Source organism: Salvia miltiorrhiza, chromosome 3, assembly GCF_028751815.1.
Source record: "Salvia miltiorrhiza cultivar Shanhuang (shh) chromosome 3, IMPLAD_Smil_shh, whole genome shotgun sequence".
Classification (NCBI taxonomy): domain Eukaryota; kingdom Viridiplantae; phylum Streptophyta; class Magnoliopsida; order Lamiales; family Lamiaceae; genus Salvia; species Salvia miltiorrhiza.
Genome location: NC_080389.1, coordinates 58247044 through 58388800, shown reverse-complemented (window position 1 = coordinate 58388800; position 141757 = coordinate 58247044). Strand labels below are relative to the sequence as shown.

General features: G+C 36.1%; 18 protein-coding genes and 2 pseudogenes across 22 annotated transcripts in view; 11 read left to right on the top strand and 9 right to left on the bottom strand.

Moving 5' to 3' along the window:
* LOC131014788 (pullulanase 1, chloroplastic) overlaps positions 1–8228 on the top strand; it is a 9741-nt gene extending 1513 nt beyond the window's left edge. For 2 of the 4 annotated variants that reach the window (XM_057942875.1, XM_057942877.1), the window contains 24 exons: positions 1–72; positions 429–565; positions 677–876; positions 956–1105; positions 1603–1663; positions 1952–2072; positions 2911–3001; positions 3124–3217; positions 3314–3409; positions 3712–3852; positions 4000–4050; positions 4483–4553; positions 4687–4779; positions 5163–5253; positions 5407–5478; positions 5768–5824; positions 6122–6190; positions 6347–6403; positions 6486–6560; positions 6738–6826; positions 7004–7081; positions 7216–7354; positions 7485–7594; positions 7678–8205. The exon at positions 1–72 is cut by the window's left edge and continues 37 nt beyond it. In XM_057942875.1, the coding sequence (XP_057798858.1) occupies positions 1–72; positions 429–565; positions 677–876; positions 956–1105; positions 1603–1663; positions 1952–2072; positions 2911–3001; positions 3124–3217; positions 3314–3409; positions 3712–3852; positions 4000–4050; positions 4483–4553; positions 4687–4779; positions 5163–5253; positions 5407–5478; positions 5768–5824; positions 6122–6190; positions 6347–6403; positions 6486–6560; positions 6738–6826; positions 7004–7081; positions 7216–7354; positions 7485–7594; positions 7678–8083 (2621 nt within the window). In that variant the 3' untranslated portion in view covers positions 8084–8205. Of the gene's footprint in view, positions 73–428; positions 566–676; positions 877–955; positions 1106–1602; positions 1664–1951; positions 2073–2910; positions 3002–3123; positions 3218–3313; positions 3410–3711; positions 3853–3999; positions 4051–4482; positions 4554–4686; positions 4780–5162; positions 5254–5406; positions 5479–5767; positions 5825–6121; positions 6191–6346; positions 6404–6485; positions 6561–6737; positions 6827–7003; positions 7082–7215; positions 7355–7484; positions 7595–7677 lie in introns of all 4 variants that reach the window. The other 2 variants (XR_009098319.1, XM_057942876.1) reach the window with 2 other exon arrangements.
* Positions 8229–10036: 1808 nt separating this feature from the next.
* LOC131014787 (zinc finger protein ZAT5-like) lies at positions 10037–10890 on the top strand. Its single transcript, XM_057942874.1, has one exon. The coding sequence runs from the start codon at positions 10145–10147 to the stop codon at positions 10862–10864; it is 720 nt and encodes a 239-aa protein (XP_057798857.1). The 5' UTR covers positions 10037–10144; the 3' UTR covers positions 10865–10890.
* Positions 10891–14315: 3425 nt separating this feature from the next.
* LOC131019066 (monocopper oxidase-like protein SKU5) lies at positions 14316–17174 on the bottom strand. The gene is made up of 6 exons (XM_057947746.1): positions 17157–17174; positions 16950–17073; positions 16503–16866; positions 16043–16414; positions 15710–15966; positions 14316–14570 (listed from the first exon to the last, which is right to left on the bottom strand). The coding sequence occupies exons 1-6, from the start codon at positions 17172–17174 to the stop codon at positions 14506–14508; spliced, it is 1200 nt and encodes a 399-aa protein (XP_057803729.1). The 3' UTR covers positions 14316–14505.
* Positions 17175–17211: 37 nt separating this feature from the next.
* Positions 17212–21693, top strand: LOC131014786 (pullulanase 1, chloroplastic-like). Its single transcript, XM_057942873.1, has 16 exons — positions 17212–17348; positions 17496–17546; positions 17976–18046; positions 18180–18272; positions 18656–18746; positions 18900–18971; positions 19261–19317; positions 19615–19683; positions 19840–19896; positions 19979–20053; positions 20231–20319; positions 20497–20574; positions 20705–20843; positions 20974–21083; positions 21167–21266; positions 21350–21693. The coding sequence occupies exons 1-16, from the start codon at positions 17295–17297 to the stop codon at positions 21458–21460; spliced, it is 1317 nt and encodes a 438-aa protein (XP_057798856.1). The 5' UTR covers positions 17212–17294; the 3' UTR covers positions 21461–21693.
* Positions 21694–22506: 813 nt separating this feature from the next.
* Positions 22507–23685, top strand: LOC131014785 (zinc finger protein ZAT5-like). Its single transcript, XM_057942872.1, has one exon. The coding sequence runs from the start codon at positions 22707–22709 to the stop codon at positions 23424–23426; it is 720 nt and encodes a 239-aa protein (XP_057798855.1). The 5' UTR covers positions 22507–22706; the 3' UTR covers positions 23427–23685.
* Positions 23686–26688: 3003 nt separating this feature from the next.
* Positions 26689–33027, bottom strand: LOC131014783 (monocopper oxidase-like protein SKU5; annotated as a pseudogene).
* Positions 33028–36498: 3471 nt separating this feature from the next.
* LOC131019065 (expansin-B4-like) lies at positions 36499–37479 on the bottom strand. Its single transcript, XM_057947745.1, has 4 exons — positions 37392–37479; positions 37183–37295; positions 36907–37097; positions 36499–36820 (listed from the first exon to the last, which is right to left on the bottom strand). Exons 1-4 carry the CDS (start codon positions 37477–37479, stop codon positions 36499–36501), a joined length of 714 nt encoding a protein of 237 aa, XP_057803728.1.
* Positions 37480–38650: 1171 nt separating this feature from the next.
* LOC131019064 (expansin-B1-like) lies at positions 38651–41001 on the bottom strand. The gene is made up of 3 exons (XM_057947744.1): positions 40958–41001; positions 40401–40695; positions 38651–38845 (listed from the first exon to the last, which is right to left on the bottom strand). The coding sequence occupies exons 1-3, from the start codon at positions 40999–41001 to the stop codon at positions 38651–38653; spliced, it is 534 nt and encodes a 177-aa protein (XP_057803727.1).
* Positions 41002–54775: 13774 nt separating this feature from the next.
* LOC131014782 (NAC domain containing protein 52-like) lies at positions 54776–58106 on the top strand. The gene is made up of 4 exons (XM_057942871.1): positions 54776–55551; positions 56238–56515; positions 56614–56799; positions 57405–58106. The coding sequence occupies exons 1-4, from the start codon at positions 55353–55355 to the stop codon at positions 57900–57902; spliced, it is 1161 nt and encodes a 386-aa protein (XP_057798854.1). The 5' UTR covers positions 54776–55352; the 3' UTR covers positions 57903–58106.
* A 6162-nt stretch (positions 58107–64268) lies between these two features.
* Positions 64269–68475, top strand: LOC131014780 (NAC domain-containing protein 78-like). The gene is made up of 6 exons (XM_057942868.1): positions 64269–64640; positions 65217–65494; positions 65752–65940; positions 66764–67279; positions 67356–67473; positions 67608–68475. The coding sequence occupies exons 1-6, from the start codon at positions 64463–64465 to the stop codon at positions 68015–68017; spliced, it is 1689 nt and encodes a 562-aa protein (XP_057798851.1). The 5' UTR covers positions 64269–64462; the 3' UTR covers positions 68018–68475.
* Positions 68476–69326: 851 nt separating this feature from the next.
* On the bottom strand, positions 69327–75613 carry LOC131014781 (protein BTR1-like). Of its 2 annotated transcripts, none has more exons than XM_057942869.1 (8): positions 75337–75613; positions 74148–74386; positions 73956–74062; positions 72326–72519; positions 70753–70829; positions 70131–70232; positions 70001–70062; positions 69327–69922 (listed from the first exon to the last, which is right to left on the bottom strand). In XM_057942869.1, exons 1-8 carry the CDS (start codon positions 75428–75430, stop codon positions 69835–69837), a joined length of 963 nt encoding a protein of 320 aa, XP_057798852.1. In that variant the 5' UTR covers positions 75431–75613; the 3' UTR covers positions 69327–69834. The 2 variants fall into 2 exon arrangements, with proteins under 2 accessions (XP_057798852.1, XP_057798853.1); XM_057942870.1 differs by having other exon boundaries at positions 70131–70226; positions 75337–75609.
* A 3687-nt stretch (positions 75614–79300) lies between these two features.
* Positions 79301–80067, top strand: LOC131014779 (histone H2B.3-like). The gene has a single exon (XM_057942867.1). It carries the CDS (start codon positions 79500–79502, stop codon positions 79926–79928), a length of 429 nt encoding a protein of 142 aa, XP_057798850.1. The 5' UTR covers positions 79301–79499; the 3' UTR covers positions 79929–80067.
* A 1957-nt stretch (positions 80068–82024) lies between these two features.
* On the top strand, positions 82025–82726 carry LOC131019062 (uncharacterized protein At2g29880-like). The gene is made up of 2 exons (XM_057947743.1): positions 82025–82372; positions 82457–82726. The coding sequence occupies exons 1-2, from the start codon at positions 82025–82027 to the stop codon at positions 82724–82726; spliced, it is 618 nt and encodes a 205-aa protein (XP_057803726.1).
* Positions 82727–93217: 10491 nt separating this feature from the next.
* On the bottom strand, positions 93218–93957 carry LOC131014778 (histone H2B-like). Its single transcript, XM_057942866.1, has one exon. The coding sequence runs from the start codon at positions 93796–93798 to the stop codon at positions 93355–93357; it is 444 nt and encodes a 147-aa protein (XP_057798849.1). The 5' UTR covers positions 93799–93957; the 3' UTR covers positions 93218–93354.
* Positions 93958–98385: 4428 nt separating this feature from the next.
* On the top strand, positions 98386–103120 carry LOC131014777 (uncharacterized; annotated as a pseudogene).
* LOC131019061 (E3 ubiquitin-protein ligase WAV3-like) lies at positions 102585–105602 on the top strand. Its single transcript, XM_057947742.1, has 5 exons — positions 102585–102663; positions 102762–102852; positions 103150–103240; positions 103581–103652; positions 103767–105602. Exons 1-5 carry the CDS (start codon positions 102585–102587, stop codon positions 105600–105602), a joined length of 2169 nt encoding a protein of 722 aa, XP_057803725.1.
* Positions 105603–126763: 21161 nt separating this feature from the next.
* LOC131014776 (uncharacterized) lies at positions 126764–130309 on the bottom strand. Its single transcript, XM_057942864.1, is given in 6 exon segments — positions 126764–127095; positions 127180–127304; positions 127480–128223; positions 128225–128501; positions 129167–129336; positions 130160–130309. Coding segments are annotated over 5 exon segments (1389 nt in total). The 5' UTR covers positions 129301–129336; positions 130160–130309; the 3' UTR covers positions 126764–126986.
* Positions 130310–131250: 941 nt separating this feature from the next.
* LOC131014775 (uncharacterized) lies at positions 131251–132231 on the top strand. The gene is given in 3 exon segments (XM_057942863.1): positions 131251–131526; positions 131629–131834; positions 131836–132231. Coding segments are annotated over 3 exon segments (699 nt in total). The 5' UTR covers positions 131251–131354; the 3' UTR covers positions 132157–132231.
* A 54-nt stretch (positions 132232–132285) lies between these two features.
* Positions 132286–135977, bottom strand: LOC131014773 (phosphoglucan phosphatase DSP4, amyloplastic). Its single transcript, XM_057942862.1, has 14 exons — positions 135767–135977; positions 135556–135625; positions 135398–135448; positions 135131–135224; positions 134866–134942; positions 134704–134780; positions 134483–134563; positions 134233–134365; positions 133827–133886; positions 133538–133594; positions 133189–133284; positions 132943–133002; positions 132746–132853; positions 132286–132565 (listed from the first exon to the last, which is right to left on the bottom strand). The coding sequence occupies exons 1-14, from the start codon at positions 135790–135792 to the stop codon at positions 132434–132436; spliced, it is 1122 nt and encodes a 373-aa protein (XP_057798845.1). The 5' UTR covers positions 135793–135977; the 3' UTR covers positions 132286–132433.
* Positions 135978–137114: 1137 nt separating this feature from the next.
* On the bottom strand, positions 137115–140755 carry LOC131014772 (SEC12-like protein 1). The gene is made up of 10 exons (XM_057942861.1): positions 140414–140755; positions 140116–140213; positions 139627–139759; positions 139436–139527; positions 138758–138857; positions 138606–138678; positions 138397–138517; positions 137851–137970; positions 137547–137617; positions 137115–137449 (listed from the first exon to the last, which is right to left on the bottom strand). Exons 1-10 carry the CDS (start codon positions 140726–140728, stop codon positions 137253–137255), a joined length of 1320 nt encoding a protein of 439 aa, XP_057798844.1. The 5' UTR covers positions 140729–140755; the 3' UTR covers positions 137115–137252.
* Positions 140756–141757: the final 1002 nt, after the last annotated feature.

Below are 141757 nucleotides of genomic sequence, written 5' to 3'. Positions count from 1 at the left end.
CATTCCAAGTTCCTCCAGGTCTCGATGTCCACAGTTTACTGAAATACCAATTGGCTGTTGCTGCATTAAGCTGTAAGTGAAATATTTCAGTGCCCCATTTAATCATCTCATGGAGGGACTTGTTGGTGGTTCCCCACAGAACAGTACATCTGGAATTAGGAAGCAATTTTGAGGATGTAATCCTATATTTTAAAATCATAATTTTATTCCAATCAGATTGCTTAGTTGATCAAAAGATTGTTTGTTATGTAACATCCTCTGTACTTTTCTCAGCTTTTCAATCTTGTCAAGGACTTGCCGATCGCTCAATAGATTTTGCAACTTGGATTATGAAAATGCAACTTAAAGCACACTAGCTGATTTCAGTATCTTTCTTTCATGAATTGAGAAGATTTCAAGACATGCCTGATTCACTACTTTATATGCAGCTGGTGAAGAATGCACTTGTATCACCGGTCTGCAGTTACCAGGTATCCTAGATGAACTATTCTCTTATGATGGTCCTCTTGGTGCAACCTTTTCATCTGAATCTATTTCTCTGCATCTCTGGGCACCCACTGCACAGGTAAATGGAATGTTATTCCTAGTATTCGTTATCTTTTCTCAGCTCCAATACTCACTATGGATCATTCATATTATCACTTGAGTTTTTTTTCTTCTTTTGTGATATAAAAAGAAAGTGAGTGTGCTTATTTATGGAGAACCTGAAGGTGGGGATCCTCTAGAAGTTGTCCAGCTTGAGGAATCAAATGGTGTTTGGAGTGCTGAAGGTCCATTAACTTGGGAGGGCTGTTACTATGTCTATGAAGTCTATGTCTACCATCCTAGCACCTTGCAAATTGCAAAATGTATAGCAAACGATCCATATGCAAGAGGGTATGCTGATTATATATCCATAAATGGTTAGAATGGCGAGACTTTAGGTTTCACATGGCCGTATCTTTTGTAACTGTAGACTGTCAGCTGATGGAAGGCGAACCCTGTTTGTCAATGTTACTTCTGAGGCTCTGAAACCTGAATCGTGGGATCGTTTGGTAGATGAAAAACCAGATCTTCTTTCATTTTCCGATATCAGTATCTACGAGTTGCATGTAAGAGACTTCAGGTAAATCATGAAACAAGCTTGTCTTATTCAAGTCGTTGTTGAAGGATATATGGTCATACAATTTTAAAGCCTGAAAGGATTTTATTATTCATTTTTGAAGATTTATTGGTAATAATAAGAAATATGAGTCAACTAAGTTGATTACTGTTAAAACCACATTGCATGTCTCACATCGCCTTGTGATGATCTTGTCTCCAATATACTATAAGTTTGGAGTACCCTATGGGCTTGTTAAAGCCACCTTGCCTGTCTCACATCGACTTGGTAATAATCATGTCTCCAATACATAGGTTTGGAGTACCCTCTCCCCTTATAAGGCCTTTTAAGGGGACGATGGTCCCAATTCTAGTAATTACCAGTTAACCTTTTTGCCCTTTCTTTTATTTAGCAATGATTCTTTTTTGCTATTACTTTGAGCAAGTTGTATATCAAAAGCAACATAGACACTGACTTGTTAATGTGCGCTACTGGCGTCTTCTGTGAACTTTTTATTGCAGTGCCAGTGATGATACTGTTCCCTCTGAGTGTCGTGGTGGCTACCTCGCCTTTACTTGCCCTGTAATCTTCGTAACCATTTTCTTGTGCTTGACTAATCTCTTCCATCAGCATCTTCTTCTTCTTTTTTCTTTTCTCTTTATTAATTATTAATCAAGGGCTTAAATCTCAATGCAATTGGTCAGTCTCATTGCAGTTAGTTCATATTTTAAGACTATACTTTACCAAAGGAAAGCTAAAGAGAAAAAAATCACGATGCTAACCAATGCAGAATGATAAAATATTTGAAGTACTTATGGCTGAATGTGACTTATGATATCCTATTTCATTAGAGTTTGTTATTGCTTGAAGGATTCAGCTGGAATGCTTCATCTTAAAAAGTTATCAAATGCTGGTATCACACATGTTCATCTGCTTCCTACCTACCACTTTGCTGGAGTTGATGACGATAAGACAAAATGGCAGATTGTAGGTACAGATTATTATTCATGCTGCTTTGTTCCATCTCGATAGTTTTTCTCTCAATTCGATTGTAAGTAATCATTTCCTTCCTTCCATCATTTGTTACTGCGCATATGGGCATCAATTGAAGGATATTAAAATCCGGACACAAAAATCTAAGGTCCTAACATGTGTAGTTTCATCTTTCATAGTATCTGGCTTATACTTGCAGTTCTGTACAACATCTTAGAAATTACTGTGTCCCTGACTCCGTGCCCCTTCCGTATAAGCATGATACACAAACCAGTATAATCACTCGCTTTATTACTGGGGGCTTTAAATAATCCTATAAAGACTGTCAAGGAGTATATGGACACAAAAAAAAAAGGATGAATGTATCTTAAACCAAGTTTACTCTATAACAATTAGTTTAAAGAGACCAAAATGTAAAGAATTGTGGGACTCTGCAGAGCTAGTGGGGGACATTGTTTAGTAGACAGTCTCTATATGGCGACGGCCACTTGATCTGGTTGTGATGCCTTTACAAAACCTACTTCTGATGAAGAGAAGAAAAGATTCAAGTAACACCATAAATTTCACAGCGTGGTTTTGTTTAACATCCTATTTTGGAGTTATTTGTTCAATCTTTCCATTTCTTTTCTTTATCTAAATACCAGTTTTATATGTTGATAAATTGTGCTGAATGTCATATATCTAGGATTCGAACTTAAATAACTTGTTGGCTTTTGCTTGACTATTTTTGTGATTTTATTTCACCTTATCTTCCATAACACCCTCCCTTCTGCTGTATGAGCATATTTCCTTTATGTTATTTGGTTTTGCGGTGAATGACACAAGGCCATACACAGATTCTCAGATTCTTGAATCATTTCCACCTGACTCGGATAAACAACAGGCTTGCATCACAGCTATCCAGGATGCAGATGGGTATAATTGGGGGTAAGATTTTGTCTCCTAAAGATAACCTAAAAGTAATTTTATGTGTTCCTTATATGTTTCAAGACTGATTTAATTTGCTAAATGTCTTTATCTGGGCGCCCTTCCAAATTGTGCCTGAAAAGCTATAATCCTGTTGTCTGGGGTGTCCCCAAAGGAAGCTATGCTAGTAATCCTAATGGGTCCTTCCGCATATTCGAGTTCCGCAAGATGGTGCAGGTACGTGTTTGCTTGACTAGTGGACTCAGCATACCCTCATTCAACTGGGACTGGTGTTTCTTGGAGGTATATTAAAGATGATGTATTTTATTGCAGGCTCTAAACCTCATTGGTGTTCGTGTCGTACTCGATGTTGTTTACAACCATTTGCATGCAAATGGTCCCTATGACGAGAACTCTGTCTTAGACAAGGTCGTGTTTTATGAATTATGAATATTTTTGTTTGACAGATAATAGTTTTGGTATCATTGTGAAGGATGAGTTAACTGGACATTCTAATGTTGCTGACCTTCGTGATGTAATAATTATTTTATCATATGTACTGAAATGTTGGTTCCTGATTTTCTTGCCTCATATGTCTTGACTAGTTATGATGTTTCATTGTACCAAAGTCCTGCTCTCTCTATTCAATTGATGGCCATGCAAAGTTTTGCCAAATTCCACCATCACATGATAGGTGCTCATCTATATGCGTAACACGAAGTTAATTGCAGATTGTTCCAGGTTACTACATCCGAAGGAATCTTGATGGCTTCATCGAGCATAGTACATGTGCAAACAATACAGCTAGTGAACATTACATGGTTGAACGGTTGATTATCGATGATCTGTTGCACTGGGCTACAAATTACAAGGTGCTATTTCAATTGACTCTCTCATACTGCAAGAATCATTCATTAATTTAAGGATCTTATTATGGACTCATAGACATGGTTAGTTGTGCCTATTAAAATTTATTTTGATATGGCCCATATGAATATCTCTGATTATCTGTATTGCAGGTTGATGGATTTCGTTTTGACCTCATGGGTCATATAATGAAGCGTACAATGGTATGGGCTGCATTCACGAAATGTTTTCTCTTGTGAAACTTTGCTTTAACATTCATTCCAGGCCACAATTTTTCACAAGATATCAAGGATTTCTAACTATTCCATGATAAACAAACTCAGAAACACATGTTTGCTAGCTGTGCACTGTTTATGCATTCAAAATCTTGTGAGATATTTATACTGCTAAAATATTTGCTAGTATTTCAATATGGTGATTGATTTTCATGTGAAAAAATAGAAAAGTAAAGTAGCGGCTGTCAATAGGCTATTTATCTGGATTTCTATAGTGTAGTGGAATTCATTTATTTTTATTGAGATATGTGCTAGTTGTTGATTTAATCTGAAGGAAGTTAATAATAATGAAAGATGTTGTCTTCTTCCTCCTCCTCTTCTTCTTCTTTTTAAAGTTTTGAACCTGCTTATTGCCTGCAGGTAAAGGCTAGAAGTATGCTTCAAAATTTAACGAAAGAAAATGATGGAGTAGAAGGCTCTAGCATCTACATGTATGATGGACTGAATTGTTTTTTATTCTTTTTTTCTTTCGTACTTCCTTCATCATTGTGCTCTAATGTAGTATTCTATGATTTGTAAGTTTATAATAGTATAACTAATCGCAGTAGCCTGTTTCATGATTAGATATGGTGAAGGATGGAACTTTGGGGAGGTGGCTGAAAATGGGCGTGGCGTAAATGCATCCCAATTCAACATTTGTGGAACTGGAATTGGAAGGTACAATTTCTTACTTGCCATGTAGAGTTACGGATGTTAACATCAATTTCTTAAACTAAAAATTCCCTAACAAGAAGATCGTGAATCATATGTGAATTATTACTTCCTATATCACTCTTTTACGTCATAAATGGAGCACATAAAATGGTCTCCAAGAGATTTTTCCGGTCAATGGTACTCTTGGAACCTTATTTGTTCAACTGATGCTACCTTAACCAGATATGCTGATTCCTGATATAATCCTCTATTAAGAGAAGGATCATAGCTATACAGAACTTATGCTGATGTTTTCAACAATAAAAGAGGCAGATACAATAATATATACCTGAGTTGGAATTTGAATTGTGTCTAGACAAACAAATAACTGTGAAACATGACTTCAGCTTCAATGACCGGATTCGGGATGCAGTGCTTGGTGGATCTCCTTTTGGACCTCTACTTCAACAAGGTTTTGCAACAGGTTTGTCGGTTGAGGTAATCCCATTTTGGAGTCCATTGACCTCCAATTATCTAGCAGTTATCTTTCTCAATTCAATAATAATTTTACTCACTCCTCATTCTTCTCATCAAAAGTTGCCAACAAACCTTTTCTTAAGTATCTTCTGTACTAATCTTCTACTTCTTCAGCCCAACGATCATGACCATGGAAGCAAATCTACAGTGAAACATATGCTTGCTGTATCTAAGGATCACATTCAGGTACTTTGAACATTATATACTACTATAAGATTTTCAGGAATTATTACGTAACAAATTAATTCATTAACAAACTGTGGTCTAGATTCCTAGTTGAAATCGATTATGATTGGAAAAATGGCAACCTTTTGGTATTCAATTTTTTTAGGACTGTGACAGTAGCTTGCACTTTCTTAGCTTAGTCATATTCCTCGTGTCAGATGGGCTTCAAGGGAATGATAATGTTAGTACTCATATTCTTCTGCTAAAAATTATTTTGTAACTCATCCAGCATCATCTTTCTGCAAGGTAGGTTGGGATGGCTGCTAACCTGAAGGATTATGTTCTTACCAACCATGAGGAACAGGAGGTAAACACATTCTCATAAACTATCGCTCCGTCAATTTTTATTTATATATAAGCCAGATACAATCCCAATATTTCCAGTAATTTCGAAGCTTTATTATAAGAATATTAACAAAATTGCCTCTTAAGAAGTATGGCAGGAACACCTTCTCTTACATAAACTATGAACTTCACGAAAATCACACAGAAAATTTATTGCTAAAATCAGTGGTGCTTTATTATCAAGAATATGTCAGATCTGCCAACATGTTGCCATAATCTATATAAGATCATGGTTTCTTTATCTCTTCCCTCCAAGCAGGTTAAAGGATGTGAAGTTTCAATGCATGATGGTGTACCTGTTGCATATGCTTCATCCCCCATAGAAACAGTAAGGGCTGCCATTCTACAGAAAATCTATTTATAAAGGGCAGTTGCTCAATATGCAAGCTTTCTGTCAGTCTTTAAAAGTCTTATGTATGCCAGTGCCCTTATTGGATACTAAGCAGCTCATATCTTTGACTATTGTTAAATCTTATGGAATTAGGTTAATTATGTCTCTGCTCATGATAATGAGACGTTGTTCGACATTGTCAGTTTGAAGGTAACCCTCTCTCTTTCACTGTTTGCACCGTAAATCCTGCTGATGCATAGTATTTAATTAATGCTATTCTTATTATGTATAGACTCCCGTAAACATCTCTTTGGATGCAAGATGTAGGATGAACCATTTGGCAACCAGCATCGTAGCACTTTCCCAGGTTTTGACTTTGAGTTACTATATTAACAGTGCCTTAATATTTCACGTTGGATCGAGAATTTTGTTTACCTCCATTGTCATAACTGAAAATGGTATAGTTAAAAACTTGATTTTTCTCAGTAAGTTATGGAATTTCCTCTAAACATGTATTTAAGTGTACTTATTTCATTATTTGTAGGGAATACCTTTCTTTCATGCTGGCGATGAAATTCTGCGTTCAAAATCATTAGATCGTGACTCATATAATTCAGGCGATTGGTTCAACAGGTAAGTTGGAGGTACTTAATTACATACAAATCGTAGCGCTACTGTTAGATTCAGCAAAAGCATCGAATAATTGATGGAACTATAGCTTACTAGAGTTGCCGATAAGGCGCAATAAGTTGACTTCTTTCAAGTTGTAAATTCTTGGAAACCCTACAACTCTCCAAATTCTTCATTCAGGTTAGATTTCAGCTACAACTCTAATAACTGGGGTGTTGGCCTTCCTCCAAAAGAAAAGAACGAGCGAAATTGGCCACTGTAAGCATAATTTCTCTTAATCCTGTATTGGTAACTATTAGCATTGGATCAATTAATTTTTAGTATTGAAGTTCTATATCACTATGCGATATATTTCTCTTCTCCGATTTGACATATTTTCCTGTCTTCCACAGAATGAAAATCAGACTGGCAGATCCAGCATTCAAGCCTCAAAGAAATCACATCATTGCAGCGCTTGACAACTTTTGTAGCCTTATTAAAATCAGATACTCTTCCCCACTTTTCCGTCTGCATACAGCAAATTCAATCCAGGTTATTAGAAAGTTAACTTTTTGTGCATTTCTTTCTTTGAAATTAGAAGATAGATTCCTCATTTCTTATCATCAAGATTCTAGAACTAAGACTCCGGTCAGTGCACTCATTTAAGTTTGACTTCATTCAGAAAAGAGTACGATTTCATAACACGGGTTCATCATCAGTCCCCGGTGTGATTGTCATGAGCCTCGAGGATGGCCACGCGGGAGTTCCTGGACTTTCTCAATTAGATCCCATGTTAGTAAAGCCAAAAGTTTTGTAAACAAAATATTTAAACTTATGCCAACTGTATGAAACATATGTATGAACTATGCTTGCAGCTACTCATACATCGTTGTTCTAATCAACGCGTGCCCTACGGATGTCACGTTTACCAGCCCATCTCTAAGGGGAAAAGCTCTACAACTACACCCAATACAGGTTCCTATCTGCCCTCTTCTTTCACCACTTTTCACACACATGTACAGTCATCTGCGCTTGTGTAATGCTGTGATCTTGTCCAGGTGGATTCAAGTGATCATGTTGTCAATGAGTCGACATATGACTCGCCCTCCGGATCTTTCAGAATACCCCTTCGGACGACTGCCGTTTTCGTTGAACATCGAGCGACCTGAGAGACCAGACACTACATGTCAAGAGGCTCACAGTGTTATCAAATCCAATGCTTGGTTTTGTATGTACCTCAAAGATGCCTCTAAATTTGCATTGATGATTCATGTGTTGTAGACATTTCTAACTTTTCTTTTTTCATCTGTATGTGAAATAGGAGATATTTTGGAACATGGATTCGACCTCATCAATATTGGATCAAACTGGTTCAGTCAATATTTTAATAATAATTACCAAAACCCGAGTACGGGTGAAATAAAAATGAACATTTTTTATGGTTGTTTAGAAATGTATGGCTTCTATGGTACAACAATATTAATAAATTGAATATCGGGAGAAACATAGAAAGTGGTGTTACAAGAAATGGTAGTCTAAATCCTTCATTCTATTTGTACTCAATTTCAACTCTATCATACATATGGAGTCATTTTCTTGTTGTATATTGAATCTAATTTTAGATATTATATGCTCTGAATTTTAACATAGCGATCTATTATGTATAGTACATTCGAAAATGTTGAAGTAATCACCATTAATAATAACATAATTATGTAAAAGATGCATCATTGTATATATAATACATATATAGGGTGCGGTTATAGTGAGAACCACACTTATCGTGAGAACATAAGAACCATTAAAATCAATGTATCTACTATATAAATTAATGCATTCGCTATTAAATTTAATGCATCCGAAAATAATAAATTTTTTGCTCCCTTCAGGATTCGAACCCATGATCTGCATTCATCCACCAAGATGATGCATCCACCGTAGATCTTGATGATCGAATGGTTTAAAATGGTTCTCTGTTCTAATTTTATTTAGTGGTTCTTATTTGAACCTCTCCCTATATATATATATATATATATATATATATATATATATATATAGGGAGAGGTTCAGGAAAGAACCATAAATAAAAAAAGAACGGAGAACCATTTTTAGCCATTCGATCATCAAGATCTACGGTGGATGTATCATCTTGTTGGATGAATGCAGATCCTGGGTTCGAATCCTGAAGAGAGCAATTTTTTTTATTTTTTTGAGTACATTAATTTTAACAGCGAATGCATTAATTTTTACAGTGAATGCATTAGATTTGATGGTTCTCCCGTTCTCACAAATAATGTAGTTCTCTCTAGAACCACCACCCTATATATATATATATATATATAGGGTTCGGTTATAATGAGAACCACAATATCGTGAGAACATAAGAACCAATTAAAATTACTGCATCTGCTATACAAATTAATGCATCCGCTATTCAAATTTAATGCATCCGAAAAAAATAATTTTTTTGCTCCCCTTCAGGAGTCGAACCAGCACCTGCATCCATCCCACAAGATGATGCATTCCACACCTGTCGATCTTGATGATCGCGATGGCTTAAATGGTTCTCCGTTCTTATTTATTAGTGGTTCTTATTTGCAACCTCTCCCTATATAATATATATATATATATAATATCTATATATATATCTATATATAAGGGTGGTGTATATTCCTTCAAAATATTAATAGAAATTAAATTGGTAGTATACTACCACCGAATATTTCGTCTGACATTTGCAAATTCAAGGGCCATTCTGCACATGATTGAATGGAAATAAAAAGTTAATTAAGATATAGTATGGAATATTAATGTCACTATGAAATGAAAGACGTTCAAATAAATTCCCTCAGTGGAAAGAATGGACTTCACAAATTAACAACCAACTGTCGGAAATATATAGATGTCGTTGAAAAATGATTTTCTACGCTAACAGCAAATATATAGTGGGATTTATATCACTCACACATTTAACTGAAAATTATATCTGATGGTTTTTGTTGACTTATAGTTTTTGTTTGTGCAATTTCGGTTGACTCAGCTTATTACTCGAATATAGTCAGTCCCAATATCTATCTCAATTTCTATATTTAGTGCAAGAATTACTGATATAAATATAAAAGGCAATTGAGTTTGAAGACCTCTCACATTCACTAATTACGTTATAGTGTAAACTTCCTCCAACCTCCACTCCCCACCTCCCTCCTACTTTCTTTCTCCTCCGCTTCGTCACCCTCTCTCTCTCCCCCCCTAGAATGTGAGAGAAAAGAAATCAACAAACGCGAAAACAGCATCCAACATACATAGTCTCTACACGGCGGTGGTGGGCCGGGATATATATATATGGAGACCGCGACGGAAGAGGCGGCGGCGACGCCGTGTTTGAATACGGACCTCATTACGAAAGGCAAACGAACCAAGAGAGAAAGACCTAATTCCCCGGTTTCCTTCACCATCACACCACCCCCACGCGCCACCGCCTCATCGGAGGAGAGCACCACGACCGAGGAAGCCGACACCGCCAGGTGCCTCATCCTCCTCTCCCGGGGCCACTTCACCAACAACCGCCGCAGCGACGCCGCGACCACCTCCTACGGCGGCGGCGCCGCGTGCATGTACACATGCAAGACGTGCAACAGGTCCTTCTCATCCTTTCAGGCCCTGGGCGGCCACCGCGCCAGCCACAAGAAGCCTAGAAACGAGAAGCGGTACGCCATATTCTCCGACGACGAGGATTTGACGTCGCCGTCGTCGTCGTCGAGGAACAAATTCTCTCCGACCTCTCTCTCCCTTCAGTTGAGCAGCGTGTCGACCACCACCACCACCGCGGTGAAGTCGCCGAGGGTCCACGAGTGCTCCTATTGCGGGGCCGAGTTCGCTTCCGGCCAGGCCCTCGGCGGCCACATGAGGAAGCACCGCGGCGCCGCCGCCCCATCGCCTCGAGGCGTTGATGAGGTGGAGGCCGGAAAGTGGCTGTCGTTGGATCTCAATCTTCCGGTGCCGGAAGATGAGAGAGAAAGAAGCCCTAACCGGATTCCTCCACCATTACTACTCCACCCTTGATTTATTTTCACATTATACTTTTGGAAGGTTTTTTTACACTTTTATTCCATCTCATAATTATAATATATGAGGATTAAGTTGGAGAGTATTTGAATTCTACATATCTTCTTTAATTTCGTTTTAGGGGGAAGTGCACATGTAGAATATGTGGTCGATCGACTCTCCATGTAAACTAATTAACTATGGTATATAAAATACAGTATTGATATTCAATCCTCTTCTGTAAATTTTCTTTTCTGGTATTCAATGTTCTGCAGCTGTAAAATATCATCGTTATCTTTTTTAAATGATATATTGCTTTAAATTATGTAACAATTTGGTGTGTCTTCCTTGACATACGCAGGTCACATGAAAAAAAATACAAAATTCTAGCTTGATACATAAAATATTGTAGTACGTTTTTGTTCAAGGTTGGTAGAGCTAACTAATTTTGTACTTTTATATTCTTTTCTTAATGTCCAAACAGGAGTTTGCTTCACTGAATCGGAGTATAAATCTTTGCCTTTAATTTAGGACATATATACATATATGTTTTATTTCATTTTGTTTGTAGTTCCCCCAGTTAACTTTTAGAAGCTGGAATTCTTTCACTCCCTGGTTAATTAGTGGTTAATTAGGATCATTTAAGAATTAAGATGATATAATTGTTTTGCCTCTCTATATATGTGGAAATTGGAATATTAATGTGGTCAATGTTTCCATCTTTCTATTTTTTCTACCACCAAATATTACACACCTGAATTAAAATACAGCTCCCCCGGCCCATTATGAAGATGAATAACAAGAGTGTCTATATGAATCTCATTTCCCCCGTTACATAACTCAGAAAGATAAATAAATAAAATCAAAATTCACACAAAACCATATATAAATTTTGTTGCATAACTCTAGTGCCTACGAATCTCAATTCTCCCGATCACCTAACTCAGAAAGACAAATAAATAAATAAATAAAACCAAAATTGATAAAATTATTGTATTTTAATTCCAACAAACTGTAAATTTTGGTGGTAGAAAATTTTGTTTGATGTAAGGATCTAATTTGAAACACCATGGTTTGCTCATGCAATATAACACAAAATAAAGCTTAAAACCAGCAATTTGTGAGTATGGACCAGCCTGGCCAATTTAGTTTGAGGCCATGGTTTGGAGCTTTATTTACACAATTATATATAGGGTAATTCTATTTGTTAATGGCTTAGAAATGGCAATTTTTTATATATGTTTTATGTTGATTTATATGTTGGTGTGCTTTGCCTCCCCTAAACCCTTAATTAATCTTGCAATTTTTTGTTTCTCCATGTGTTATAAGAAACGTGTTGTTTATTTTGAATCTGCGTGCATTTTTCTTTTATGTGGATTTATTTATTTATTATTTCACGTGTATTGACAATATGACTGATCACCAAAACACGTCAATTTAATTTCAGTCACAAAATTTATTTTGCTTGCCACAAAAAAAAAGTGAAACGATGTATATTGTTTTATAATTAACTTTAAAGTAAGATATTTTTGAAAAAAAACGCTGATATGCCAAAAAAAAATAATATTTACCCTAATACTCATTAGATGCAAGATGACAATATCACACATTATAAATTGTCATGTGTGTTGACTTTTTTGTACGTGTGTTAATGATACGGTGGTTAATATCCGAGTCTAAAAAATTCATATTTAAATCTACTGTTATTTAATTTTTAAATTATTTATTTATCCAATAAAAGAAATAAGTTTTGTCACTCAAATAAAATTAATCAATTCTATATTTCGAGTTCATCGACAACGGCTAGCTGCTAGTTAATACTCCTAGTTTAAATAGTAATAGTAATCAATGCTTCAAGAAAATAGTAGTATCAAACATAAAAATAGACTCATCATTTCGGTCACAAAAATCACAATCAAACTGAATCATATTTTATTCACAGCAAAACGCAATTATCTACATCTCTTAATTAATTTTTCCAATCAACTCTCCTCTGATTTCCGACATTATCTCTGAGATAAATAGCATCGGACCTCGCTGACCAGAAGGATTCCGAAATGTGAGTTTTAGAAACCTTAAACGCATCAAAAAGCGCAGCCTTTGATCCCCATTGAAGAAGGCAGAACAATATCTTACCGTCGGAATCATCGCAGAAATTCCAATGAAAATCTTGATCGTGATAAAGTGTGCCATCTACGAGATCCCGACCGTCGAATTTACAATGCACCTTTAACGGTGGGGATTTGTCGCCCACGGGGAGCGTGTTGATTATATAAACTGTTTGTTGTTCTGTGGTAGAACATCCACTCACAACTTCTTCGGGAGAGAGGAGTTGTAGAGAGACAAAGAGAATAAGAATTTTAATTATGCTCATGCTGTCTCTCATTTTAACTTTACATATTTTTTTATGATTGCAGAGTCGCTTAATTTATAGGCATATGAATGACAAAACACAATCAGATTACAGAACAATTTGAAATATATTGAGATTTTTAGAATTTTGAGTGATTAATTAATTGGTAATTGCCAAAATATAGCCATAAAATACTCTCCTTTCAACATTCATTGCATCACCTTTCAGAAGATATATAAATATATATAACGGGTTAGGTTATATTGAGAAGCTCAAATGTGTTGAGAAGTTGAGAAGCAATCTAATAGATGAACATGCCAATTAGTTTTTATGAACACGAGTTTGATCTGGGGTTCGATCCTTGTCGGTGACGTATTTTTTAACAAATTAAATAGATTTGTATGTTCGTCAGTTATATTTGGTATGTTCAAAGAATTTATTAATCTAGGGTCTAATTACCATGTTCATCAAAATGTATTAACATGTTCATCTATTACATTGCTTCTCAACTTCTCAACACATTTGAGCTTCTCAATTGAACCACTCCCTATATATAACATTGTTAAAAGATATTTGTAGTCAATACTATAATATAGGAAATGTTTTTTTTTTTTTAATATATAGCTAAAGAATGAACAAATATTGATCAAGTTTACAGTTTTAATCAAAATGTCCACACTAGCACTTCTAAATTTTTGGACTACTGTTCTCAAAAAAAAAAATTTGGACTACTTTTTTAAGTCATACTACTAATGAACAAATAGATTTTTAAGTCATACTACTTTTTTGTTGATTTATTCGTTATTGTTATCTTTAGTATCTTTAGTGAGAAATGAAAATTACAAATAAATCAATGTAATACACAAATAGTCTTATTCAATTAATATTATGAAATTTTTGATCTTTCTAAAATTCAAACACAAGTGAAAATGACTATTTATGTATTATATTAACTTATTAATAAATTTTATTAATTTATTCATTATTCTTATTTCTCGTAGTTGAATTCCCTCTCTCTTATATATATATTCGATATGGCCTACGGGATTCTCGGCAATGCTTAGTCATTGTGGTTCTTAATTAGAAGCAATAAGATATGTGTAAATACATGTGAAATAGAAAAGAAAAGACACTTGTCTTCATTATTGATGTAAATTCGAGGCTAACTTTCAATTTTACATTTTACACGTCGTAATAAAGAATCACTGATTTCATTGTCACAATATAGATAGATGAGTCTAAAACAAGAAAATAAAAAAGGGGGAAAAAATCGAATAAAAGAAAAATAAATAGGTAGGGATCTCCCTCACCACCCTTCCTGTGGAGCCGGTGCAGGTGCAGGTGTAAAAGCAACATCATCATCCACCACTCCTGTAACAATCCAACCAAAGCTCGCTTCATACAAGCAACAATTAAGGCAAACTGCCGGGCCGGGCCAACTCAACCCGAGCCCATCAGGCCCAATGGAGATTCAAACAATACTGGGCTTAATTGTATCACGACATGCGTAGGCCCAATGTTACTGCAAGCTATTTTGGGCCGGCCATGGCCTATGCAGACCAAACCCGAGGGCCGAAGAAAGAATTTGGGCAGGTAAAGGATCAAATTGCGAGGGTGGTGTTTGGCTAAGCTTATTTCAAAGAGTTTATAATCTCTAAGAGCATCCGCATTGGGGGTTCCTTGATAGCCTACTTGATAGCCTATTTGATAGTGGTTGTGTTATTGAGTAGGTAGTGCTGCATTGGGGTTCCTTGATAGCCTACTTGATTTTTTTAGTTTTTAAAGAGGAGAGAGAAATTTTTAAAGAGAAGAAGAAAATTAAAAAAAAAGAAAAAAAAAAAAAGAAAATCACTCGAGAATACCCGATAACTCGGGTACTCCTCGAGGACCTCCCCCCCGCATTGCACTCCTCGAAGCCACTCCTCTCCTCGAGTGAGTTCGAGTACTCACTCGAGCACCCGCGATGCGGGTGCTCTAATAGCTTATAAGATGTTGAGCCTATATAGTTTATCAAGAGTTTATGAGAGGTGAAAATGTTTGTATAATTAAATTTATAAGCTAGAGTGAATTTTGTAAAGAAACAAAAGTTTTGCTAGAAAAATAACAATAGAGAGAGATGAACTTGGAAAGATATATGATGGAAATAACAAATTATGATTGAATAATATTTGCAAAATGATTAGTGTATAAGATTTTAAAATAATAAATTGGAGCAAATTAACTTATTTTTTAGGGAGCTTATAAGTTGTTTGTTTAATAGCTTATTTTGTCAAATATTGAAGGAACTTATAAATTATTTTAAAGAGATTCTAAGCTAGCCAAACACCCTCTATATCATGCCTTAAAAAACATGTCTATTTTGACACCTCTAATTAATAGTCAAGGGTAGAGCACTCGCCAACAACGAAGTGCAGCTCCTCTCCAACCAATAAGTTGAGGGCTCGAATCACCAGAAAAGAAATGCAAAATTATTATTGATCCTCTTTTAAAAAAAAGGCTAGAGCGCTCACCGCATACGAGAAGGTTCTGAGGGGGCGGGCGCTCCTTGGCGGGGTTGGGGTCGTCGTTGTGAACCCTAATATAGATCTCCTGCCCCATGTACCAATGCACCAAGTTCTGGGATCTCAAGTTCCACATCCCAGGGTTGTCAAGAAACACATACACAGCACTCCATCCGCCTGGATACACTTGCACAGTCGAACGAACAACCGGATCGTATAAATTATACGTGGCGCGGGAATCTACTGTCCACTCCCCCCCACCAAATCTACAATCATAGTTTCAACAAATCCCATCAAAACATTTAACTAGTATAACAACCATAAAAAAAAGACCTCACTCACCCCACAACAAAAAATCCAAAGCCATCTAAATGCCAAGAATCAATCTCATCTTCAAGCTCATTCTTGAACACAATCTCCAGCCACCCCTTATGCACCCCCGTCACCACCGAAACTCCGTAGACCGCCGCACCACTGATCGACTGGGTAGGGAATTTGTCGAGCTGGTACACACCGGAGCCATTTCTGAAGTAATCAGCAAGCTTGAGGGGAGTGTTGGGAGTGAGATAAGACACATTGTTCACAACATAGCTCCGGACGTCATTGATCAAAGCTCTCGATCCATGGAGGACGAATGTCTGAGACAGCGTTACATTCGACACGTTGAACGTGCCTTGTGGATTAGGCCTCGCAGCACCAGCTGTCAGATTCCATCTTCACTTGCAAAAATACAATCATAAGTCGAAAGCAACATACTAGGATACAATGTAGCAACATACTAGGATACAATGTGATTGCTTACCTTATGGATTTAGCTTGATTGATCGAAAAATCCAAATCGAAGGGATCGGGGCCATCTGGGATGGGGCCTTGGACAGCTGAAGCAGAGTTCATGTAATGAAGTATCCCTTTGGCAACAAGCGAGCTATTGGATGCATCAAACTTGTAAAATTTTGGGGTGGCCACGACATAGTAGTCGGCCTCATCTTGATCCGCAGTGACAAGAACTGAGTACGACTGGCCAACGTGCACATCCAGAGAATCCAACGCGATCTGGTCCGTATAGGAGCCTTCTGTCTCCACAAGAACCATCTGATGCTTCTGAAACCTCAAGTTGAAGCTAAACTGAGTCCCGACGTTTGAGATCCTAAACCGGTAGGTCTTCCCTGCATATAACAACCACCACGAATACGATTCAAGATCAAGAACTCCAGAGAAAAAAGCTTGAAGAATGGGACAACTCATTCACCTTTTGTGACATTGAAAGACTCATACAATGTGGAACCAAGACTGCCATAAGGCCCCTTCCCATTCATCAAAATGACACTAGGGAACATTTGATTTGTGTTTTCTTGTATCATTATCCGAGCATTCTGCCATCAAAATGCATAAAATCAAACACAAGGTCAAGAAAATTAAGGACAGTCGACAAGAACAGATGTCTGCAGAGTGTTACCTTGTAGTATTCCTCCATCCATCTATATGCGTAACACGAAGTTAATTGCAGATTGTTCCAGGTTACTACATCCGAAGGAATCTTGATGGCTTCATCGAGCATAGTACATGTGCAAACAATACAGCTAGTGAACATTACATGGTTGAACGGTTGATTATCGATGATCTGTTGCACTGGGCTACAAATTACAAGGTGCTATTTCAATTGACTCTCTCATACTGCAAGAATCATTCATTAATTTAAGGATCTAATTATGGACTCATAGACATGGTTAGGTGTGCCTATTAAAATTTATTTTGATATGGCCCAAATGAATTTCTCTGATTATCTGTATTGCAGGTTGATGGATTTCGTTTTGACCTCATGGGTCATATAATGAAGCGTACAATGGTATGGGCTGCATTCACGAAATATTTTCTCTTGTGAAACTTTGCTTTAACATTCATTCCAGGCCACAATTTTTCACAAGATATCAAGGATTTCAAACTATTCCATGATAAACAAACTCAGAAACACATGTTTGCTAGCTGTGCACTGTTTATGCATTCAAAATCTTGTGAGATATTTATACTGCTAAAATATTTGCTAGTATTTCAATATGGTGATTGATTTTCATGTGAAAAAATAGAAAAGTAAAGTAGCGGCTGTCAATAGGCTTTTTATCTGGATTTCTATAGTGTAGTGGAATTCATTTATTTTTATTGAGATATGTGCTAGTTGATTTAATCTGAAGGAAGTTAATAATAATGAAAGATGTTGTCTTCTTCCTCCTCCTCCTCTTCTTCTTTTTAAAGTTTTGAACCTGCTTATTGCCTGCAGGTAAAGGCTAGAAGTATGCTTCAAAATTTAACGAAAGAAAATGATGGAGTAGAAGGCTCTAGCATCTACATGTATGATGGACTGAATTGTTTTTTATTCTTTTTTTCTTTCGTACTTCCTTCATCATTGTGCTCTAATGTAGTATTCTATGATTTGTAAGTTTATAATAGTATAACTAATCGCAGTAGCCTGTTTCATTATTAGATATGGTGAAGGATGGAACTTTGGGGAAGTGGCTGAAAATGGGCGTGGCGTAAATGCATCCCAATTCAACATTTGTGGAACTGGAATTGGAAGGTACAATTTCTTACTTGCCATGTAGAGTTACGGATGTTAACATCAATTTCTTAAACTAAAAATTCCCTAACAAGAAGATCGTGAATCATATGTGAATTATTACTTCCTATATCACTCTTTTACGTCATAAATGGAGCACATAAAATGGTCTCCAAGAGATTTTTCCGGTCAATGGTACTCTTGGAACCTTATTTGTTCAACTGATGCTACCTTAACCAGATATGCTGATTCCTGATATAATCCTCTATTAAGAGAAGGATCATAGCTATACAGAACTTATGCTGATGTTTTCAACAATAAAAGAGGCAGATACAATAATATATACCTGAGTTGGAATTTGAATTGTGTCTAGACAAACAAATAACTGTAAAACATGACTTCAGCTTCAATGACCGGATTCGGGATGCAGTGCTTGGTGGATCTCCTTTTGGACCTCTACTTCAACAAGGTTTTGCAACAGGTTTGTCGGTTGAGGTAATCCCATTTTGGAGTCCATTGACCTCCAATTATCTAGCAGTTATCTTTCTCAATTCAATAATAATTTTACTCACTCCTCATTCTTCTCATCAAAAGTTGCCAACACACCTTTTCTTAAGTATCTTCTGTACTAATCTTCTACTTCTTCAGCCCAACGATCATGACCATGGAAGCAAATCTACAGTGAAACATATGCTTGCTGTATCTAAGGATCACATTCAGGTACTTTGAACATTATATACTACTATAAGATTTTCAGGAATTATTACGTAACAAATTAATTCATTAACAAACTGTGGTCTAGATTCCTAGTTGAAATCGATTATGATTGGAAAAATGGCAACCTTTTGGTATTCAATTTTTTTAGGACTGTGACAGTAACTTGCACTTTCTTAGCTTAGTCATATTCCTCGTGTCAGATGGGCTTCAAGGGAATGATAATGTTAGTACTCATATTCTTCTGCTAAAAATTATTTTGTAACTCATCCAGCATCATCTTTCTGCAAGGTAGGTTGGGATGGCTGCTAACCTGAAGGATTATGTTCTTACCAACCATGAGGGACAGGAGGTAAACACATTCTCATAAACTATCGCTCCGTCAATTTTTATTTATATATAAGCCAGATACAATCCCAATATTTCCAGTAATTTCGAAGCTTTATTATAAGAATATTAACAAAATTGCCTCTTAAGAAGTATGGCAGGAACACCTTCTCTTACATAAACTATGTACTTCACGAAAATCACACAGAAAATTTATTGCTAAAATCAGTGGTGCTTTATTATCAAGAATATGTCAGATCTGCCAACATGTTGCCATAATCTATATAAGATCATGGTTTCTTTATCTCTTCCCTCCAAGCAGGTTAAAGGATGTGAAGTTTCAATGCATGATGGTGTACCTGTTGCATATGCTTCATCCCCCATAGAAACAGTAAGGGCTGCCATTCTACAGAAAATCTATTTATAAAGGGCAGTTGCTCAATATGCAAGCTTTCTGTCAGTCTTTAAAAGTCTTATGTATGCCAGTGCCCTTATTGGATACTAAGCAGCTCATATCTTTGACTATTGTTAAATCTTATGGAATTAGGTTAATTATGTCTCTGCTCATGATAATGAGACGTTGTTCGACATTGTCAGTTTGAAGGTAACCCTCTCTCTTTCACTGTTTGCACCGTAAATCCTGCTGATGCATAGTATTTAATTAATGCTATTCTTATTATGTATAGACTCCCGTAAACATCTCTTTGGATGCAAGATGTAGGATGAACCATTTGGCAACCAGCATCGTAGCACTTTCCCAGGTTTTGACTTTGAGTTACTATATTAACAGTGCCTTAATATTTCACGTTGGATCGAGAATTTTGTTTACCTCCATTGTCATAACTGAAAATGGTATAGTTAAAAACTTGATTTTTCTCAGTAAGTTATGGAATTTCCGCTAAACATGTATTTAAGTGTACTTATTTCATTATTTGTAGGGAATACCTTTCTTTCATGCTGGCGATGAAATTCTGCGTTCAAAATCATTAGATCGTGACTCATATAATTCAGGCGATTGGTTCAACAGGTAAGTTGGAGGTACTTAATTACATACAAATCGTAGCGCTACTGTTAGATTCAGCAAAAGCATCGAATAATTGATGGAACTATAGCTTACTAGAGTTGCCGATAAGGCGCAATAAGTTGACTTCTTTCAAGTTGTAAATTCTTGAAAACCCTACAACTCTCCAAATTCTTCATTCAGGTTAGATTTCAGCTACAACTCTAATAACTGGGGTGTTGGCCTTCCTCCAAAAGAAAAGAACGAGCGAAATTGGCCACTGTAAGCATAATTTCTCTTAATCCTGTATTGGTAACTATTAGCATTGGATCAATTTTTAGTATTGAAGTTCTATATCACTATGCGATATATTTCTCTTCTCCGATTTGACATATTTTCCTGTCTTCCACAGAATGAAAATCAGACTGGCAGATCCAGCATTCAAGCCTCAAAGAAATCACATCATTGCAGCGCTTGACAACTTTTGTAGCCTTATTAAAATCAGATACTCTTCCCCACTTTTCCGTCTGCACACAGCAAATGCAATCCAGGTTATTAGAAAGTTAACTTTTTGTGCATTTCTTTCTTTGAAATTAGAAGATAGATTCCTCATTTCTTATCATCAAGATTCTAGAACTAAGACTCCGGTCAGTGCACTCATTTAAGTTTGACTTCATTCAGAAAAGAGTACGATTTCATAACACGGGTTCATCATCAATCCCCGGTGTGATTGTCATGAGCCTCGAGGATGGCCACGCGGGAGTTCCTGGACTTTCTCAATTAGATCCCATGTTAGTAAAGCCAAAAGTTTTGTAAACAAAATATTTAAACTTATGCCAACTGTATGAAACATATGTATGAACTATGGTTGCAGCTACTCATACATCGTTGTTCTAATCAACGCGTGCCCTACGGATGTCACGTTTACCAGCCCATCTCTAAGGGGAAAAGCTCTACAACTACACCCAGTACAGGTTCCTATCTGCCCTCTTCTTTCACCACTTTTCACACACATGTACAGTCATCTGCGCTTGTGTAATGCTGTGATCTTGTCCAGGTGGATTCAAGTGATCATGTTGTCAATGAGTCGACATATGACTCGCCCTCCGGATCTTTCAGAATACCCCTTCGGACGACTGCCGTTTTCGTCGAACGTCGAGCGACCTGAGAGACCAGACACTACATGTCAAGAGGCTCACAGTGTTATCAAATCCAATGCTTGGTTTTGTATGTACCTCAAAGATGCCTCTAAATTTGCATTGATGATTCATGTGTTGTAGACATTTCTAACTTTCTTTTTTCATCTGTATGTGAAATAGGAGGTTTTTTGGAACATGGATTCGACCTCATCAATATTGGATCAAACTGGTTCAGTCAATATTTTAATAATAATTACCAAAACCCGAGTACGGGTGAAATAAAAATGAACATTTTTTATGGTTGTTTAGAAATGTATGGCTTCTATGGTACAACAATATTAATAAATTGAATATCGGGAGAAACATAGAAAGTGGTGTTACAAGAAATGGTAGTCTAAATCCTTCATTCTATTTGTACTCAATTTCAACTCTATCATACATATGGAGTCATTTTCTTGTTGTATATTGAATCTAATTTTAGATATTATATGCTGATCTGAATTTTAACATAGCGATCTATTATGTATAGTACATTCGAAAATGCTGAAGTAATCACCATTAATAATAACATAATTATGTAAAAGATGCATCATTGTATATATAATACATATAAAAATTAAAGAAATTAAATGGTTAGTATACTACCACCGATTATTCGTCTGACATTGCAATACAAGGCCATTCTGCACATGATGAATTGAAATAAAAAGTTAATTAAGATATAGTATGGAATATTAATGTCACTATGAAATGAAAGACGTTCAAATAAATTCCCTCAGTGGAAAGAATGGACTTCACAAATTAACAACCAACTGTCGGAAATATATATATATGTCGTTGAAAAATGATTTTCTACGCTAACAGCAAATATATAGTGGGATTTATATCACTCACACATTTAACTGAAAATTATATCTGATGGTTTTTGTTGACTTATAGTTTTTGTTTGTGCAATTTCGGTTGACTCAGCTTATTACTCGAATATAGTCAGTCCCAATATCTATCTCAATTTCTATATTTAGTGCAAGAATTACTGATATAAATATAAAAGGCAATTGAGTTTGAAGACCTCTCACATTCACTAATTACGTTATAGTGTAAACTTCCTCCAACCTCCACTCCCCACCTCCCTCCTACTTTCTTTCTCCTCCGCTTCGTCACCCTCTCTCTCTCCACCCCTAGAATGTGAGAGAAAAGAAATCAACAAACGCCAAACCAGCATCCAACATACATAGTCTCTACACGGCGGTGGTGGGCCGGGTTATATATATATATATGGAGACCGCGACGGAAGAGGCAGCGGCGACGCCGTGTTTGAATACGGACCTCATTACGAAAGGCAAACGAACCAAGAGAGAAAGACCTAATTCCCCGGTTTCCTTCACCATCACACCACCCCCACGCGCCGCCGCCTCATCGGAGGAGAGTACCACGACGGAGGAAGCCGACACCGCCAGGTGCCTCATCCTCCTCTCCCGGGGCCACTTCAACAACAACCGCCGCAGCGACGCCGCGACCACCTCCTACGGCGGCGGCGGAGCGTGCATATACACATGCAAGACGTGCAACAGGTCCTTCTCATCCTTTCAGGCCCTGGGCGGCCACCGCGCCAGCCACAAGAAGCCTAGAAACGAGAAGCGGTACGCCATATTCTCCGACGAGGAGGATTTGACGTCGCCGTCGTCGTCGTCGAGGAACAAATTCTCTCCGACCTCTCTCTCCCTTCAGCTGAGCAGCGTGTCGACCACCACCACCACCGCAGTGAAGTCGCCGAGGGTCCACGAGTGCTCCTATTGCGGGGCCGAGTTCGCTTCCGGCCAGGCCCTCGGCGGCCACATGAGGAAGCACCGCGGCGGCGCCGCCCCATCGCCTCGAGGCGTTGATGAGGTGGAGGCCGGAAAGTGGCTGTCGTTGGATCTCAATCTTCCGGCGCCGGAAGATGAGAGAGAAAGAAGCCCTAACCGGATTCCTCCACCATTACTACTCCACCCTTGATTTATTTTCACATTATACTTTTGGAAGGTTTTAAAGTATTGACCACCTTCCACAATTGTGCATTTTGACTCACCACTGTATATAACAATTTTTGTAAGGAAAATATTTCCTGCAATTCTTTTTTTTTTTTTTTTGTAAACTAGTAGCTCATGACATTCTTTGAATTCTGTAAATAGTTTCATTTTACTTTGTTTTACACTTTTATTCCATCTCATAATTATAATATATGAGGATTAAGTTGGAGAGTATTTGAATTCTACATATCTTCTTTAATTTCGTTTTAGGGGGAAATGCACATGTAGAATATGGTATATAAAATACAGTATTGATATTCAATCCTCTTCTGTAAATTTTCTTTTCTGGTATTCAATGTTCTGCAGCTGTAAAATATCATCGTTATCTTTTTTAAATGATATATTGCTTTAAATTATGTAACAATTTGGTGTGTCTTCCTTGACATGTTCCCAACTACGCAGGTCAGATGAAAAAAAGTACAAATTCTAGCTTGATCTGCTTGTACATAAAATGTAGTATAAGTTTTTGTTCAAGGTTGGTAGAGCTAACTAATTTTGTACTTTTATATTCTTTTCTTAATGTCCAAACAGGAGTTTGCTTCACTGGATCGGAGTATAAATCTTTGCCTTTAATTTAGGACATATATACATAAATGTTTTATTTCATTTTGTTTGTAGTTCCCCCAGTTGACTTTTAATTAGAAGCTGGAATTCTTTCACGCCCTGGTTAATTAGTGGTTAATTAGGATCATTTAAGAATATTAATGTGGTCAATGTTTCCATCTTTCAACTATTTTTTCTACCACCAAATATTACACACCTGAATTAAAATACAGCTCCCCCGGCCCATTATGAAGATGAATAACAAGAGTGTCTATGAATCTCATTTCCCCCGTTACCAAACTCAAAAAGATAAATAAATAAAATCAAAATTCACACAAAACTATATATAAATTTTGTTGCATAACTCTAGTGCCTACGAATCTCAATTCTCCCGATCACCTAACTCAGAAAGACAAATAATTAAATAAATAAATAAAACCAAAATTGATAAAATTATTGTATTTTAATTCCAACAAACTGTAAATTTTGGTGGTAGAAAATTTTGTTTGATGTAAGGATCTAATTTGAAACACCATGGTTTGCTCATGCAATATAACACAAAATAAAGCTTAAAACCAGCAATTTGTGAGTATCCAGCCTGGGCAATTTAGTTTGAGGCCATGGTTTGGAGTTTTATTTACACAATTATATATCTATTTGTTAATGGCTTAGAAACGGCAATTTTTTATGTTTTATGTTGATTTATGTTGGTCTTCTTTGCCCCCCCCCCCCCCCCCCCCCCCCCCGCCCCCTAAACCCTTAATTAATCTTGCAATTTTTTGTTTCTCCATGTGTTATAAGAAACGTGTTGTTTATTTTGAATCTGCGTGCATTTTTCTTTTATGTGGATTTATTTATTTATTATTTCACGTGTATTGACAATATGACTGATCACCAAAACACGTCAATTATCAGTCACAAAATTATTTTTGCATGTCAGAAAAAAAAATGAAACGATGTATATTATTTTATAATTAACTTCAAAGTGAGATATTTTCATAAAAAACCGCTCGATCGATATGCCAAAAAATAATATTTACCCTAATAGTCATTAGATGCAAGATGACAATGGCAATATCACACATTATAAATTGTCATGTGTGCTGACTTTTTTGTATGTGTGTTAGCATGTAATAATGATACGGTGGTTAATATCTGAGCCTAAAAAAACTCATATTTAAATCTACTGTTATTTAATTTTTAAATTATTTATTTATCCAATAAAAAAAATAAGTTTTGTCACTCAAATAAAATTAAAATCAAGTCTATATTTCGAGTTCATCGACAACGGCTAGCTGCTAGTTAATACTCCTAGTTTAAATAGTAATAGTAATCAATGCTTCAAGAAAATAGTAGTATCAAACATAAAAATAGACTCATCATTTCGGTCACAAAAATCACAATCAAACTGAATTCATATTTGATTCACAGCAAAACGCAATTATCCACATCTCTTAATTAATTTTTCCAATCAACTCTCCTCTGATTTCCGACATTATCTCTGAGATAAATAGCATCGGACCTCGCTGACCAGAAGGATTCCGAAATGTGAGTTTTAGAAACCTTAAACGCATCAAAAAGCGCAGCCTTCGATCCCCATTGAAGAAGGCAGAACAATATCTTAGCGTCGGAATCATCGCAGAAATTCCAATGAAAATCTTGATCGTGATAAAGTGTGCCATCTACGAGATCCCGACCGTCGAATTTACAATGCACCTTTAACGGTGGGGATTTGTCGCCCACGGGGAGCGTGTTGATTATATAAACTGTTTAATTTGTTGTTCTGTGGTAGAACATCCACTCACAACTTCTTCGGGAGAGAGGAGTTGTAGAGAGACAAAGAGAATAAGAATTTTAATTATGCTCATGCTGTCTCTCATTTTAACTTTACATATATTTTTTTTTTATGATTGCAGAGTCGCTTAATTTATAGGCATATAAATGACAAAACACAATCAGATTACAGAAAAAAATGAAATATATTGAGATTTTTAGAATTTTGAGTGATTAATTAATTGGTAATTGCCAAAATATAGCCATAAAATACTCTCCTTTCAACATTCATTGCATCACCTTTCAGAAGATCTATAAATATATACTAACATTGTTAAAAGATATTTGTAGTCAATACTATAATATAGGAAATGTTTTTTTTTAATATATAGCTAAAGAATGAACAAATATTGATCAAATTTACTAGTTTTAATCAAAATGTCCACTACTAGCACTTCTAAGTTTTTGGACTACTTAATGAAAATAATTTTTAAGTCATACTACTAATGAACAAATAGGTTTTTAAGTCATACTACTTTTTTTGTTGATTTATTCATTATTGTTATCTTTATTGAGAAATGAAAATTACAAATAAATCAATGTAATACACAAAATAGTCCTATTCAGTTAATATTATGAAATTTTTGTTCTTTCTAAATTCAAACACAAGTGAAAATGGACTATTTATGTATTATATTAACTTATTAATAAATTTTATTAATTTATTCATTATTCTTATTTGTCGTTGCTGAATTCCCTCTCTCTTATATGTATATTCGGCTATTCGCTAGGGCCTACGGCATTCTCGGCAATGCTTAGTCATTGTGGTTCTTAATTAGAAGCAATAAGATAATGTGTAAATACATGTGAAATAGAAAAGAGAAGACACTTGTCTTCATTATTGATGTAAATTCGAGGCTAACTTTCAATTTTACACGTCGTAATAAAGAATCACTGATTTCATTGTCACAATATAGATAGATGAGTCTAAAACAAGAAAATAAAAAAGGGGGAAAAAAATCGAATAGAAGAAAAATAAATCGGTAGGGATCTCCCTCACCACCCTTCCTGCGGAGCCGGTGCAGGTGCAGGTGTAAAAGCAACATCATCATCCACCACTCCTGTAACAACAATCCAACCAAAGCTCACTTCATATAAGCAACAATTAAGGCAAACTGTCGGGCCGGGCCAACTCAACCCGAGCCCATCAGGCCCAATGGAGATTCAAACAATACTGGGCTTAATTGTATCACGACATGCGTAGGCCCAATGTTACTGCAAGCTATTTTGGGCCGGCCATGGCCTATGCAGACCAAACCCGAGGGCCGAAGAAAGAATTTGGGCAGGTAAAGGATCAAATTGCGAGGGTGTTTGGCTAAGCTTATTTCAAAGAGTTTATAATCTCTAATAGCTTATAAGATGTCGAGCCTATATAGTTTATCAAGAGTTTATGAGAGGTGAAAATGTTTGTATAATTAAATTTATAAGCTAGAGAGTGAATTTTGTAAAGAAACAAAAGTTTTGCTAGAAAAATAACAATAGAGAGAGATGAACTTGGAAAGATATATGATGAAAATAACAAATTATGATTGAATAATATTTGCAAAATGATTAGTGTATAAGATTTTAAAATAATAAATTGGAGCAGATTAACTTATTTTTTAGGGAGCTTATAAGTTGTTTGTTTAATAGCTTATTTTGTCAAATATTGAAGGAACTTATAAATTATTTTAAAGAGATTCTAAGCTAGCCAAACACCCTCTATATCATGCCTTAAAAAACATGTCTATTTTGACACCTCTAAGTAATAGTCAAGGGTAGAGCACTCGCCAACAACGAAGTGCAGCTCCTCTCCAACCATTAAGTTGAGGGTTCGAATCACCAGAAAAGAAATGCAAAATTATTATTGATCCTCTTTAAAAAAAAATGCTAGAGCGCTCACCGCATACGAGAAGGTTCTGAGGGGGCGGGCGCTCCTTGGCGGGGTTGGGGTCGTCGTTGTGAACCCTAATGTAGATCTCCTGCCCCATGTACCAATGCACCAAGTTCTGGGATCTCAAGTTCCACATCCCAGGGTTGTCAAGAAACACATACACAGCACTCCATCCGCCTGGATACACTTGCACAGTCGAACGAACAACCGGATCGTATAAATTATACGTGGCGCGGGAATCTACTGTCCACTCCCCCTCACCAAATCTACAATCATAGTTTCAACAAATCCCATCAAGACATTTAACTAGTATAACAACCATAAAAAAAGACCTCACTCACCCCACAACAAAAAATCCAAAGCCATCTAAATGCCAAGAATCAATCTCATCTTCAAGCTCATTCTTGAACACAATCTCCAGCCACCCCTTGTGCACCCCCGTCACCACCGAAACTCCGTAGACCGCCGCACCACTGATCGACTGGGTAGGGAATTTGTCGAGCTGGTACACACCGGAGCCATTTCTGAAGTAATCAGCAAGCTTGAGGGGAGTGTTGGGAGTGAGATAAGACACATTGTTCACAACATAGCTCCGGACGTCATTGATCAAAGCTCTCGATCCGTGGAGGACGAATGTCTGAGACAGCGTTACATTCGACACGTTGAACGTGCCTTGTGGATTAGGCCTCGCAGCACCAGCATGTCAGATTCCATCTTCACTTGCAAAAATACCATCATAAGTTGAAAGCAACATACTAGGATACAATGTGATTGCTTACCTTATGGATTTAGCTTGATTGATCGAAAAATCCAAATCGAAGGGATCGGGGCCATCTGGGATGGGGCCTTGGACAGCTGAAGCAGAGTTCATGTAATGAAGTATCCCTTTGGCAACAAGCGAGCTATTGGATGCATCAAACTTGTAAAATTTTGGGGTGGCCACGACATAGTAGTCGGCCTCATCTTGATCCGCAGTGACAAGAACTGAGTACGACTGGCCAACGTGCACATCCAGAGAATCCAACGCGATCTGGTCCGTATAGGAGCCTTCTGTCTCCACAAGAACCATCTGATGCTTCTGAAACCTCAAGTTGAAGCTAAACTGAGTCCCGACGTTTGAGATCCTAAACCGGTAGGTCTTCCCTGCATATAACAACCACCACGAATACGATTCAAGATCAAGAACTCCAGAGAAAAAAGCTTGAAGAATGGGACAACTCATTCACCTTTTGTGACATTGAAAGACTCATACAATGTGGAACCAAGACTGCCATAAGGCCCCTTCCCATTCATCAAAATGACACTAGGGAACATTTGATTTGTGTTTTCTTGTATCATTATCCGAGCATTCTGCCATCAAAATGCATAAAATCAAACACAAGGTCAAGAAAATTAAGGACAGTCGACAAGAACAGATGTCTGCAGAGTGTTACCTTGTAGTATTCCTCCATCCAGTCACCAACGAGGAGATCAAACTCGGCTTCCGGTTTAGGGAAAGGCACTAGGATGACATTGCGATTGTTGACACGAATCGGGCCGTATCCTCCACCAGACTTCTGGAAGTTTATAGAAGGGAAGTAAGTGTAGGAGCCAATTTGATCCTTCGCCTGAAAAACATAAGTCCAGTTTGTCCCAGGCTCGATCGGGCAGTTCGTGCCCTGACACCCCATCTTGCCACGAGTTCAGCCTCTGCTGTATTCCATTCCTTCAAAACACCAGAAAACAGAATCAGTAAACCACCCAAATAAAAAAATTAAAAAAGTAGCAGTTCTCGAAAAGATTGATCATAACCATGTAAAGAGCAAGTGTTCATCCAAATTGTTGAACACATTGACATGAACAATATCGTTAGTCGTTCGCGTTTATGAGCGGGCCGGGGAACATTCCATTGATCTTGATAACCTGCAAAAGTTGCATACATTAGTAAAAGTAGAGTGAGAGAGATGAGATAGGAGTGCATATACTTACACTAGTATGATTGTTGGTCATGGAATAGATAGGTGTGATCTCAGCTGCGACAATCCATTCATAGTAGATGTCTAAGCAGTTCATACTAGAGAGAAGAGAGAGAAGAAGCAAGAGAGAGACAAGTGCCTGCTTAAGGGGGGCATAAGAAGCCATTGAAGCAGCTCTAGAGAAGTGAACAGAAAGTCGAGTCGAGATGCTACGATGGAACCATCTTATATACTGGTACAAGAGAAGCAGGCCTTGTTTGAAGACAAATATCAAATCATACAGTAAAAGACTTTGTTTGTATAAGCATTAAGATCACATTGTGCCGGCACCTAGACACATCATTTTCTGATTAACAAGGTTGTTTCGAACAAGCCTAGGCTGTCTTTCTGTCATGTTTTGAAGACTGATTCAGCAGAGAGAGAGAGAGAGAGAGACTGATTCAGCAGCAACCAGCCAAGAAAACTAGACAAATAAAGGGATAACAAAAGGTCGAAAATTAGGACAAAAGCAACAAACTACCCTTCAAACTGTTATAACACATCTATATGCATCAAGAAACGCGCTGCTGGCATTCATATATTGGCACTCAGTTTCGTGCAACGAGGAGAAATCCACATTCGCTATGAGCACAAATGAAAATCAACAACACCCAAAATATGAAAAGAGAAACACAAGTGATAAATTACTGGAATAAGTACACATACATATCATTATGCATTATATACATATACAAATATGATTCGTTCATGGAATTTTGGGGCGTGCAAAACTGCCAGTGTGTAAAAGATTAAAAGAATGCAGTGAAACAAACTAACTTAAATTTACATATGATAACTAGGAAATCGGATTCATATTCGATTCAAGTCGAAGGGGACCTGCAAAAACGCTGAATTTGAACTAGGAACAGCAATTGCCATTGTGGCCAACTTGTTTTTGCTTTAAAATCTGGTTCTTTACCGGCGTAGATCCTTTCTCTAGCAGGCTCGGTACCTCCAATATCTGTACAAAAACTAAATGTGCTAGAAGTTTGAGCTTAAAATTGTTTCGAATCTAAAACTTAGGGCAATGAGATGATGAATGTTTTCTGTTATATTTTTCAATTTGATAAACTTTGTCCAATTAAATTGGGATATATGGAACCAACCTTTAGAGTAAGCTCTTTGAAACATTGCTTCACATTTGCTTGAGTCTTGGCGCTGCACTCAAGAAACAAACACTTGTGCTCTTGTGCGAGAGCCATCCCCTCCTCCGTCGTAACAGCCCTCTCGTTTTCCTGAAAACAGGGTATCCATCAGCAAGATGGGTCGTGTGGTTGTCTAGAAAGACACGATACACAGCAACACGCATATATGTCACTTACCCTATCAACTTTGTTGCCAACTAGAATCTTGATACAATCGGGATCCGTGCAGCAACGCTCTAATTCCTTAACCCAGGTCTTCGATAGACTTGTAAAGGTCTCTCGTCTTGTAACATCATAGACTGCAAAGAGTTCATATAGAATGATGCAGAGATTATTCGAAATTCTTCATCATCATAAGAGAAAAAAAGGCATCCACGACCAAACTAGAATGTCGTACCAAGGATGATACCGTGTGCTCCTCTGTAGTAGGAACTTATTAATGATCCGAACCTTTCCTGCCCAGCTGAATCGCAATATACACTTATGCATGAGTTCTTAACATAGAACGAGTAAATAAAAGCCAAAGTAAAAACGATTTGAATACACGGTTGGCATTGAATCAATGGCACAAGATTAATCTAATTTCATGTCCTGTTTTTTGGTGTACATAACAAAGGCATTTCGCACTCTGGCTTCTCAATGACAAGTTCTTTCGACTGACACAACAATTTCTACAAGTTCTTCATAGAATTGAAGCACATGAACAAACCATTTGCTACAAAGTTTGGCATTCGATCCCATTAACAAAAGAGTTTTAATTGTCATAACTAACCATTCTGAATACCTGACCAAATTCAGTGTCGCATTATATGAAGTTAAATTCATAAATAATGAACAAACCTATCAACTAAATTGCTGGACCCTATTGAAAAGACACTTCAACCACAAAGCCAAATACTCACCAACATAAACCTATTGAATCCCAATTTCTCATTCGTCCTTATTATTTTGAGCAAAGAGAATCATAATGCCGAAAGTGACAGCATTTACTTGAAAAGTTCTACTTAATCATCTCCGTGTGGTTGCACTGACTTCAAATCAAAATCTAGCAAAAAACAGTCCAAAATATGAACATTTCCCGTAACAAGGAGGTTCTTATAATTCACAGTTGTAACCAAGTTCCCATCAGCAAATAGGTTGGACTAATTAGAGGATTAGGACAGAAAGTTATACCTGTATCCCAAATCGTAAGTTTGAGTCTTTTTCCAGCAGTGGTTAGCAGCTTTATCTTGAAATCCACTCCTGAAAAATCAAGCACAACCGATCAAACATAAACCTAAACTAAATCAAATCCAATCAAGGAAGCCAAAACACACTTACAAAAACACAAAAGCAAAAACAAATAAAAAAATAAAAAATCAAAGAAGCCTGAAACAAAGTTTTCAATCTCCCAAAACCAAATTTAAGGCCATAAAACCATACAAAAGCTAAGGCATCGAACTTCATGAACCTTCAAAACATTGCTGGAAACTTCAAAAAAAATCTGCCAGTAAATGATCAAATTTTAAGACCATAAAAACCACACAAAAAAGTTGAAAATGCACAAATTCTGACAAATTTCTCACAGGAAACTTCAAGGATAAAACACAAAAAATTCAAAACTGGCTAAACCTCACCCCTAACACTATCATGCCGATACATATCACAAGTATTCCTCACTAAGAAATTCAAGAATCAAACTTTATCATCAAAAAAAAGAACCAGAATTGTCTGACCCGCTACAAAAATATAATCAGCCCAATACAAAGCACACACACAACATACCAATAGTAGGAGAAAGATCATGAGGAAACTGCTGGCAGTTGGAGATAAAACTGAGCAAAAGGCTGCTCTTTCCCACAGCAGAATCGCCAATTAACAGAACCTTAAAAGAGTAATCATAGTTGGTGCCGCAGCTACTCTTTCTTGAACCCATCATTCAATTCATATATTCCCCTCTCAATCACATAACCATTTTCAGCAACCGTTCAAACCAAGAAAAAGAGAATGCCCAAGTTTTCAGACAAGGTTGTTGCGAGTGGGTTGAGGTTCTTGTGTCACAGCCACTTGGAACAAATGTCTCGTTTTCATAGAGACGGTTGTACAATTGATTGTACACGCGCCGGCACCATGAGAAATCCCTGTGGGCACCCACTTCGCGTCGAGTCAATGTCATTTTTCGCGGCATTTTATATTCGGATTTTTTAGGGGAGAAAATTTGAATCTTGATAAAGGGCTTTGCGTTTCTAAGTGGAATTTGATCTTGTGTGGGGTCACAATTTAAAAATGTAATCTTTTTGTTCATTTTGTTGGTTTGCTAATTATTCAAAATGATAGCCAATTGCTCAATGCCCAAGATTTCTCGTTTTCAAATTTAGTGTTTGATTGTAAGAGGTTATCTTCAAAAGAATGTTAGTTTATAGATGAAGATGAATTATCGTTTGGACTTGTGTAATGTACGAAAATATATATTTTTAAAATAAGTTAATAGAAAAATGAAAATGAGTATAAAAAAATTGAAAAATACTCCGTCCGCCAAAAGTGGACAACACTTTGGATGAGCACAAAATTTAATAAAATTAGTGATAATTTTGATGTAGTGGAGAAATTGTCCCACCACTTTATGAGATGTGTGATTGAGATTGAATTTGGAGTAATTTTTTTGTAAATAAAGAGTGCTTGTAAGGATAAAAGATTAAAGTGGATCGTGAGATCATTTCTTTAAAAGAAAAATGATATACTCTTTGCGGACGCCCGATATAGTAAAAGTGGTCTTCTTTTGGCGGACGGATGGAATGTTTATTTAGAACAAATGAGAGATTAAAGAGAATTTTGTTAAATTTTAATCTTTAAATAAATATAAATTTTATGTTTTAAATCCAATATTTATATAAAATAGTATAACAAATTAAAGCTCTTGTCAGTTGTCATGATCTTTAATTTAATATGCATATCAAATATTTTATAATTAGTTGAATTTCACAATTTAAAAAAATTATTATAATCACAAAATTATCATTCAATTATTTTAAAATTGATTTTAAATTAAAAATTGTCATTATAAATTTATTTAATATTTTCTCCCCCATCAAATAGTTGCATGTTACATTGTCGGTTTTCTTCATTGACGGTGCATTAAAATTTCTTTTATTTGATATTTTAAGTGAACCCTACTTGATAAATGATCGGTAGTCGAGACGGAAATAAAGTACTAATAAAAATGCCATAGATCAAAACTGTATAGTAATGGGCTTTTTTTTCACGTCAAAAAAAAAAAGTAATTGCCTTTTTTCATCCTTTCTCTTTAGGGATACTTATAATTTCCATACTGGTAGATGCGAGATTTTTTATTATCTTTATGGTGCGTTCACTTTGATGGATGAAAAAAATGAGGGAATAACAAAAATTTATGTCTTTAAATGTCTCAATTTTTATCCTACATTTTACACAAAAGAGAAGTTCATTATTTTTCCTTTCTTATTTTCACTTGAAGGAGGGATAATATTATCACACCAAAATGGAGGAATAATATTATCCCTCCTTGAAATGAAAATAAGGAAGAAAAAATGGTGAACTTCTCTTTTATGTAAAATATGGAATAAGAAATGAGACATTTAAAAGCATAAATTTTTGTTATCCTTCCATTTAAAGGGATAAAAAGCAAACACACCCTTAACCTAAACACCAAATTTCAAGTTATATACATATTACTCCGGTTAGAAACCATCTCCGTCGAGTACGGCATTCACTAATTTCCAAGGCATGCAAAAGCATAAGTCGTTTGAGATAAACAAAATAAATGGAATAATTAATGAAACGGTTTTTTTTTTTTACTTTGGGGAGGGAGAACGGTGAGATTTGAACTTGGACCTCATTGTTCGTAGACAAGAGTCTGCACCACTTGTTGTTCTCTTGGGGACTTAATGAAACGATTATAGTTGTTAGAAAATGACATGACATGGTGACCTAAGTAGTTTGAGTAATTAAATTTGGTCTTTTACACTCGAGGTAAAGCTAATTATAGGGTTGATAACTTCAATCCTTGTATACAGGGGCGGATCCAAGATTTAACGTTAGGGAGGTTGAATTTGTTGAACTACGGCGTTTGAAAATATTTACATAGGGGTTCGAGGGCGAGAGCCTCCGAAACAAATTTTCATACATTTTTTTAACAATTACTTGATATAATAGATAATTGTTCGCAACTCAATTAATTTAACATCAAGTAGATTGAAAGTATATAAAGACATACTTTTATGTATTTTTTAATCTTCTAAACAAATAAACTAATTTTCATTATTAATAATTCGTAATTTTACTTTTAACTTGAGAATTGACTCAAATTCAACATTAAAAATTAAATAAGAAAGAAAAAAAATAGGATAAAAATAACATAAATGTAACAAATCAATGTACAATATTAAACAAGTAATATGGATAGTTGGATATTTTTTTTTCTTATTTATATACACATATATATAGATATATAGAATAATATATATTATATATAATAATAATAATAATAATAATAATAATAATAATAATAATAATAATAAATATATAAATAAATAAATAAACCTCAAAAATTGGGAGGGGGCTTCAGCCCCCCTAGATCCGCCAATGCTTGTATAGATAGTTAGAGCATCCACAGCAAATCTCTCAAAAGTAATCCTAACTTTAAATTTGAGCTAAAATAATACAAAAGTTAGATAAAATGATCATCCAACGGATCACCTATATTAAGTTGGGCCCACAAAAAAATTTACACCCCCTCAAATTTAATCCTAAATTTACACCCCTTTAATCTAATCCTAAATTTATAAAATAGATAATGAAAAATGGGAGAGTTGCTGTGTGCAATTATAAAATAGGGGTTAAAAATAATTTAGGGAAGATTTTAGGAATATTTTTAGGAGTAAAATTTTGAGAGATCTGTTGTGGATGCTCTTAGTGCAACTAAGATCTTTTTGATATAGTCAAAATTCAAGATGTTTTTGATATAGTCAAAATTTAAGAATATACACTATATAAATTCTATATACATAATAATTTGGCAAATAATTCCCTTGAGTAATTATATTATATATGATCAGTTCATGAACGGATTTGGCAGTCGTAGATGCAAAAGGAAAAAAAAGGATTTGGCAGTCGTAATCAATTAACTAATCATTACGGAAAATGCCGAGAAATGGGGCGGCTTGATTATGTTAATCCTTTTTGCAAGGTATAATCCCGAGCATAATTAAGGTAGGAGAGATATAATTTTATCGCAAAATAACAATATATATATTCTTATAATCCTTCTAATAAGCTGCTTATTTTGTCTATAAATTTTAACCCGTATGTCCATATTAGGTAAGCCAAGACGGGAATAACTTTTATGTTCACTAAAACAAGGGTATTAGGATCCAAGTCAAAAAAAAAAAAAAAAAAAAGCAAGAACAAGGGTCTTAGAGAAACGAGTCGCATTATTATTCATGATTGAACATTAATCTAACTATAACCGCTATCCTAAGCGGGCACGTGAAAGTCAACCTAGCTAGAACTATCTCTGAAACTCCAAACTCACAATTTCACCACTTAACTAAACAACAAAACCCTAAAAATGCATGCATGATCAACTCCAAAACATCAAGCAAAATTAACAATTGAGTAATATGTTTTCTGAGGCGCCCAATTCACCGGAATCACATTTCGAGCCACGACCGATGTCCGGGTGCTATCGGTCAACCTAACCGAATAGGGACCGGCGGCGGCGCTCGGCACGTCGAATTTCCAAGTCTCCCCAAAAACACGTTGCATCGGAGCCCACGATTTCCAGCCTTGGGGCAATATCGCCACTCCGGCGAGCTCTCCGTCACCGTTGACATCCTCCACCGCGAAAGATAGATAGAAGGGGTTCGACCCCTTGTCGATCTTAAATGCTATGTTTGACTTGTATCGGCATCTTATCCTGCATATATTTATGCAATTGCGATTGCCATTTCTTCATTCATTGAGAGACAGAGATGAAGAGAGAAAGAGAGAGAGATGCATTGCCTTGTGTATTGAACGTTGATCCTTCCGGCTTTCCTTAAAGCATCAGCTTGCCCACGTTTTGCTAAAGAGCCAAAGGCTTTTCCACTTAAATCAAAGTGAAAAGGCTCATTATTACAGGCGCCAGGGCACTCGTCTGTGATTGTTACACTTATTGGAGCTCCTGAGCAAGATGGATTTTCACTGCATTTTATCTACAAAAAATTTATAACAAAATTATATTCGCAATATATATATCGAATTTATATAATAAATAAATAAATATAGTGATAATAATACCGAGTAACAAGTCCCACAACCAGCTCCAGATCTAAATATTTTTTGGTTTCCAGCAGAAATCATGCCATAGTAAGGAGCATTTATCACATCATTTTCAAAACCACAAGCTCCGCCTACAATTAATAACCAAAAAGAAGAAAAAATACATTAATCATAAATATTATACTAGTATATTTTCTTTTCATTTTGTCTATGCAAACAACATATACCACTTCCTGCTCCGGTGGGACTGCCGTACCACGTAGCAACGGCCGTTGAGAAAGCAGCTAGTGTAGCATTCCCTAACTCCGAAGGCATGCACAAGCATAAGTCGTTTGTGAGCAACAAAACTAATAGTAATATGAAGTAACTACTGTAATTTTGTGAAATTAGCATCATGCTGATAATTTTTTCGAGTTACTCTTTATCCAAGTATTTACCTAGTTCTCGTGACAAAACGTTCTTATAGTGTGACCGAGTAGTGTTAATTTCCTTATATAACTACCACAATTACGATATTCTCGCTCTTCACAAAGATTTAGAAATATACATATTGTAATGAATACTTGGGCTGGGGCTATTTTTATAAGAAATTTCCTAATTAAGAGAGATAATTAATCATCTTAATTTGGATGGTAGATTATTACTTCCTATATTTCTTTTAGTGTCTCCAACCATCAAATTGCATGCCTAGAAAAATAGAAGATTTTACGAATTTTTACCTTTATCACTTTATCGATCTATCTATTATTATGATAAATGCATGCATATATACAGCTAATTATTGAATCATAAATAATATTAAAGCTGAGTAAACTGAGAAGAATATCAAATTTTACTATCAGATTTTTAAATTAATGAGACACTATTGAGAAATAAGAATATAAAATAAAATGGGACAGTTAAAAAAACTGGAGGAACCAACCATATATACTTTTCCATACGATCGTTTCCAAATAGAATATCACGCATATAAACTGCGTAAGTATGGAAATGTCGGAGTAATTGGACTGTGGGGATATTAATGTTTTAGAGTAATTTATTAGTAGATTATTACTCAAACGGAATTTACGACATAATTAGTCGGCATCTGCATAGTTAATTGGTAAGCTCACTTGTACGTAAACAATTACTGCAGAATAATTCCTAATCATTGTTTAATTAAAATTTAAAATTTACTGATTTTAATTATAACTTATTAACTTTCACATAAGATTCATTACTTCTCAATTGATTAAAAAAAACAGCAACGTAACTTGTTAATTAATTTAGTTGAACTTAATTAAAAATAAAATAAAAAAGAATTGAAATGGGGCCGACCACACAAAAGACTAGCTAGCACATACACACGTTATGTCATCAAACAGCCATATAGGGAGTCGGGGTTCTCACAAAGAGATAATCTTATTACTTTCAACAATCAAATAGGGTTACATTTGATAATTTCAATTAATCTTATAACAATAGTATATATGATAATTAATTAATATCAAAAATTAACATTTGAATAATAGTATTTTCCAGGCGACCAATCGTAGGGAATGACATTGTACGCGGTGACTGATGTGCTGTTTTCGGGTCCAGTGATCCTCACAGAAAAAGGACCCTTTTGCCACTCCCTTAAGTCACATTTCCATGTGACGCCCCAAGATCTCTGCATCGACACCCAGTCTGAATTTGAAGGCTGCAGCTCAATATGAGCAATATCACCATATCCATTTAAACTCTCCACCACGAAAGCTAGATAGTAAGGGTTCGAGCCCGAAAGATTGATTAATTAATTGAAATTTTTAATAATCGGAAAAGTTGAAGGTGATCTTAAATCTACTAATTACAACAAATCAAAAGGTTGGGGTGTAAAGTTGAAAACTTCAAAAGTATTCTTGTAAGGTATAGTGATTTATTTAGTAATTAACTATGTACATTTAAATAATCAAGACAAGAACCCAATGCATGTAACATTACCTATTTGCCATTTCATGCTTCATCAATCATAATCAGTAAGTATAGTATATTTGCCATAATTGATTGAATCATCAAATAAACCTCTTACACCAACTCCAAAAAAATATACTAGTATCAATTAATTTAGCTTGGTGTGTGCTTTATCAGATTTAAACAACTTATGAGATCTTATTCTTTGTCAGAAAAAAAAAAAAAAAAGTTTTCGAGCCTTATTAAAATCTTGCATGCGTTAACAAGAAAATCTTTTGGATCTAAATATATATGTGACGTGTTATTAAAAGCAAAAAAGCGTGCATTTCAACTTTATTTATTCGCCAATAGAAAATGCAAGCGCACCGACCCTGCATTACCTCTCCCAGAAGGAAAGGCAACCATAATATTTATTATTATACTCATAATATATTACTAATAAATAAGAATGATAGGATAAGTGAGAGTAACACCTTTTCAAATTGGACTGAAAATTTAAAGTATGGCGGCCGTACGCCTCATTCACCAAAGTGAGTAATAGTATTTGACTAGTGGAGCACACGTGTGGGATTTATTCGTGCACGGGTTTAACTGCACAAATCTTGTTTATTTTTTTATTAAAAAAAAATGGGCAATTTGCCATAAAATATACTTTCGGTGAATTTTGATTTTTTTTTATAATTTTTAAATTTTGATATAAAATACAGTATTTACACAATTTATCTAATTTTTCTCATAAATGTTAAATTCTCTTAAATCAATTCTAAGATGAACGTCAAGTAAAAAAAAAATCTAAGATGAACTTCTGAAGTGTCATAAATAAGTGAAATTCAGCACTCCGACGATCAGAAAAAAAAAATGTGGGTGATGGAATTATAAAAATTAGGGTTAATACCGTAAAAAACCATGAACTTTGGTGCGATTTCAAAACTTTCCATGAACTATTTTTTTTATCCAATTTTCCATGAACTTAAACGCCTGAACAATTTTTCCACGAATTTTTCCTCCGGTGAAACTCCGGGCTGACATGGCAATGATTTGGCAATACGAGCTGATGTGGACCAAAAATTGCCACATGGAAAATAATATTAAAAAAAAACAAAAAAAGCTAATTCTTCTTCTTCCTCACCCTTCTCTCTCTCCCTACGTTCCCTCTCTGCTCTCTTATCTCTCTCTCGCTCTCCTCCGGCGGACTTTGCCGGTTTTCACCGCCTCCGGCGCCGCGAGGCCGGCGCCTTTTCTTCTCCCTCTTTCCTTCCTCCATTTTTCCCACCGGCCAAACCCTAATTTCAGTCGCCGCCCACCTGCCGCTGCACCAGATCCGACGCCCCTCCCGCCGCCACGCCAGTCGCCGCCCTCTCCGCTCTGCTCCGATTCGCGACCTTTACCACCACCACACCAGATCCACCACCACACCAACCCTGCAGATCCGCCGCCTCCTTCACCACCGCCTCCGGCACCAAACGTCTGCTGGTTCCATAGAATTCCTCGCCGGTGGTGAGAGACGAGGGCGTGAAGGGGCCGGCGAGAAGGAAAAGGGGTGCGAAGGCACCAGATCCGCCGCCCCTACCCCACCACCACACAAGATTCGCAGCGTCCCTGCCCCCAATTTAAGCAGACGATTTAGTCGATTTAGTCGCGGAGGAGACGGAGGAAATCAAAGCAATTAATAGGTGAACTCTGGCCCATCCCTTGCTCCGATTCGCGGTAGGCAGCGGCAATAGCTGCGTCTCATCTTCAAGCAGCAGCAGCTCCGATTCGCGGCGGCGGCGGCGGCGTCAATTCCAGGAGAGAGAAAGTGGAGAGAGAGAGAAGAGCGAGAGAGACAACACACATGAAAAACGACGTCGTTTTATCACACCTAAACGGCGTCGTTTTATTAATCGTCCGGCAATTCCACGTCATTTTTCCAGTAACTTAAAATGTGCCATGTCAGCTTTGAATTTGGGGATTTTAGAAATCATGGAAAAATTGTTCAAGTCCTTAAGTTCATGGAAAATTGGATAAAAAAAATAGTTCATGGAAAGTTTGGAAATCGGCCCAAAGTTCATGGTTTTTTACGGTATTAACCCTAAAAATTATAAAGATTCACACATCAAAAATCACGTTAAAATTGCAATTTTAAAACAATTCATGATTTTATTTGTCAAATCCCTAAACTAAATTTTTACTGGGTTTGAAATTATGGAGGGAGCGAAAATTTTATTACTATTATTTTTTTAATATCGTTATTCAACACTAAATACTACTCCATCTGTCCAAACTTAAATGGTGCGTATCCTTTTTGAGTCGTCCCAATTTAAATCTCATATCGAAAAGCAGTGCATCATTTAAGTTGGGACGGAGAGAGTATCTTATTTATCACTATATACTCTTACACATTAGTCTTACATCTCACGAAAAATAGCAATCTCACGAAAAGTTACATATTCTTGTTATTATTGTGATAGAGAAAATATAAAATAAAGAGTCTTTGATAAATTATGTATGATAAAGTTGTGAATGAATTGAAAAAGTGAGGGAAAAAAATTGTGATGAAATGATATTTTAAGCACAGAAAAACCATAAAATACGGGTATAATATATACATATGAGCGGGCGTATTTTGTTTGTTCTATACATACATAGTGTCATTCTCCTATTGAATGCTATATTTTCATATTAACAAGTCATATTCTAGCTAGTAGCTACTATAGCAACGTCACAATATTTAGTATTTTAAAGAAATTAATTAAATTAGAAGGTGGGATTGGGATACATAGACATCATATTGATCGTACCTACTAAAACTGATTATATATACACTTATACACACACGCACACATTATATTCCTCTCTTTGACCCAATATTAAAAAATCAAGTTCACGCAATGCACGTTCACCAAAACTATGCAACTTGCGGTATACGTAAACAATAAATATTTTAACCGATCTAACATGTAAGATCTATATCACAATAAATTATTTTTTCTTTTCTTTTCTTTATGTAATTTGTAACCTTACTGATTCTAATAATAATTTTATCAGGTATTCAAATCAACAAATATTATACAGGAATTAAATGTAAATTCTGCTTACGAAATATACTCACGAGTGAGAATCGCTAGCTAGGGGCTGATCCAGGGGATTGGGAGGCTGAAGCCCTCTCCTCCCCAATTTTTTTAAATATATTTTTTTTATATATAACTATTGAAATTTATAAGAATTAAGGATTTGATGCTATATATGTTAAAATTTTAATATTTAAAGTTTGTTGAATTTATGCTTGTATCTATAGATGATTAATTCTCTTTAAATGACTGAGTCAATTAAAGTTTTTTATTTTTAACTTAGTCAGTTTAGGGTTTGAATGTTGTAAATATTCCATCTTAATGGACTAAAATAATTTTTTTTTGTTTAAATTATCTTAATTAGTGATAGATAATTAAGATGATAGGACATGACAATTTAAATTTAGGGGCTGGAGGGAGTGAAAATTTTACCATTTTTTTTTAATATTGTTATTCATTGGTATATACTACCTTATTCTTTGTACTCATGATCTCACGAAAAATAACAATTTCATAGGAGTGCACTCATATATATATAGGAGAGAGTTCTATGGAGAAGCAAATATTTGCAAAGAAAGAAGAAGCAATCTCAGCCATTGATCTTATTTAATCTAACGACTGAGATTGATTCGGGCCATGTTCAACGAAAATTTGTGTTGAACATGAACAGTCATCGAACCCTCCAGCCCCCAAAAGTTCATGACATGTTTAACTGCTTCTCTATTTTTCTACTGATATGTTCATGACATGTTCAATGCTTCTCTATTCTCTACTTTTTTTTGCTTCTCCATAGAAACTAACCATATATATATATATATATATATATATATATATATATATATATATTGATAGATGAAGATGTTATTTTTATCAAATTTGGAAAAGAAAAAAGAAAAATAAATACTCCATATGCTATGACATTAAAATAATGTCTTCTAACTACGAAAATGAAATTAGAAAAAATCGTTAAAACACATTGATTTATTAAAATGTCTATAAATATTAGAAAATAAATAAATAAATGAAAATTTAATCATTTTTGTGGATATTAAGGAGGAAGATGTTTAGAGGTTTCTTAACGGACGGGCAATGAATTGCTTTACTTGTACTCATTGCTTATTTAACATGCATCCCTATTTATTTCATCTTGCATTTGCATGTTGACTCACATGCATATGTCGCTTTCTTATCTTGGCCCCACTCCTCTTTTCAGTATATTCAGTTTTCTATATTTATTCTTCCATTTTTATTTAAAAAATTATAATTTTCATTAAAAGATAACGGCTGGATCTTAACTTGTTCAAATAGTGTTCGGAGCGTCATATACTCCCTCCGTCCCGCTATTCATGTCTCATTGTTTTTCGGCATAGAAATTAAGGAGATGAAAATTAAGTAAAAAAGAGTGTGGTCTACATGTATTTAGTAATGAGTTTAAGAAATAATTCAAACTGATTCAACAAATTAGATACACACTCATTCAAAACGAAATCAAATCGAACTCAAACAAATCAAGCAATTGGAGAAATCAAATCGACACTCAAACAAATTAGATACACACTCAGGAACAAAAAATTTCATGAACAGAGAATGAAACCAATCGAACTCAAACAAATCAAACAAAATTGGAGAAATCTCAGGAACAGAGAACGAAATTGGAGAAATCAAACATTTCAAAACGAAAACAAATCAAACAGATCAAACAAATAAAGCAATTGGAGAAATCTCAAGAACAAATCAATCGAAAATTTCAATTAAACTTGGAGAAATCTCCGGAACAGATCTAGATCGTCTTCTCGCTCAAGCCGCCGCCGCTAGCACTCCGCCGCGCCGCGCCGCTGCTAGGGTTTCACTCAGAGGGGTGGACGGTAGATAGACGCAACTGGAGCGGGCTTTTGATGCGAATCGCGGCAGATCGCCTCGAGCCTCTGCATCGTCTTCTCGCTCAAGCCAATGCCGCTCGGACTCAGCCACGCCCCGCCGCTGCTAGAATTTCACTTAGAGGGGGTGGATGGAGTGGACTTTCGGCACGAATCGAAGCGGTTCGCCTCGTGCTTTTCCTCGCACAAATCGACGCAACTGGAGTGGATTCTTCGACGGTGGGATGGTGGAGAGAGGAGTTGAGATGGAGAGGGCAGCAAGGCCGAAAAGAGACGACGTGAGTGGAGGCGGCGGCGGGCCGACGGTGGAGACTAGTGATTTGAGAGAGAGAGAGAGAGAGAGACGATTGCAGAGAGAGAGAGGGTGTGTTTCAGATCTGAAATTGGTTTAGGTGGTGTAATTAGGGATTTATTAATTTGTTAATTGACCCCTGATTCTTTCCCAAATAAGAAACGAGACATTATCGATGGAACAACCCGAAAAAGAATACGAGACATGAATAACGGGACGGAGAGAATATTCAATATTTCATGTATAGACTATAGTACTATTAAATTGGAACAACGGCTCTATGCACGCACACTCACACACAGTTAGTATGAAATTGATATCAATATATTTTGGAATAAAAAGAAAATTATAATTTGTGTGCTTAATAGTGGGGAATGATTCCTTTTAATAATATTCCAATTAGTTTAATAATATCGTAACCGTTTTTTCCTATTTTTATTGTCTTCACGCGATTTTTATAAATGGTTGCGTTCATTTCTACATGATTCAATCAATTATTACATAGCCCAACCTTTTTATTATTTGTGCACATGTATATCACGTCAGAATTGCATTCACACATAGAAGAAAATCTGTCACGCCAAAATCTGGTTGCTGAAAAAGCTAGGCATGTTTATTTTTGTATCTCATCAAAAAAGCCGTGTGTAAAATTTGCAATGTTTAATGTCGCGTTGAATTTCAAATTATTATAGTATTTAGAAATAATTTCAAATTGAGTTAGTTGCGTATGATAAAACAACTTGTACCTTTGTCAATTTTTTGCACAAAAATATGATCTTTACAATTTGTGTGACTTTATTAAAATTTAAGTTGATATGGTTGTAGAAAAATTATATATGGACTAACTGAGTGACCATCTCAAATAATTCGATATCCACCTAAAATTAAATTTAATTGAAAATAGATCGATATTACAAACTACATAAATTGTAAAATACCTTGTACCAAAATTTAAAAGTTGTGTTGATAACTACAAAATAAGTAAGATGTTCATGCAATTATCCCTTTCAGATTTAATATAGAATATAGTAACCTTTTGGTACAATAAATCCAACCAAAATGATAAAATGTCATTATTAATAATAATTTTAACTCCACAAACAATGAAAAGATAACACTGTGATTGTATGGCTGTCATTTTGGCAGAAGTAGTCACATGAGGTGAGAGCCATTTTGGACCCCAAATATAGAAAAGTCATGTTTGGATATTGTGGTGCAACAATTCTGAAAATTATTGAATCACTATGTGTAAAAATGTAATTTCCCTTTATAGACTAGTGTTGTAGATAGCTTAAGCAAAGTGGTACTACCATCTGTGTGTATAATTCTCACATGGAAAAATGATAAAGTTTTGTTTGTTTTGCAAGAAAAAGTCAGAGAAGTATTGCTGCTTTTGCTTGTCCAAATCCACTTTTAGAGCTGCAAGTAACATTTTTAAGAGATGGGTCAAATTTGGTTTCTTGCTTTCAAGTTCCAAGTGATCATCAATTTTTTATTTCTATTTTGTCATCTTATAATCTCAGTGCTTTTATTTTTATGAATGTTGAGACTTGAGAATTATCTTTTTATAGTGGTGTATTATTTATGTGGATTAATTGCTAGACAAGTAATTAGTTTTGATGTAATTTTCGTTTCAGATATACTATATGTTTTATAAATTGTCATTATGAAAAGATAAAAATTTGGCAACCGAAAAAGGACAAGACGTATTTTAATTTAATTTATATACACATAATATTCATAATTATGTACATTATGAAATTTTAAATAGTTTGAATAATTTATAGGCTTTATATATTCTCAAAAAAAAAAAAATATTACTAATAAAACCCTCTAATAAGCACTTGGTAGGCTTGCTTTTGGGGTCTTCTCTCTTGGTTCCATGTTTTTTCAGTGGTCTTTGTCTCATTTTTTGTTGGATTTTCTCTCTGAATTTTCCAGTGCTCTTTGTCTCATTTTTTGTTGAATTTTGTCTCTGAATTTTCCTGTAAAAGATTTTATCGAGGCTCGATCCTTTGATTTTGATCTTTATTTTCAAAGGGTTTTCTTGACAATTTTTTTTTTTTCTTGTTTGCAATAAAATCACAATTTAATAATATAGTTGCTAATCTTAATCAAGCTTTTGTTTAAATTATTTTTATTTATGATTATGGTTTTAGTTAGGTAGTTGATAGATTTGAAGCTTCATGTCTATGTTCTACTTAATTTGCGAATTTTACTTGACATACTCGACTTGATCGAGCAAAAGTAGTAAATGTGGTAGTAATCGACATGCTCGACTCGAAATCTAACATTTATGCATTTACCACCTTTGTTGACATGCTTGACCAAGTCAAGCATGTCAAGCAAAGTTCGTGAGTCGAGTGATTTAGAACAATGACTTGAAACTTCGAAATCTATTAACAACGACTCAAAAATTATATTCATAAACCATAAAAATAACTTAATTACATTAACTACTAGATAGAAGATATCAACATACCAAAAAAAAAAAAAAAAAACGAAGTACTCTCGCCAACCGGACCCCTATCCCCCGCCGATCTGAACTCCTCCGATCCCCTGCCACCTCGCCAACCGGCCTGCCGCGCACACGCCCAGCACCAGCAGGCCGCCAACCGGACCGCCGCGCACACGCCTCACACCCAGCACCAGCAGGCAGCAGCCAACAGCGGCCGTCGCGCACACGCCCAGCACCAGCAGGCCGCCAATCGGACCGCCGCGCAAACGCCTCACGCCCAGCACCAGCAGGCAGCAGCCAGCAGCCAGCAGGCCGGCACCGCTTCAGCGCCCACGCCCAGATCTGTCCGACGCCTCGATCTCACTCAAATCCGTCGCCCCGTCGCATCGGTTCGACCACGCGGCCTGCCACCGATCTCTCTCGGCCAGCCAGTCACCGATCTCAACGTATCCCAGCCAGCCACCGATCTCAACGCCGGTGGTCTCTCTCGGCCAAGATCTGATTGGCTTCTTCCCAAACCTCCCTCGGTCAATTCTTCCCAGTCTATCGCCGTGCCGTTTTCAGATTCAGAGCAGGTCCGATTCAGAGCAGGCAGTCGTCACTTCTCTTTAAAGCTAAGTTGTAGTCTCTTCTCTACTATGAAAATGGCGAATGGTTTGGAGTTTGGAGTTTGGGTTTGCACTGATTTGTCTTAGCAAAACACGAATTGAGTTCTCATACATACTGTAATTGGTGGTTGCAATGATTTTCTGTTATGAAACTGATCATGATTGGATTTGAATGCTTATTGGAATGGATATTTGAGATAGTTGAATACCTTGAATGTTTTCGATCTGACCAGTGGCTGTTGGAGTTGAAATAATTGTGGAGTAACTTGAAGTTGTTTGGTTAAGAGTTCTTTTTCCTTGTCTATTGACCGGAGAGCATGAGTCGTGAGGAGGTTTGGAGGGTGGTGAGGAGAAGGGGGCACGAGAGGACCGGAGCAGAAGGCAATGTGGTGTATCAACGGAGCAATAACTTTCATAGGCAGCCGAAGACTTGGAGGAGTGGAACTGGGGTTAAACCTCTTTCGAGATCCCAGATAGTCACCTTCTTCTTTAACAACATCCCCGAAGATTGCAGCTTTGATTTCTTGAAAAGGAAGTTTGGTGCCATTCGCGTTCCGACTGACATTTTCTGTCCCAAAAAGAGAGATAAAAAAGGGAAGCCTTTCGGCTTTGTCCGATTCGAAGGTGTCGAGGACACGGAAGGTCTGCTTGAACAATTGAATCAACTTTGGATTGGAAGCTACAAAATTAGGGTTTTTAAACCAAGGTTTGAGAGGGTGGTGAAGGATGAAGAAAAAAAGAGGTTTGACACCAAAAGAGATATTGGAAAGAAAACAGACTGCTTCAATTTTTTGGATTCTGCAAAGAAGAAGCCGGGAGTTTCTTTTAAAGAAGTTCTCACTGGAGTCTCTGAAGGACAACCCTGCACAAGAGAAAAGCTACAATTCAAAACTTCGGAGGAGGATTCTAAGTGGCTTGAAGGAACATTCACAGGTTTCATCAAAGATGATTTCTCCTGGGATGAAATAAAAGAAGAAATCAACAGCGAATGTGCCGGGAAATTGAAAGTTTCGACGATGGGGGGAAGTTTGGTGCTCATCAGAAGTATTTGCGAGCTGTCAACACAAGAAGTTCTCAAGGAGTTGGATGAATGGAGCGACTTCTGGTTTCTTTGGAAGAGGAAATGGAACTTCATTGATGTGCACCAGCAGCGAGCTATTTGGACGAGATGGCTTGGAATCCCGCTTCATGCATGGAACTCTCGTTTCTTTGATTCAGTGACGGCAAACTTTGGCCGGGTATTGAAAATTCACGAACTAACGAAGGAAAGAGAGAAATTGGACGAAGCTTTGATCCAAATCTCTACAGGTCTCAAATCCATTGAGCAAGTATTTGAGTGCTGCATTGATGGAGCTAGTTTCACACTTCGCATTGAAGAAATTCAGGATAACCCTCTCTCGTCCTTGATCGAAGAACCGGATTTAGATGAGTCGGAATCTGAATTGGAATCGGATTCAGGATGGTCGGACGGAGCGGAGTCTATGGATCCGGCTATTGCTACCATCGGAATGATGGACGACATCGGTGTGGGAGATGGAGACGTTTCGGTTCTCCAAGAATTGAACTCTTCGATTCCTTCGCAAGAAGTTTCGGTTTTACAAGAATTGAACTCTTCGATTCTTTCGCAACAAATCGTTGCAGACACCTCAGTCGAAGTTACCAATCATGAGGAGACAACGTTGGGAGGCTCGAAAATGCTTTTGAATGTGGTTGTTGCCGAAGGTTTAGGCCAGTCCTCTTGCAGGCCCGAGCAGGAGGATAGCCTCCTTTCAGCCGAAAACTCAAAGGACCAAGACAAAAGCCCAAGTGGAAACTTATTGGAGTCCCCTTGTCGTCCTGTCGAAAACTTTTGTGAGGTACCTTTTTCCTTGCTCACGGTTCCTGCTGTGAGAGAAAAGGAATCCATTCTTGTACAAGGGGGATTTGACGATCTGGAAGATAACAGTGAGAGTCTCGACGTGAATGTTATTGTAGAAGAAAACAAACTTGCTGAGGAAGTGGCTAGGACCGAAAACGATGATTCTTTGGGCTCCCAAGCAGGGGAAGCGAGGATGCCTTCCAACAACAAAAGGGTTGATCCCCGATGCACAAATGGAAAAAAAGGTAAAGGGAAAAAGAAGAATAGAGCGAGGGAGAAGGAGAATTGGGGGCGTTTCATCTCTGAAATAGAACCACTAAATGGGAGAGAGGGGGAGGCCGCAGGGGAGGAAGACGCTGGGGAGATTCAAAAAGGGTTGCTTTCGACAGAGGAGGGGGGAATTTCAGGTCAAAAAATCTGGGACTTTGGGAAGAAGTTAGGGCTTTCAAGTCAGATTGAAGAAGAGGTGACTGTCCGCCAAATCGAGATGCAAGGTAACTTCCTTTCCTTCGATAATGCTGGGTGTCAGATGAATTGTCCATGAATTTACTGTCATACAACATTAGGGGTTTGGGGAGCATTGCGAAACAACGAGATGTTTTTGAACTTGTAAGAGGGCATAAGATTGACATTTGTTGTTTACAAGAGACAAAAATGGAGACTTTTAGTGATGTTTTTTGTAATTCTTGGTGGGGGTTTAATAACACAGATAAGGCAATCAGGAACTCTGAGGGGAGAGCTGGGGGAATTGCGTGTTTATGGAATAGAGAGGTATTCGAAGCATCTAGTTCTTGGGATTTACCGGGGGCCGTGGTTGTTAACGGTAGGTACAAGGAGGGCGGTCTCTTGTGTTGCATTATCAATGTTTATGCGCCCACTGAATCAAAGGATAAGAGGATTCTCTGGGATGCAATTGGTTCTATTGTTGAACAGAATATGGATCGAAGTGTGTGTATTTTGGGAGATTTTAACTCAGTCAGGAGAAGAGAAGAGAGGGTGGGCAGCGGGGAGACGTTTCGAGCGTCGGAGGCGATGTTTTTCGAGGAATTTATTAGGGGGAACGATCTGAAGGAAATTCATACACAAGGTCGAAAGTACACTTGGTACAAGCCCAATGGCAAATGCAAGAGCAAGATCGATCGTTTCCTTGTTAACGAAACTTGGATGCTTACTTGGGAAGGAAGTTCTGCACGCGGTCTTAAGCGTTCGATCTCGGATCACTGTCCGATTGTTCTCACTACTAAAACGGATGATTGGGGACCAAAACCTTTTAGGTTCCTAAATGCTTGGACAAATCACCCGGACTTTGAAGAAGTTGTAAAGAAAGTGTGGACGGGTACAGACTATCAGGGATGGAGCTTTTTCGTTGTTAAGGAGAAATTGAAGAAACTTCGCGAGGCTTTAAAAGTTTGGAATCGCACATCCTTTGGTGAGATTGATTCTAAAATTCACGAATTAAAGAAGGAGTTACAACAGAAAGATGAGCTTGACGAGCAGAGTTGTTTAGGCGAAGTGGATGTTATCAGAAGAAATGAGCTCCAAGCTCTCCTTTCCCTTGAGCTGAAGTATAAGCAGATGACTTTACAACAGAAGGCTAAACTGAAATGGCTTAAGGAGGGAGATGTGAATTCTGGCTTCTTCCATAAAGCGATTAAAGGGAGGCGGTTGAAGAATGACATAGGCGGACTGATCTTTGATAACTCATGGATCTCCAAACCGGAAGAGGTAAAAGCGAGGGTGAGAAATCATTTTGAAACTTTTTTCAAGCGGAAAGATAGACAGATGCCTGTTATTCCCATTGACTTTGTGAGAAGGAAAATCTCTGATGAGGAGAGAAATTGGCTGATTAGAGGTTTTGAACCTGAAGAAGTTAAAGAAGCGGTCTGGAGCTGCTCAGGAGATAAGAGTCCCGGACCTGATGGCTTTAACTTTTCATTCTGGAGATCGGCTTGGCATGTTGTTAAGGAGGATATCCTCCAGGTCTTGAAGGACTTCCACGCGAACGGTAAAATTCCTAAAGGAGGTAATGCTTCTTTTATCGTTTTAATACCGAAGAAAGAAGGGGCTGATTCGTTGAATGAATTTCGCCCAATCTCGCTCATTACCAGCTTGTATAAAATCATTGCAAAGATCTTGGCGGGGAGACTGACGAAGGTGATGGGGTCGATCATCTCTGATAATCAAAGCGCTTTCGTTAAAGGGCGGTTCATTCTCGATGGGGCGGTCATTTTAAATGAAGCTGTTGTTGAGTCAAAGAAGAAGCGACGAAGCAGGATCTTCTTTAAGATTGACTTTGCCAAAGCTTTCGATTCAGTTCAATGGGACTTTTTGGATACTTTGCTTGACAGAATGAACTTCGATGGGATTTGGAGGAAATGGATTCAAGGGTGTCTACAGTCAGCCACGGCAAGTGTCCTAGTTAACGGGTCATCAACGGGTGATTTCAAAATGGAGAGAGGCTTGAGACAGGGCGACCCGATGTCTCCCTTCTTGTTCCTCATTGTCGCGGAAGGGTTGAATGCGCTCGTTGAGAGGGCAGCGGAACGACAGTTATTGATTCCTGTTAAGATTGGTAAGGATGAAGTGCCGATTACACACCTCCAGTACGCGGATGACACTATCTTTATTTTAGAGGCTGATGACCGAAATGTGGAATCTCTGAAAAGTCTGTTGCTTCTCTTTCATTTTATCTCTGGTCTTGCTGTCAACTTCGCCAAGAGCAGCCTGATGACGGTGGGAGTGAATGTGTCTGTCGAGAGGACATGGGCTTCGTTTCTCCATTGAAAGATTGCTTCCTTCCCGTGTCTTTACTTGGGAACCAAAATTGGAGGCCGAAGCAATAGTGTTAGCGAGTGGAAGTTCTTGGTGGATAAAGTCTCAAACAAAATTGCAAGCTGGAGAAAAAGACCTCTCTCTTTGGCGGGGAGGATCACTCTTGTTAAAGCGGTGCTTCAATCGATTCCGGTATATCAATTGGCCTACGCTTTCATTCCCAAGACTGTGCTCAAGAATCTCAATTCCTTGTTCTCCAGATTTCTGTGGGGTGGAGGCTCTCAGTCGGGAAGAATCACCTGGTTTAAATGGAGCTCCTTGTGTTCCAATAAGAAAACAGGAGGTCTTGGATTTCGGGATGTGGAATGGTTTAATCATGTTCTGTTAATTAAATGGCTTTGGAGATTTTTGGTGGATGGGGGAGCTTTGTGGGCGAGAGTGATCAAATCTATTTATGGGGAACTTCTCTGGGGCGAAGAGGGGGATTGCTCGGTGGTGGGAAGAAGTGGGCAGTTGGGGTGGTGGGCGAAAATTGTGGAGAAAGGGGGAGGAAGAGATGATAGATGGTTCATTGATCACCTTCAACACCGTCTTGGGGATGGGATGAATACAATGTTCTGGGAGGACGTGTGGGCTATTAACAAACCTCTTAAGTTCTCTTTCCCGAGATTGTATAACTTGTGTTCGAATAAGAAAGGCCTCGTCGGAGAGAGTGGGTTTTGGGAAGGAGAAGAGTGGGTGTGGTCGGTGAATTGGAGGAGGGATTTGAGGGAAAGGGAGACTGGTCAGGTGGAGGAACTTTTGAGACTTGTTGCTGCTTTTGTCCCTTCTACAGGTTTAACTGATGGATGGATTTGGAGGGCAACTACGGACGGTAAATTCTCAACAAAGTCAGCTTATGATTTGGTGGCGGCTTCCAGAGAGGCGCAACAAATTCAACCGGCTGAGATGGCTATGGTTTGGGAGGCTCCAACATCACACAAAGCCAAGGTGACGGCGTGGAGATGTCTTAGAAATCGTTTGGCTACCTGTGACAACTTGAGAAAATGACAAATTCAAATTAGTTGGGAAGAGAGAGGATGCAACGCCTGCGTCGCTGGAGAGGAGTCGACGGAACATCTGTTTCTTCATTGCCCGAAAACTGCGGCGGTGTGGGACCAAATATTCCAATGGTTACACATCAAAACGGCAAATCCTAGAGGTACTCTTCATCACTACACTTCCTTCATCTCTGCTGCCAAAAAGAAGAAAGGAAGAAGATTGCTAAATGCGTTATGGGTTGGAACGGTTTGGACGCTTTGGGAAAAAAGAAACGACAGTCGCTTTCAAGGAAAGATTTGGGATATTGAGAGACTTGTTTTACAGATCAAGGGTAGACTTTGGAGTTGGAATGAGGTTTATAAAGTTTTGGAGTTGAGAATCCCTTTCACCATGTGGTGCTCAAAGGGTTTCAATCTTTCATTCTTGTTTTGATTGGCATCTCTTGTGCCTTGCTTTTTATCTCAATAAAAATTTAATTTTACTGATCAAAAAAAAAGAAGATATCAACATACCTTTCAAACTACAAGATTAAGTACGAACATAGAACACCTGAGTTTCGAGAAGAAGCTTTGCAAGGTTTGAAGATGAATATGTTGCGAATTTGATTTTGTGTTTAATTTTCAGTTTGTAGGGTTATATTCACCATATATTCATCTATTTTAAATTAATGAAAGACAAAAAAAGAAAGAAAAAAAAGCATAAATAAGGACAATTTTATAATTTTAAATCCAAAATAGTAATTTATTTTTATAAGTTTCTTGAATAATATACTATATTTTTTATTTTTAAAAATGAATAAAAACTACCATTAATCTCAACAATATTTACCCACGTATCCATATAATCTCCAAAAACAAGCACATATCCAGTAACTAATGTTTATTATAAGCACAAAAAATGTAACAGTTTTAGTACTAAAAATATTAGAGGTGGTTTTGGGTACAATCGGGTGTACCGTACAATTTGATTGCACCCTCACTTAGACTACACCTTAATCCGAACTCGTATCCTGACCAAAATTTTATAAATAACACTATTTTGAATACGGATCATAGGGGTGAGCAAAACCGACGGACCGGACCGAACCGATCGGTTTTTTCGGTCCGGGTCGGTTTTGGTCCATGTATTGGTCCGGTCCGGTCCTATTTTCTTGGACCGAAAATATTTCGGTTCGGTCCCGGTCCCGGGGAGGCCAAAACCGACGAAAACCGGACCGAACCGAATATATATATTTTAAATATATAATTAATATTTTTATTAATATTATTAATATTTATATTAATTTCTAATATTTTTATTAATATTTTTATTAATATATTAATATTTTTATTAATTTCTAATATTTTTATTAATATTTTATTAATTTATAATGTTTTTATTAATATTTTTATTAATATTATTATTAATTTTTAATATTTAAAAAACGGTCGGTTTTGGACCGAACCGGACCGAGGACCGATGGCGGTTTCGGTCCGGTTTCGGTTCGGTCCTAAGGTTTCAGTTGGTCCGATTCGGTCCAAATTTTTTTGAAAATTCGGTCTTCGGTTTCGTCGGTCCGGACCGACTGCTCACCCCTAACCGATTGTACGATACCCCCTGTTGTACTCAAATTTTTGTGAAAATATTAATGGTCCAGAATAAATACTTTGTGTTAATTTTTTCCCCACAAAAAAAGTGAAATATTTTGTATTTATTGAAGAAATAGCTGAAGAAGTATCGAGTATCCTGATCCTCGAGGAATCGAAGCATATGGCCAAATATCCAGACAGAAAAGAAGAGAAGAGAGAAGGGGGGCCGACGAAGAGAGAGAGAGGGGGCATATAAATGAGAGGCTTCATCCAAAAGCAAGCAAGAGTAATTTATAGCCCAAAAACTCATCAAAGATTATCGACAAAAAATAAATAAAATACTAAAATAAAATAAAAACAATGAACAACAGCTAAGCCTAACGCACTGCCCCTTCTCCTCTTTTCCTTTTGATAGATTTTCGATTTCCGTGTCAAGCAAGCATCCACTCTCCCTCTTTCTCCCAACTCCATTTCTTAACCCATGGGCAATAACCAAACCCCATCTCAATAAATTCTCATTTACATCCTTTTTCATTTGCCCCTTTTCTTGCCTTCTAATCTTCCTCCCCACCCACTTTCTCCTCTCTATCTTTTTTCGGACTCATGGGATTCCCTTGATGTGTTGAGTTTTTGGGAGCACTTACACTCCACTTGATTTTTTGCTCCTCCTCTTTTTTTTTTCTTTTTTTTTTTGTTGTTGTTGGCGGGAGCGGCGAATTTAGGTGCTGGAAAATGGGACAGGAGGTGGCAGTTGTGGGCACGGCGGCCGGAGCGCCGCCGCCGACCTCTCTGGCGCCGGGGTTTAGGTTCCACCCTACCGATGAGGAGCTGGTCAGATACTATCTCAGGAGGAAAGCTTGCGGGAAGCCGTTTCGCTTCCAAGCTGTTATTGAGATTGACGTCTACAAATCTGAGCCTTGGGAGCTTGCTGGTATGTCAAGATTCTGTTTTTTTCCATCATCAGTTTTGTTTTAGATTTTATACTTAGCTTTCTTCTTTGTAATATTTGGTTTATGGGTGAGATGATTCATCATGAATTTAGTTTTAGATTTTGCTTTTGTGATTTTTGCTTTGTAGGTGAGATGATTTATTGATTGATAAAGAGTTTTAATTTGTTCGGTATCTTTTGTGTAGCGTTATGGTGCCGCAGTTTCTTTTCGTTTTCTTTATTTCCTTATTTGGATCCATTTTTTTGTAGCTGGTTTAGTTTGTTTTATGTGTATAATGTTACTCAGTTTTGATTTGCTGATAAAGGTGTGTGAATTTACTGATGATTTGTTAGGTGATTTTGGGGTTTCAATTATTGCTTTTAGTGTTTCAATTAAATAAGCTATGAAGTGAAGTGCAAGAAAACTAAAAAAATAGTGGATTTTCACCTGGGGTGGGGAGTTGGGGAAGTTGAAGATGAGAATATATGACCTCGATATGTTGAGGCTGTGGTTTAATTCAAGAGAAGGATACTAATGTGGATCTGTTCGTTTCGTAGCTCGATTATCGAATTTCTTGAATTGGTGATCCAAAATTTTAAGCTTTGTTTTCTATCTTGTGTTGTTCTTTAGCTATGAGTCTATGACTAGCTGTTATAGGCTAAGTGATGTGGTTTTTTGCTTTGGATAGATTACTCGTCTCTGAAGACTCGAGATCTCGAATGGTACTTCTTCAGCCCCGTGGATAGGAAGTATGGGAATGGGTCTCGGCTGAATCGTGCCACGGGTAAAGGGTATTGGAAAGCGACTGGAAAGGATAGAGCCGTGCGCCATAAGAATCTAACCATAGGTATGAAGAAGACGTTGGTGTTCCATAGCGGTCGAGCGCCTGATGGCAAGCGGACCAACTGGGTAATGCACGAGTATAGGCTCTGCGATTCAGAATTGGAACGGGCTGGAGTGACACAGGTATATATGGAAGTGAACATGATTTAGCCGATGAATCTCTACTTACAAATGTTTATGAATCTTAAGAGAACTTCTGCTTTGTTGCTTTGTGAGGGAAGGATGCATTTGTCCTGTGTAGAATCTTCCAAAAGAGTGGCCTAGGACCCCCGAATGGGGACCGGTATGCCCCTTTTGTCGAAGAAGAATGGGACGAAGATGCAGTGGTGGTGGTGCCCGGAGGAGACGCTGAAGATGACGTGGCGAATGGTGATGACGCACGAGTTGAGTGCACGGATCTCGATCAGGTGTGTTTCGATTGGGGTTGTTTGCTTTTATGCTTCCATTTAGGATTTTCATGACCACTGGCGTGATTGATTCCGTCATTAAATGCTCCATTGGAAAGGGAAAAGTATATTTGGATTTGAGCAACATACACTACAAAAAAATTGCATTTGATCTATTTTGTAACTGAAGAAAGATGCAAATATTTAGTTTTAGGCATTTATGTTGTCGCAAATATGAAATAATTTACAGTCATGGAATCTGATGTAACAGAATCGCACTCTTTCCTCCTTTTACCACTAATAAACTGGTAGAATATGCGTAAGAATTGTGTATTTCATGCGCAGGAGATGTTTTAAGACAAGCCTTGCTATCTAAGCATGCTCAATGCTGTACTATCTGCCAGTGGTTAACTGGTTTTGATTAGTGTCGATTTATTATTATTTGTGTCTAGCCCTCGATTTGCTCTCTCGAGTAGATATCAATGGATTAAGCTTAACCTTGATTCCCAACTTTATACGTAGTCGTCTTGCATAATGGAGTGAAACTTGTTATTATTACTGTTAATTTTTTCGGATTGAGTTGTGATTTGTGATGTGCGTGTGCATGGCCTCGAATCTGTTAACAGGAGACTCCGCCCCTGAGCATGGCTCCTCCCCAGGTTGAGAACACGACAGGGACGCAGTCTCTAACGTTTATGTGCAAGAGGGAGAGATCAGAAGAGCCGGAGCCACTCTCTTTAGCTCAAAGCAAAAGGGGGAAGGCCGAAAATCCCAACTCGAGCCATGCAAATGGATCCGAGGATTCGACCACGACCAGCCAGGATCCTTGTACAATGATGATGACGACAAATTTTACCTCCGGACTACTGGAGTTTCCTCTATTAGAGCCGAAAGAGAACCAGCCGGGGAGCACACTGACGTTCGACTCCTCCAACCTAGAGAAGTCGGTGCCTCCCGGGTACCTGAAATTTATCAGCAACTTAGAGAACGAGATCCTGAATGTCTCCATGGAGCGGGAGACGTTGAAGATTGAGGTGATGAGAGCCCAAGCAATGATCAACATTCTTCAATCGCGGGTCGAGCTAGTGACCAAAGAAAACGAGGAGTTACGGAGACGTGCGTAGCCTAGGAGGATAAATATGTAATTTTCTTTTTTCGTGATGCCATCTCCATTGCATCAGAAGTGAATTCTGTGTGCTTTTTCTGGATGGGGGAGATGAGTAGTGGCCTCTAGAGAGAGATTTTTGGGTCTGTATCTGTATAAATCTCTCACTATGAATCTGTCGAAAATTCTGTCTTCGTTTCAATAAAAGATGATGTTTAGAATATCCGTTTTCGTCGTCTTAGGTTCTTGCAAGATCGCAGGTGATAAAGATACGCGTACTTGCTCTTTACCTGTGAAATAAAATACTTACACATTACACTCTTTCAAGAAGGAGCGCTGAGTTTTCTCTTTATCATATTTGGGCTACGGCCCACCATGATGGGCCAATTTTGATCATCTATTGGGTTAGTTTTTATGTTGTTTTTTCTTTAATATGCTTATTAAGTTTTTTAATAATTACTTCCTTCAAAAAGGTCCTAGGAGGAAGTAACACAAATTATAATAAAAATAGGTGAGTGTATTGAGTGAAGAATAATGACTAATTAATTGTATGTGAATGAAGAAAGGAGCAATTCAGAACATGTAAAAAAGTTGATATTGAGAGAGTAGTATATTGTGGGATAATAATGTCTATAAATGAAAATGACTATTTTTTTGTCGACGTACCAAAATAACAAAAAAAAAAGAGATTATTTTTCAAGACTGAGGCAATACTAGCCATTGTGATGATTATGAAATTGTTATGCTTGATAATATACCAAAATAACAAAAAAAAAAATTGATTATTCTATCTAAGTAACCTAATATTTAAAAGGCCAGAACTTGTGTGAATCAAGTAAATCAATTGTAAAAAACTCACACATAAATTAAGTAAATTACACGTGTATTCGTACAATAATCCTAAAACTTAACACATAAATTAAGTTTATAAATAAATTGTAAAAGACTATTTTAACAAATCTTGAAACTCACGAGATGTCAATCTTGAAGCTCACCCATCAATCTTGCAAAAACTACAATTTTATGCAAATCCATTCAAGTTAGTTAGAGGTACTCAACTTCACTACAAACATATGCCACAAAATCATTCTCAAATTTTAATAATCTACCAAGTTCTCGACAAAAAAAATAATAATAATAAAAAGATTTTCAATTTCAATAATCTACCAAGTTCTCAACCAAAAAAAAAAAGGAAAAAAACAAACTATTCTCAAACTCCCAAATTCATCACCATTCACCAACAACACAAAAAATAGTCCAATAAAATTCAAAGTGATTCTAATACAAAATCGCCTCATCCCCACCGACGACTGGCAGCCTCCCCAGCACCTACATGGCCATTCTCGAGCGATGCAGCACAGACAGCTCGGCCGTTGGCAGCCTTCCCAGCACTTACATGGTCATTCGTGAGCAATGCAGCAACTCGGCACTAGCAGCCTCCCCGCCGAGCTTTTGGGCCAAATTGACCCGTTAGTATATGGGCTGAAAAATAGGCTATTTTCCAATAAAATAACTCTAGTAATTAGGATTTAAATCATCATTTTGAATTATATATTCCTCAATCAATATTAAATTCATTTCTAATTTGAGTATTTACCTAATTAAGCTTAAAAAATGAACAAAAGAAACAAAACCCTACCTCTCATTCCAATAACCCATCTACCTAATTGTGGTTGTGAATTTGAGATAAGTTCTTTTGAGTTTTGATATTTTATAGTGTTTGGAGATTTTTAATTATTTTCGTTATTTTAGGTGTATTGATATGTTAATATTAGGCTATTGGCAGGTTTAATAAAATAGAAAAATTATGGTAAATTCAAAGATTTTATCTGGTGTTTAAGAAAAACTACCAAACAACCACAATCACTTTTCCAGGTTCAGTACTAAGCTACCAAACAAATTACACCACTTTACTAATCAGACTTTACCCACTGAAACATATCCCGAGATTAATAACAATGGCAAAACTCAGTCATACTACCAAAAAATCTCATTCACATTGTACCAACACTTTTATAGGTTCGAACTTATTAAATTTTATATATTTATTTATTTTGTATAATTTATATGTTCTTGTACAAAAGCATGAATATATTTAACGATGGCGAAAAAATGAGTTATCTCCCCTTGTCCACTTCTTGAAATTATTTTAGAAGTCAATTAGCATGACAAAATTTATTCTACAATAACTGAATATTTTCATTTAGAATTTATGATTGTTATTTTCAAAAACATTTATATGTTTAATAATTTATACAAGCAAAAGCAAACTAAATTTTAACATATGATTACCCAACTCTTACTCTTCGGGAAGGTTTTGAATGGTTCCGTAAATAAATATATGCATGCCATTTGAATATATATAGACCTGTTAGATTTTACTCTCTCTCCCTAATATAAATATATAAAGGAAATCAAAATTTGCATATATATATATATATATATATATATATATATATATATGAAGTATTGGTTATAGAAATAAAATTATTTTTGTTATCCTGAATTATAATAATAAATGTATTTAAAAACATATTATTACTCTCTAAATTTGATTATTAGTATGTAATGGTAATCATAATTTATTAGTACTTATATTAAAAAAAATTGTTCATATTCATATTATATGATTTTTCATTAACATTTTATATAGCTTTCCATTATTGTAATATGGTATTTGGAATTGTGCCACAATATCCCATCAGAGATGCGACATCTTTATATATATAAAAAGCAAAGTAAATGTAATTTAATTCGGATATAATTGGAATTGGAAAAAATTAGGCTAATTTTGTAATTTTATTTACTAATGTAATGCCCATGATTTTAACAGAAAATGAGACGTGCATGTGTATAGTTATTTATTAATTTTATTTCTCTTTCTTCCTTTTTTCACTCTTCATTTGAAAACAGTACTATTATATATATTATATACCTGTTTTGAAAACAAGTATATATATATACAAAACCGATCACCTACCCACCGTGGGCATATATAATATGCCCACCACTGATGTATCTATATATGGTTAACGTGTGTATCTACTTTTATTGAAGTCATTAATTATTTATATAAATTAAATAATATTAAAATAATTATAGATTAAAATATAACAACAAATAAATAACGTGGAGTAAACTAACCAAAACAGGAAAATTAGTGATTACTTATTATGTAGTTAAGTTTTCTAAATATGTTGAAAGTTAATTAAATTAAAAGTTAAATAGAAAAAAATTATGCATAAGTTACAACATAAAATTTTAAAATTTCAAATTAGAATTAATTGTTCATTTTTAAGAAGGGACTATAATCAATTGTTCTAAAAAAAATACAAAATAAATCATGAATTTATATTCATTTTGTAATTTCGATCTCACTTTTAAACATTTTTAAATAAAAAATCGAATCTTTCTAAATTTTACAATTGAGGCTTCTCCAATTTCTTTATTTTTTATTAATGTATGTATTTTTTTGTATCTATACAATTATCTTTGATAGGTATTAAATTAAGTTCAAATATATTTACGTGTTTATTAATATCTCAAAAATATGTGTTGAGATATAGTCTGTCAAGGACCAATATGCTTAATAGCAACAATTTTCATCCCTTAAATTATACATGAAGATTTTTGGTGAAATTATAGTTTTGCTTAATGAATTTTTGGTCTAGAGTTTGAATTTCATAGATTGATTTTTTTTTTAATTCATCATTTTCACACCAAATTCATAATGTTATATAACAAATTCATATAAAACTAATTTTATACGATAAATCTGGTTTAATTTGTATAATTATAGAATCTCCCTATATAAGTGATACAATATCTATTATATAGACGCATGTTATATTTTTGTATAAATTACATTGATTATATTAAAATATTAGATCACATTGCAGAAAATAATTTTGGTATCATTTTATTAGTTTATATTAATATCACAAAATATATATAGGCATATTTTACGCGAGTCTAAAATCATAATCACCGCGCATCGCGCGGGAGGTACACTAGTTGATGAATAAGAGCATAACCAAGATTAAAAGTCAGATTCTATGTGAATGAATGAATCAATCAAACTTCATAATTTATTGATCTAACAAGATTTGGTCATCATATTTTAGAAAAGTAAATTCTTGCAAGAGATCATGCAAGTAAAAAAAAAATTGATTTCAATAATGTCACTAACTCCAGTCGATTCGAAATTGCCTTTTAAGTTTGAGCGACGATAATTCCTTCTAATAGTCTATTATGCTATGACAATCAATAAGAGTCAAGGTCAATCGCTTTCTCATGTTGGTTTATTCTTGCCAAACCAATTTTTCACACATGGTCAATTATACATTGCAGTATCAAGAGTACGAAGTCAACAATGACTTAAAATTTTGCTTTATAAGGATGATAGAAAGAATGATAATACTACCACAAATATTGTATATAAGAAAGTTTTCATAATGTGTAATATTATATATATATTTTTTGGCATTTAATTTGATGCCATTTGATTTACTTACACATAATATCTTATATCTATATTTATTTTACGTAAAATGTTATTTTAAAATAATGTCCGTCGTGCAACGCACGAATGGGTGTACTAGTTATTTTTGAAAGACTAGTTGATATTTCATACATCATAATATCCCAAAAAAATATTATGCACACCCAACAATTTTCTCTTGATCTAAGAAAATTCAGAAAATCTACTATTATAAGATCGTAATCAATCATTTTAGCCCCTCACAATCTCACACCAAATATCTTTATCCAAAAAATAAAATAGTATAGGAGTATTTCCTCATAGCCGTTAATAAAAGAAAATTATGGATAATGTTCGTTTCCCATGAAATATGGCTAGAAGTCTAGAACATTCCACTCCTAAAAAAAATCAAGTATTGTATTTGTGGTAGTTGTTTCCTACTAGTATTATACTTGGCGTTAGTCAAACCACAAACGCCAAAAACGCAGTATGTTGACGATTGCGCTTGCGCCAACACGCCACGACGTCGTTGCTTATGTACTTCTATTGTGATGTTTTTTCTTAAACCACACCTATGCACCACATATAAAGCCGAACGCACAACATGATGATGCTGCAATTGTTCTGGAAACAAAAGAAGTTCCTTGGAAATATCACAACTCATCAAAATTATCGGCTCTTAAATTCTTTTATTTGGCAGGAGGCCCGAATTCAAGAACCCGAATCACACACTCGAAAATTTTATTTTCTTTTTTTATTTTCACTTTTTGTTTAATAAGAATATATACTCCATGAGTTTGTTTTTAACCATTTCTAGCTCATTATGTATATATGCATTGATTTAGTTCAGTACTTAATATTTTTTCAAGAACCTCAGAATTGATTTTCCATTAAGTGTTTGTATTATTTATTCATATTGACAATATTAAAATTGTCGTATAATCTAAAAATATATATTTACCATATTGTTGACATTTGAGCTTCTTTTCCTGTTGAAATTATCACATTGGACATCCCGAAAACAAGTTTCCTAATTTTAATCAACAAGATTACGGTAACTGAATTGTTCTTAGAAGATTGTAAACTTTACTATAAATATTATTAAAATATATCATGTAATCTATTAACAATAATACTTGATTGCCCTTTTCAAAAAAAAAAAACAATAGCATACATGTAAATAAATACAAGAATTGCGCTAGCCTAATTTTATTTTTTTATTTTTATTGCGGATTGCAGATATAATGATACTTCACATGCAAATATATGTTACAGCTTATCAAATAAAATTATGCAAGATTTTACTCTCCACGTATAAGGGCACCGTCAATTGAAAAGGCATACTAAACAAAATAATAAAACAAACAATAGTAAGAATTCCTTAATCAAGCTACATTTTTTTCAAGATTAATTGTAAAAAAAATCATCAATTTTTTATTCCGTTTTTAATATTAAATACCTGTGAACTAGGGGATGTAGCTCAACTGGCATAGCATTCAAAAAAAATAAAATTAAATACATGTCATAGTATAATAATAACATCACATTTCAATTTTTACTAGAATAAACGTTTTCAAAAAAAATTCCAACATTTGAAAATATGACTCAAGCATATATCTATTCATGTTAGCAAGAAGTTTGTTTGAGAAATTAGGACATCACAGAAAAAAAAATCACTATTTCTTTTTACAGTAAAAAATTAAATGTGTTCATCATATGTAAAATTTGTCTAATAGTATCTGGATTGAGTTAAAATTGATGATTTTTTTAACCAAGTAATCATTTAGTAGTATTTTGGAGTGAAAGAGTGGAATCTAGGAAACGGGTCATCGGGCGAGACCCGTACCCGTGAGAATCTCAAGTGGTGCCCATATAAGCCACGTTGAAAAGGTCGTGGCGCAGCCCGTCAGCTAAACCCGAACAAAATATGGATCATCCAGATTTTTCCACAATCACAATATAGTATTCATTTCATATCACTTTTTCTCCTACTTCTCCTACAAGTATAGACTCTTTACATTTATAGAAAGCTCACGCATCCTTCATTTCAACCCCAATTCTCAACCCTAAATCTTCATCATTTGACGAGATTTTTATGAATGGAAATCGCCGGGAAGAAGAAGTCGTCCAGTATGCTGGCGCCGGGGTTCCGATTCCACCCCACCGACGAGGAATTGGTGCGCTACTATCTGCGGCGGAAGGTCTGCGGCAGAGGTTTCCGCTTCCATGCGATCTCTGATATCGATATCTACAAGGCGGAGCCATGGGATCTTCCTAGTACGCTCGCACTTCTCCGATTTTTTTGACTTTTCGTGTTCTGCAATTGATTATTTGACATACTATCTTGTTGAATTTTGTTGAGCTTCAATATCTGCAACGTCAGTGGACTTCTTTTTCCTTAGAAGATTTCTGCTGATTTGTCTGTTTACTGGGATTAAATTGGATTTGATTTCCAAATTATTGGTTTTGTGCTGAGGTATCCTTGGACTAATCGTGGATTCATTTTGATTTGGGTCGTAGATCGACTTGCTTTGGTTTTCTTGCATAAGATTGAGCAATGAAGAGATTGGCTATTCTATGTGTATAGCTTGAGTTTCAGTGGCTGTGTTGTTGTCGCCTGTCTTATTGTGTTGAAGGGTCTAATTGATACAGCTATTAACATTTGTTGCTAAGGGTTTCGTGTTTCATGTCAGCTTGATTATATAATGTGTGACTACACTGGTCGCATTTATGTACATATTTTCCTTCTGATGCTTCACATGGATTTACGATTTTGCTATGGACACTAGTGGCAACGGTAAATTTGTTTGTTTATAATTCAAGCCTCATAGTTGTGATCTTTGGCGGCTGTAGGCTTCTCAAAGCTGAAGACTAGAGATCTGGAATGGTATTTCTTCAGCGTGCTGGATAAGAAATATGGCAATGGAGCAAGGACGAACAGAGCCACTGAAAAGGGATATTGGAAGACTACCGGAAAGGACAGGGCTGTCTACCACAGAGGGCAGATTGTTGGGATGAAGAAGACTCTTGTGTATCATATTGGGCGTGCTCCAAAGGGACAGCGAACCAACTGGGTTATGCATGAGTACAGACTCACTGATTTGGAGTTGGAGAGAGCTGGCATTCATCAGGTAGGATCTCACATTACTACAAAATTAAAAACTTTACTAATATAATTAGTATGATCAATGCGAATAAGAAAATAAAAAATTGGGGTAGGTTTGGAAGAAAAGAACCTGATATGGGAACTGGTGGTGTAATCCACAATATCAGCATTGAATAATATATGATAACACACATGCCCATATATATATATATATAACCAGGTGTGAATATTGTAATCATTTCTCGCTTTTATTTGCTGACGGTATGTACTTCGGTGGAAAAGGATGCATTTGTGCTTTGCCGTGTCTTCCAGAAGAGTGGCTCTGGGCCAAAGAATGGTGAACAGTATGGAGCACCGTTTGTGGAAGAGGAATGGCTAGATGATGAGTCAGACTTGATTCTGAAAGCAGAAGCAGCAGAGGAGGTTGACTTTGAGGATGATGCTTATTTGGATGGTGATGATCTTGAGCAGGTTTGTACGCATCATTGATATTTTGTCAAATTGGTTGCCTCACATTCTGTCTGATGAAAAACATGGATACAAGCATGGACCTGTTGGCTGAGACTTCTATGTATTGCACTGTCATTACTTTCAGACCATACAATCAAAATCAGACTTATGATTAAAAGAGTAGAAAATGCTGTATCTATCGGGATTGACTTGGATTTGAAACTTAGAACTGTCAAGGTTTCAGGTGCAGACATATGTGATTTTAATATAATTTCCTTAGAAACTTGGCTATGAGCAGAGCACAGTTTCCTATACAGTCTTTGAGTACAGACTGAGGTAATAGGGTGATGCTTGGAACAATAATGCAGTTAAACAGTGTTTATGAAGGATTTTTTCAATCTTTTTTAGATTATTAAATGAATTGTGTAGAGTGAGAGTAACTGTAAGTGTTTCCGGTGAGACTAATCCTAGTGCTGGTGCTTTAGCTTTTTGCTACAGTGAATTGGAACCTTAAACAGTATTGGTTATTTGTCTTGTGTCAACTTCTTTTACATGAAATTAACCAAAAACTTGATGTGCTGAGTTTGATAATCATGTTCTCATAAGTAAATCAGTTATCCATTACACATTCTGACTACCTTTATTTTTTGAAGACATTCTGACTACTATTTGGATTGACACAATTATTACATTGGGTGCTTCTTTTGGTTCAAAGAGATATTAGATTATCTCTCTCCATCCTTAGAATACTCGTTACAGCGACAATTTATCTCTTTCAAGAAACATTTGTTATGTGGTACTAGTATTTTAAGGGTCATATTTAACTAAAAGTTTTTGGTGCCAGATCCTTGGCTCAGATATTCCATCTGCAGATTCTCCTCTTCAATCAAATTGTCAGCCTGCGGATGGCAACTTTGTTGAGGAAACTGCAGAGTCAGTACATGATGGCCCAAAGCTCTTAGTGAATGCCGGTGACCAGTATTGTGAACCTGAGCAGCACGAGGACAAGAACTTGTATGATATACCTGCTCTGCCTCCATATGATATGGACGTAAGAGCAGTCAAACATGAATTCATTGGTGAATGTAGCAAGTCGGGGAATTCTGACGAGTTGGATTTCTTACTTGATGAACCACTTCAAGAGAATCCTGATGACCTGCCATATGGCAGTGTGGGCTTCATTGAAGCTAGTGATCTATCACATCCCGTTGAAGCTAATACCTCTCCTCAGGACATGCTTGAGGAGTTCTTTACGTTCTATGATGCCAATATCGACAACTCACAGGACTTTGCATATGATTCCTTAGCAATGCTGGGTAGCGAGGACCTTATTCCTGATCAACTATTGCTTCCTCCTGAGGTAATATTACTCCCAAGATTCATTGAGTTCTGTGCTCACCTGTAACAAAATGCTCTAACTCATACTATCATGACAGGAACCGGAAGTTGGAGGAGATCTATCTACTTTACCCAGTGGAGGACAACCTCTCGACAACAATAATGGTGACGCTGCATCATCATCTGATAAGCTTGACTCCTCCACATATGAATCAGGTACCACAAGATTCCCTTCTTTTGACGATTCCTGTATTTACTGGCATTACTGCCAAGCCCTGGTACTACTGCTAATATTCCCTAGAATGATTGTCCCTGCGTGTCCAACTGACTCTGTCTCTCATCTGTTGCAGATTTCCAATATCCATTCCTCAAACAGGCCAGCCAGATGTTGGGCAGCATCCCTGCTCCGCCAGCCTTGGCTGCTGAATTTCCTTCAAAAGATGTTGTGCATCGTCTCAATTCTTTATCGCAGCCTTCTACTTCAGTTCATGTCACTGCCGGCATGATTCAGATAAGAAATTTGTCTACGAATGACAATGGAGTAGACCAGTTACTAAGCAAGCCCGCAAACCTCAACATTGTTCTTTCATTTGGCTATTCACGAGGCGAAGATGGTTCTGCCCATCTGGAGTCGAGCGTAAGCCTACTTCCCGGGAAGACAGTGCCAACGCTCTCGAGGGGTTGGTTCTACTTCATGTTCTTCTGGATCCTTGTGCTCTCCATCAGCTACAAGATAGGGAGCTGTATATGTGCAAAGTAATCTTTTCAGGGAACCCCACCCCACCAGCCAGACACCACTCTAACTCTCTAATACGATCGCGTAAGCAAAGATCTCATCCGCATACTCGTCGGATGTTGTGGCATTTGCTTTTGTCGAAACAGATGTTTAGGATGAATAGGTTTTTAAGTCTTGGAGCAGTGAGATTGGCTTCCATCATGCTGCAAATTACTGTTAATTGAAGTTTCTTGCTGAACTAAGTTGTGAATTTATCAGATACAGCCTCTGCCTGTCGCTCCACATACCTGATTCTAGGATGTTCTTTTCAGTTTCAGTGTGTGATTTTATGCCATCTTTGAACTCAATAACGGCGTCTTGAATTTGGAAGTCTTGAGTTCTAAGTCTGAATTCTGTTGAGACGTTGGCGTAATTTGGCGCCCTTTTTGAATGTGAACGTCTATCCATGACTTAATGTTTTAACACGGCATTTTCTTCTTCAACTTGCCATTTGTCCCAGCGATGTATGAAGGTAACTATGGGCGTAGTGTATTAGAGAATGTTAATTAATTATTATCTTCAACTGTAATACCGAACAATGTAAAGCAACGGTCATGCTAAATCATGGGTTATAATTCTGTTAAAACGCGCCAATATCGAGATTACATCAGTTATGATGATGTCGAAAATCAAAGCATAATATCACCATCGGAAGTTATTATGAGGGGATCACAAATTCTCAACGAAAGTTAGAAAGTACTTAGTCAATTTCAAGTTCGCACAGATAACTTAGATTTGAAGAAATATAGTATTCCAGTTAGATTCGGTGTTGTTCCCTCTTCGTCATGTTGGAACTTATTCTAAATTGCATATTCCCCTTTCCAGGTAATGTTACAAATTATGTTGTATATTGTGAAGCGTCGGTCAATTAAGTAACGTTAGAAAGCACTCATTGCTGTTGAGATTTGAGAAAGTTGTAACTATTAATATTATGTACATCTTCAATAATTAACACCGCAGTACTCAGATTTTGTAGTCACATTATTCAGGGGCCCTATCCACGTAAGTCAGAATTTGAATGTTATATTAAACACTAAACACACATAAAAGCCAATACACACATAAAAGCCAATACGTGATGAGAACACGAGATCCGATTAAGTTATGACATCGCAAATTAACCATCAAATATTACAAAGCAGAGGTATAAAAATGAATTTATCCTCTTCCCTGTATTGTATTCCTATTCAAAACTGTTACTACCATTTATCATTACACACGACATATAGATTAAACAAATCATAAGCAATGAATACTGTTCAAAATCTAAGCTGCTCAAAGTCCAAACTGAATATAACCAAAATCAAATCAAACATAGACCATTTGATATAATGAAATCAAATATCTGAAGAAGTTCATAGAAGGAATTAACCACTTCAAATCCTGGCTAGAACCAGACTAATCTATCTACACAACGCGTTGAGTGGCATGAGGAAAAAAATTACTCATAAGAACAAGCCAAAATTTTTATCAGAGTCCATATCAGAACATGTAATGAAGTTCAGCCATAACAGATTACAACTGTATGAAGAAGACAGGGCAAATTGGATGTGGTATTTCCTCAATAAAATTATACTTTTTGCCTTCCCCTTCTCGAAAAAGAAGTTCCTGCCACCAACTTAGACAGTGCAAAAGCTCTCTGAAGTAAATGTATAATTATCCCCTCCCTTGTATCAAGTTCTTTTAGTTACCTAACAAACGGACAAGTTTTCTATTTTTTCTAGAATGCCAAAATAAATACCACATGATCCAGAAAGAGGTATCTTTAACATGATCAGACGAGAAATTGAGCAGTGCTCACATTATTGCTCAGTAACTGAAGCAACTTTCCGGGATATCATAGACTCAGCCATGTGAATAGCTCTTTGAGACCCTGTGATGGTAACTTTCCTGCAAGAAGAGTAAGGTGGGTATGGATTGTGCTTCAATTAGCTCGTCCCAAAGTATTAGAAAACCACGTGTGTGTACCTATCTGATGTCCCAGACATGAAATCGCCTCTCTCCGATATCTTTATCCTAGCTCCACTAAGCTGCAGAAGAAAGAGTCACATAAGTACAAAGAACCAGCCAAACAGAACTTTGAGACCTATGTACAGACCTGGCTCATCTCCATAATATTCCTTCCACCACGGCCAACAACAATTCCAATATGTTCGTCTGGAATTCCAATAGTTACGGAACTGCTTCTATCTTCCTGTGGCTGCACAAAATAATACTTACTGTTCGTAAACACCCAGAATTCGAAGAAACTTTCAGAACACGCTTTTCTTCATAATCATAGATTCATAATCATGGAACTAGAAACACTCATAATAACCTGGACATAGATTTAATGATATCTATCAGGATCAATCAACTGCACAAGTTACACTTGTGCTACGCATATTGCAATATTTTGTGGGCATTTCTATTGTAAGATTCTTGAAGCAGAGTATAAGATATCATTGCATTTACATTACTCTCACATAATACGAAAGGATGACGAGCAACTTTCAGTTAAAAACCTTGCAGTAGGAGTAAAATTTATAGCCAATTAATCAAACTACTTAGTGTTGTTTACACATTATTAGTTTGGATACCATATTCATGTAGTAGGCAGAAAACAATAGCTTGAAACTCTAAAAGGATAGATGAAAGTACACATCCAAAAAACCATATCAGCACAAAGTAGCTTACACAAAATAAGAGATTAAGCAAAATGATTAAATATGATCACGGACCTTGTTCGGGAACCTGTTATTCTGATACTTTCCTCCAGCTCCATTTGGTCCATAGTTCATACCGTTATATGCCACCGCTGAAATGGAGGTTACAACAAATGATAACATATATCCAAAGTACATATGCATTTTGTGGAATTTGCCCTTTTAAATAACTAGCGAATAAACAATTAGGCACATCCTTATCTAAAAAAAACAATTAGGCACATCCCATGCGAGGTATTGTCAGGACATTGGCATCATGTGATCGTCATGCTAGAAGCTCAATACCATGCCTATAGCTGCTTTTATTTTGTCTGTTTTCTTTTTTATATCGTTCTCCCAAAACAAAACCTAACATACATATAGCTTTTCGATCCATTTTAACCAAGCATAACACATCTTAGAATTCTCAATTTCAAGGTTTGTTAGTTTAGAGAACTTGAAAACAATTTTCGTAATTCTACTTCCTACTTTGCAACATGATTTGACATTTAAACTTTTCATGAAATGATTTGATATCTACAATCAATGTTCTCTCAATCCTAAAACAAGCATTGGCTTTTATGATTACAGAATTCCCCCAAGAACTGATACTCCATATTCCAGAATTCTCAATTGTTCAAAATTCTAAACTGAACACCCTCATTTTTATCGTCAAAACTAGTGACCTCTGATCTTAGTCAGCTGCAACCCTGCAACATATACTCTCAAAATCATCCAAAATGATGCGAAAAAGAGCATCTTATATTGGAAGGAGTGAGTTAAATGAGAATTTCTACATACACCCCGTTACAAATAGAAAAACCTCTAATATGACAGAATTCGTTTTGCACCCCAATGGAATGCTTAGATACTGAAGATCGTTAAGTTATGGAGCTACTGGGTTTGGCATGTGAGATAAGGGTCAATATTTGTATAAAAGTCTAGCTATTACAAAATTAAGTGAGATGATATAGCTAAACTTGAAACTGCATTGATTGACTGATGTACTTCTTAATTCATTCAAGGAAATGCTCCAGGTTCATTGTTTTCCCATTTTTTTCCTGAACAAATAGTGTAGTATCATGAGATATTGTACCAGTTTATGTATCATGTATTTTTTATTAACTGAAATGTGTCCCTTTACTATAAGGGTGTGTTCTCTTTGATTGATAAATTTATCATGGGAAAATGAGGGATAACGAAATTCTCTCTTTAAATCCCCTCTTTTTTTTTTCCCTCATTTTCTACAAAAGAGAATTTCAACCTTTCTCATTCCTCCTTTTCACTTCAAGGAGGGATAATATTATCCCTTCTTGGAGTGAAAAGAAAGAATGAGAAATTGTGAAATTCTCTTTTGTAGAAAACGAGGGGAAAGCAATGAGCATTTAAAGGGAGAAAGTTTTGTTATCCCTCTTTTTCCCATGATAAATTTATCAACCAAAGAGAACACACCCTAAGCATATGACATGATCTAGCATAACTCGTCAAGAAACTTGTATCTGGTTCTCATATTTGTAGGATTTGCAACAACCATATGGATTTAAAAAACATAAGATGAGTATCGGTGCAACGGAACACAAAAGTAAAATATATGTTTTGAGAATAATACCAGCATATGGAAATGGAGCATTGGCAGACTGCAGGTAATGTTGATCCTCTACCAATTTCTGTATGATTAGATCAATTGCTCGCATTTGTTCGTCTAAGGCACCACCCACAGTCACTAACCTATCATGCAAGCCAGGGTAAAAGTTGTCCTGGGGAGATATCTTAATGGTAGCTCTCGAGTCTTCGATCAGTGACCTGTTTCAACAATTGGAAAGACTTTCAATCTAAACATAAAATACATCTACTTACATAAGAATGTCTAGATACACTAAGGGGGGTGTATTCGTTGTGGAATTTGATGGATTTCTATGGATTTTAAAAGTCTGGGTGTATTCGTTCAAGACTTTTAAAAGTCTGCAGAAATCTGGGTGTATTCGTTCAAGACTTTTAAAAGTCCTTATAAATCTGGGTGTATTCGTTCAAGACTTTTTAAAATCCATACAAATTTAGGTGTATTCGTTACTCCATTGACTTAAAATCCGGAATGACTTTCATGGATTTCATCCAAAAAATACACACGACGAAATCCGACCAAGAACCACGAGAATTGAAATCCATGAAATTTTAAGCGAGTGCTGAGTTCCAGCGCCCGCGGCCAAGAAGCCAGCGACCGCTGGAACTCAACAATCGCTGGATTCCATTTGTCTTCTCACTGATGGCAGCCTTTGACCACAGCGAAGTAAGATAAAATTACACCAGACCATACATTTTGTTTGCAAACATGGTGGGCCTCCCTTAAATGATGGCCAACATATATATTGGCCAATCATATATATCCACAACTTAGTGATTTGGTGAACTCAGCTATTGGGGCTGCTGGTGCAGGATCTAATGTCAGTAGTAGTGGTGGTAATGTGAACTATGGTGTTTGATGTTTCCAGCGGTCGCTGGAACCCAGCAGTTGCTGGGTTTCCAGCGCTCGCTGGATTCCCAGCGCTCGCTGGGTTTCCAGCGGTGCTGGAACTCAGCGGACGTTGGTTTTCATGGAATTCAATTTCAGAATTATCCCCTAAAATCTTCGAAAATCAGTGAAAATCGGGTGAAATCCAACCACGAATTCTTTGAAAGTCATCTGGAATCTATGTGAATTCCATAAAATTTAAATTCCATGGACTTTTTAAAATCGGTGGAAATCCACAATGAATACACCCCCCTAAGTCGTCTTGGGGAGTTAATGTATCAGTATGAGCAAACTGAGTATACATCACTCAGAGACAATGTCTTGTTATCATCAAATCTCAGCATCACTCACAAGATCAGCTAATTCAAAGGCCTCATGGTCAGGTACTCCTGTGTCACTAATTACATAAAAAGACAAGCAAACACTGATTCCAGCATAGCCAAATTCTTCTTCGTAAACCATAGCACAAGCTTTCGATATAAGAGTGCCACTTTTCTTGCAGTATAATAATTAATAATCTAGCAGTGAAATGCTTACAAGATTAAATGTGTACAAGATTTTTCCAAGGGCAGGAGAAGAAGATATGATGTTAAATTTATAGTTTCAGACATGCATCTAAAAGAAGACATTAATGGTTTCACATGCATTTGCATCCTTGTTACTTACATATTTATTTAACATAAATCGGAAATGGTATGGCTTAACAAGGTAATCAAACAAACATACTGACCTTATAATAGCTCCACCTTTCCCAATTATTCCACCACAAGAGCTATTGGGCACAACCAGTCTAATTTTCGACTCAGGATCAACCTGACCACCATCCTCCACATAAAACTAATCGAAGCAGAAAATTTATCCACTTAGTCAAGAGTCATTTATCCAAATGCTCATCTCCAAAAACATTTAAAGCTGTCCTCACCTCATCCATTAGTTTAGACATAATGAGATCAACTGCTTTTAATATGTCGTCAACTCTTCCAGAGACCATGACAACCCTATCAGATGTGCCAGGAAAGTACTCATAATTGCGCGACAACTGGATGCGTGCTCCAGATTGTGACTGAATATCGTTGATTGTTGAACCGCCTTTTCCGATAACAGAACCAGCTTCAGCATTGGATAAGAGGAACCTAATATGAGTGGTCTTCTCTTCGCTGTCTGTCAATTTAAAAATAAGGGGAAAGAAAAACACTAGAGACTTAAATCAAAATTAATATCAAAGTATTGTCCAAGTAAAAAAAATTATAGTAGTATATATCAAGAGGGTTGTCTGTGAAATACAATTCATACATAAAAATAATAAGGAAAGCACTCGTCAGAATACTATACATGACTGTTCGTGCATCAAAATAAGAGGGGAACACTCGTCCAATAAAAATGTTGAAGCTTTCCAGATTTAAATGAATTACTTTCTTCACTCCATATTATAATCAGACGAAGCTTGAGATTGCAGTTTTTTTATGAGCAGATGACTGTTTGTCATACTACAGTTTCTGTCACGATATTAGTTTTAGGGGAGACTTGGAGTGGAGACACAATCATTTCAAGCAAGAAAACTTTCTGAAGTAACATTTCCATTTTAAGAAGCAAAAAATTATTGAGACATCCCAGTAATAAGCAATTAAAGAAGCAAGATATTTTATTCCTGCTGATATAACATATCCTAGCTCAATTGATTGAGACTACAGAACGTTACAGATAAATCTTCGAAATAAAGACTGTTGCGGATAAGGCTGTCGCGTAATTCAGCTTCACGAAATTGCAATAAATCATCAACATCTAACGTCGCAAGCGAACATCATTAATAATCACAACAAAATTAAAATACTACCAATGTCAGCTCCGAGGGTTTCAAACCGACAAATTACAACGGCAAAAAACCACAATAATGACATCAAACCTCCTCGCATCACAATTCCAGCTACTAAACAACAAACGAGCTGAAGGAAACATAAATTCCACAAGTAATCAAAATTTTTACCCATTACAACAGATCCGTGGCAACAGATCTTCGGAAAACGAAGAGAAATCAAATTATCACCACATATGTGCATGTAGAAAAATGGAAAAATATATATAAATAGAATACGTAGAGAAGAAGGAGAAACCTGGCGGAGGCGGTGATTTGCGCGGCGACGATTGATTCTGCTGAACCTCGGGTGATACCTCAGCGTATGCAGCTTTATCACCTTCCATTGCCATGAATTCCTGTACAACAGGATGTAAACGAGTATAGTTATGTATATGTAGAGAGAGAATACAGAGTATATGGTCAGAGCTATCGAAATCTGGAGAGAGAAGCGAGAGTTGAAAAAACGTGATGTGATTTTTTTATTGCTACTGGGCTTCATAAATTTAGATTTACATTTGGGCCGTTTTTTTACTGATCAAAGCCTGCTTGCGGAGGCCTGGGCCTCCCTAATATCGTTATTGTCGCTTTACGGTGAAAAAATCGCACTCGGTAGTGATGCACTGATGATGCGTATATGTGAGGCTTCAATTTCATCCTTTTCTTTTTCTTATTCAGATGCGAACACGTGTCCTATAATGTAAATGGGCATAAGCCTCTGGTGAGACCGCCATCCAATTGTTTTTTAGTAGGGCCAAGAGCGGATCCGAGATTTGACGATAGAGAGACTGAATTTGTTGAAGTATGAAAGTTAGAAGGTATTTCACGGAGGTTTTCGAGCTAAATTTTTCGGACAATTCGTACAATTTATTTTTATGTTCAAGTAGATGTTTAATGGACTTAAGATTATAATTTGATCGCCGACTATAATAAATAATTATTCTTTTTCTATTGATTCGATAACATTTACATTGAAAGCGTATAAAAAAACTACATCTATATGTTTTTTTTAAAATAATCTATTTTCTATAAGAATAAACTAATTTTTATTATTATGTTGAAAGTTTTTTTTTATCTTTTTTTGAAAGTTGGGTTGGACTAAGAGCTGAACTATGTAGATACTAGGTTAAATATATTTAATATATAGGACAAAATTTTGGGTTGCACTGGGCTGAAAGCAATCCCTATGAAGATCCGCCCATGAGTAGAGACGAATAAATATGCCATCTTTGTAGTTACGTATAAATTATTGAACTTAAGGTATATCAAAATTTTCAATAAAGTATAATGTCGTGTTAAAGATTTTTGATAAGTTAAATATATGGAATTTTTAGACACCAATGAATATCGGTATATATCGATATTGTGGTATTTATAGAAAAAATCAATAAATACCACAATAAAAGTAATTACGATATATCAAAAGTAATATGCTAGCTCATAATCTCAAAATATATATTCAAAGCCCATATTTTATAGAATTTTTTGTGGATATTTGACGGGTAATTCACGGATAATTGACGGGTAATTGGCGGGTATTTTTCGCGGGTAAACGGGTTTCGCGGGTATGGATAGTAAGTATCCAAACCCATACCCACGAACTAAATGGATAGTGAAATGCAACCACGAAACTATCTGTGGATATCAAATGGTATCCAAACCCACCCTAATAGGTTCGGGTTTTCGCGGATATCCGTTACCCGCGGGTAGATTGCCATCCCTAACCCCATATACTGAAAATTCGATATATACTGTTATACCTAGGGCATGAGAAATATAGTTGATGAGGATGATATTTGACGCTATAAATGTCAAGATCTGACGGTCAAAAGGATGTTGAAATAGAATGAAAGGCGTATCTGAAGTTCTAGTCATGCATGTGGAGTAAAACATGTTCGATTAATCGGTTATAACCATAACTAAATCGAATTTTCGGTTAATCGGTTAACCGATAATTTCACCGGTTCGGTTCAATTTTCGGTTATTGAATTATCTAAAATTTGATTAATCGGTTTAACCTGTTACTGGTCGGTTAAAACCAATTAACCGAATTAATAATTAAAATATTTTATTTTATTTTATTTTAAGAATTAAAATTAAAACAAAGTAATCTAATAGTAATTAGTAGGCAGCAATCACATGTAAGTTCTGAATTTTTGTTAGCTGCATACTGGAGTTTGGAATGTTGATTTAAGCTACTTAAGTTTTGTTGATTTGGTATATTATAGTAGGATTTAGATTATATGATACTGAAGTTCGTTGGAGATCAATTTGTATATTTTGGCTATTTTGACTTTATATTTAGGTTATGGTCAGTTTGTGTAATTTGCATATTTAGATTTTGGCTTTAAACGTGACATTCAGTTTATATATTTTGGTTTTATATATTAACAGAATTTACTATAGTTTTTTCCCCGTTCAGCTTGTATATTTTGAAACTACTAGTTGAATGTTTGATTGCAATTTGGTGAACTACTAGTTGGATTATTCACTATCTGTAATCTGTAAGTCTGTAACATCATTGAATAGTAAATCTGAATTCAATAAACAAAGCAAAAGTCATTTTTAATCTAACAAAAGCTTGTACAATCTGATAAAAGGAAAAATAAATTGAAAATTTTAAAATACACAATAAAATCAAGACATATAAAATTTGGCTCATTTGTATTTATACCAAGTCACATGCGTTTAGCATTTACATGTTAGGCTCATTGATCTCATTTTTTTTTTAAATAAAATTTATTATAATACTATGAATTATATTTAATTTTTATTTCAAAAAATTAAATTTTTTAAAAAGTATATACCATCACTTTGAATTTATCAACTTATTATTAGTTAATAAAAGTGAAATTAAATGATAAAAAATAATTATATACCTTAGATTGATGGAATAAACCCTAGTTAATAATCACAAAATTAAACTAAAACATATAAAATTGAAATTGAAGAAAATATATATAAGAAATTAAACAGAATTAAAAGTGAGACACAAAGTGGGACATAAAATGTGGTACACTGAATCTCATTTCCTTTGTCTAAGGCTTCTAAGTTCTCTTTTGGAGTTAGGCAAGTGAAGTGTTTGTGGCACATAACCATTGAGAAGGTGTGGTTATTAAACATTTTTATTTTGGAACGAAGCATTTAGTAAAATAATAGTAACTTTTCATTGATTGAAACATTTTAATTCTAACATTTTTTTTTGCTGATTTTCATAAATTATTATATTTTATCCGTCTCAATTTAATAAATCACAAGGTTTGGCCACAAATATTAAGAAATAAATAGTTTATAATTAAAAATAATATATAAATTGGTTTTTATTTATGGTGTATTTATCAAAAAGTATAAGAGATATATGAACGATGTGGTGTAAATTACACATCAGCACTGATTCCTCGGTTTATTCACTAATATTAAGTTAAATATGATTAAAATAAAGTAAGCATAATCAAGGTAAAAAGGATTGCAAACCATGTGTATTTCTTTAATGCAGTCAGAGTTCGCAGTTGTAGAGGTGAGAGGAGAAAACTTATGAAGTCACGGCAGAGGCGAAAGTAAAGAAATTAAGGTATCATGATAGAGGTGAGGAGAATTGAGATGTCAAGACACTGATCGATGATAATGCACAGGGACAACACTGACATTAGGAGCGAGAGGCATACATTGGTTGACAAGTTAACTCTGATGAGAATGCAGACAAAAGTAGTTAGTCAGTTAGCAAAAGTAATGATAGTTAGATTGATAATGACCTGGAAGAATCCATGCCGTGTACGTGATTGATAGAAATTCTCCTTTTTACCCTTTATTGTATTTCTATATATATATATATAGCTTGATCACTTCATTTATAAGATTATGCTGTGAATATTTAAGTTTAATGTTGGTTTGATTCACCAATGAAGATACTTTATTTAAATAAAAATATAATTATTTAAAGATCACAATAATATTTAGTGTAAATAATGAATTATGTAAATATATTAATATTATATAATAATTTTATATTTTAGAAAATGACATATTAAAATAGAAGATCCAAATAAAAAGTATACTTATATCAATTAAATTAGGGAAAGGAAGTAAATGTTGGAAGGAAAATCAGTGCAAAAGTGAATAGAGTTGAACTTCATTTTCACGTTACTTTAGCGCCAAGACATTCAAAATTTGAAGAGCTTTCACAAGAATCCGCGAAATCAAAAGAATCAACCACCTAATCTCCACCGCCAATTTCCAGATCAATCTAAACGGCTGAGAATATCAATCCGCGACAACTGAATTCCACCAATCACATCTCGCCGCTCGTTTCCTATATAAACAAACCCTACTATACAATAATTCTCATCATCTCAACATTCACGCAAATTTCCATCGAATACAATACAACCCCTATTTTCTCTCTCTAGCTTTATCTCTCTTAAAATGGCGCCTAAGGCCGAGAAGAAGCCTGCCGCCGAGAAGGCCCCCGCGGCTGAGAAGGCTCCGGCGGAGAAGAAGCCGAAGGCCGGGAAGAAGCTGCCGAAGGACGGCAGCGCCGCCGCCGGAGACAAGAAGAAGAAGCGTAACAAGAAGAGCGTGGAGACCTACAAGATCTACATCTTCAAGGTGCTGAAGCAGGTTCACCCAGACATCGGTATCTCCAGCAAGGCCATGGGGATCATGAACAGCTTCATCAACGACATTTTTGAGAAGTTGGCGCAGGAATCTTCGCGGCTGGCGCGCTACAACAAGAAGCCGACGATCACCTCCCGGGAGATTCAGACCGCCGTGAGGCTGGTGCTTCCCGGCGAGCTGGCCAAGCACGCCGTCTCTGAAGGGACTAAGGCTGTTACTAAATTCACTAGCTCTTAAATTGAATGGTTTGTTAGGTTTTTATTTTTGTGCTCTTCAGATTTAGGTTTAAATTAAGGCTTTGGATTGTGTTCTGTTGGTGTAAAAAATGATGAATTTGATGAACTGAAGATGCAATTAGTGGTTGATTTTTGAGGCATGATTTTTGCCGTGATTGATTTTGATACATGTGCTTAACTATCAACAAGTTTGGAAAATTAACTGTTAAATTTCTTATTAATGAAAGTGATTATTCTTAAAGTTTTATTCAAGATGATTTACTCATTTTTTACCTTAAAATTAAGAAAAAGTTGTAAATTGGGATACGTTTTTTTCTGAAATAATATTACTATTTGTTTGCCCGTTTCATTTTTAGGTTAGTTCATATTAATGTAATTTTAGATTTGATAATGAGACATTGTCACATATTTTAGAATAAAATGTGAGGGTTGATTATCCCTCGTTAGATGATTACTTAGATTATTTCCAATGGTAACTCTAAGTGACTTTCGCTCTATTTTAATGGAAAATTCTATTTTTTATGCTTTTTATTATTAAATTATTTAATTAATTTAATTGTTATATACATATATACTTATAAATAATCATATTTACACTCAAATAATATTTAATTATAATTACAATTTAATATAATTTTAATTGAAATATTTATGATTAAAATTAATTAATAAAGTGCTAGAACAATTAATTTATTTCAACAATAAAACATTACATGAGTACTTTTTTTTACCAAATGCTTTAATGTAGCATCCATCTCATTACTCATTCATTACTTTGATTGATATTTGGTCCTACCTAATATTTTAATGCAACATTCATATGTAGAAACTTATCTTATTTGAAAATTTACACATTTGAATCACCATCATTCATCTAGATTTCATTAAATTTATATCATTTACTTTATTATTTATAACTTATCAATAAATTAACCTCTATTTATATGGTCGATTTATACATGTTTTTAATACACAATAACACTCTTTCATCTGATATCAGTGTGTCTTTCTTTAGTAAATATTTTATTTTTCATAACTTCTAAAGCGAAAAAACAAGCTATTACATTCAAAATGTGAGAATTAGATAATAAAATTCTAATGATAGACACATACAATATTTGTTATGAATATAAGACAAGTAGAAAAATAAGAAGCAGAAATCTAAAGAACACCGATTTACGTGGAAACCCAGAACGGGAGAAAACCACGGGCAGAGGAAAAGAATTCACTATGTCAAAGAGCAGAGGTTACAAAAGCTTGGGGAGGAAGTTAGATTATTTCTACGAGACACAACAGCATCAAAACTAAGGGGGGTGTATTCATTCCTGATTTTTAATGATTTCTGCAGACTTTTAAAATCCGGGTGTATTAGTTCAAGACTTTTAAAAGTCTTTTAAAATCTGGGTGTATTAGTTCAAGACTTTTAAAAGTCTTTTAAAATCCGGGTGTATTCGTTAATCTATGGACTTTAAAGAATGAATGACTTTCATTGATTTCGTTCAAAAGATAGGCATCAACAAATCCGACGACACACCACGAGCATTCACAAATCTGCCAAAATCACGCGCTCGCTGGGTTCCAGCGCCCGCGGCAAAGAAGCCAGCGGCCGCTGGACCCAGCGCTCGAGCCTGACGAAGCCAGCGGTCACTGGCATGCAGCGGGCGTTGGGCTTCAGCGCTCGGAGAAGCCAACGATCGCTGGCATGCAGCGCTCGTTGGGCTCAAGGTGCCGCTGATCCAACGCTCGCTGGGCCCTAGCGGTCGTTGGGCCCAGCTAATACTTTATAAATACTCGTATAGCCGTCAGTTTCTTCCTCACACCAAATCACGATCCAGACTCGAGAAAAAACAGAATTTTAGGGTTCCGCATTAACTATTACCAAGGTATTCTCTCATAAATCTTGTATCTTTATACTATTTTGGTATTCAATTTTTCTATTGCATAAACCTTGTATCTTTATAATTTGTTAGCAGCTATATTCTATTTTTCTATTGCATGTGAGTTGATTACAGTTTTTGTTATTTATATTTATACTTTCTTTTATTCATTGTTATAGTACTATATACGTATATATATTTTGTGTCTAGTAATTCAATCATGGGAGATTCTCAACAACAAGACACGAAAAAGAGGGCAGTTTATGAACCGTGGACTAAGGAACAAAGCGATGTATTGTTAGAAATTTTGGTTGAGTCTGCAAAACGGGGATGGCGTGATAATAGTGGTATATTTAGCAAAGCAACTGTTGAAGAAAGAATACTACCTGTTTTTAATCAAAGACTTCGGTGTAATAAGACTTATAACCACTACCTAAGCCGTATCAAATGGTTTAAGACCCGTTGGACTGCTTATTCAACACTCATGAAGTTTAACTCTGGCTTTGGCTATGACAACACCGCTAAAAAGTTCACGGCCCCGGATGAAGTTTGGGATGCATACTGTCAGGTAAACTTATTAGGAATTATACTTTTAAAACAATGTTATTTAAATAATATAGTTAATTAATAAATATATTCTTTATTTTGTTAGGTTCACCCAAAAGATGCATACTTGCGCCATGGGGAAGACTTGGAATTTGCTGTTGGAAACGGTGTGGCGGTAGGGAAAAACTCAATTGGATTGGGTAGTGCTACTGATGCTAGGACACTAGGAGCTGATGAAAATAGAGTTCCGCACATAGAGGATTTGAATTATGATGCTGAAACTGAAACGTTTGTAGGACTTACTCAAGACGATCCGCCATCATCCGGTTCCAAATCACCTTTGGTATTTCCTGAAGTGTTTGTGGAATCCAGTTAGAGAAGAGCTCCCGCCAAAATAAGTAGAGGTCAATTTGAGATAAATTTTGGTCACATTGAAAATAGTTCGCATTAGGAAGTCATGGCAGAAATCAAGAAAATCACTACCACAATAGAAGGAGTTCAAATCCTCTTGGTGAAACGAGATACTATGATAGAGAAGAAAGAAAGGGAAAAAAACTTATACAACTTGGGATGCTATCAAAGAAATCCCAGATTTGACTGAAGACGTTCGCACCGAAGCATTTGACTTGCTTTGATACCAAGACCAAAAAAGATGGATTTTTGAGAATGACTGTTGATGAACGTAAAAGATGGATAACTTACAAGATTAGAGAGCGTAGGGAATAGTGATGTTTTTTTTTATATCCTCTTTATATGAGTACATTGTTTTGTTGGTTTTTTATTTTAAGACTTTGTTTTCTTCATTAATGCCAGCGCAAATGGAAAAGGAGGAAAATAGAGTTAGGGCACCCAGCGGCCGCTCAAACATACATATATAACACAATGCCAGCGCTCGCTGGAACCCAACGCTCGCTGGGTATCCAGCGGTCGTGGCATGCTAGCGGCCGCTGGCTTCGTTTCTATCGCCCGTGGGTGCCCAGCGCTCGCTGAATTTGTGGAATTCAAATCCGAAAATATCACGTCAAATTCTCGTCAATTCATTAAAAATCTCATCAAGAATTCATTCAAAATCATTAAGAATCTGTGAGAATTCTATAGACTTTTAAAATCCACGGACTTTTAAAATCTATAAAAATCCGGAACGAATACACCCCCCTAAATAAGGTCCTATTGGGCCCAATCCTCAAGCCCAATTCGTGTCACTAACATAACAATCTCTAACTTGACACGAAGAACCACGAACTAACCTCCAGAAAAACAACACCGACATCGCCAACAAAACTCCACCTCTTCACAAAACCCATAGGGATTTACTCATCATCTAAGACCAACTAAGCTCAAGCAATGCTCAAACTTAGCAACGAGAAGTGCCTTTGTCATCATATCAGCAGGATTATCATGAGTGCTAATCTTGCTCACAACAATATCACCACGAGACGAACGCTAGATAGCAGCTAACTGAACTCTTATTGGATTAAATCTATGAAATATTGACTTTAAAGTCTTTTTTTTCCTAGTCTTAATTGTAGCTAACCGCTCCTACCATGAGGAACGAATGGAATAAGGAGCGACCTTCTCTGTAGCTAGGAGCTAAAGCTGCTACTTAGCTGCTAACGAGCCCTTAAACGCTCGTTTAGGGGCTCGCTTGATAGAAGCCCTATAAGGGCTTCCTTTCTCTTGTTTTAAGCGCTTAAAAAGCGCTCAATCCGGAGTACTTGTACTCTTCCGGACCAAGAACTCAATCTTGATTTGGCACTCGTGACAACGAGGGCTTCCCTCGCTCCAATTCTCCTCCTGGGTCACGTTCAAAATGATAACGTACATCAATGTGCTTAGTCCTCTCATGAAACATTTGGTCTTTTGTAAGACAAATAACACTATGGCTATCACAAAAGATTGTAGTAATCTGCAAATCCTTCCTCAATTCTGCAAATAAACGCTTCAACCAAATGGCCTCTTTAATCGCTTCGGTAATGGCCATATACTCAATCTCGGTAGTGAAGACTGATTTCCAATGCTCCTTACCTGGATTTGCCAGGTAGCGGCTAACAACACTCACTGCATGAGATAAGTCTGGACGTAAACACACCATGGTATACATGAGAGACCCAACTGCACTAGAATATATGGAACTTGAGACATATATTCAATGTCCTCATTCGACTGCGGCGACAAAGTGGAAGAAAGTTTGAAATGAGTTGCCAAATGAGTACTAACCGATTTAGCATTATGCATGTTGAAACGATGGAGAATTTTCTCGATATACCCTTTTTGACTTAAGTATATCTTTTCAGCCTTTCTATCTCTTATGATCATCATTCCAAGTATCTTCATTGCAGCTCCTAAATCCTTCATATCAAACTCAAGATTGAGTTGCTTCTTCACCTTTGCTATCTCGGAGCTGCTATTCGCAGCTATCAATAGGGATGGCAATGGATCCTGGACCCGGTCCAGATCCACAGATCCAGATCCTTTTTACAGGATCTGGACCTTGTAAAAAATGGATCCAATGAATCTGGACCGGATCTGGATTACTCTTAAGATTTGCGGATCTGGATCTGGAGCAAAAGTTTTGAGATCCAGATCTGGTCCAGATCCGGCCCACGGATCCGGTTATATATAAAAAAATATATATATTTTATTTTATTTTTATCAAACTCTACCTTAAAGATCTATTACTAATCTAAACCTCTATTTTCATAAATAATGTATATAATTCTATTAAAAATAATATTTTATTTTATCTTAATTTAAATTTTAGTTGTTGTTATTATTATTATTATTATATCTTTTATTTATATTGATAATATTGTTTTTTTTTCAATGTAAAAATGGAAGACACATTGTTTCACTGTTACTGAATATTGTGATGAAGATAGAGATAAAATTGATTGTAATGATATGATAATTAATTTTTCATCCCTTTTTATATATACAATTAAAATAAGTGTGTATCTACTAATATATTATTTAGTACTTGAATATCATATTCTTACTTATTATGAAATTTTATACTAATATTTTTATATAGGTTATGATTTAATATTTATTTTTAAATAATTGTTGATACTCTAGACAAAATTCGATTTTTTTTAGTTAATTCAAAATTTATAAATGTTTTAAAAGAGTAAAAAATATGGATCTGGATCTGGACCCGAGACCCTGTGGATCTGGGTCTGGATCTTATTTTTTTGGATCCAATGGATTTGGACCGGATCTGGACCTAAGTAAGAAAATTCGGATCTGGATCTGGACCAAACAGGATCCGGTCCAGATCCGGCCCATTGCCATCCCTAGCTATCAACATGTCATCAACATAGAGTAAGAGATATACAAAGAATCCATCATTGCTAACTCGATAAAATACACAACTATCTGCATCACTCCTCTTGAAAGCATGAGTAGTCATAAATTGGTCAAATGTCTTATACCATTGCCTTGGTGACTGCTTCAAACCATAGAGAGATTTCTGCTAGTAACAAACGTAGTCCTCATTTCCTGGAACTACAAAACCCTCAGGCTGCTCTATGAATATATATTTTTCTAAGTCTCCATGCAGAAAAGTAGTCTTCACGTCAAGCTGCTCAAGCTCCAAATCATGCATTGCAACAATGCCAAGCAAAGCTCGTATTAAGCTATGCTTCACGACAGGAGATAATATATCATTGTAGTCCACACCTGGAATCTAACTGTATCCTTTCGCTACAAGTCTGGCCTTATATCTCAAGTCCTTCTTCTTCTTAAACACCCATTTGCACCGAACAACTTTCTTGCCTTTTGGCAGCTTCACTAACACCCAAGTGCGATTCTTCAAAAGTGATTCTAGCTTTTCTTCCATAGTAGCTACCCATCTTGCGGAGTCAACGCAAGCAATAGCCTCTTTGTATGAGGTGGGCTCATCGCATGACTCAATCTCCTGATGTAGCTTCAGGTTTGATCGAATGTGCAGTTCCTGATTACCAATGCAAGAGTATTGAGGAGCAGAATTATGTATCATAGAAGTCTCATCAAACACAATATCTCAACTTACTACAACCTTCTTAGTTTCAGGACACCAAAGCTTATATCTTTTCACACTAGGCTTATAGCCTAGAAAAATGCACTTAATGGAGTGAGCATCTAACTTTCCCAGAACATCATTGTAATACACCGTTTTCTCGAGCTGAGTTTAGAATAATTTTAAACTTAGATTTAAGATGATTCACGCCGGATTGAGAAAAAGAATTTATTTTTAATACCAACAAAAATGATTTACAAAAGCTTTTGTAAATTTAGTTATTTAATTTATATGCATTGCATATTTATTTAATTGAGCATCGAGCATTTTCACGAGCTTTTAATTAGCAAACCCTGAAGTATTATTACAGTCCCTATATTTATCCTGAGGGATTTTATTTGTCCAATCAACAACCTCAATTCACCATACTCTAACCCCTACCAGCCACCCTATGTGTACCTTCAAGTCAAATTTTAGCCATGCCTTTGCAGGCAATCCAATCCCTCCTCTACCAATGCAATTATACAATAGCCAAGTTCCCTTCTCTCATTTCACTCACTCCCCTCGTTCCATCACCCCAGACAAAGTTCAAGAGCAGAGCAACCAAGCAGACTCAGCAGCCAACCATTTCAGAATTTGAGTGAACTTCTAAAGGTTCAAACTTTAACTCCCTTGTTGCTTTATTTCACATTTCAATTGAGCAACCCAAATTCATGTCATGTAAAGATTTCCAGTCATTCAATTGAATCACACACTACGCATTCCCAGCAACTAATTTCCCCATATAGCAAATTCAAATTTCGTGTATCAAGTTTTTGAAACAAAATGACATTCACATACATGAGCATACATTCTGTGTTTCTACATATATGAAGCATACTTATTGAAAAGAAGAAAGAAAAAGTCTTGAGCTTGTTTTTGGTTGCCGAGTCCAAATGTTGGAGTGTCTGGTTGGGTCTGCTGAGTCGAGGAGGATGAGCGTTGTGTTTGTGTGAACTGAGTCGAGAGGTGGAGGGAGGCAGGGCACGGCGGCGGTGCCGCTGCTGTCCGGCCAAGGGCGAAAGATTGGGGGGGAGGGAGTCATGGTCTGTGTGTGTGAGCGTCTGTGAGTCAGGGGAGAAATAGGGAGTCAGGCGAAGGAGAGAGTCGACGGCGGCAACCATGGCTGCTGTCGTCGAATGTTTCACAGAGAGAGGCCAGGGCGCGGCGGCCCTACCGCTGTCGCTCGACCACGGACGGAGGGAGAGAAGAGAGGAGGCTGAGGGCGACTGAATTAGGGTGGCTAGGGTTAAGGCGCAGCAGCGGCTCGTCGCTGTTGTAGTCGCCGGAAGAGAGGAGAATAGAGGGACTAGGGTTCCGATCAGTCGAGGGTGATGGTGAGGATGACCGGAGCGGCGCTCGTCGCCGGGCACGGTGGTGGCACGCGGCCGTGAGTCCGAGAGAGAGAGAGGGGCGAGCAGTTGAGAGAGAGTGAGGGACTGAAGCGTGTGTGTGTGTGCGTGACTGATAGGGAGGGGGGGAAGAAAAGGGGGGTGGGGGTGTTGGGCTAGGGCTAGGGCTAGGCTTGAGTTTTGGGCCGAGTCAGTTGGGCCGAGGTTTGGGCTGTAGTCATTTATTTATTTGCCAATGCCTGCTTGGGCTTAGTTTTATTCAAGTATTGGACCTTTATTAATTTATATTATTCATTTGGGCTGTGCAGCTTCTTCATTTAAATGGACTGTGCTATTTTAATTAATTAGACTTATTAAGTTTGATTAATTATTTTAATTTGCATAATAATATCATATTATTATTATGTGCATATTTTAAGTAATTACTTATTATATGCTAAGCAAGACATGAAATTGCATTTATTTTGCAGTAAGAGTATTTATAATTTAATTGGTTTTATTTATAATTCCAATTACAAAAGAAAGTCGAGTAAGAATATTGTTGGTGTTCTTAACTCAAGAGAAATGTTTTCAATTACTTATTCATTAAATTTTGAAAACCAGGCTAAGTGAATCATAGAATATTAAGCACTTCACCGTGACTTGAGTTTAGATTTAAGAGACCTATTGAGAATAGATTTCTTGTAGGCTTTGAGCATCAGGAGGATTAGCACTGCTATTCCGATTCAGAGATAAGGTTAAACGACAGGCATTGCCTATACAGGTGGGCTTATTTTCCAAATGTATGATTGAGCTAATGAGCTTAAATGTTTCATGAAATACAAACTGTTTATCCAATAATTATTTTTGTGCACTCTACCATGTTTAAGGCTCGTATAGTTAATCAATTGAGGTTCTCTTATGACCTAATACGTTGTTTGAGAATTGTGTACACTTGTTAGCTGACTCGGTGGGTTGATCTCCATCTGGCACTAACCAGAAGCGTTATAAGGGTGCTCGGCTGGATGTGTTCCGGAGCATGAGAAATATGAGGCCTGTCTGGGTAGCATCCCGAGGTCAAAGTAAACTTGTCTGGGTTACGCCCTCAGTTCAAGTAAGCGGGAGACAGAGATCCGTCGGTGGCTAAAAGGTCCGGGATCACAGCGAGTAACAGAATAGAGTGTGACAACTGCGCGCAATCAAATATATATATGAAATGTTTTAACATGCTTAGAAGTTATTTCTCTTTAAAACCTTCTATGTCATGTCAGTAAGATTGGATAAACTGCTCTTAGATTGTGAAATGTTTTAAAAGTTGCAGCCACTAAGTACATTAGTACTTAGCCAAAATACTTTCAAATGTTTTTCAGGTTAATGGCTGGTGATGACGGGGCAGAGCTGAGGCTAGAGTTCAACTCCTTATCTTGACTTCCGCTGTAGAACTAGCCAGTATCTGTCTTTTGTTCATTAACTTAAGACCTATTATGTTGTGAGTCTAAACAATATCTTTTGTTGAGCCTAGACTATTGACTCTCAAGCATTTCGATCAGTGAATGTTGGTTATCTGAAGCATGACACTAAACTTGTGATTCTGAAGTTATTATGTTTGTTGATGGATTCGTATCACTTGAATACCTGTCTTTCTTCATCCAAAGGGGCTAAGCCCGATTGTTATCCCTTTTATTCGGATTTCACAAGGATTCTCCCTTGTTCGTTTAGATGATTAGTCGTACCCCAGTTATAGTGATTGTTTCAAGAATTGGGGTGTGACAATCATGAACATACGCAGGGCAACCAAAAATTCTCAAGTTAGAATAATTTGGAAGAGAGCTATACCATACCTCTTGAGGAGTTTTCTTGTTGAGCGGAATAGATGTGGAGAGATTGATTAAATGACACGCCAAAGCTGTTGCTTCGGCCCAAAAACTCTTCGGCAAGCCAGAATTGAGAAGCGTACATCGCACCTTATCTAATATGGTTTTATTCATTCTCTCAGCTACACCGTTCTTCTGTGGAGTATGACGAACAGTGTGATGGTGAACAATTCCCTAAGCCTTGCATAGGGACTTAAACTTTTTTGAACAAAATTCCAAATCATTATCGGTACAAAGAAGCTTAATTGATCTTCATCCTTCCTCATCTTCTCCTCGTCTGTCCACGAACTGGGCATCTTATCAAGCCCTAGCAGAGTCTCGTCCAAGTCCATATGGGCGAGCACATCGCGCATCTTCACCTGCCATAGCGAAAATCTGGTGTTGTGATCCAACAACGGAATATCGTACTTCATACTTGTCATCTTAGCCCTAGGTCGAAACCTAAGCTCTGATACCACTTGTTAAGAATATAAGACAAGTAGAAGAATAAGAAGCGGAAATCTTAAGAACTCCGATTTACGTGGAAACCCAGAACGGGATAAAACCACGGGCAAATGAGAAGAATTCACTATGTCCAAGAGTAGAGGTTACAAAAGCTTGGGGAGGAAGTCAGATTATTTCTACAAGACACAGCAGCGTCAAAACTAAATAAGGTTCTATTGGGCCCAGGGACGGAGCCAGGGGGGCTAGAGCCCCCTCCCAATTTTTATTTTTATTTTTAATTTTAAAATATATATAGATATATGTTTATACCTATTATAAAATAATTTTGTTTTATAAAAGAGTATTTGGTTATTATATTCTCTCATATATATACTTAATTTAAGGATAATTCCGTTATTTAAAACTATATAATCTATGAAATATTGTTTGTTATTATTACTATTATACTTGTCTTTTAATAAAAAATGCCTAATATGTATGAAATGCTAAAAAAAATTATAATGTATTGAAACTAATTTGTAATATATAGAAAATATATAATCTATGAACATGTTGTTTGTTATTATTTATGCTTGCCTTTTAATAAAAAATGTCTTAAATATACGGAATGTCCAAAAAAAGTTTTGTGATATATTGAAACTATATAATCTATGAAAATATTGTTCGTTATTATTAGTATTATGCTCGTATTTTAATAAAAAAAATACCTTAAATATACAGAATGCCCAAAAAAAATTTCTCGGGGGCTACTGCCCCCGAACCCCCGTACAATTTCAATCCCCCCCCCCCCCCCCGAAATTAATTCCTGGCTCCATCCCTGATTGGGCCCAATCTAATTTGGGCTCATTCCTCAAGCCCAATTCGTAACATAACAATATTTCTGATCCTATTCGACGAAAAATATTTCAAAAATGAACAAGCAAAAATTATTTTTATAAGACAACAACATTCAACTCCATATTATGCTTTCAATATGTTTAGAGACAATTTTCATGATTTTAGAGGATCGGGAAATGACGCTGAAGGATCAGGAGCGACGTTGGAGGATCTGGAAGTGATCTTGGACCTTATTAGAGTTTTATTATATTATTTGTTTAATGTTATTGTGTTTTTATATTACTGTAATTTTATGATATTGTGTTTTTATATTGTAATTTATGTTATTGTATTTTTACATTGTTGTAATTTTATGTTATTGTGCTTTTATATTGGGGGTAGAAATAATCAAAATCCTACATGGTGAGAACTAAGGCATCAACGACTAACCTGCTGCTTAATTGTAACTCCATACCCAACTTCTTTATCCACGACATAATACTAATTCACAAACAGCCCACCAATTTTAGGATACTAATTTAGGTTTTGAAAGTTAGATTCATTTCTCCGAAGAACCGTTAAATTAAATAAAACTAGTACTAATACTGTATATTGAAACTCGAGTAGTAATTGATCTCTATCAGTACTATGCAATAATTTATTGGGTTAATAGCCAAAAAATACACGAACTATCGTCAAATTTGCAAATTGCACATGACCTTCAAAAATAGCCTCAGAATACATCACTTTTCAATTTTGTTGCAATTTACACATGGCGAAAGTTCCGGCAACTCTTAAGTTTGACCGGTGATGACATGAACAATATTTAACATTATGCGTGGCTTTTTTTACACGCTGGCAAGCCACGCGTTCAAAACGACGTCGTTTCACCCACCTAATTAAACAAAGTTTGATTACCCAATTATACATGCCCTAATTGTAATCAATTTAGCCACCAAGCCGCCGCCTCATCTCCTTCTCTTCTCTCCCGGTGACACACAAACAGCGCCGCCCCAACTTCGACGACCCCAGCCACCGCATCGCCTCTCCCTCAACCCTCCCATCCCATCTCCTCTGCTCCAGCGGACTCACCGAAGGCCACCGCCTCCGTCTCAGATCTGGACATCGACACTACCCCACGCGGCCGAAGGCCACCGCCTCCGTCTCAGATCGAAGGTGTGGCGTCTGGATTGGAGATCTAGGGGCGGAGACATGGCCGGTTGCTGCAGATTTAGGGCTCGGGTGCCGCGTCCGACAACTTTTCGGGGCAAATCATGTTATAATTCCTTCTCCCTTTTGGAGTTCTTGTAATTTTGGGATATATTTGAGTGAGGAGTTTTTTTTGCTTTTGTGAATCATATCATCAATTTGAATTCGTGATTTGTATTATTTGTGTTTGCTGGTTTGAGAGGGACTTGAGCGAGATATCTGAGAGGGAAAGGGAGTTGAGCGGCCGAAGAGGCGAGGTGGGCGGCGGCGGCGGCCGGGTATGGCCCTCGGCCGCTGCTGATTTGTGCAGCGGTAGTGGGGTCGCCATTCCTACCGTTGCCGCCTAAAGCCCTAGATCCCCAGAGTCGCTGCCGCCTCCCTTGATTTCCGGCGACGTTACCACCGCCGCGCCCATCTTTCCCTCTCTGGACTGGCAGCCACATTCCCCTCTTTCTTTTTTATTTTATTTTTTTATTTTTTTATTTAAAAAAAAACTTAACAAAACGACGTCGTTTTACATGTCCGGCGGTCAGTCCACGTCTGCAATTTCCGGCTGCCACGTCAACTGCGTCTAAGGTGATGGTCAACGCATGTGCAAATTGCAACAAAATTGAAAAGTGATGTATTCTGAGGCTATTTTTGAAGGTCATGTGCAATTTGCAAATTTGGCGATAGTTCAGTGTATTTTTTGGCTATTAACCCTAATTTATTCTATAAAGCCATGGAGATTCATAAACACAGGCCCACAAAAGGAAAAGCCTAATTCTTGGGCCTCCAAACAATGCCCATATAGTTGGATAAAGGATAAGAAACAAAAAAAGAAAACAAGCTTACAACAGCAGAGCATCAAATAGATGCAAGGATTCTGTTTCTATTGATCCTTAAACTTAAGCAAAACTCTAAATCTGTCTGCCCATATTCTGCCTCAAATAAGTTAAACAAAGACAATCTTGCACTGGTGCAGTAATGGCGATAAACACATATTTACCAGCAGATTTCAAAGTTAAACAAACAATATAAAAAACCAGATTCTGCACTTGTCTAATTAAGTATCCAAGGACTTGGAAATTATGAATATATTCTTCACCAATTCTCATAAGCTATATTGCTTTAAAATTACAAGTGGTCAAAGTATTCAGTTCACAATTCATAACACATACTATAACAAAGGTAACTTCAATTTAAGATCCATTCATAAACAACATAACGCCATACTTCTTCCTCCCGTCAAAAGAAACCTAATTTACACAGATCTAAATGTAACCCTAAAAATACCACAATCATCAATCATTCCTCAAGCGCTGGTGAATTTGGTAACAGCCTTGGTCCCTTCAGAAACGGCGTGCTTCGCCAGCTCGCCGGGCAACACCAGCCTCACAGCGGTCTGGATCTCCCGGGAGGTGATCGTCGGCTTCTTGTTGTAGCGCGCCAGCCGCGACGACTCCTGCGCAAGCTTCTCGAAGATGTCGTTGATGAAGCTGTTCATGATCCCCATAGCCTTGCTGGAGATGCCGATGTCGGGGTGCACCTGCTTCAGCACCTTGAAGATGTAAATCTTGTAGGTCTCCACGTTCTTCTTGTTCCGCTTCTTCTTCTTGTCCCCGGCGGCGGCGGCGCCGTCCTTCGGCAGCTTCTTCCCGGCCTTCGGCTTCTTCTCCGCCGGAGCCTTCTCCGCTGCGGGGGTCTTCTCGGCGGCAGGCTTCTTCTCCGCGGGCTTCTTCTCTGCCTTCGGTGCCATTTTCGAAAGAGAAATTTCGGTTGGGATTGGAGATTGTGTGACGAAAGAATTTGGTGTTGGCGGTGGAGAGTTGTAAGAGGCGAGGAGTTGTTATATAGCGAAAGAGGGGCGAGGTATTATTGGTGGGATGTGGTTGACGCGGATAGTGATAGAAGATCGTTGATGAGATTGTCGGATGGACGGTGGAGATTAAATGCGCGGGTCTTCTGATTTGAGGCTTTGTTGAAATTTTTCAAATTTCGGCGGTAATCTCACCTATTGGCATGATGCGTATCAAGAAGATGCGCGTATAAATTAAACTAATATGTCCATCCGTGCGATGCACGGCGAATATCGAAATTAAACGATATGTTTAAATAAATAAATATAAATATTAAAAAAAATTAAAATATAAACAAATACTAAATATGTTTTAAAAATAAAATAAAACAAAATAATCAACATCAATTAATCCAATAACTCAAATTTGAAAACATTAAATTTTCAACTTTATATAAAGTGTAATGATAATTATAGTTATTAAACAATTAAAAATTATTTGATAAAATTAGCATTAATTATTATTATTAGTATTAGTATTATTATAGTCTTTATTATTATTATTATTATTATTATTATTATTAAATCTATTTTACAGTTATTATATATCAAGTTAAAGCTAATTTTATGGTCTTTAATTTGATATGCATATTAAATATTTTATTATTACTCATATCAGTAATTTTCAAAAAGAAAGAAAGGAAAATGTATAAGATAAAAGAAAAGAAAAGAATAACAAAAGTTTGAATTGGAAACTAAAAAACTGCCGACTATGTAGTCAAAGTTAGTGGATATATATTTTAATAACTTGAAATTAAAAAAATAACTATAATTTTAAAATATGGCGGAAAAAAAATAGCCGTTAAACTGCTCTTTTATATAATATATAGATTATTTCGAACCTACGCATGATGCATGTTCATTGTACCATTAAAGTTGTCAATCTTTGTTTTTCGAATTAAAGTTGTTAATCTTGTTTTCCGAAAATAGTAAATTAATTAGTTCTTTCAATTTTTTTTAGCATTCTATTTCTGAAATTTTCTTTGTAGCAAATATTTTATTTTAATATTCAATTATTCATTATTATTAATCGATTACCTTCAAGTATATTGCTAATGATATTATTAGTACCATCACAAATTAATTTTAATTAATTAACATAATTTGTAGAATCACCGTGAATTAATTTGCTCAGTCTCAATTCATGCATCAATGAATACGCATGATACTACTTCATTCAGGAAATAACACTTGAATATTTTCAAATGACACTACTTCAACATACAAATGACATTTGAAAATATTCAACTATCATTTATATGTTGAAATAGTGTTATTCAGAAATCAGTTGCACGGGAGAGTGCCTCTATGCACAATTGTGCGCAAAGTTTTTTTATATTTTCATCAATAAATTTTATTTAGAGAGGATGTAAGAGAGTTGTGTAACTTGTGTTGACAATGACGAAAATTCCAATTTCCAATTATAGCTAGATAAATTCAGAAGTTTTGCCATAAATCGAAAATTTATGTTCACGGTTAATTCAATATTGTTTCGCAACATGTGATGTCATGTTTTTATTATAATTAGTACGATCATTCGTGCGATGCGCGGTGAAAATCGAAATTAAATAAAATATTTTAAAATTTTAATGACCTATTCGTTTTAAATTTATTTTTGATAATTTTTATACCATATTAAAAATCTTCTTGCGAACTTAAATTTAAGATGCACATTGAATATTATTTTCTAAATTAAATTTGACAATGTTTTGAAAATATTTATAATTATATAAAGAAAATAGAAAAGAGAATAAAAAAATTGATGGGAGAAGAGAGAAAAAAAATGGAGGGAGAAAAATTCTTTTTTATATATTATATAGATTATTTTTATTTTAAATGGTATTTTATTTGTCATAGATTGTATGTCAAATTTGATGTATATAATTTTTTTAAAATTTAGTAAATTTAGTTTCAATAATATTACTGACTCCAGTTGATCATAGATGATTATTCAAGTATGAGCTCATATAACTATCTTTCATGCAACAACGTCCAATAAAAGTTAAGGATAATCAATTTCGTATGTTGGTTTTTCTTTCCAAAATCAATTCACGCATCATCAATTGAATGTTGCTATATAAAATGAAATCACAACATACTACAAATTATAATTTTTTATGGATGATAAAAATGATATAGTATAGAAAATTATTATTATTGTATCAAATGAAATTCCCAAATACGGAGTATATAATAAAAAATATTTATACATATATAATATTATGTATTTATTTTTCCTTTTGTTGAATTATTAACTTTTTACTTATAAATTATATTTAATAATAATATTCATTTATGAAAAATATTATTTAATTTTTTTTATTGCGATGCACGAAAGGACATACTACTAGTTACAATTAAAACTAGAGGTTCCATTATCGATGTCTCACGATCTCCTCCTAGAAATTGAAAATTTCATTAAATTTAATAGGGTTATTAGCCTGTAAATACACGAACTTTTTATATTTTCTGAAATTTAACATAACTTTTATTTTTAACCCATAAATACACGAACTTAACATTTTTTCTGATTTTTGACATTGACATGAAAAAACTCTATTTATTGTTGAGGTTGAGGCCGGAATACATGACGTGGACTACGAAATATGCACTTGAATAGAGTAATTTGATTCATTATTTTGATTAGAGAGTAAATGACATGGTATATCGGCTTTCACGTTAATAGTAAATTAGAATTTTTTTTCTTGTTGATGTCAAAAAAAAAAAAATGCTAAGTTCGTGTATTTGTGGGCTACAAATAAAGATCGTGTTAAATTTCAGAAAATATAAAAAGTTCATGTATTTACATGTTAATAACCCAATTTAATAAGATTTCGTTTGGTAAATATGCCAGGCTTGGCCGTAGGACCCTGTTTTGGTGTATTGCACGGCTTATTTTCATCGCTAAGCCTAATAACAAGTGGAAAAATTGATGGTTTTATAAGTAGACGTAGCTCTATTTTTTTTTTTTCTCTCATTACGGCCCCTTGCTTTTTTCTAGAGAAAATTACGGCCATTGCTTGAAGATACTATTTCCTGCGTCCCACTTCAAATGATCCAAAAAAAATTGAACACAGAGATTAAGAAATGTGTGATAAATGTATAAGGTAATGGTGGAATAACCCAAAAAGTAGTGTTAAATGTCAAATTTTATTTTTAAATTTGGATTGAGTCGTTTGAAGTGGCACAATCCAAAATAGAAATTGAGTCATTTGAAATAGGACGAATGGAATACAAAACAATAATAAAAAAAATAAAAATAAACAATAGGAGATCCTATTTGCAAATTGTGACCTATTGTTAATTCTATGTATGGTCATCGATTCAATTAAAATTATTAAATTGACAAATTCATCCTTCTAACCCCCAATTGCTTAATACCTAACCAAAAGATCAGGGAGATAGACGAAAAAGAAACATGAAACGAATAGTCTGTTTTTTTATATAAAAATTTAGTATGAGGTAAATGTGCATATGTTGTAATTTGAGTATTAAATGATCAAGTCAATAATTTAATACTATAAATATAAAATAGTGACAATTTTGAATATGTTTTATTATTGGATCGATAAACTGACCTCGGAACTAATTTGATGGCAAATAAATTAAATTTATTCCTCCCACCAGATGAGGACATTACCATGGCTAAAAACCAGAAATACAACCATTAAACTTTTTTTTCAACTTCATTTTTCAGATAAGTGGAAAATGTGATACTCTATCAACAACTTAGGATTCCAATTCTTCTATAAAATCAATCAATAAATCCAGCCATGCAAAGGGGTTCAACCCAATGAGGCTTGTTCTCAAAAGAAGCCAACCTTTTCTGACTTAAATGTGCATATCAAATGAAGTAGGCCCCATATTCAATGAAATTCCAAGAAGTAAGATTTAGGTTAAATAATGGATTGATTTAATTATTTGTTGATTATTGGAGATGGAGTTTTGCTAATCATGAAAGAGAAATTAAAATGTTTAATGGTGGTGTCAGTGTGGAGGGGGAGACAAACCTACGTGCGTGCGTGCAGATGCACGTGTGAATGAAACGATAGATTTCGTTTAAATGTTTTGTTTAATTATATCCAATGCCTTTGTCTTGATAGAAATGGACATGCATGATAAACTATTTGGTTAAGTAAATTTCAAGATGCACAACACACATACACACATATTGTAAAATTAATAAAAGTGCCCTACATTAAGATTATACATAAATCGAATAGAAATGTAAGCGAATCGAACAGGTCAAGACTCGAGAATGTATAATTATGTATCTCAAAAAATAGTACTCGCAACTTCTTCAAACATTATCTCCAAACAGGGGTTCTAACATTTTCATAAAAATGAAATATATATTTTTTATGGAGGAAAGGAGTATTATTTATTTTTTAGATTATTAAATAACTGTTTATTTATTCAAACGGAGTTGATAATACAATTATTTGGCACTAAAAAATATAGACATTTATTAGTAAAAAAAAAAGCCATCGTTTCAGCAATTCTTTCTCTACTCCAATGATATTTTTAGTAAAAATGCTCCTCTCTGTCTCTGCACCATTGATATCGCGTGCACTCACAATCACATTATCACGTGTATATATATATACATATATATGTGTTAGCTTGTTAAGTTAAGTTTTCTGTTACATCTTCCACATTGATATTGCAGTTCAACGAGCGTACGGCTTCAGCGGTAAGTTCCGTTTATCCAATCAATTGTTAATTCAAGCTACTGCATATATTGTTTTTTATCATAATATGTTTGGTTTTCAATTGTTCAATATTACTTCCAGAGAATGAGGTTTTTGTGCTAATTCAGCTATATAATCAGGTGATATTATGTATCTATCGAATGATTTTGAAGGATGCAGAGGATGTTGTTGTATGGGACATTTTGATCTCGAATTGTGGTCATTAGGCCTAGGGTTGGTATTGTTTTCAGAGTGTAGGAATTGGAGCATTTTGTGACTGATTATGTGTTATTGATGATGATGATGCTATGGAGATGAGAGGGCATATGTGCCTGAAGGTAAAGTTTCGAGTCTCGTGTTATGGTGGTGTTTGAAGAGGCGGTGAGGCATGGCTGGAGTTCAGCAACAGTTGCAGCAGAAACCTGAGAGCGCGGCGAGTGATGCTCACTGTGAATTCGAGAGGGGTTTGGAGGAGTTCATGTGCGGGCATTATGACGAATGCATGTCATTTGCCTCATGTAGCTCACCTAGAACAATTACTACTGAGGGTGAGGAGGATGAGGGGGAACAACTTGTTAGAAGGAGGTCGGATCTTGATGGTGATGACTTGGCGGAGCCTTCTGCCGCCAGGAGGCGGGAGTCGAGGATTTTGAACCGGTGGGCTGCACGCCAGGCGCAAGAGATGATCACGACAATTGAGAGGAGGAACCGTGAGTCGGAGTTGATGGCACTTGAAGGCTTGCACACTGTGTCGATGCTTGATTCTTCTTTCTTGAGGGAGTCCCAGTCCCCAACCTCGAGGCATCAGGGGAATGTGGAGAGGCTCAGCACCCGCGCCTCATCTATTTTGCAGATGTGGCGTGAGCTAGAGGATGAGCATGCGGTGAGTCGTGCCCGGGAGAGAGTGAGAGTGAGAACGAGATTAAGGCAACAGAGAAATGTTGATTCTAATACAAACGTGTCCGCTGCTATGTCAGATAGCAGGGAGATTAACCAGAATAGCCTGGGGGGTGCCTACTGAGAGTGAGAATGATTATGAATCTTGGTCTCAGGATCAGTTGGGCCCACGCAATGGGAATAGGGACCATAATGACTCTAGTCGAGAGCAATCTCCTGATCTTAGAGAAGTTGAGAGGGAGAGGGTGAGGCACATTGTTCGTGGAATGAATGGAGAGTGGTATTGGTGGCACGCCCTCTAATGTTGTGCAGAGGGCTCACAGTCCCAGAGCTGAATGGTTGGGGCGAAACTGAGCGAGAGAGGGTCAGGATCGCAAGGGAGTGGATGCAAATGACAAGTCAGCAAAGAGGTTCTCGAAGGGGAAACAGAGAAGAACAAGATAACAGATCAGGATCTCAAGTTGATCGTGTTCGTGAAGGATCTGTCACCATCCATGATGAAAGTCAGCCTGAGCATGTTCGGAGGGAGAGGTTGAGGATGCAAGGAAGACAGGCGCTGCTTGATTTGCTTGTAAGAGCTGAAAGGGACAGGCAAAGAGAACTTCAGTGTTTGTTAGAACACCGTGCTGTTTCTGATTTTGCACATCGCAATCGTATTCAGGTGATTGTAGATATAAACATTGTTGATCTTCATTGATATAAGTTCAATTTGAAGTCGACAACTTTCAACTCATAATCTTTAAATCAATAATGTTTTTCCGTACAAGGAGTATAGTTCTTATATAGAGAACAATTTTTCATATAGATTTGGTGACATAAATTTTTTCTGGCAATGTGAAATATTTTATTAGTTTTCATTTTATTGATGAGGATGTAGTTTTTAAGAGGAACATTCATCATGCTTTGATGAGTATATTTTGCATAAGAAAGTAATGTGCATTTGTATTGATCTTTCAGTCACTGCTGAGAGGTAGATTCTTACGAAATGAAAGGCCATTTGAGGAAGAGAGACTGCCTTCAGTTGCATCTAGTGAACTAAATCAGTTGAGACAGCGACACACGGTCTCTGGCCTGAGGTATGTCTCTTATCCAACATTTGAGGAACTCATATCAACAGAATTCAAGATTTATCTTGGATATTTTCGCTTATATTTAAGATCTTACCTTAATTTCTGAATTTTGATTGGGCGCTGGATACAGGTGCTATTTCTCTTCCCTGTCGGAAGCCAATAGTGAGAAATGTTGTCAATTGAAGCCAAAATTTCCGAGTATTAGAAAACATAAATCGAGCTCACAAAAACAAAAACACCATGATGTTTGATAAATTGCCTTAGCTATTCTAGTTCCTTTTCCTTTTTAATAATGGTAGTCCTGGCAATCCTTTGAAGTAGTGGGCTAGATGTCTGTATATCAATCTTTAAATGCTATACTTTGTTCTACATTCTGAATAAAAGTGTTCTTCGATCTAAGATACAGCATGCATACACATGCCAAAACAAAATTCTCATAATTTAAATGATATCCTCATTTTTGCACCTTATATTTACTCGTGAACAAGTTGTACAATGCTCATCTCGGAGCTGTGATTTCAGTTGAGAAGGACTTTGTTATTGTTATTTATGCAATACAAATAATGTCATTCAGGGAAGGGTTCCGCTCCAGATTGGAAAATATTGTGCGTGGCCAAGTAAGCAGTCATCCCGAAACCACATCTATCAATGGAACCAATGCTTCACAGGAGTTTCAACATGAGAATGAAGAAACTGATAGTCAACTATTACCTGAGCATGACATGAACGTGGAAGGCAGTATAGCTGTCCAAAATCAACATGTTTCTTCTGATCACGGAAGTGATTGGCAGAGACATGTTACAGAAGTTGAGAGAGAAAATCATCAACAATCAACAGATATAGAATCTAATGAATGGATCCATAGTGCTTCACTACCTGCCTGGCCTGCAGAAGCATCTTCTCCCGAAAGTCAAGGGGAAAATCATTTGCAAGAACCTCCCGAGGCTTGGCGTGATGTTGACTCTGGGGAAGCTGTGGATAATTGGTCAGAAGGGCTGCCTGCAGACCCTCCAAGATCACTGCACTCTGTTACATCTACAAGGGGCGCTAGGTTCCACCCACCCGATGATGACAATGTGTATAGCATGGAGCTAAGGGAACTTTTAAGCAGGTAGACCGTTGTGTTATATTATATGGCATTCTTCTTTGTTTTTTATTCTTGTCTCATTATATAAATGCTGTTTTTTCAGGAGGAGTGTTTCGAACCTTCTTCATAGTGGTTTTCGTGAGAGCTTGGATCAATTGATTCAATCATATGTACAGAGACAGAGGAGAACTCCGATAGATTGGGCTCTGCAGAACTTGCCTCTTCCTCCCTCACCTGAGAGAGATCAAAACCTACTGAACAATGAGCATAATGAGGGCCAGCATGATGCTATTGGTAGACGTTCACCAATATTACCAATACCAACTCCTCCCGTACCACCAGCACCACCCCTTTGGCATGAGGGCCATGCTGGTTTAGTAGTACTAGCTCCTGCTGTACCACATTGGCATCACAATGTCCAGCGGACCGAACTTGTTAGTCTCTCTCTCTCTCTCTCAAATGCACAATCATTAGTACTATTTTGACCATGACAGAGTGTTGAATTTTTGTTGTTGAGTTACTCTGCGTTATATTTTATGTATCTCACATTTGGAGTAAGACGTGCCTGATCTAGCTGTGCTATTTTAGTTTGACACTAATGTTTCAATTATAATTTAAGCACAGATGGTTAAAGATATGAGAACAGACTGTAGCAAAACTTCAGCGAGGTATGAAGCACATGCAAAGTATGTTAGAAGCTTGCATGGACATGCAACTGGAGCTTCAACGTGCAGTTAGACAGGAGGTCTCAGCTGCTCTTAATCGATCCTCTGGTGGACAAGGTCTGAATGCAATGTTTAATACTAGTGTTTTTTGAATTTCTGCCTTTTTTTCTTGGTAAATTTGAAACTCTCCATCTCTTGCATTGCTATCGTCATGTTGAATCAAGGTTAATTAATTACTGATTATCTGTAATTGCAGCAAATACTGAAACATCAGAGGATGGGGCTAAATGGTGTAATGTTAGAAAAGGTACCTGCTGTGTGTGCTGCGATAACCATATTGATTCCTTATTGTACAGGTAAAGTGTTACAAATGAATCCTGCTATTTTCCTTATTTCATCTTCTCTTTCGTATCATTGCCTCAACATTAATCTCTCGATCTGGCACTCTGCGCAGATGTGGACACATGTGCACGTGCTCTAAATGTGCAAACGAGTTGGTCCGAGGAGGACGAAAATGCCCATTGTGTCGAGCACCCATTGTTGAGGTGGTTAGAGCTTACTCCATACTGTGAACAGACGTAGAGAACGAGAGGAATGTTGTCTGTTGCAACAAAACGAGTACATCGGAGCTACGGTCGGTCTTTCTCATCCTTGGAGCTCTCTCTGAGTCTTCTCAGTAATGTTTATTGCCACTGCTTTGCTGATTATGGGAGCAGCATTTTACATTGTACATTAGGAGCGAAAAACCCACTAATTTGATCCCCATTCATTCATAAATAAGTAAATATCAATTCTTTATTTGGTTTGAGTCAATAGTTGTGTTGACTTCTGGTTTCTTGAAGCTATCCAGATGACTTGAAAAGTCTCGGAGGAAAGTTCCCTCTCTCTTTCTGTGGGGCGGTTGGTAGGTGGGGCGTGGTGGCAAAACTGTTGGTAAAAACTGATGTATTTGAAATCATTGAAAGGATAATGACTAAAACATAAAATTGATTATTATCCAGTATTAAGAAGTGAAATCTTTTTGGAGTTAGTCAACCGTTCATCAAAAGTCAACTCCAACACAACGCGTTCTATGAAAGCTACACTTCAGATATGTAAAAATAAAAACATGTAGGTGAAATAATTGGGGCCCAAAAGCGTTGTATCAACGCAACACGTCAGATTCAGTCATTTCTAGCAATATTATCTCTCTAACTTCGAGGTTAAGTAATAGACTAACTGTAGCTGTCTCTATATATCTGAGCTTGTGCCAATTCATATCAAACACAAACAGTCTTCCTTCACACGATTCCTAGTAGCACAAGCACTAAACCAGAAGAAGACCATGACTTCCTCCGCCGAAAATGTAAGCAACTCTCTCTACCTTCTCTTTCATATACATATAATTGGAGATTATCCTGCGTTTCAGTATAACTCATCTAACAGACTCTAATTCAAAGATGTGCTGTGTTGGTTGCAGAAAACATGTAGGTTGTGCTGGGGAAGCGTTGCAGAAGGGAGAGACCAAGCCATCTTCACCGCCGAGTGCTCCCACACCTTCCACTTCTCCTGCATCTGCAGCTACATCTCTCAGGGCCACCGCATCTGCCCCGTCTGCACCGCCCAATGGAACTATCTCCCTATCATTCCGCCCCGTAACACATTCACCTTTCCGGTACCTAATTTTCGTCCACAGCCTCTCTCTTTCTCTTTCTGTGATGACGAGCCCCTTCCCCTTGTCACTGCCGGTGGTGATCCCATGTCCATAGACTCACTTGTCGACTTGCACAAAGTGACCATCAAGTCCGTTCCCGAGTGCAGAGCCGTTGGTCCTTCAGAGTCCGTGTCTCAGTTTGCAGTTCTTATTGGACTCAAGGCGCCCTCGCTATCCTCTCAGCGCGTGCCTATTGACATTGTCACGGTGCTGGATGTCAGCGGCAGCATGAAGGGGATGAAGCTGAGTCTCGTGAAGAGGGCCGTGCACTTTGTCATTGATAACTTGGGAGTTTCTGACCGGCTTTCCATTGTGTGCTTCTCTAACGGTGCTAACAGAGTGCTGCCTCTGCGGAGGATGACAGAGGGTGGCCGTGAAGATGCCAAGCGCGCTGTTGATTTACTCGTGGCGAGTGGTGGGACGAACATTGCTGAAGGCCTAAAGATGGGAGTTCGAGTTCTTGAAGAAAGGCACTTCAAGAATCCGGTGACCAGCATCATATTCTTGTCTGATGGGGTTGACACTTACAACCTTGGTAGGTTGTTGCAAGGCGGAGACCTGCATCTGCTGCCTCCCTCGATTTTTCCCAGAAACCAAGGATCAGGGGCGGAACCAGAGGAGGGGACGATTCCAGTCCATTCATTTGGTTTTGGTGCGGATCATGACCCCATCACGATGCACGCCATTGCTGATGCATCGGGGGGGACTTTCTCCTTCATCGAGTCCTACGAGATGGTTCAAGACGCCTTTGCAGGGTGCATAGGCGGTCTCCTGAGCGTCGTGACTCAGGAGCTTCGCCTGAAGCTGAGATCAGCGTCACACGGCGTGGAGATCAAGTCTATCCCTTCTGGAAGATACAAGAGTGAGATTTCTAACCAAGGATCGGAAGGCCTAATCAATGTCGGAGACCTCTATGCAGACGAGGAGAAAGAGTTTCTGATCAACGTGTCAATCCCCGTATTTACGAGCAACGAGGGCGAAGATAGTCAGAGGAAGACCTCACTTCTGGACATCACATGCTCCTACAAAGATGCAGTCTCGAAGCAGACTGTGGTGATAGAAGGAGACCTAGTGGAGGTGCGGCGCCCCACGGCCCCGACGCCTCAAGACTTGGCCATGAACTTGGAGGTTGATCGGCAGAAGAACCGTGTTCGTGCAGCAGAAAGCATCAAGCAGGCTCAGCAGATGGCGGAAGCAGGAAATCTGTTCGGGGCAATGAACCTGCTGCAACAGAAGAGAAGTTATCTTATGTCTACTGCTTCTGCTCAGGCAGGAGATGGCATGACGAAGTGGCTTGAAGGTGAGATGAAGGAGACCGAGATGCGAATGGGTAGTGCAACAATTTATCAGCAGTCGGGGCGCGCGTATGCTCTGTCGGGAATGAGCTCACATGCTTCCCAGAGGGCAACGACCAGAGGTGGCTTGGTGGCTGGAGGTGCCCAGCTTTCGTATGGATCGACTGCCTTTGGTGCTCCTATCGGAGGTGCCCAGCATTCGTTCGCGTCGACTGCCTTCGGAGGTTATGCAACTCCGCAGATGTCTGATATGGTTTTGAAGTCTCAGCAGCAGAGCAAGGCAGGAGAAGGGAGTGCTTCAAAATAAGAATGGAGTTTGTTATTCTTGTCTAAAGTTATATTTTTGTGTTTTGCATCAGTTTTTAATTATGGTTTGTGAATGAACTGGTTTTATTTTGCTATTAGAATGTTTTTACTTATGCATTTTGTAGAACAAGAAATGAATGAATGTGCAGTTGCTAGAGAGTTCCGTTTAGAATGTCCAATATGAAGAAAGTCGCAGTTGGTAGTGGAGAGTCACGTTAGCTTAACTCATAGTGAGTATTTCAATTTCGTGCTTCACGCATTCCATATGACTCAGATATTAATATTTATAAAAATCGATTTATTATCATCCAAACATGATTGAAAGAAAAATGAATTTGTAATGTTACTACCAGATGTACGTGATTCCAACTCAAATGAAACAGAAATCTAATCTATCTAAGATCATTCTTGTTCCTCACTTCTCTTCGATTGCAAGAAGAATCACACTCTCACACAACTTCCTCTCCACAAAAATTAATCCATCGGATCTAAGGAAAAAACTAAACAGAGATATATGAACATGTGCACACATATTGCCGTTAGTTATAACTGTCAGCCTCCTCATTTGCAAATAAGTCCTCCTAACTCAGCTTAATTTCCATACAATCCCTCATGCACTCGAATTTGTCATCACCAAGTCAACATGAACATATATTTTGATAGTTTGACCCTGATAATTTATATACTGAATATATTTTTATATAAATTTAAATTATTGTTCCAAACATAATTTTTAGAGATAAAATAGAAAATACCTATTTTGAGATAGCAAAAATAAATAATATACATACATTATAAAAAATATATAAAAATTGAGGGAAGAAGTTGGGAAGATGAATTGATTGTGGTGGAGGAAGACGAAAAAGCGGAGGGAATTTATTTATATTTTTTTAATTTATTTAATAATATATCTACTAAGGACAATTTTTTTTTTTAAACATTAAAAGCGAATAATTTTTATATGTTTTTATATTTGTTGGTATTAATTATTTTTCTTATATTAAATGAGTTCTTTTTAGCTCAATTTCTTACGTTCAATGCTTTAGCCTTTAGTTACTGACAAACAGAAAATCTAGATTATTCATTAGCTCAAATTGATATACTTTGATGCATTTCCCCTCTACCAAGACATGGGCTTTTAGGTTCTGTAAAAAAAAGACATGGGCTTTTCTAAATAATATATAAAACGAAAAGACATGGGCTTTTCTAAATAATGTATAAAACGAAAAGGGTCCACGAGTTCATGCGCAAGAATTTTTCTTTTCTTTTCTTGAATGAGATGAGAAATGATTTTGTCGGAACAATATTAAAAAAAATCAATAATTTAATTTTTCTTGATATCTTTAGAACCCTACCAAATCAACGCGACTACTCAATACGTAAAACGTTGTGTTAGTGAAATGGCAGGTAATCTATTTTTTGGCGACTGAAAAATATTGTCTCCATCTAATTGATAATATTTACTTTCTTTTTTTCATTGTTTCGTTGATGATACCTAGTCCAAAAATAACATTTATTTTACACTATAAATTTACTTTATAAATCTTTTTTACTTGTGATCCCTACTTACTTTACAATTCAAACACAACCTCATTAATTTATATGCCCAAATAAAATAAAGTCATTATCAATGAGACAAAGAGAATACTAATAATTATCAACGTAGAGTATTTGTATATGAGAATTCGTAGTACATTCTATAAACTTACGTTTATGAATGATAACTTGTGAATCACATAAAACGAGTAAAACATGATAAGTTGTATTTAAAAATTATCTATATTTAAAAAAAAATCGATTTGTTCGATATATTCAGATTCACATAAATTCACCTAAGACCACCTCATTATTTTATTATATAATTCTGTGAAATTATTTAATGCAATCTTGATTTATTAATTTTATTTTATTAAAATAAAGTACCGAATGAGATATTTTTAAAATAAAATTTTGTGACATTTATTTGAAATTAACCTAAATTAGATGTATTATGAAATGTATATCTAAACAGAGTATTGACCCACAAAATTCTAAAATAGAAACTGAAACATTTATTTGAAAGTTACTTAAATTTATATTTCTATAGTTGCAACTAATTTAAAAAATATATATCAATAGTGACTTAAACTTACGAAGTCCGAATAAATTATTAAATTTGTAATTACTTCATAATCTATCAAAAATTTCATCACATACCATATTAGTTGTTGTGTCATATGTATGACCATTCTTATCACATACTAAAATTTTTAGACCTCTTTTTCAAGTGACATTTGTGATTGCTACGTACAGTTCTCAATGACTAAACACATGTGTCGATAGGTATAATCCTACATTCCAACGACCGTCATTATTTTCTCATAAACTGTAACACTCCAATTTTTTCATTGAATATTAGATTATTTTTAGAATATTTGATGAAATTTGAAGGAATTTGAGATTTATTTGGACTTAGACTAAATTAAATATGAAATAATACATTTTTTTAGTTAAGTAATAAGATTAATGCCATTTATCTCTATTCTCAACTTTCCCATCTTTTATACTTATTATGAAGGGTTTTCAAATACGAATTTGTAAATTCTTGTGTTTTTTAAAAAGAATTTTGAATGAACTATTTCCCTCCTAGAATTATACATATATATATATATATATATATACAAAAAAATGTAAATAAATAGATATGCACACAATACATAGATAATTAATCATTTAAATTAGTAAACTAAAACTATCTATATATATGCGTACTATATATATATATATAGTTAATTGTTTGAATAAATACATCTATATATAAACGTATTATATATATATACATATTAATTTATGAGTATGAAGTGATAAACATAAATTAATATTATATAATAAAATAAAATACAAACATAATTTTTTTTAGATATGGAAACTGATTAAAATTTTAGAAAAAAAATAAGAATGAATGAGAATGTGATTTATTAAGGAAAATTAGAATGGAATGATTATACGACGCCATGTAGAATATGATTTATTTTGCTATTATATATATATATATATATATAGATAAATAAATAGATATGAACACAATACATAGATAATTAATCATTTAAATTAGTAAATTAAAACTATCTACATATATGAGTAATATAAATATATACACATATTAATTTATGAGGATGAAGTGATAAACTTAAACTAATATCATATAATAAAATAAAATACAAACATAAATCTTTTTTAGATATGGAAACTGATAAAAAATTTAGAAAAAAAAAGAATGAAAATTAAGGAAAATTAGAATGAAGTGATTATACCGCGCTACCATGTGGCATAAGATTTATTTTGTTATTATATATAGATAAATTTCAATATTTCATATTTATCATGGTAGATGTGTACAAGAATTACATTAGTCCATAAATTTACAAGAAAATATTCTTTTTGTTTGATGTCATTTAATTTTCTAGATATGATTGACATATTGGGAAACATAAATAATTAATGAGAGATGGGTCAGGCAATAAATTTGATGGGGTTTTATGTTGAATGCCGGCAAAGATAAATAGTACATACCGCAATTGTGTATGTCAATATTTTTGTAACCGAATCGATATTGCTATGGAATAGCCATTTAACAAAATTTAGTAAACTATGTATAGACTCAAATCTCAATTGCTGAAGTGAACGAATTCACAATTGAAGGTAATGCGATCGAATTCAGATGATATTCGGTATCTTATACTTCCTCTGTCCGTGATATAATTTTTACATTTTTCATTTCGGTACGTCCACAATATCATTACCACTTCCATTTATAAAAGTAGGGTCCACAAACTTCCACTCATAATAATAGTGAGACTCAAACTCCACTTACTACAATATCCACTACTATCCACCACTTTTTTTAAAACCCGCGCCGTCCACAATATGGAAACGATATCGCGGACGGAGGGAGTATATAATTTTGTGTGTGTCATTATATCTCATTATTATAATAAGTATTTTAATGGTATATTATAAAAATAAATTTTTTATAATAATATAAATTATATTTAACTAACTTTTTGAGATCGAGTAGCTGCTGATAAATGAAAAAAACACATTGGAGAAATCACTAACTTATTTGGTTTGACAAATGCCATTTATGTTTTAATTTTATGTATTGAAATATTTTAGTAACATAATCATTACTGATTTAAGATCACAAAAAAAAAATGATGATTTATAAACGAACAATCGTCTTTTTTTTATCCCTCAAAAAAAAAAAAATCAGTTTTCGAAAGCTTAATTAATTAGATAAAGTAAGACATTTGATCAAATAATATTGACCGGTCAAAGACCAAAATGTTCCTGTAGCACAAGATGAGTATCGACGCCTAATATTATACGAAAATAGTAGTTCATTTAATAATTTGTTTGCTTAAATTCATTGTCAATCCTAAATTCTTGGTTTTTTTCAATCCACCATATTGATTTTTCATGACACTTCCACGAGTTCTATTTATTATTAATGTTTATTTTATAATGTTTCAGATTGTTATTTCAACGAATATTTAATTATTGTTATAAATTATATTTATAAATTAAACAGGTTAAGGTAATTAATAAGTATTGTTCTCTGTATGTAAAATTGTTAATTATGTTTCTGGGATAGGTATGAGTACAATATATTAACATCCTCATTTTTTATTCATCTTCGTGCTTCAGTCTGACCAATGATTCCAAAATTATATATAAATAAATTTGTCTACTTTACAAATAAGTAGTACTCCCTCGTCGCCTAAATGAAAGTTTATATTTTTTTATCGTGGAAATTATCACATATGACCTTTTTTCATAAAAACACAAATTATATAGCTTCACTTTATAATACATAAGTTAGACAACCATTTTTAATTTAAAAGATTAAAGTGCCATTTGACTTTTTAATACTTTTACTATTTCATATTTTATATTTTATTTTTATTTAAACAATTTCTTTCTTTTCTTATTTTTTTCTTCTTCACATAATTTATTTATTTTCTTCTTTACACCTTTCTTTCTTTTCCTCCATAACTAGGGATGGCAACGAGCCGGATCTGGACCGGGTCTGGCCAATACCAGATCCAGATCCGTTTTCATATACTAGATTCAGATCCAGATCCAGATTCGTGGATTTGAAAATTTTGGATCCAGATCCAGATCCGTCAGATCCGCGGGTCCACGGGTCCAGATCCATGGATCTACTATTTTTAAATTAAATTAAAAAAAATTCACAAAATCAACAACATCTAATTTCCATAATGAAAACTATAACACAAAATACTTTTATCTAATTACTTTTAGTTTTTATTCTTTTGAATATAATTTATTTATTATTTTTAATTTAGTTAATATTATTAGTAAACTAAATATAAAATATATATAAAATAAAACGGATCCACGGGTCGGATCTGGGCCGGATTCGGATCTAAAATTTCAAGATCCAGATTCAGATCCGTTTTCAAAACTGAGATCCAGATCCGTCGGGTCCAAAAAATTGAGATCCAGATCCATAAAAACGGGTCTGGACCAGGTCCAAGATCCACTGCCATCCCTATCCATAACTACCGCCGAATTCCATAGAATTTTCCTTCCAGTCGTCTAGCCGCCGCCGGAGCAGCTCCGCCCCGTCGTCGTCGAAGGTCAGCCACGCCCCGTCGTCGCGCGCACGAACGCCCAGCCAACCCCGTCGTGCGCGCGACCTGTTCTGCCCCCACGTCGCGCCACTTGTTCTCCCCCGCCGTCGAGCACCGGCCTAGTCGCCGCGAAGCCCCCCTGACCCATCATCCTCGTCCGTCGCCAAAGCCCCCGAACCGTCGCGAACTAGGGCTCAAAGCTCAGCCCTTGTCCGCCGCAAACTAGGGCTAAAAGCCCTGTCGCCGCTGCCCAACCCCGCCGTCGCGCGCCCTTCCCCTTGTCCGCTGCGCGAACTACGACTTGATGGAGTACACAATCCAATATCGAGTACGCCATCGAGTACTCAACAGATATTATTCTCTTGTTTTGTTTTGTTTTTTTTTTGCTAAACATTTATTTTGTAATGTATAGGTCATTGGAATTTACAATGTTGGTGGATGTCATTGGGTAACTATACGCATTGTCTTGAATGACTGGAAGGTTGAATTATATAACTATATGTTTTGTTTGAAAACTAAACTACTTTGATTTTAATTTGAATTGATTTGTGGTTGGATAATAATATTTGATGATTGGATAATAATTTTATATGATTATCATATTTGATGGTTCGATCAAAATTCGCACGAGCGTTGAAATGAAACATGTAACACTCTCATCGATGTTACAAACATGTAACGTTTTTAATTGAAATCACAACAATTGAAAAAAATCATCATTGTTCTTCATTACTCGATGGAGTACTCGATGATGAACACCATCGAGTAATGAAACAATCTTCAATTTTGCTCTTTTTTTCGAGAGTTGTAATGACATGAGGCGTTCCATCGGTTTTAAATAACATGTTTATGCTAAAGTCGATGAAAACATGTAATATCGACAATGATTATCATCTATCGTGTTTTAGAATAGCCGATTATACTCTCGTTGATGTTATAAACAAGAAACATGGATCGAAATCACAATAATTGAGAAAAAATCATCATTGTTCATCACTACTCGATAGAGTACTCGGTGGCGTTCGCCATCGAGTAGTGAAAAACAATTTCCAACTTTGCTCTTTTTCTTGAGATTTGTAATGTTATGAAGTGTTCCGTCGATCTTAAGTAATGCGTTTATATTAAATTCAATGAAAAATAAACATATTAAGTGTATTTAGCTATTGCACTTGAGTAATGAATAACATGTCGTATATTTACTACATAAGATATGATGGACTTTTATTTTGAAAATCAAAATATGTGACACATGTTCAAATGAAACATGTAATACTGACGAAGATTATCATCTATCATGTTTTAGAATAGTCGAATACACTCTCGTTGACGTTACAAACAAGAAACATGGATTGAAATCACAATAATTGAGAAAAAATCATCACTGTTCTTCACTACTCGATGGAGTACATGATGGTGAACGCCATCGAGAAGTGAAGAACAATCTTCAATTTTGCTCTTTTTCTTGAGATTTGTAATGATATGAAGCGTTCCATCGATCTTAAGTAACGTGTTTATGTTAAATTCAATGAAAAATAATCATATTAAGTGTATTTAGCTATTGCACTTGAGTAAATGATTGAAATGTAGTATATCTACTACATAAGAGATAGTGTGGACTTTTATTTTGAAAATCAAAATATGTGACACGTGTTCAAATGAAACATGTAATATCGAAAATGCTTATCATCTATCGTGTTTTAGAATAGCCGAGTACACTCTCGTTGACGTTACAAACAAGAAACGTGGATCGAAATTACAATAATAGAGAAAAAATCATCATTGTTGTTCACTACTCGATGGAGTACTCAATGGTGAACGCCATCGAGTAGTGAAGAACAATCTTCAATTTTGTTTTTTATTTCTCAAGATTTGTAATGATATGAAACGTTCCGTCAATCTTAAGTAACATGTTTATGTTAAATTCAATGAAAAATAAACATATTAAATGTATTTAGCTATTGCACTTGAGTAATGATTGAAATGTCGTATATCTACTACATAAGAGATACGATGGACTTTTATTTTGAAAATCAAAATATGTAACACATGTTCAAATGAAACATGTAATACTGACAATGATTATCATCTATTGTGTTTTAGAATAGTCGAATATACTCTCATTGACGTTACAAATAAAAAACGTGGATCGAAATCACAATAATTGAGAAAAAATCATCATTGTTGTTCACTACTCGAGGGAGTACTCAATGGTGAACGCCATCGAGTAGTGAAGAACAATCTTCAATTTTGCTCTTTTGTCAAGATTTGTAATGATATGAAGCGTTCTGTCGATCTTAAGTAATGTGTTTATGTTAGATTAAACGAAAAATAAATCTATTAAGTGTATTAATTAGCTATTGCAATTGAGTAAATGATTGAAATGTTGTATATCTACTACATAAAAGATAGTGTGGACTTTTATTTTAAAAATCAAAATATGTGACACATGTTCAAATGAAACATGTAATATCGATAATGATTATCATCTATCGTGTTTTAGAATAGCCGAATATACTCCTATACATGATAAGTGGATATCCGTCTTTTCTTTCCTTATGTTGATGAGTGCGCGTTGTGCCCTTGTACGCCAGGTTGTGCCCCAAAGTCAACATCATATTTTTGCTTAGTTTTTGCTCGACCTCTGACTTGCGGCTGTGCCCTTGAACACCAGTTTGTTCTGCTTTGCCCTGGAACGCCAGATTTTGCTCCTGTCTCGTCGTTGTGCCTTTGAACGCAATTGGATCACACATGGTACTCGGTCTGGGCACATGAGTAGAATTGTTGTGCCCATGAATGATAAAAAATCTTTGCTATTTTTGCGGAATGCAGTATACTTTGCCCAAGATCCTGTTCACCTGTCCTTATGCCCAAAATGTGTCCTCCAAAACACAAAAAGAGACACAAAACACACAAAAACAAGACTCGATCTAGACCTAAACAACACACAAAAAGAGCACGAAAAATGGGAACGCCGCGTGGGGTGCGAAAAGGTGGGGATGGTGGGGCCGACCGCCGCGATAATCAATGTTGTTAGTATCAGCTCGTCGGCTTCTGGATAATCCTTGTGCTGCATTAGGACATCTTCGACAAAGGAACTCGCGTACTTGGAATCTGGGTGGTCGGGACTTTCTAGCCACAGCAGGAACAATTCGTTGAATTTGTTTCCATCAAAAGTTTCTGCTTCATGTCCATAAAACTTGCTGGAAGCTTGAAACAGAACGGTTTTCTTGAGTTCCTCCAATGTGCTCTCGTCGCTCCATCCCTCGGTTATGGACCTTTGGTAGAGTTTTTCCCAGTTGTCTTGATTTACGGCATTTCTCCAGCATTCTTCAACAAGGCTAGTATTATTTCTAAGAAATGAGTCAGCGGCCCATGAGAAAAGATCAAAGGCTCGCAACAACAGCTCCGGGTGTTGAATTTTTAGACATAACTCAATGATGTCTTTAAGAGGAAGAAACTTTTTTCCAATTAATTGCTTTTCTTCATCAGGTAGAAGCCTCAACACCTCTTCCTGTAAGAGAGAGAAAGTAGTATTATTCCAAATTACCCAACTGCATTAATTTCATTCATAGGTTCTTGATTGGAATACACATCTCAATATTTAAATTAGCATCACAAGACCAAATAAGAAACAAAACGTAGTGAAGGACATAAGAAGATGTGAAGCTGGGCTAGAATTTTGATGCATTCAAGAGATCAACTTAACCTTCTCCATTGCTGAACGACTTCACTTGTAGTAATTCCTATTTTCAGAATTTGGCAGAAGCCAAAGTCTTAACATGCAACAGGCTAAAATAAAGCATTATTCTCTCTCTCTCTCTCTCTCTCTATATATATATATATATATATATATATATATACTAATACTGGCAACTTGGAAAAAAATATGATCTCTTCCGAAGCTTTGCAGACATCCGGGGAAAAGAGGAATGAATATGATAGTGATGTTACTAATGTACTACGTACCGAGCTAAATGTTATCCATCAAACAAGCAGAAACCGTGAAATTTCATGAACCAAGTAAATCAACACCAGGATTCATCATACTAAATGGAACTATTGGAAATAACAATCCAGGGAAAACTTTCTTTGTCACGCTACAGCCATTAAGACACTTCAACCAACATCATATACCAACAATATAGAGACCTAATTGAAAATTCTAAAGACAGGTTATATTGTTAGTTTAATTGTCGAGGAACCTTTTCTAAGGTAGCCTTAAAAGGGGTGAAAAGTTATTAAAAGAGCATGGTTATTAGCATACCCATAGCATGGTTAGCCGTTTGACCTCTAGCTCAAGAAATGCACATTTCCCTTAAAAAATTTCACAGACATCACAATTTCAGGCACATGAAAAGAATTATGGAAGGTGGTGCAAAACAGAATCACTGTTCTAAATTCATGACTCCTATTTCAATTCCTAGAAATCCTACGGTAAGAACATTTCTCAGGATGGGAAACCCCCAAATAAATACCCAAGTATAGATGTACGACTGGCTCTAATATAATTTTGAGGGATAATTGTCAAATATTATTATTAAAAAAAAGGTTACAAATATATTTACACATTATTAACCATTTTGTTATGTCCAACTAAATCATATGCTCAAGGAAAATAGAGAAATGGCTAATAGACTGCAAGGAAACTCGTACTTCATGAAATAACTACATGGTAATGATATTTCGACCCAAAAATTATAAATCACGAGAAATTGTGCAATCATGCTTGTGCTTCTTTTCCTATTTGTTTACCGAACAAATTGCATGTATCCATTTTATAGTTGCTATAATCCCTAACTGAATCAGCTAAATAAATTTTTAACCTTAGAACACCTACATGGCTACATATATTTTAGCTCGTCAGACAGCCCGATATTTGTGCAAATGGACTTAAGAAAGTATTTCTAGATGCAACAACTGAATTCTTTACAGTAAGAAAAGTATTAGGGAGACAAGTTCCAATTTCTCATCAAACAAAGTTTGACAAGCAGAGATGGATGTTAATCTGTCAAAACATACACAATAAAGCGTTGAAATTTTAGGCAACGAAAGGATGCATTGAGCTCACAGGACAAAATTATAGACGTTACTGTAGCTGGTAAATGTACCTGCAATTGGTGATATTTTTGCAAGATTCAGATAATGCTTTCTACTTTCCAAACTTGATTAACGTCTTGAGCCAGTTGCTCCAGCATCCTCCATAGATGAAACCGGTCTATCATCCTTAGAAACAGAAAATGCATGTAATGCATAACGAAATCGAAGGGCATCCCTACACATCCAATATTATTCTAAAACAACCCTATGATCTTCCTTTGGTTGGGCTTTTGTTGTGATAGCATTAAAATACGACTCAAGTAATACTTCGGAAAGTAGTTCAAGATTTGAGTAGAAATCAAACTTTTCAGAACCATCAAGGCAGTTTGTTTCATTGAGCAACTGAAGCATGATTGAAGCAACACTCCATAGCCCACTCCATACAACACTTTTGGAGTACTATAAGGTCAAGCCTTCAGGAGGAGGGTACCACAAGCGGTGTTCACTCTTATACTTAAAGACTGCACGGAATAACGTCACACAAGCACTTGAAAGTTCACAAACTCTGTGAAATTGAACATGTGTCGGCATATCTTCACTGATTATAACATCCTTCAGCTGCTTCTCTAAGCAATGATACCTCATCGAGATCTGAAACCTTGCTATAGAAAACTTCAGCGTTGTCGCTATCCATCAAAAGAACTGTGTTTCGGCGAGCTCTCTCACCAACTAACTGGATAAGGTCCCAAAGAGCTCCAGAAAGTCTTGACTGACTGAGCATCTGAACCATAAAAGGATCTAAGTCTAGATCACTAGATGTACTCTCATGGCTAATTGTATTATGCAGTTCTCTCATTTTGATCATGCCAACAAGCTTTTCTCCATGTTGCATGATAGTCTGCATATATTCTCCTGGCATAGAGAATAAAGGATTAAGTTTGATAGGTCAAAATTATTATAAAATTGGAGAACGATACAATAAAAGCAGCATTGAGGGGCAGGAATCGCTCATCTCTATTTAAAATGTAACCTTATTCGCTACATAAGAAAGACAATCTTAAGATTCTAGATAAATATTTATAAACACCACTTAATTACAAAATAAAAATAAAATAACCATCGGTTTTACGAGAACAAAATCAAACAAAAAAAGAACCAAAAAATATTTTAATTGGAAAAATCACTATTCTTTATTGTTCTTCACTACTCGATGGCGTTCACCATTGAGTACTCCATCGAGTAGTGGAGAATAATGATGATTTTTTCTCAATTATTGTGATTTCGATCCATGTTTCTTGTTTGTAACGTCAACAAGAGTATATTCGGCTATTATAAAACACGATAGATGATAATCATTGTCAGTATTACATGTTTCATTTGAACATGTGTTACATATTTTGATTTTCAAAATAAAAGTTCATCGTATCTCTTATGTAGTAGATATACAACATTTCAATCATTACTCAAGTGCAATAACTAAATACATTTAATATGTTTATTTTTCATTGAATTTAACATAAACATGTTACTTAAGATTGACGGAACGTTTCATATCATTACAAATCTCGAGAAAAAGAGCAAAATTAAAGATTGTTCTTCACTACTCGATGGCGTTCACCATCGAGTACTCCATCGAGTAGTGAAGAACAATGATTGTTTTTTCTCTATTATTGTAATTTTGATCCACGTTTCTTGTTTGTAACGTCAGCGAGAGTATATTCGGCTATTCTAAAACACGATAGATGATAATCATTGTCGATATTACATGTTTAATTTGAACACGTGTCACATATTTTGATTTTCAAAATAAAAGTCAACGCTATCTCTTATGTAGTAGATATACTACATTTCAATCATTTACTCAAATGCAATAGCTAAATACACTTAATATGTTTATTTTTCATTGAATTTAACATAAACGTGTTACTTAAGTTCGACGGAACGCTTCATATCATTATAAATCTCGAGAAAAAGAGCAAAATTGAAGATTGTTCTTCACTTCTCGATGGCGTTCACCATCAAGTACTCCATCGAGTAGTGAAGAACAATGCTGATTTTTTTCTCAATTATTGTGATTTCGATCCACGTTTCTTGTTTGTAACGTCAACGAGAGTATATTCGACTATTGTAAAACACGATAGATGATAATCATTGTCGATATTACATGTTTTCATCGACTTTAGCATAAACATGTTATTTAAAACCGACGGAACGCCTCATAGCATTACAACTCTCGAGAAAAAGAGCAAAATTGAAGATTGTTTTCATTACTCGATGGTGTTCACCATCGAGTAATGAAAAACAATGATGATTTTTTTCAGTTGTTGTGATTTCAATTCAAAACATTACATGTTATTAACATCAATGAGAGTGTTACATGTTTCATTTCAACGCTCATGCAAATTTTGATCGAACCATCAAATATGATAATCATATAAAATTATTATCCAATAATCAAATATTATAATCCAATCACAAATCAATTCAAATTAAAATCAAAGTATTTTAGTTTTCAAACAAAACGTATAGTTATATAACTCAACCTTCCAGTCATTCAAGACAATGCGTATAGTTACCCAATAACATCCGCCAACATTGGAAATTGCAATGACCTATACATTACAAAATACATGTTTAGCAAAAAAAAAAAAACAAAACAAAACAAAACAAGAGAATAATATCTAGCTAGTACTCGATGGAGTACTCGATCGAGTATTCGATGGTGTACTCGATTGTGGATCGTGTACTCGATCGAGTAGTAGTTCGCGTAGCGGACAAGGGAAAGGGCGCACGACGGCGGGGCAGGGCTGCGGCGACGGGGCTATTAGCCCTAGTTTGCGGCGGAGAAGGGCTGGGCTACTGCAACGGACAAGGGCTGGGCTTTGAGCCCTAGTTCGCGACGGTTCGGGGGCTTCGGCGGCGGACGAGGACGACGGGTCAGAGGGGCTTCGACTTTAACTAGGCGTGGCTGGGCGTCTGGCGCTCGATGGCGGGGGAGAACAAGTGGTGCGACGGGGGCGGCAGAACAGGTCGTGCGCACGACGGGGTTGGCTGGGCGCTCGCACCAGGTCACGCGCACGACGGGGTTGGCTGGGCGTTCGTCCGAGCGACAGTGGGGCGTGGCTGGCCTTCGACGACGACGGGAAAATGGTTGTCTAACTTATGTATTATAAAGTGGGGCTATATAACTTGTGTTTTTATGAAAAATGGTCATATGTGATAATTCCCACATTATAATACATGTAATTATTAACTAATTATATGCTTGTGCGAAATATAATCGAACCATCAAATATGATAATCAATTAAAATTATCATCCAATCATAAAAAAATGTGTATAGTTACCCAATGACATCCAACATTGCAAATTGCAATGACCTATACATTACAAAATACATATTTAGCAACAAAAAAAAAGATAAGAGAACAATATTGTGGCGATTACTCGACCGTGTACTCGATCGAGTACATGGTCGAGTACTCGTCGGAGAACAAAATATGACTAGAAATTTGACAGAAGCGACGGAGGGGTGGGGCCGACGGCAACAGGGGTGGGAGCGGCACTGAGGGCTTGGACGGGTTGGACGACAGTGGCAGGGCTTTGAGCCCTAGTTTGCGGAGGTATGCCTTTGAGCCCTAGTTCGCACGACGACGGGCTTTGGCGGCGAACGTCACAACTTTGGGCTTCGATGGTGACTGGGCGGACTTCGACGACGGTGGACAGGTCGCACGACGACGGGGGCGGGGGAGGGGCTATGACGTTCAAGTAGGTGGTGCGACGGCGGGGCGGGGCTGTGACGTTGGGGCAGGTCGCGCGAGGGCGATGATGCAGGATGGGTGGCGGCTATGGGGCGGGGTTGGGCAGCGGCGACGGCGACAGGGTTGGGCTGGGCGGCACGTCTCAATATTTGAGAGGAAGAGAGAGAGAGAGTCGGTTTTGAGGTGAGAGAGAGATAGAGAATTTGTTTTAATTTTGATTTTGTGGAATAAAAATAAACCTAAGGGTATAATAGTACTTTAAGCCAAAAATGGTTATGTAACTAATGTATTAAAAACTAAGGCTATAACACTTATAGATTTATGAACTATGGTTAAAAAAAGATTTCCCTCTTTTTTATCCATCTTTCAAATAAATGTTTTTTTATAAGTGTACCTCACACCACTCATCCATATTAAAAATGAGACTCTTATTTTATTCACACATTTAATAAATTCTTTAAAATTTATGTCAATTTTAAATGATTACTCGTTCGACAAACAGAGTCAATTTCTTAAAACTCATGTTATTTTCAAAATAGTTACTCGTTCGGAGCACAGAGGGAGTATATTTTAGATCTCTTATGGAGTGAATACCGAAAATTGGAGAAAGAGAGAACGAAAAATCATTACTACTATATTAAAAAAAAAAAAATCATTACTATAAATTAAATAAAGTTTTCAAATTTATCAATTCAAAGCCGTGTCAGTTCAATCACTGAAAAATTAATGTCATATATTTATAAAGATTAAATCATCAAATGGTCAACCGTATTACCAGCTTTATTATTTATAACTAACTTAGCGATGAATGATCTAACAGAAGCTCTCAAGTCTCAACTTCTTCAAAAAGATTTATAATTATTTAATAAATAGAGCAATAATATCTTCTTGAAGAAAATTATCAAGTAGTAAGTGTTACTATATAAAATAAAACGCCATTCGAATTCCCTTCGGCTATTCAATTTGAGTTTATTGTTTTTCTATAATTACTAATTTTATCATATTCAACAATTAACCTTCATATCAGATTAGATTTTTTTTAAAGGAAAAATTAAACGAATCAGAGACTACAAAAAATAAAATTGTTCCTACTTTTTCAAAAATGAAAAATAAAATTTGCAAGCAACCAAAATCAAATGTAAAATTTATTATAAAATCCTGTAATCCAGATCAAGGTTTCATCTGAATCAGAATCCGCCATGGTATGAAACAATTCACAAATAAAACTCGTGTAAAACTACATACATAAACATAATAATTGTACATACATAAAAAAATAAAAAATAAAATATAGTTATTCAGAGAAAAGAATTCGTGTTGGTGGAGCCATTGCAGCTGTTTACCTGCACCATTCTGAAAAGCGACTCCACCTCTTCTCTGGCAACCACCTCAAAGAAGTTCAAGTCGCAGAGCCTCCTCTTGCATGCGGCGGAGCGCCGCCGCTTCTTCGGCGCGGGAGGGCAGCGGAGGACGGCGGGGATCATGTGGCGCGGAGATCTCGGCGTGCGGCAATCTTCTTCATCTCTGCTGGCGATATCGGAGGCCGAATTGCTGCTTATCTTGATAATTGGCAGCCTCAATTCGAGATCCGCGGACATGATTGATTGGTGTGGAGAAATGGAAGAGGGCAGCGGTAGAGAGGCGTGCAGTGGAAGGTAATTGAGTGACAAAAATTAGATCGCTATTTTCTTTAATCTTACACAAGGCTTAGTGATCAACTTTTCTCACATGTCTATTTCAATCTCACATTTAAAGCCTTTTTCCAGGTAGGCAAGTGGACTATATTCTTTTTTATTTATTTATTTTTTCATCAAAAGAGATATTTACAAACATTATTTAAAGTGGGGTGAAAATTTTCAAATAATTTTAAAACTAAATCTTACCTCGATTGGGTATAGTTACTTTTTGGGGATAACGCTATTTGTCTTTTGCTTAAGTTTTAAATTATTTTTATTTAAATATGTATTTAAGGTTGTCGATTTACCAATTAAGTTATTCATGAAGTCCAGATAAATATAAACTTTAAACTATGAATATGAATATTAGAGGTCAGCACAACCATGTAATGTTTCCTAGTCGAATATTTGCAGTTTGCAGTACATGGTTTCATATTTTACATTACTTTTTAATATTTTTTATAGAATTGTTACTATTTCATATTGATTTAATGTCAATGATGAAGTTCATTCTCTTGATTGTACAACAAGTGTAATTTTTAATAGTATTTTCATCTTAATATTATAAAATGTACATTTCTTGTTTTTTTATTTAAATAAAAAAGACACCTTTAATTTCCATTTGATTATGTTGAGTAGTTTCACTTTCACACGGCAGTATCTTTATTTTTTATTTATTTTTAAGGATAAGAAAAGAGAAAAAGGTGACAAGGACAATTGAATGGCACGTGAAGTTTGCGGCTAGCTAGAATATAGTAGTATTATTATTATTTTTTGTGGCGTGATTTTAGCATTTAATTAAGAAGATTCAAAAACAAGTTAGCTAAGAGGGAATGCAAAATAATTTCTTCCTTGCTCGAGGCATTATATAACTTAATATGATTTGTTATTATTTGGATTTACAATTATTACAATTTTACTTACCATAATATGATACAACAGAATTAGAAATATAAGATTCTAACTGAGACTTTTGTACATTTAGCTCAATTCATCCGTGCAAGAAAAGTAAAAAAAAAAGATATTGGATTAGATGGATAATCAGCATTTATTAATACAAAATCATAAATAAAATACGTACAACACTAACCACGTGATAACAAAATTTTGGTAACAAAATATATTCTTAATAGTACTCCCTTCCATGTTTTCTAGTATTTGCGATTTGGTGATTTCCAATTTTTTACAATTTCGTTGAAGTTTTGAGTTTTCATACCAAATGTACCCTTATTCTTCATCAATGTATATTCCCAGTTTTATTCTTTTTATTTTTTAACATCAAAATAATGAATGTCATTAAGAAAAAAGTATCAATGTATAAGATTAATTTGAGTATAATGTTTTTTTTCTTTAATAAGTGAGCACACTCATAAAACGACATATAAAATGAATGTGAGAGAGGATCGTTTATGTACAAATGCGATTAATGTTTTTTAGTAATAGCATAAGCATAAGTCGTAACACACAGTTACGTCCAAATGTGAAAAAGTTACCTTTTTCTTTAGTTGGTGAGCTGAAACTGATGGTGATTAACTTCTTGGGAATCGTAATCAATGTGAGTTTTAAGGATTATAATAATAAGTTAATCAGCATAAATAAATAAATAACAAAATAAATTATTGAGTAACAGAGGTGGCCAAACGTGAAACGGAGGCCACACGAGTAAAAACAAAAATTGTCACCCATGTGTATTGTTTAGCGGTAGATTGATTAATGTCTAAAATTAAAAATTTTGAATTTAAATTTATCGTAGCACAGCATTTAAGTTTTTTATTTAATTATTAATTTATCAAAAAGTGATGCTATTTAGCCATAATATGAGTGATCACCACAGCTTTAAACACAATGTATCTAAGTATTTGTTCAAAATAAAAAAAATAGAATATTACTAGTTTTATTATCTTGTACATATTGTAAAAAAACAAAATTAATTAAATTCTATTTTTATTTTAAACATAAAAAATTAAATATATGAATTTAAAAAAAATTTACCATATTATAACTAGTCATAATATGGTCAAAGAGCTTTTCCCTTTATCAACAAAGAAAAAATTATCACTGAGGATCTAATTAGAATAGAATATTTCTAAATATCTTTTACTCAGAGTACTAAATAAATAGTACTCCTAATTAACCGGTCCAATATTCAAATTATTGGGATTTACATTTCTTTAAGCCAATAATCAATATTCAGACTTCAGAGACCAAATCAAGAAAGACTTTAGACTTGTATGAAAACATGCCCTAAAAGTAGTCAGCCTAGAATGATGATTAATTAACTAAAAACTGACGCTAAGAACTAGTCAAACTCGATTAGGGTTGGGTTAGGGGCGGTCCATTAGGATGTTGTGACAAACTCGATTGGATTTTTTATTTTTTTTAAAAGTTTATCGATTAATTTAATCCAAGGTTAGAATGGTAATTTATTTATTTAATCTAAGTTTTAATCTAAATTGCCAAACAACTAATTCATATAGCTATATTTTATCAAAAAAAAAAATCATATATCTACTAAGTTACGATACTAATGTCGCTCTATTTGTGATACATATCATGAATTTTATCTATTTTGACTTATCTTAACAAGGCTATCAAACATTTTCCTAAAAAAAAAAGGTCTATCAAATACTCCCTCCGTTCCAGTTTTTTGTATCCACTTTTAGTAGTAAATACTACTAAAAGTGGATACAAAAAGCTGGGACGGAGGGAGTATGTCTTAACAGTCTAAGAGCATCCGTATCGGTTGGGCTCATTGTCTTGCTCGGGTCAATGCAAATAGCGGCAGTTCGAGACGGGACGAGATGAGATGAGTCAGGCTCAACCGTTCGAAAAGTGAAGCACATGCATTGCACACACGAATTTTTAAAAAATCCGAAAAACAGAGGAAGAGAAGGTGGCGGTCCAACTGACCATGGTTGTCAGCTGAAGCGGAGGGGGCGGTTCCCGCGATAACCTCAACCAATATGAACTATCCAATGACTAAAGAATTAAACATGAAATTATAAATAAATGGGGGCAAGGGAATGTGAAATTAAGGTGACACAAAATAGGGTAAAAAACATTGATTCTTCGATCCATGCATATTGTATTGCTATTTGCTAGTAAGCTACGTCGATTATATCAATGTACGTGTATGTCATATCATATATCATAGATGTATTACATATAAGACAATATTATTCTATACATTAATAGAGACACCTTCGTGAAAATAATTGTTTATTGTCAGAGACAGCTTGACCAAGAGTTGCATTGCATACTACACTTCTCACACTTTATCCACTGAATTCATTATTATTTTCCATTTTCATTAAATAATAACAGAAACAAAATATTCCACATTTTTTTGTTTGGTTGGAATAGCAATATTCTCAAATGTTCTTTTTTTTTTCTTTGGAAGACATAAGTGCATGGCTCTTATAATTTTACTAAATCAAATAGTAATAGTTTGTTTTTATTGATCATTCGAGAATTACTAATTTTCAATCTTATATATATATTTCATTTGCTCTAAATATAATCCGGGCTCATACTAGGCAAACAATTAAATGTATTAAAAGACAAACTATTCAAATCTCAAGCTCCCAACTCATATTACATTCAATTTGATTTATGATTAATTAAATACATATGAGGTTATAATTGCACGAAGCTGGGACATGCATGGTTCCATTATTATGATTGGAGTAAAATATTCCTTTGCTTTAAGTCACGTTAATCATTTTAATTGGAATCGTGCAACTTGTATTTGTATAATATGAAATTCAAACTATATAGTATTTGTTTACAAAACTTCCGCCACAAAACTATTTCAAATATACAGGCAAATTTTGAACTGAACATACTATATTCGTGTCTTGCTTGCCGCCACAAAACCTAAAAAATGTCACTCTATATTTCTTTCCTTTTTGTCTATTATTATTAAATGCTCTGAATTCAATAATGAATTTAGCGGCTATGATATCACATCATAGTGTTATAATAGTGTGAGGAAAGAATGTGGGGCTTTAATTTATCACAATAAATAACTAAGAGAGAGGTGAAATTGAAGGTGCATGGAATCATGTGCAATCATTGTGTATACAAAGGCATGTTCCTTAATCCTTCTAGGTGATTGTATTTAGCTATGTGATTAATTAATTATTTTTAAATTTTCCTAACATCATTGTTTGATAAAGCATATCCCTTAGAAAGATTTGATGTTCCAATCTCATTTGAGGACAATTGCTAAACGATACTACTATAATTAGCAGTAACATTTTTGTACAACTGTACAAGTGCAGATTCATATTTAATCTTATATTCCTATAATTTTTTTGGGTGCAATATTACTTTTTCAATACACGAATTTTGAACTTATTTTTTAAATTGCAACAACTTTTATTTATTTTTTTAATTTTGAAAATAGTTTTAAATTTCTTTCAAATCAAAGTTTTAACACAATCAAATCGAGGATGAGAGAAAACGACACTATTATAACACATCAACAATTATTGTTTATAATTAAATATGAGTCTTTATATTCAAAAAGCTGTTTCAGGTGCCATTGACGAGCTCGACGATGGTTTTAAAAAATATGACGTTCCTCCTAAAAGTCTATCATGGCGATATTAATTCCTTCTCGATGAGCTAAACAATGCTCTTGAGACTCTTCAATCTGATCGTAATTTTTTTTATTAAACTCGTCGTGAATTCCCCTCAGTTCAATGATTTATGAATTTAAAACCTATATTTAATTATAAGCGACGATATTTTAGTATTTTTAATATTGTGTCATTTTTTTTCTCATTGTCGATTTGACAAATTTCTAATTGCTAGCTCAACTTCGATTTGTGAGAAATATAAAAATTATATACAAAATCAAAAAGATTAAAAAAATCAAGTATTTTTATTCTAGTATGTAATTGAAAAAAAAAACCTTCAAAGTTCGTATTTACAATATTTTGGGCTCTCTATTATCAGAAGAATTTTGGGCTCTCTATTATCAAGTGTTTCTTCTTATAGAAATGACTAATAAAATTCGATATAGCATATACAAAGACCAAACTATTCCACAGAGAAACACAGCCAAAGTCTTGTATATTGCCTTATATGGAATAACAAACAAACATCGCCTATTCTAACTTGGCAAAGAAAATAATCCCACAAAGAAAAAACAGACCATCTTCTTCAATCCAAGCTATATAACTAGCAACAAACAGCTACTCATGAAGTATCAAACCACCACAAATATCTAAAAGGCCTGTTTCAAAGGAGAACTCGAAAAAGAGAAAGAATTATTCGGTCCAAAACTTCACAAACGAAGAGATAATCGCCTTCACTAATGCCAGGAGAGGATTACTTTCAGGTTGAGGAGATTTCTTGGCTGCTCCATCCCAAGTTTCACTGCCAACAAAGACACGAAATGGGGAGTCATCAAGGAGGGACTTTAACATGTTATAGAAAGAAAGAAAAAAAGCTAAGGCTTACAGATTAATTCTGTCGAGTGTGGGATTGTTTCCCTTTGCCACACTGCTATTATCTCGATCACTGGATTTTCCTACAACTGCTGCGCTGGAGTCCTCAGAGATCAACGTTTTGGTAGTACTACTGGCCTGCAGGAGAAAAGGTCGTATAAATGACATCAAGAGGCGTCTCTCAAGCTTGAGCTAACTTGCCGCTTATATTATTCATGGCAAGAATATAGACCAAGAACACGTCTTTACTTCAAAATTCATCATATGTGATTCTGTATATATACATGAGCTTTTTTTAACAATATAAACATACCTCAGCTCCATCGAGCAAGGAAGCCTTAGATTCAAGCTCTCCAATGTCACCTGCATCAAGTTCACTGGTTTTGAATGCTGATGGATGTTTGGCAGTTTCCATTGATGGGCCTTGAAGAATTTGCACCACTTCTGCATCCCTGTTTTCACCATTCAGTTCCGCAGTCGAATGTGGAGGCACATTGTCACCTTTGTCATTGACAAAACTAGAAGAGCTCTGCGTAAATGTATTCTTTTCTTGAGCCGTTCCCTTATCTTCCAACATTTCAACTGCCTCTTGTTGTTCACCAGATTCTTCCGCCATTTTGTCAATTGTTGTAGGTACAGGCCTCAGCGGAAATGTTTCCACCACAATATCAGAGTACGTATGAGATTTGAAAGGTCGAGACAATTCTACATTATGAGCTTCGAGTTTCTCTTGATTCAGAGTCTTGATTGCTGTGGGCTCAGTATATATTCTTTCCCCAAATTCTTTGTCCTTGTCAACTGTCTGATTGTTCTTAACATGATATTGCTCGTTATTAAGCATTTGACCCCGTCGTCCCTCATCAATATCTTTGTGATGATCAGCCACCACAAATCCATTCACAATATTTTCCTCAAATTTGTGGCTTTTCATTTGAGGTGAGTTTGAAACCTCTTCCATGCTTTCATCATGATAATGATTAGGTAGATGATGGCTTTCACTTGTTCGATTAGAACCTCCATCTTTGTCAGCCAACTCATAAGACTCACTAGAGGTGGAAACATTGTCTGCACTTAAAAATTGAATTTCGTTGGGCTTCAACATGTGTTACCGCATCACCTCTATCAATAATTGGTTCCATTGAGATAGATCCTAACGGGTGCTGTTCCAAGAATCCAGAAAGGCCATTTTCTTCAGGAGACACTTTTGGAGGAGCTAAGACTCGATTTTCTTGAATAATCTCTCGAACAATCTCCCTGACTGTATAGAAAGAACCACCAACTTCTTTGTGTGTAAGGTTGAGGGATGGGAAATTTCCATCATTCGAATTCTGATATCTGAAAAGCAATTCAAGTTTAATACACTTGATTATGATGAGGGGAGAAAATGGGAATTAATCTACCGTCTTATGAAAATTAAACATTTAGAATATGTTATTTGATAGACTCTCAAGTCTCCACAGACAAAACAAGAGTTATATGTTTTGATTGATCGAGTCAAGCTTTGCTTCTGGGGCAGACAGTGAACTTATATTCAAATTTTCTCTAATAATTTATCCTACACATCTTATTTTTCTGCAAGTAATAGCAATTAGTTTTAGACACCATCAATAAGGTGAGATATAGGAAAAAACACATAAGAGAGAGAGAGAGAGAGAGAGCTAATACTAAAGGCTGGTTTCCACAAAAGAAAATGGCAAAATTCAATTCATACTTGAAATAATAGAACGGGAAAAGGAAGGCAATAGGACAGAGTTTCGATTGTTTACTTTACACAGATGACACTATTAAACTTTTGTAAGATCCATACTGTTTGGAAACTACACAATATTAACATTCGACATGAGATACTAAACAAATAGCACATATTCTCTCTCCAAGTTCGAATCTTGTTGCAAAATGTGGGTTGTTTCAGTCATTTTGAAGAGTTTTTAATAGCCTGAAAATGTCTAAAATAACGCATAAAAAATGGAGGGGGAAGAAGCAAGAATAGTGATATTTACTTCTTTATGAATGACTCAGCTATCGATTTCCTCTCCTCTTTTGACCGTCTAACTCGTGTCTTCTTCCCACCTGAGTCATTGCTGGAGGCAAGTGCAAATGCTTGCCCAGCCCAGCCAACCTTGCCAGCTTGCATGACTTAGATATCAACAGCAAAGCCAGAGAGCAGAATCTGAAGAAAGTAAAGCAAGGGCTTCATTATCTTTACATACAGACACAATGAATGCATACCCAAATACGCTCAACAATTACAGAAGAGGAAAGCAAGACCGCGCACCATCACTGCAGATCAACCATACCACCGATGGAAAAACATCAAGAAAGAAATAAAACCCAAATAACTACATCTCTCTTCCAATATACAATGCAATAAGTCGAGAAAAGCAGGCCTACATCCTATAAACACTCGTGTTCAATCTTCTAAAGGCCAGCAAATAGCTCTTGATAAGGAATGAGGAAAACAATCGGTCATGGACTGAACTAAAAGAGCAAGACAAACACATAAGTCCAATGCTGTTCCTTCATTAAAATACAACGACTTCAAGCACACTAACGCGTCAAATATTAGTTACTCCACACTACAGAAGTCGAAGCACAATCAAGAAACATGAACCAAAGCTCAAAATCGTAGAAATTAAAATTTCAGTAATCCAGCACCACGCCCAATGAGTCATACACACAACGTTAAGAATCCAAACAAACATCCAAAAAAAAGGAAGAAAAAAAAAATGGAGCTCAATCCAATTCTGAAAATAACCAAATTTACATAACAAGAATCTCAAAGTTGCATATCTTCTTCTCCTCCCCACATTTCGCCTACTTTCAACATATTCGCAAAAGAAAAAATCGAACAGAAGTGGAAAAGCTAGACACCATTAATCACCCAAAGAAAAAAACCCACCAAGAAAATCACTCCAAGAAGATGAAATTTTCAAGGCGAGAAGGAAAAGAATGCGAGGCAAGACGATTAAAATATGTGAATTGAGAAAGTTTACCTGGGGAGGAGTAGATTAAAGTGAGGGAGCTGGATTTTGGAAAATGGGGGGAGAGTAGAGTAGAGTGAGTGTGAAAATAATAAACCCTACCAACTGTTTCACAGAAAAGTGGCCCAATGCAAAATTTTCCAAATTTTGATATTAATTAATTCGTACATTTACAAACGTTTTTCTTCTTGCTCTTTTATGGATTTCGCTTCGCGTTAGTAGAAATTAAATGAGATTTCTTGATATCATTTCTTGAAGATTTTCCAGAGAGCATCGTTTGTTTTATTTCTAAGCTTGTTTAAGAAAGAAAACGAAGGGTTAAGTTAATTATTACAATGGAGTCGTTATTTTATTTCAGTAGAGTGCCATCTTAGAGAGAGAAGAGTTCTTTCAATTTCAAATATTTATGAAGAAAATCAAGTTGTTGTTTTTTTTTTGAGCTAAAGTTGTATTTCTTCAAATTTCCCTTATTCGCGTAACTTCTTTTCTGTGATTTTGTTGGAATCCCGACAATTTTTTTTTTACGGAAATTACTGACAACATAAGATAAAGGTAATTGTTTCTTGAGATTCTCAATTGATAAATTTTTTTGGACTTTCTCAATTGAGTAGATATTTCAATTTATAATATATCCAAATTACGTATGTAATTTTACTGAACAGATATATTAATAAAAAACAATAAAACTTCAACCTGCGCATAGAAAGTTCGGTAAAGTGAAGAACCAAAAAAAAAGTAAAATAGCACAATGCTAGAGTTCTTGATTATACTAATTTGGAATATTTAGTTCAATGAGTAATGTATAACTACAATTCTTGAAATTTGACTTTGGAATATTTAGTTCAATGAGTAATGTATTACTACAATTCTTGAAATCAATCAAATTGAGATCGAGTTAGGTCTTCTATATATATAAAAAAAATGAAAAAGAAAAAGAAAAACCCAAACTGTGCATTTGAAAGAAAAAGAATTAATTAATTGATTTTATTTGCATTACAGTGTGGGACTTCATTCTTGACCGCTCATGAAGAAAAGGAATAGCAAACATCATCCAGCCACAAATTAAACATCATACACAAAGCAAAATATATAAATAAAAAAAGCCATCAACCAGAAATCCATTGATAATGGATATAGGAAGAACACAAATGAGAGAGAAGATCTATTTTTTTTGTATGATTGGATCTTCATTAGAAGAAGAAGATAGATGAAGTGTTTGTGTGTGTCAAATTCTGCATTAATATCGCCTAGGAAGAAGGCATGCCCACAGAGCTTCTTCAACTGGGATTTTGGCAGAAGCAAAAAACCAGAGCCCATCTACTATCAAGATATTGACCTCCCATTCTCTCCTTCTCTTTTATCCAAAACATTCTTGAAAGGTACAAACTTTACATTTATCTATATTCTTGCTAACACCTACAATACCACTTAATTATTAAACCTCTTTGTAATAATAGATTACATTTTCATTCTTCAATCAGGTAGGGAGCTGAAATGCTGCTACAAGGCAAAAACAGATGGATTCAGCGCAACCGAATTCCACAACAAATGCGACTTTAAAGGGCCATGCGTCATCATTGGCTACACAACTAGCAACTTCAAATTTGGCGCCTTCAACCCCGAGGGCTACAGGAGCACCGACGACTATTACGACTCCTTCGATGCATTCCTCTTCTACTGGCCCGACCGACGACGACGACGGGGCCGCCCCCGTCGTCCTGCCCAAGGTTGGGGGCAGCGGAGCCGCCCTCTTCGACTACGCCCGTGGGGGCCCCCAGTTCGGGGCCGATGGGCTCCTCATCGGGCCGCCGCTGGCCCCCGTGATGGGCGGGTTTGCGGGGCCCGATACGAACTCGGGCGTCGGCGATCTGAGGCAGGCTAGGTCTAGGCTGGGGCTGTCCTATGCTAAGAGGGCTGATGGGAAGGAGTCTTTATTTGGGGATGAGTCTAGGGTTACTCTTGATCAAGTCTTGGTGTTTTGTAGTCCTCAAATTGCTAGCTTGTATTAGCCTCTTTTGTGTGTTGCATTGCATGACCTTCTATTCAATATAATGCAGTAATATCTAGCAATAATTTCCAATAAATTTAGCTTTCATGAAACAACCAAAAAAAGAGAAGGAAATGATGGCACAATATGATGATCTACATAGTCATTTTTATTGATCTCAAAAGAGTGTGAGGGAGTCTAGAATTACAACACTTATTACTATAAAGCTTTCAAGAAAGAAATAAAGCTTTACACTATATCTATGCATAACATAAAGAAAGAAACTCATGCAGAAGCAGTTACTCCTCATCAGCAAAGCTTTCAAGAAACTGTCTAATTTTAGCACGTTCAACGCTTGAAAGGTTAGGGTCATCGCTCATTAATCTACTCCGAATTTCATGCGAGTTGCTACCGGGATTATCGTCAAACACCTGCAGCACAGCACACCAGGGGTAAGGAAGAAAGTGAGCAGTGTCTCAAAATCCACTACACTGCTTAGGGCATTCAAAGTAGCAAGTAAATAGGAAGACAACACATCCAGTAGAGGAGAGTAGATTATATGTTATATAGATTTTTGGAATCTGATTAAGAAATTGAGTGAGTAGATCTACCTCGACGTAGTTGTTGACATGACCATCATGGTTGGGGTTAGTGATGAGCTCGTGCTTATTGCACGTCCATCCGCCATCCACAATGTACTTGTATTCATAGTGTCCTTCCTGTTCGTGAGAATCACAGATTCTTCACATCAACTTTTTTGTCGAATTTTCAAATCATTTGGAAGGAAATATAAAGAGAATGTACTCACAGGTAGGTTTCTGTGTAGGATCCATACACCTTCTTCTTCGCTGTACGACAAGGGCATTCTCTGTCAAGAATTTACAGGATCGATGACTTTGTGAGTGCGAGATGGAAAAAGAAGCTAAAATTCAAAGTATTTTAAGTATTCTGTAATGCTTATTAACAAGATAAGATGCACATTTAGCATATTCCAACAGCCAAATCTTGAATCACTATCAAGAGTTACACAACTGGAATGTCACTCTCAAATTACCTGCCCCCAACCGATGTCGAGCCCAGAGACTTCCACCGTCGAACAACCAGTACCATGCCACTTCAACTTCACAGGTTTCTTTTTAGTGCCTGTCAGCTTTGAATGGGAGGAGATAAATTAACACGACCGTTAAACATGCACATTGCTGTGCTGATGGATACTAAATTTCAATAACATCAACCAAGAATCCAAGATGCAATACAAGTTTCAGATTTTTCTTTTACTGAGCCTTCAAAGCACTCCTACCTAGAAAGGATTTCTCGAGATGTGCTGAGAAGTTCGAGCTGGTTCCTTTTTTGGATAAAAAAATCAAATCCCATTACTAGACAAGGAAAAAAATGAGACTCACGATGTCAGCAGTTGCACTTTTTATAGCTTCTAACTTCGGAAAGCATGATCGCTTGCTCTGCAGATAGACAAGAGAGAAGAGTGGTTTTCAAAAGGACAATGAAAAGAGCTAAATGCTCGTAAGCACATGGTCATGCGACTCATGCCAATGCCGTTGCAGAATTTCAGTCAGTGAAAATAATATGAAATTTGCCCAAAAAAGAAAGGATCAGTTACACCACTCGGATAGCAGACAAATAATGTTAACCAAATAAAAAAAGTAACAACAACCAGCTAGAAGTAGTGATTACCATAAGTAATTCGTGTGCTTCTTTGAGCGTGTAGCCTTGAATCCAATACATGTAAGCCACCTATAGTTTCAGCCCGAAATAAATTACAATCTTACCACAAAATTATAGCAGAATGCATATTTATCACAATAGTAATTCAAAGTATCACAAGCAGTAATGTACAGTAAATAACGAGAATGACAGAATCACAATATTTCAAGAAAACTAAACCTTTCCCTTAGACTGAAAATTAAAGAACAGTTGCTGATAGGATCATTCCGTGTAGAATGGCAATTTTTAGGAATTCCCATGTTACAAGCAGAAGTAATAGCAAAGAGAAAGAAAGCAAAAGCAATAGCAAAGAGAAAGAAAGCTTGAAATATCATAAAGTTGATCAAAACCACCAAAACGTGTAAAGGTTACATACAGCAGTTGCAGGTGCTCTTCCGAGCCCAGCGGTACAGTGTATATAGGCCACACCTCCATTCTGAACGATGGCCTTGTGCAGTTTACTTACAACTGCCGGAAGCCGGAATCGCAGATCAAATGCATCAAAATCCCTGATTCAGACAAGCATTACAAACCAAACGCAGTAAACTAAACAGAAAGGTTTTCCTTTATCTTTCCCATCATAACCAACTTGAAACTTTTTTAACAACACCAACATTGTCACCAACCTAATTTCAGCACGCACATGTTGAATGTCATCGAAGCTGTTGGCATATTCGCGGATGGCAGCTATATCGACCCCAAAGTACCTAAATAACTCTACTTAAGGGCTGAAACAAGATACGACACCAGGAGCCTACAAAGGATATAGCAGAACAGACCCCAAAAGTAAAAGATAGACTTAAAGATGTATGAACGGAATGAAGTTATAAAGACCATAGTTGGATACTCGAGATCTGAATTTTGCTGCAAGCAGAATATAGTTTTCACTCCAATTGCGCGAAGCTTGTCAACATCCGCTGGAGTCTGCCAAACATCAAAGTAAAGTAAGACTACAGTAAGAACATACAACCTTTCCAACATAAGACATCAGATCCTTACTACCATTTACCTGTAGGCATGAACCTACAATGAGGTCCGGACGAATGAAGTTGTAGTTCATTCCAAGTTCGTGCCTATACGTTAACACTGTATTCCATTGCAATTATACTAGTTAGGTTAACCAAATTAAGATCCTTTCGTAATAAGAAACAATAGAAAAGGAAACACAAATCACAAGTAAAACCAAAAAAACAATATAGATCAATCAAACGTCATGATACAATAAAATATACAGAAATATGTATAATGTAGTATTAGATAAATGTTGAACATACCAGCCCCCATAGCTGCAGTCATGTCGTGACTGTATGTTTCAGATTTCTCATCGATTTTCTCACTTTCTGCACTTGGAACAGAACCGGGTGCTGCCTATAACATTATCATAACAAAAATCAGCAAAGCAAATATTTCACATATCAAAAGGGCTCAAAACGCGTACACAGGATAGCTACAAACAAATATATAGATACATAATTATGCAAGAAAGTCTAATCTAGTAAAGAAAAATACTTCAATTCTACACAAGACACCACATTTCTGACCTCAGCAACGACGATGGATCTTCGTGATAAACCAGTACCTTTCACCATCGCCTGCATCAAAACGGTTTAAGAAAAAAAAAAGCATTCTAAAACATCACACACATCAGCATCAACCATACCAACAAAATGGAGAAACAAAAATCATTCTCCTATATTACCAATGAAGTGGCAACGCACGACGGCTTCCCAGAGTAACCACTCAAGCTCTGCAGAGGCAAAGCCGAGGTTCTGCAAAACAGAGACATTCAGAAACCAATCAACAAACAGATTGTGTGCAATCCACACAAACAATATCAAGATTTCATCTTCAACGAAAACCCATCAAGAAAAATCGCTGTAAATGATGGAAGAACCATTATAAAAGGAGACCTCGCAAGATGCTGGAGGCAATTCATCTGAGCTGCAGCTAAAATCAAGATCACTGAAAAAAATCTGCTTAAAAGTTTCAGTTCCTTCAGTTTCACTTTTGCGACGGTGCTGGGATATTTTTTTATTGTACGTATAGAGATTGGCGATTAAGCTGAATCGATCCACAAAGATATCAACCTTTTCCATGATGCCATGTGTGTGAAGCTGACACTTTTTAGTTATTTTTGCGTTCATTTTTTCTATTTGTTTTTTTACCCTTTGTGGTAGGGCCGGTTTATCTTTCAGCTTCAGCTTCCCTTAATTTTGGATCTGCTAATAAATGTATTTGTTGCAATTTCAATGAAATATAAGTAGTAATTTAATAGTTTTAAAAAATAAAATGGGGTTTTCCTTACTTTGTTTTGATGTTTTTTCTATATAAAAAAAATTGGCCATTTATTAACCATGCATTAGTTTAGGAATGGCGGCGTGTTTTACTTTTTACTACTTCTTTCTGTTTTTTCTCATGTTTTCCAGAAAACATATCCTTTCTTATTTTGGTGTAATTTCATTATAAAAATATATGTGATGCGCATCTTAAATAAAAGATCGTAAAGAAAACCGTTTATGATTTGATATATGATATGCAAAGGATAAATCATTTAACATTTCAGTATATTATAACAAAAAAATCAGTATTTTTAAATAATTCGTTATTTCATTTTTTTTCTTTCTTTTCCGTGACTCTGCCGGCGTGATTAAACGTCCTTGTCAATTTTTTCCGTTTTTTCTGTCTTCTTTTTCATTTTCTCCGAATTCGATTTTTCAAATTCTTTTGTTTTAAAAAAAAACCTTTCTTTTTCCTATTCCCTAAATAATTGATACCATATAACTGATTTTGGTATGTTGAAAACTATATGCTTATCTAAATATGTAGCGGGTAAAATTCAAGTTACAAAGACGGAAAGAAAATCGATAATATTAATAAAAATGTTACAGCATGGCAAAAAAAACAAAAAAAAGGGCCTATTTAAAATCTACTTACAGTTAAGAGTCTTTAAATGTGTTAAATTGTGTAGACCTTACTATTATGAATGAAGGTGACATTTTTTATGAACGAATAAAAAAAAATTGTGACAATTTCTTTATGAACAGAGGAAATAATTTCTTTTGTCACTTGGATTCGATAAATTTCTAATTTCTTGGTTCAAAACAAAATATTTGAAGATATCGTCTGGAATGATGTGTTCAACCTCAACAACCGAGCACCAAGGCAACTACGCGTCTATTTAGTTCAAATATAACCAAATCAAGATTCCCAAATATCAAAACCGTTTACAGAAAATGAAGTCAAATTTCACGCTGGATATATAAAATATTGAATAAAAAATAACCAAGAACAATGTGTACAATCTTTAGTTAATCTAAACAAATCTCCTGCTAGCCAAATAAAGTAAAATAACACTCTAAAAATAATAAATTATGTAATTTTTTTAGTTAATCCCTATTAGAATTCAACATAATCTAGGTCCAACATATTTTTGCCAAATTGCTCATTCCCCACTACAGTTTCAATGTTTGGTCGAGCAGCTTGATCCTGTGCAATTGGAAAGTTCCAGAAGGAATCAGAATTCTCAAAGATTATGTAAAATGCAACAAGTGATGCCAGAAACAGCCCCAACAGTAGCATGTAGATTTGCCAATCTGCAAGTTGAAGCAAAATAACGTTAAAAACGATCGATAATCTATGATCGGCTCAGTTGAGGGAAAAGGAAGATGAAGGAGAATCAGGTAGAGAGACCTTTCCAATCAGCAGGAACAGTGAGCTTCGTTGCCATCACTCCCCATTCGTTAGAAGTGGTAAGAACTACCCTGCAAAGTCAAAAGCAGTCGAGTTACTAACGGGAACGAGCTCCAGCCATGTGTGGCAAATGTAGAGAAGATATTAGTTAGGGAGTACAAGGTATCTCCATCATTATCATGCATTCTGTCTTGATTGAGAAAGCCACGGGTATAAACAACACAAAGACAAAGAGAGAGAAACTCTGATTTTCAGTAATAATATTCCCTGAATCTTTTTGAGATGTTTTTTTTCCGAACCCTACCTTTCACTAGGACAAAACTCCAATGATGAAATTTCAGAACCCAGGTGTTGCCTCTTGCTCCAGTGGTAGACCTCCATCTTTTTCACTTCGACAACACATATATCTCCATCCTTGCTCCCACTGAAAAGATAGAGAAACAGAGGTATAATTTTCATAAGGGTAGAATAAATATACCAATTAAGAAATGATCTTCTAAAAGGTCTCCGGTCATTGAAAAACTAAAAAGTGTGAAGTTCGGGTCTCACTAAATCTACTGTTAAACAGATTTCCAAATGAGCAACTTCCAGGAAAGTTAAAAAGTTCAAGAAAGGGTAAGGTTGATTAAATTACTGATTGTTCGCCATATTAAGGCTTTGTACACTAAACTTCCCCTACAACTTATGATGTGTGTCTGTCCAACATAGACCAAACTTTCTAATTTGGGATACTTCTGGTCATCCTTCCGGAGAGCACATTAAGACACTCGAGTATTTGCCTCCAATGTATATAATAAATAATGCCAAGAAAGAATATTAAAGGAGATTTAGAAAGTGGCTAAGCACTTACAGAGCAAGATATTTCCCATCCAAACTAATAGACATTATCGCAGCCGGTTTTCTAAGTAACCTTTTGTGCCCAACTTTTTTCCATGTGCTTATATCATAAACAACAGTAAGTGGTTTATTTCCTGCACAAAGAACATTGCTCATCAAGAAAAACTTTACAAGCTTCAGCTATAGTTGATTGCTCTCTCTATGGACCAGATACTAACATACCTCTTTGAACAGAGCAAAACAAAAATGGTTTTGTCCCATCTTTAGAAAATCGGCAGAGTTCAATCTTCTCATCCTGCAACATGAGCCAAATCAGAACCTCAATTGGCGTAAGTATTTGATACATATAGAACTTATGGATAAACAAAACATACAGAGATCCGTGTCAAAGTAGTAACTGGAGTGCCATCACTTGTGTTCCATATTATCGCCGAACCATCAGCTGAGGTTGTAGCTAAAAACTCTGAGTCTAAGCTGCGAAAGAGCAATACCAAGACCCAACATTAATTAGCCATCAAACACTTTGAATAGCTCAAATTTAATCCATATAACCAAAGAAGAATAAGAAGAGAATCAAAGGAAGGGTTACTAACTTACTATCAGACAGTTAAAATGCAAACATACAGAAGAGTTAGTAACAAAAATGCAATGCCAACAGCCCCTTTCAATTTCCTAGTATGAGAATCTTTGTGATCTTCTTTATAAGCCTAAATTGATTCATCCTTGTCATCAAAGGTTACGCATTTTAAAATAGTTGTCTGCCAACCAGTAATTTGATGCCAACAAAGTTACCTAAATTTCACAACCTGAGGCCCATCATAAAGATGGACCCAACAACCGAAAATGCAGAGTCAAAAAAGGCCAAATTATCTGAATAGATTTCCTATAAGAACGTAAAGAATACAAAAAGCAACTTCAGTACTTGCACACATTGAGATTCTAAATTATTTTTGTTAACCACGTGATCATGTCTCTGATAGTAAAAAATAAGCTAAACAATTCTGCAAGATTATCTGAAAGTAAATCAAAAATCAATTCAATAATAATGATACCTAAAATCCATGTCTTGAAATGATTTATGAGCTCTTGGTTCTTCTAAAATGGCAAGCATTTTTGGCCACTCGAATAACCTAAGGCATCCATCCTTCAATTTGAAAGTAGAGAAGGAAATACAAGATAAATATTTCACAATAGTATAAGTGCATAAGCTCATAGGCAGTAGTATCATGATAGAAAAGCTTACAACTCCGCCAGTAGCAAATCTAGTTCCATCAACACTAAAAGCCAAGCATTTCTGTGGGCCAATGCCCTGCAGTAGAAGCTGTTCTTTTGAAGTAAGTTTTATTTTGTCTTCCCGGCCATACAACTCGAACAATCTATATAAAATAGCCAGTCAATACGTAGAAAATGATACGCGAAATTGTTGTAGAAGTATCATCTAGTCAGGCTTTCCATGCACTGAAACAGGGAACTCTATCAGCTCTTCATTTTCCAGGAGACCAAATACTGAAAATTCTATCAGTATGTAACTCGGAAAATAGAGTCAAGTTTTTCGCATTCCTAACCCATTAACCTCAAACTCTCTGTCAACTAACTACAACTCCAATTACACTTAGCTAAACACACTGCAGTCCTACATCTCATACAATAATCAATTACAGAAATAAAAATGACTACGAGCAATATTAACAAATTTATTTTTTCCCTTTCTCAACGTAATTCAATTGCTTACTTGCAATCACCAGTACTAGTGGAACAAACTAATTCATCTCCACCGGGATGCACCGCAATAATTACCGGATCAACGCCTTCTCCAAGTTCATACTTAGCCTGCACCAAATGCAAATAATACTCGTATAAACACAATAATTCACAAACATTATTAATTCAGCTCGTTCCACCCCCAAAAATCCCGGAAACTGATCACTCCCAACAATCAGTCTTCATAATCATTATTTGCATCGCGTTTTACCTCAAAAAGAATTAAATAAATTCTGGAAAACAGTCCAAAATAGTAGAGTAAATTAAACCTTGGGAGAGGCAGAGAGAGAAGTGGTGATAGGATTCCAGGAGAAGATCTCGATAGAGGACGGCTTTGATTTCCCCACCGCTACCAAATGCGCGTTCTCCGGCCGCCGAATCCAGGCGGCGCATGTCACTGTCCCCTGCCCCGGAGCATCCATACCCTCCATTTTCTTCGAGGACGCAAATTGGGGTTTGGTCGTTGGGGTTTTTGAGGCAATTTTAGGTAAATCGAGATTTTGTTTGTTTGAAGTTAGTTGAAATTGGAAATTGCGACTCTCTCTCTCTCCATGTATATATAATATGTATGCGGACTCCGGCATGCAAGTGGGGGGAAGAATCTCAGAAAATGTTAAATTCATAAAGTCAAATTAATAATGTCTAATAAATATATTTAGGCTTAATTGCATGAAAATACACGAACTACAGTCACTTTTTCATTATGCACATGAACTTTGAAACTTACATTTTTAATCATGAATTTTGCATTTGTTCCAATTTTTCCATAAAATTAAAGTCCGGCAGCCGGAAAGGTGACGTGTCATTAAACAAGACATGTGTATGTAACACGTCATTAATTAAAATGATGTGGCACGGAAACGACGTCGTTTTATTAATAGTCTTTCGCTCCTTGCTTCGCCGCCACCATGCCGCGGCGCCTCGCCTTCGTCCCTCGCCCCCTATCTACTTCTCTCACTCTTTCTTTTCTCTCTCCGCCGTCCTTTCGACACCTCTCTCTCTCTCTCGCCTGACTCTCCTCCATCGACGCCGCACACGGTCGCAGACCGCCGCTGCACATGTAGCGCCGGTCACCGGCGTCTACCTCTTCAACCCGACACCATCTTCTCTCCCTCTCTATTCTGACTTTCTACCCAACAAAACCTTGAAATTGAAAACCCTAGCCCCCTCAATCTCACAACCCTCTATTCCAATTCCAACGACAACCACCAGATGAAAATTGTCGGCGCCGCCGTCCTTTAGACACCTCCATCTTGCTTGACTCTCCTTTACCTAAAGCCCCAAATCAGAAATCTTTCCCCCTCAAACACCACCAGCCCTCAAACACCACCAGTCGCCTCTTTTCCTCACACTGAACTGTACAACAGCAACACCAGTCGACTCTCCTCAAACACCACCAGTCGCCTCTTTTCCTCCCTCTTGCCCGACAACAGCAGCAGTAACAGCCACCATCGCCGCCTGTCAACAACTTCCACCTTATTTTTTCAGCCATTTTTGGAGCAAAACGACATCGTTTTGCACTTATAAAAACGACGTCGTTTAATTTATCGGACGGCGGTTTAAATGGCACACTTCCGACTGCCACATAGGCGCCACATCATCATCAAATTGGG

Coding starts and splice junctions, on each gene's coding strand:
- LOC131014786 (XM_057942873.1), top strand. CDS start 17,295: ATGGTTGAACGGTTGATTATCGATGATCTGTTGCACTGGGCTACAAAT. Junction 18,047..18,179: donor GAAGGCTCTAGCATCTACAT/GTATGATGGACT, acceptor TTTCATTATTAG/ATATGGTGAAGGATGGAACT. Junction 20,844..20,973: donor ACACAGCAAATGCAATCCAG/GTTATTAGAAAG, acceptor GACTTCATTCAG/AAAAGAGTACGATTTCATAA.
- LOC131014785 (XM_057942872.1), top strand. CDS start 22,707: ATGGAGACCGCGACGGAAGAGGCAGCGGCGACGCCGTGTTTGAATACG.
- LOC131014782 (XM_057942871.1), top strand. CDS start 55,353: ATGGGACAGGAGGTGGCAGTTGTGGGCACGGCGGCCGGAGCGCCGCCG. Junction 55,552..56,237: donor TGAGCCTTGGGAGCTTGCTG/GTATGTCAAGAT, acceptor TGCTTTGGATAG/ATTACTCGTCTCTGAAGACT. Junction 56,516..56,613: donor AACGGGCTGGAGTGACACAG/GTATATATGGAA, acceptor TTGTGAGGGAAG/GATGCATTTGTCCTGTGTAG.
- LOC131014780 (XM_057942868.1), top strand. CDS start 64,463: ATGGAAATCGCCGGGAAGAAGAAGTCGTCCAGTATGCTGGCGCCGGGG. Junction 64,641..65,216: donor GGAGCCATGGGATCTTCCTA/GTACGCTCGCAC, acceptor TGGCGGCTGTAG/GCTTCTCAAAGCTGAAGACT. Junction 65,495..65,751: donor AGAGAGCTGGCATTCATCAG/GTAGGATCTCAC, acceptor TCGGTGGAAAAG/GATGCATTTGTGCTTTGCCG.
- LOC131014781 (XM_057942869.1), bottom strand. CDS start 75,430: ATGGCAATGGAAGGTGATAAAGCTGCATACGCTGAGGTATCACCCGAG. Junction 74,387..75,336: donor CAAATCACCGCCTCCGCCAG/GTTTCTCCTTCT, acceptor TTAAATTGACAG/ACAGCGAAGAGAAGACCACT. Junction 70,233..70,752: donor ATAACAGGTTCCCGAACAAG/GTCCGTGATCAT, acceptor TATTTTGTGCAG/CCACAGGAAGATAGAAGCAG.
- LOC131019066 (XM_057947746.1), bottom strand. Junction 16,415..16,502: donor AATCAAGCTAAATCCATAAG/GTAAGCAATCAC, acceptor TTGCAAGTGAAG/ATGGAATCTGACAGCTGGTG. Junction 14,571..15,709: donor TCAGAACCTTCTCGTATGCG/GTGAGCGCTCTA, acceptor GGATTGTTACAG/GAGTGGTGGATGATGATGTT.
- LOC131014773 (XM_057942862.1), bottom strand. CDS start 135,792: ATGAATTGCCTCCAGCATCTTGCGAG. Junction 134,943..135,130: donor GACTGCAGCTATGGGGGCTG/GTATGTTCAACA, acceptor AATGGAATACAG/TGTTAACGTATAGGCACGAA. Junction 134,366..134,482: donor CATGTGCGTGCTGAAATTAG/GTTGGTGACAAT, acceptor TGTCTGAATCAG/GGATTTTGATGCATTTGATC.
- LOC131014779 (XM_057942867.1), top strand. CDS start 79,500: ATGGCGCCTAAGGCCGAGAAGAAGCCTGCCGCCGAGAAGGCCCCCGCG.
- LOC131014778 (XM_057942866.1), bottom strand. CDS start 93,798: ATGGCACCGAAGGCAGAGAAGAAGCCCGCGGAGAAGAAGCCTGCCGCC.
- LOC131019061 (XM_057947742.1), top strand. CDS start 102,585: ATGGGGCTAAATGGTGTAATGTTAGAAAAGGTACCTGCTGTGTGTGCT. Junction 102,664..102,761: donor ATTGATTCCTTATTGTACAG/GTAAAGTGTTAC, acceptor CACTCTGCGCAG/ATGTGGACACATGTGCACGT. Junction 103,241..103,580: donor GCGTGGTGGCAAAACTGTTG/GTAAAAACTGAT, acceptor AAACACAAACAG/TCTTCCTTCACACGATTCCT.
- LOC131014772 (XM_057942861.1), bottom strand. CDS start 140,728: ATGCCGGAGTCCGCATACATATTATATATACATGGAGAGAGAGAGAGT. Junction 138,679..138,757: donor CTACTTTGACACGGATCTCT/GTATGTTTTGTT, acceptor CTCATGTTGCAG/GATGAGAAGATTGAACTCTG. Junction 138,518..138,605: donor GTTTTGCTCTGTTCAAAGAG/GTATGTTAGTAT, acceptor TTCTTTGTGCAG/GAAATAAACCACTTACTGTT.
- LOC131019062 (XM_057947743.1), top strand. CDS start 82,025: ATGGGAGATTCTCAACAACAAGACACGAAAAAGAGGGCAGTTTATGAA. Junction 82,373..82,456: donor TTTGGGATGCATACTGTCAG/GTAAACTTATTA, acceptor TTATTTTGTTAG/GTTCACCCAAAAGATGCATA.
- LOC131019064 (XM_057947744.1), bottom strand. CDS start 41,001: ATGACGTGGAATTGCCGGACGATTAATAAAACGACGCCGTTTAG. Junction 40,696..40,957: donor AATAAAACGACGCCGTTTAG/GTGTGATAAAAC, acceptor AATTGGGGGCAG/GGACGCTGCGAATCTTGTGT. Junction 38,846..40,400: donor CGGATCTGGTGCAGCGGCAG/GTGGGCGGCGAC, acceptor ATTGAGCTGCAG/CCTTCAAATTCAGACTGGGT.
- LOC131019065 (XM_057947745.1), bottom strand. CDS start 37,479: ATGCCTTCGGAGTTAGGGAATGCTACACTAGCTGCTTTCTCAACGGCC. Junction 37,296..37,391: donor TCCCACCGGAGCAGGAAGTG/GTATATGTTGTT, acceptor TATTAATTGTAG/GCGGAGCTTGTGGTTTTGAA. Junction 37,098..37,182: donor GTTGTGGGACTTGTTACTCG/GTATTATTATCA, acceptor AATTTTTTGTAG/ATAAAATGCAGTGAAAATCC.
- LOC131014787 (XM_057942874.1), top strand. CDS start 10,145: ATGGAGACCGCGACGGAAGAGGCGGCGGCGACGCCGTGTTTGAATACG.